The sequence below is a fragment of the Cupressus sempervirens genome, chromosome 3, assembly GCF_028749045.1.
Source record: "Cupressus sempervirens isolate cs-2001-9-10 chromosome 3, ASM2874904v1, whole genome shotgun sequence".
Taxonomy (NCBI): Eukaryota; Viridiplantae; Streptophyta; class Pinopsida; order Cupressales; family Cupressaceae; genus Cupressus; species Cupressus sempervirens.
In genome coordinates this window covers 322,779,958-322,924,136 of record NC_143120.1, presented here as the reverse complement: position 1 = coordinate 322,924,136, position 144,179 = coordinate 322,779,958, and the positions used below count along the sequence as shown (strand labels likewise).

General features: G+C 35.4%; 2 protein-coding genes across 2 annotated transcripts in view; one reads left to right on the top strand and one right to left on the bottom strand.

The window, feature by feature from the left end:
• LOC149566298 (uncharacterized) overlaps positions 1 to 19,698 on the top strand; it is a 20,181-nt gene extending 483 nt beyond the window's left edge. The window contains exons 1-4 of the mRNA XM_089819708.1: positions 1 to 2; positions 18,790 to 18,840; positions 19,009 to 19,142; positions 19,298 to 19,698. The exon at positions 1 to 2 is cut by the window's left edge and continues 483 nt beyond it. Coding sequence (XP_089675834.1) covers positions 1 to 2; positions 18,790 to 18,840; positions 19,009 to 19,142; positions 19,298 to 19,385 — 275 coding nt within the window. The 3' untranslated portion in view covers positions 19,386 to 19,698. The remainder of the gene's footprint in view (positions 3 to 18,789; positions 18,841 to 19,008; positions 19,143 to 19,297) is intronic.
• A 10,536-nt stretch (positions 19,699 to 30,234) lies between these two features.
• Positions 30,235 to 113,675, bottom strand: LOC149566297 (DNAJ heat shock N-terminal domain-containing protein). Its single transcript, XM_089819707.1, has 9 exons — positions 112,925 to 113,675; positions 101,205 to 101,333; positions 100,899 to 101,028; positions 100,436 to 100,556; positions 81,247 to 81,328; positions 79,018 to 79,071; positions 50,868 to 50,906; positions 31,592 to 31,697; positions 30,235 to 30,823 (listed from the first exon to the last, which is right to left on the bottom strand). Exons 1-9 carry the CDS (start codon positions 113,171 to 113,173, stop codon positions 30,672 to 30,674), a joined length of 1,062 nt encoding a protein of 353 aa, XP_089675833.1. The 5' UTR covers positions 113,174 to 113,675; the 3' UTR covers positions 30,235 to 30,671.
• Positions 113,676 to 144,179: the final 30,504 nt, after the last annotated feature.

Sequence of the window (144,179 nt, the reverse complement as noted above, 5' to 3'; positions counted from 1 at the left end):
CGGTACGCACAGTTCTCTGCCACTGCTCTCTTCGATTATTATATTCTACTGATTTATTTTTGCAAACTAGTCTTGTATAAATAACGGAATAAAGATTTTTAATAATCTCCAAAAAGTTCAAATAGTCTACGAGACCATCGGATAATCAATCATACTGCTAAGTATAAAGTTATATTAAGCAGGCTGTACGCATAGCGTCTTCTTGATTTCTCTTTTCTTTTGAATCTGGAATCTTCTGCCTGTCAAGTGTCTACTTGGTCTTTTTCCCCACTTTTTAATCATGAATCTTCTGCGATCAATTTTAATCGAATAGTTTTAAATTTTTCTTTTGCTTCCTTCTTTAATCCAGTTACAAAAACATTCATATTTAAAATCTCAGTTTAATTGGTCCTATTAAACCCCCCCACTCTACGCTGTGAGCCAGATACTCGATGTTATCATGCCATTCTTTCCTCGCTTACTATAGAAGCGAGATGCTCTATGTTGTAATGCCATTCCTTCTTCGCTCACTACGAAATACAGAAACGAGATACTTTATGTTTTATGTCATGTTCTCTTCGCCGACTCGAAATTACAGAAACGAGAAATTGGGCAGGGAAGGTTTCGGTGCAAGAAACACACCTATGTATAAATAATTCAACACATGAAATCATAATATCTATGCATATGGGATTCATAAGAGCTCAAGTATCAGACTTGGCTATATCTCAAGTTCTCAATAACCCAAAGGGTATACCATCTCGCAACTGAGAAAAATGCAAAACATGGAAAAATTGTAAAATACTAAAAATAAATAACTGGCAACAAGAAACAGCACTTTGCAATACAAAATCTGTTTCAGGTCAAGCAATGAGAAACATATGCCTCAAATTGCATTTATTGTAACTAGATTGGTGACAGTACTCAGCGCTGTTGTTTTCAGTAAGCTCCTGAACCTCAGTCACTTTTTTTGTGAATTTTTTTCATCCTTTGTATTTTTGATTTTACAGATTTTGCAAAGAAAAATGATGCAAGAGTTGTCTGTTGAATGTAGAACATGTAGTGAAGCAAAGGATGCAGGGTAGACCTTCCCCTTCTTTTGCACAAGTTTTGATTTGATATTTTGGTTTGTAATGCCTTAATGGATTATGTTATCAGATGAGTTAATTTTACATCTTTGTGTGCCCAGTGCCAGAGAACAACTCTGTACCACCTTCTCACTTTTCCAAAGCAAATACTAGAGAATTAACCATGGTATCTTTTTGCACAATCCTAGAGGATATAACTATTAGGCAGTACTAAAGCTTCTCCATTTTATGTCTTTGTTCTAGAAAGAGTGACCCTAGGTAAATTCTAATTACAAAGCATTCCACCTTTTATCCTTCTGTTAATTGGATTTCATATATATTAGTTGCAATTAACAGAAATAATGTGCAATGCTGAGTAAAACTATTCTGTGTCTTACTGCTGTGCTTCTGGGTTGGACTGTGTGATTGCTTTTTCACATCAATGTTTTGCATCATACTCCAGGATCCATTATCAGGATGAGAGTGTCTAAGAATGCCAAAAGATATTTACTTGAAGGTAGTGGAAAAAGTGACACGTATAATGGATCTAAGGAAGACTGCTAAAAGGTTATTTATAACCATTTTCATCTAAGAGATTGTCTTGGGACTTAGCTTCATCTAGAAGATTGAATTTGGTCACTTTTGAAGCCAGAATTTCAGGTCAGACTAGCCTGGAGTAATGCAGAGCATCACAAGGAGGTTAGAAGATAGGTTCAGGTGGATTTGTGCAGAGGATTACAAGGGGGGTAGAAGAGAGATTCAGGTGGAGAAAACAAGTGAAATTTGAATGGTATTGGAATTTGGGATCATTGGTTCCAACAGTTGACTATGTTGTAATCACATTGATGGTTTTCTGATTGCCAGTTTTCGACAGCTCAGTTTGACAATCACTGTCGCAGTATTGGGGGTGCCATCTGTTGATTTGAGGTAGTTTGTAGGGAAGCTAAAGGTTTTTGAAGCTTTATTTGACATTTCAAGCATTGGAGATCGCTTTTACTACCACTAGAGACATGGGGCAGCTATATGAATGCAAGGGACACATTGTGCAAGGGCTGGCCCATTTGCAACCTCTTTTGATGCTCGCTATGGAGTGTTTTTGACTGGTGAACAAGTGTTTTGATGTTGCAGACAACATTGGTAGGCAATGATGTTCCATTGATCATGTAAAATGCTTGTTTTGACATCATGTTATACATCTACTTTGTATTTAAGATTGGATATAATAAAATGAGGAGTTTTTAGCTCACTGTTGTTGTAATTGTTCCTATTTTTCTGGTTTCTCTTCGGTATTATGTGAGTTCAGTCACTGTCTTGATTACTTCACATTTACTCTCCATTTTCAATTATTGGGTTTGTTCAAATTATGTTTTAGTAAGATAGTGAATTTGGATTGATTTATTTTAGTTGATACAAGTAGCAATCAGTCTTTTTATGAGGTGAATTTGAATAGGGCTGGTAAAGATCTTGTTGATGAATCATTGAGGAGCACCCACCTTAGTTTATAGATCCAGAAGTATCAGAGAAGGTTCGAAACATCTCAGCATGTGTGATTTTCAGTAGGTAGAGAAGATATTCTAGTTTATGCCCATCAGTACTCGGGATTGCGATAGAGCAGTGACAAGAATAATCAGAGATATGGATGTAGATGGTGCAATATCCTGAAGGCTAGAAGAAGCTGTATCTTAGATTTCTAGGTATATGAGCAAGTTGGGTACAGTGAAAAGTGTTCTTCAAGCAATAGATACAAAATTGGGTCTTGAAAGAAAGCAAGAGGAGCAAGAGTAATCCACTTTAGGAGACTGATCAAGAGCAAAAAGATACTTCTTTGGGGGGACAGTATTCACTTTAAGACTGAAGAAAAGTTTGACATCCATCCATTTGATGGATTCTTGAATGTGGAAATGGTGGACCAATGGATTGCTCAAAAGAGGGCTTACTTTTGCTTGCACAGTTAAGTGTAGTTACACATCAACAGGCTTCGTTTGCTAGACTGAAGCTATTCTGTTTCACTCTTCGTACAAATCTATGCCACCTAATTACAATTTAAGAAAGTCTCTCCATCTCCAAGTGGAAGAATTGTGAGGAGTTGGCGAAACATTTGTATATGACACTTTTGTCTCAATGACAAGGACAAAATGTTCATTGATATATGAGTGGATTCTATAAGATAGCAATTCAACTTGGTATGGATGTGATGGATAAGGAAGTGCTGATGAAGTCCGCAGGAGAACTGTTTGGGCACCCTGAGATTGCTGTTTTGATTTCTAAACCACAGAATATTGACGATCCTCTCTTTACAAGCCATTATCTTGAGATAAACAAGAAAAAAGAGCTTATTTTTCATCAAAGAATTTCTTTAACCAGTTTCATTCATTTCTTGGTATATAGCCATACTGAGTTGGTCTATGTACGGATCTTGTATTGGGTCCTGCCTAGTTACACCCAAGGTGGCTACCTAGGACTGAGGGTTTGTCCAGGTACATCTCTGTATAAATCTACAGTCTGGGGAATGAATGTTGGGTATACATAGGGCAAAGTATGTTGAACCCCAAAAAGTTTCTATTTTAAGAACAGATTTTTGAGACCAAAATAACTTGTGTTATTAACTGCAGTTAAGCTTTGCCTATTTTCTTCAAATAAATGTTTTTTCTTAAATCATAGTCAAGCTCTGTAGGCTTTCTTATAAATTTCTGCAAGGGGGTTTTGTCTATATACAAATGTAATGCCCCCTATTAGGACTTAATTTGATTTACCCTAAAACTCCCAACTAGGGTTTGGATTGTTCTTGGAAATATCAATTTACCTAGTCTCTGTAATATTCCCTACTAGCTAGAAGGCCGCCAATTCTCATTGATTAACATACACCATTGTGCATTAAAATCAGATTAAATTAAGAAGCAACTAATGACTCATAATACATTTGACAGTTATCATACATAAGCCTCAGTTCCTTCTCTCCTAAACATCAACCGTAAGGAGGATGGGGATTTATTTGGTGTAGGGTGCTTGGAAACCAATATACAGGTGGGCTTCCTCAAGGCCTCAAGACCTCGTCCATATCCCATCTTGGGATTCAACTGCCTTGTGAAGATTAACTCTGCCTCTCCCTACACAATGCCAGCCTATTGTCTTAGGGGGCTATAGCAAGTGATTAAGGAATGGCTAGAGTATACTAATATCTCCTGTATTATATATATATATATATATATATGTAATAAGACAGTAACATTGTGTAATATTCTACTTCTTAACAAAGGAGAGACCGATCATAGTCAGCCAAATCATGGTTATATCAGTATATGATTCTTCTATTTATCTTGTAGCAGTCTGATCTGCTGCCTACAGTCAGATATCTCCCCCTCTTGTTGTGATTAATTGACTGTTTTATTCTCTCTTCTTAAACATTGATCCTTATGGATTAAAAGAAGAGATAAGTTTCCAATTCCATTACATATTGACCCTAAAAGGCTAAATATAATATCCATACCCAGATTGCAGGTTTGAGTTTGTAATCTTTCTTTTCATTCCGTCTTCCCTTTTACATGATCTTATCTCATCCGATATTCTTCTTACTTATTTCCTTGCCATGGAAGAGACATGTCTGCTCTACTAACACATCTCTTCCCTTACTAGATCGCACCACCTCTACTCAACACTAATTACATTGACACCTTTTAGGAGGTGATTATATTGCTGTTTAATAGACCCTTATTTACTTCATCCAATTGTTAGTCGTTGGTTATGAAATATAAGAATACCAATTTCTATTATATCTATTCTGGCAGTGATTGCTGATTCAGACATTGGTGATAGCTGCCACTTCAGACATTGGTTGCTGTCATTCAAGATAATTTGTCCAACAATTCAGTTGCTCAGATCTATTAGATTTCTACAATCCATGTAAATGAGATTTTAATTTCTGGACTTGATTGTGTAGAGTTTTTTTATCATCAATGTTTCGGATCATACTACATGATCCATCATTAGGATGCAAGAGAACAAGAGTAACAAAAAATCTCGAGAACAAGAAGAACAAAAAATGAGATTTTTTGTTCTTCTTGTTCTCTTGCATCTTGATGATGGATCATGTAGTATGATCCGAAACGTTGATGACAAAAAAACTCTCCACAATCAAATCCAGAAATTAAAATCTCAATTCAGTGGCTGCTCCTTTTGTTTTAACTGATGTTGAATCATTTAATTAAAATTTATTTAAATGCTTTAATTTTATTGGTAACCTATGTATTAATATTGTTGATGATATACTCTGAGAGCTGCTGATCGTGCAAAAAATCAGAAAACCCTTCGTGATTTTCCACAAGCTTTATGCATTTTGGTGCAAAACAATGATTTTTTTGATTAAATTAATTGTTATCCTTATCCTCAAAATTGGGCATGCAATAAATTTCAACCTATTAATAAGTGCTTTGAGCATAAGAATTGAACAAGGACAATTGACACTACACTGACATTTCTGAAATACTATTTATCTTTGTGTTTGCTTTATCACGTCTGCAAGTGTATTAATTTTGGCCTTGTCAGTTTCTAGAACCATATGTCATTATTCCTTGAAACCTTGTATGAATTGAATTATTTGTCTTTGCTTTAGCTAGTAGTAAGCTCTTCTTTGTATGTTTAGAGTTGGATGCTTTCTTTCCCAAAATCTATAAAATCTTGCTTGTGAAACAATAACTGTTACTAGTCTTGTGCTTGTACCTAAGGCAAAAGGTCATGTAGGTAGTTATTATATTATTGCAAAAAATCAGAAAACCCTTCATGATTTTCCACAAGCTTTATGCATTTTGGTGCAAAACAATGATTTTTTTGATTAAATTAATTGTTATCCTTATCCCCAAAATTGGGCATGCAATAAATTTCAACCTATTAATAAGTGCTTTGAGCATAAGAATTGAACAAGGACAATTGACACTGCACTGACATTTCTGAAATACTATTTATCTTTGTGTTTGCTTTATCACGTCTGCAAGTGTATTAATTTTGGCCTTGTCAGTTTCTAGAACCATATGTCATTATTCCTTGAAACCTTGTATGAATTGAATTATTTGTCTTTGCTTTAGCTAGTAGTAAGCTCTTCTTTGTATGTTTAGAGTTGGATGCTTTCTTTCCCAAAATCTATAAAATCTTGCTTGTGAAACAATAACTGTTACTAGTCTTGTGCTTGTACCTAAGGCAAAAGGTCATGTAGGTAGTTATTATATTATTGCAAAACCCCACATGGAATAGTGTGTAATTTTTGCAATTGTATATTTTGTCTTTTGCTCAACCTCTAGGGGAGTTTAGATCTCAAAGAGATTCCCCATATAATTTGAAGAGAAGGTTTACAACACACATTCCAGTTTGAGTTGTCTCAAAAAAGAAATTAAAATGATACTAGTGATCTGCAAAGCACTCTTGTAATGCTTTAGCTTTACTTCAGGAAATTAATGGACAAAACATCGACCAAGATTTTCTTTTGCACAACTAAATTGATGAAATACAACTGTACAGCAAGCCAACTTGCTAAAAGTGTCAAATACTACCCCATGATGATACACTTTGCAACAAGACACAAACAAGAGGACACAAGTGGAAGACTTAACCCTTGGACAAGACACCACGGTTAAAATGGAAGATAGATATGATTCCACTAAGCTACAACAACCAGAAGGCCAAAATTGCTGTATCAGGCTTCTAAGTTTAACTGCATATGGGTTAGACTTCATACACAAAATGCAGCTGCAACTTGCAGAAAACTTGGGTTTGCAAAGTGCAAGGATTCCACAAACTTTGATTTCTAGACAACTTGAACTTACAGAGACTGTTTGCAACATATGTAATAGGACTTCAAATGTCCTAAGTACTTGGGCTTCCGAAGCCAACTTCAATATTCACCACATTACACAACAAGATCCTAACTCCGGACCTCCTACACTTTGCAGTTCAAGATCTAATTTCAACTTTCAACCTCAGTTTGGCGAATCCTACTTGCAGTTTTGGATTGTGGAGGCATTTTGCTAATAGAGCCTAAATTGCTCCAAGGGGTAAATATCAGCAAGTTCAATTTCTTCACTCAGCAACTGCAATATGAGATGACAGACTCAGACTAAGAAGGCTATCACAGGTATGAAAGATAACTCCTGCAGCTACACATCACCAACACGTTCTCTTAGCAAAGGTGATTTCTTTTCAAATACATATGCCATTGAATCTCTCAACATGACACATACAATGGCTACACCTATTTGTGAGAAAACAAAAAATATATATCATGGATTCTCTCAACGTGATAACGTCATAGACTCACTCAACATGATGTTCATCATGGCTACTCCCATGTGTGGAAAGAAACATGCAAACTCTCATCATGGAATCACTCAACATGACGTCGTCCTAGAATCTCTCAACATGATGTCCATCATGGCTAATCCCATGGGTGTAAGTAGCACATACACAAGTGCCCATCACAGAATCACTCACTGTTATGTTGTCATAGAATCTCTCAACAGGACACCCACTACAGCTACTCCCATGTGTGAAAAAGCAACATCCCTCAAGGGCTTTCACCTCATATTTCTTTCTCACAAAGAAATGTGTTACAAGGGCTTTCACCTCATATTTCTTTCTCACAAAGAAATATACACTACAAGGGTTGTCATCTTATATTTTTCTCTCACAAAGAAATATACATGACAAGGGCTTTTACTTCATATGTTGGACTCCCTCTCAACAAGGGCAACATTCCCATGACTTGGATTATCACTGTAAATTATAATTGGCTTTAATGTTTGACCAAACAATGAGCTTTCAAAGCCACATTGCTTCTCGAGCTTGCTAATCTTCTGCAAAGGATTTGGCTCTTTCCATCGGCTGCTCAATCTCCCTTTGAATCTTCAAGCACTTGCATCAACCTTCCTAACCTCCTCGTTCAATATTGCTGCAATGCTTGCCTTAGAGAAACAGTTTTCAACACACCCCTGAAACTTTTGACATGCTGAAGTCCAAGATTGTCCTCTTTGACCTCATCTCAGATCACCCTATTTTGAATAAGTTTGCAGAGCTATCAATGTCAAATCTAGATTGACTATGCAATTCTGTTCTTTGCAGCCGAAGAGTTTTTATTGAGTTTTATTTTTTATTTTAGTTTTTCAAGGATTTAGCACTTGACCTTGCAATACTGCAACCCACTTAGCTGACATCTTCACTTCATAGGACCCCCCTCTTGATCCTTGCCTCAGAGATTGCAAATAAATTCTCTGGAAGTGGACTCCCCTTTATCGATCTTAGAACCTTAATGCTCTCAACTTGTGCCATGGATCTCAAAATTTAACTCCCTCTGAATGTCATTTCCTCCCCTTAGAAGTAGCTGATTGGAGTGACGGGTTCTCCATTGTTTAGTGTCTTCATCTTTCTAAAATTCCTTGCTGATTCAAACTCTCCATTGAAGGCTGACTCAGCCTTGTTATGTGTTATCACCTTAGATTCATGACCGCAAGCTAAGTCTTCATGTATGTTAAATTCTCCAGCTGGCATAACTTCCTAACTGGATGTCTTAATCTCTTCCTCCTATGAATTCCATCTGCAATTCTAGATGATCAATCCACCATCATTTTGCACCTCAATTCGTCCTGCATTATAAAGAGATTAATAATAGCTCATAGAATCAAACTACCCTGAAGAGAAATATACAGAACAATGCTAAAAGCATACGTGATTCACTATTCCCAATATTATTGCATGAATTATTCATGAGCATTATACAAAGGTACAAACATAAAATACTTATCTCTTCATTGTTGATCAATCTAGCAATGTCTTTTCAGATTTCGATTTTCATATCTTTCCCTGCTATTAGAAACATGGTCTCTTTCTCTATATCAACTCAATTATGATCCCCTCCGAGATGATCTCCGTGACCTGTTGGGAGTGGAACACAATAGTCTAAACTGAAGTTGTATCTCTGATATAACAGCTCTCTGTAAACTGGCTGCTATAACTGAGATCAGGTCTGCTATACCCTTTTGAGCATGAAATAGGTCTATAATAAATTACACCCCAAACGCACCCTCCAATCTTACCAAGGACCACCACCAAAATTGCAAATCAACCCAATATTCATTATCGTATAGCCACAAAGACAGTGGTGATGACAAGTATAGAAATTTTGATGCCTTGAAGAAATGATTTTGTTCTTCCAAATCTTATATTGTCTCTAATTCTCAGGTTTAATAAAGTTGGCGTCAATGGATATAATATTGGCCTCTATGAGTGCAATAAAATGAGCTTCTACAATAATCCTTGGCCGACAATATTCCAGTCATTTCTTCGACCAAGTACAAGATGATTCATAACTGACAAAAAGTGTTAAGAGTCTTGGGCGGCTCAAATAGACAAACACTCTTTTGCCTTATTGTCAAATCAGATGATCATCGGCTTCAATCATACAGTAAATTTTTAAGACCCGCAATTTTCCTCGTTTCCATTTTGTCTACTTTTGAATGGTTTGTCAGGGAAAATAAACTGAACCATAAGCAGAGATAATTATTTATCAGCTATTTTCTAACAATTCCATTGCTACGGCTTACTTAGCATCGATATGTCTTTATTAAACTTGGAGGTAGACTTATCTTCAAATTTTGTCTCTATCTGATATACACAGAATTTCTTAGCTTGCTTTTCTCAGCAGAGATACAGAAGCTCCAATTCCGCCACAATTCAAAAGATATGCATGATCTGAGTGCTATCTTCAGCATCCATACATAGCATGATTCCAATGCAGCTGTTACTGTTGTGACCGCCAGTCACCATTGCCCAAGTCTGGGATCCCCTTTCTGTTTTTTTTTAAAAATTTGCCAGCTGTTCGCTTATTCTGTAGAGCACATGTCAGTGAAGTAGAGAATAGAATCCTTCATTCCTTGAAAATTCTGCTTTCATGAAGTGGTGGATCGAGCGCAATTCAGCAGGAGTAAAGGAAATTTCATGCAAAGAAAAATCCTCCATTTTGGGAAATCTTTGTAGTTTCCTGTTAACTTTCAAAGCTGCATGATACCGGACTTAACCTTTTCATCAGGCCTGACTATAATAGATTTGTGGCAAAGGCACATTCGGTTTCCAAGATGACATAGTTTCTGAATCAACAGGTCCAATATTTCTGTGATGTGACAGGAGTCGGTGTTCGAAGGCTCCACTCTTGTCACTGCACCGGATGAAGCTACACGAGTTTCAAGTATAAATTAGGGAAAGGCAGATTTTGAAGGTGCTTACCGACATTTGTAGTGATGGTCTTCATCGGATTTGGGTTCTGTACCGTGGGTTTCTTTGACTCATCTGATATCTTGACTCTTCAGCACGATACGTGATAACAGAGACGCTATCGTACTTTGTATTCTTCAAAACACTATACAAAGTTGCAGGAATGGGATCAGTGTACATGGTTTCTACCGAAAAACTCGATCCTTGTACACATGATTACTCTGTTTTGGGATTCAGGATTCCCGAAAATCATGGAGCGTAGGTCAGCGGAACCAAGGGAATGGCCAACTAATGAAAATCTCCAGCGATTTTAAAATTACATATCCTTCATTCTGGAAAAAGCCCGATCCCAAAAAGTGTGGAGTGCAAGTTTGAAGAAGTCATGGAAAAGACAAATTCCTTCACTCCATCAAAATTCCGCTTTACATAAAAGTGTGGAGCGCAAGTTTTAAGGGAGTAAGGAATATTTAGAAAAAAGACAAAGTCCTTCATTTGCAAAAAGCCTGCTCCTGTAAATTGATTGAAGCACAAAATTTGTTAAAAAATCGTGAAAAGCGGGAAAATTGAAAATTTCGAGAAAAATCCAAAATTTAGAGGAAGAGGGTGAAATTCCTTGAGAAGTAAAAAATTGGGTTAAGAGAAAAGCGAAAAAAGCAATGTTCCTTCAAAAAAAAAGTTTTTTTTGGATTTACATTAAAAATAAATTAAATATTAGTTTACTAATATTTAATTTGATTTTTTTTGAATAATAATCCAAAAAATTAAAAGATGGAGAAAAGTTGGAAATGAATTTGATTTTTTCATTTAAATATGGAAATTAATTAAATATTGATTTTTTAAAATTGATATTTAATTAATAAAAGTAAAAATAAAATCAAAATGGGATAAGAAATACTTAGCTTCATCTTGAAACTAAGAGCATCAAAATAGCAACTTTTTGAATCAAACAGCAAAAAAGCGACAAGTGGCGAAAAACATGGAAACCTTGATGGCTAAGTAAAGCAACTGCCTAATTTTAGTCTACAGCTTTAAAGGCATCTTTTTTGAAGGATGATTTCTATAAGATACCCTCTCATTCATTCAGGCTCACATAGAAATTTGAAGAGCAAATCGAGAATAGGTGTAAGATTCGAGGAGTTCAAGGAAGCAGATTTTTTGAGAATTTTTTTGAAATTGTTGAGGAGTTTTCTGGGAATTCACGACAGAAGATTTTGAATCCTATCAAAAAGGAATTTTCTTTGCAGTGAGTTGTGGAATTTCATAGTTTTCGCGGAAGTGTTGAAAAGTGAATCTTGAAAGGAGTATGGAAATTTTGGCAAAAATCCAAAATCTTTGTCTTATGGACAAGTCATATCTGTTGTTTTCAATACTTTCCTTGCATAGTCTTATGTATGTACGTTTTCTATTTTGCAGGAAAGAAAAATGGCAGAGCCCAGGGGAACAGGAGAAATGCGAGGACAATTGATAAAGAATGAAAGGAGAGGATTCTATCCTGAATCCAAAATTGTGTCAAAATGGGCAGAAATTGGAGATACAAGTCTTGGCGGCCTTGATTTGAAAGATTTAAACTGGAGAATGCTCGGATATAATGACTATCACCCAACACACCTGGCTACAAAAATTGTGAGAAGTGGAATTTTTGCTGCAGTTGGTTTCCCTCCTTTTCAGCATCCAGAGTTAATCGTGGAATGTACCAAGCACTACAGTCCTAGAGACAGAACCATCTGGGATTCTGAACGAAATATTCTGGCAGATTTTTCTCCGGCATCCATTTCTGAAGCATTTGGAATTCCTTCAAATCCAAGGATGGTCACAAAAACACAAGAGCAAGCACTGAGAACCTATACATTTGGAATCAATTTTTGTGAAGAAATAATCAACAAAAGATGGTTGAAAAAGAATAGACCGCATCATTCCAAGATTCCTAAAGAAATAGTATGGCTCGACTTGCAGAGGGAATATAGTGATATGGTCATGATGTTGAGTCACATATTTGGCATGCCTTATTCTTATAGGTTTGAATCTTGGATGTGGTATTTTGTTGAGCAGGTGATGGAGGAAGGCGACATAATAGATTGGGCTGGGCTCATAAGTGATAACCTAAATGAACAGTTGATGAATCTAGAGCATACAAGGAAATTTTACATGAGCTCCTATGTCATCTACATGCTAGCACGGAGGACAAATTATGATGGACTACGATGCAAAGGACCAATTGGAAGCGGAAGCCAACACCTCAAAGTCCATGAATGTTACCCGCAATTGCATTTGTATTCAAAGGATGATTACATGAGGGTTAATGATATATTTTCCATGCGCATAGTAAGAACACTACAAAAGAGGCCACATATAAGAATGTCAATGGGTGCAGTGAAGTTGGTTGAAGAATATGGTGCCTGGTTCATTCAGTTTCCTACCTTTTCATACATCCGAGTTCAAGGATTCTCCACGGAGCCATACAAATTTTCCAGGTATCCAACGTATAAAATGGTCTTGTTAGAGCTTACTCAACAACTTACTGCCTATGACAAGATTCAGAAAGGGAAGAAGAAGTTGGGATTGCAGTTTCCAATTTCCATAGGAGAAGGGAAAACTGAGGTATGCCCATGTCTAAAAGCCGTAGAGAAATCATCAGATGAGCTCCACTTCTTCCGCCTTTCGCTTTATCCAAAGAGGGATGATTTTGATCCTTACAACAAGATCTCATCAGCAAGAGGATCAAAGTACCAACACAAAGTTCACCTTGAAGACTTTTGGGCAAATGCAGCAGACGAGAACGAGGTTAGAAAAAGATTGCATTCAAGACTACCATTGAACATTATTAGAACATGCAACATATTCAAGGTTCCTGATCAAATGGAGGAGTACCCAAACGTGATGCGAAAAGGATTCAATCCAGAAATGACAGCTCAACCATTTGATTGGAAGAAGAAAGAAATTACAGATCTTGAAGCCCTTTCAAAACCAGTCTTAGATTTTACAAAGTGGTGGATCGAGCGTAAGCTTGAAAAATTAGTTGCACCAACTAATGGATTCACATATAGGTTGCTTGGCCATAGACCACTTAGGGATGGAAGATCAGGACAAATATTTGAAGGGACTATTGAGGAAACAGGAACTCCATCCGAAGATGTAGGAACAAAGAAAGCAAAGGAAGTACCTCGAGAAAAGCGTCCTAGGATTGAGGAAGTTATCCAGGAATCTCAAAATAAGAAGCAGAAACATGGAGATGCTTCCTCTTCTCCGAGTCGAACTCCAAGTGTCCAAGAGATAGAAACTTTTGAAAGGTAGGATGTAGGGACAAGTATAAGGAGATTTGAGCAAGAAGAGAATTTGGATAGGCCAATTCATGATAGGTTGAGTATGAATGCTTATGAAAAGTCCATGCAAGAAAGAGGGAGAGATCAAGATATGGCTACAGAGGAAAATCTCGCTACGATCTTAGAGTGAGAAATGATTAATGATGGAGATGGTCCACTAGAGGAAGAAACTCCAGGAGTAGCAATACATCTTCCAAGTGCTGAAGCCGTAGTTCTTGAGGTTATAATGGATAGTCCAGGAGGTGAAGAGAAGATTGATATTCGAGTGGTCCAAAGGAAAGAACAATTGGTAATTTCGGGGGACCAAAGTATACCCATCCCGGAATGGTTGAGGCAACGAATTCAATTGCATCAACAAAGGGAGGTTGATCCAGCAATTGAATTACAGGGAATTTTGGACCGATCAAACCGATCAGAAGAACAAGGGAAAGCAAAAAGATATACTAAATTCATCAGAGGAGAATCAGGATCCAAAATCTTGCAGATTGCGACTCCCACAGTTGACAAAGGGAAAAATCAGATTGCTCCAGATGAATATCATGTTACAAAAGTAAATCTTGGTCGGGCCTCCCGAGAGCAAATATTGGAAGAATTTGATGACTCCACACAGGCTTTGAAGGATAGGCTGAAGAAAGTAGAAGAAGGGTATGAAAAGTAGAAAAGAGAAATTCGGGCCTTATGTCAGTACATCAATAACTTGCCTCATCTAGTAAGAGAGGAAGGTCCATCATTTGTCCCTCCAACAGGTGTTTCCAGTGAAGTGGTAGGTGATATTGACAAAATCAAGTGGATTGCTCAGGGTGCAAAGATTTGGATCGAAGGAATTCAGGAGGTAGCCTTCAAACATGTAGAAGAATTAGTGCAAGTGTACAAGAGGGCATTGGCTGTAATCTCTAGGATCCAGTGCATGGAGGAATCATGGGTGGATGAGCATATTTACCAAGAAGAGGTGATTACCGACATTCAGAGTTTGATGGATACCCCAAAGCAAGAATTGGTTGATGGTCAAGTTATCAGCGAGGGGGATGTCTATGATTTTATTCGATGGTACAGTGCAGTGATCATGGCTAAGGAAATGTTTGAGAGCTTTACCAAGGAATCCAGTCGATGGAAAAAGATTGTTGATAACATCAAGCAAGGAATATCAAATGCAGTTGCATCCTTGTTATCACAAAGATTGGGGGAAGAAGAAATGACAACTGATAATTTGAAAGTCAAGTTAGAGGAATTCTTTCAGCTAAATGTATATCGAAGAGATGATTTTGAGAACTTCTCCATCTTCTCAAATACAATGCACACTACTAAGGACTTACTACTAGATTGGGATGAAAGCTTGAGAAAAGCAGAAAGAGCAATTGCAGTTCTAGAATTCAAGCAAGAGTCTGCACCAAGCATCAATACAGAGGAGTTGGAAACAGTGTTAGATCGATTTCGATCTTTCAAGCGAAGAAATCGGGGATAGATGCATTAAATGCATAGTGGGTGTGCATAGGGATCATTTATTACACCCCACTCCTTAAACGAGCATGCATAGTGGGCATTTATTACCCACTATGGTAGTGGATTCCTTGTGGTATTAATATAGATTCCTTTCCATTGCCCTAACCCTAATTAGGGCTGATGTGGCATGATCTTGGCCATCGGTTATTGTGATCATCCGGGCCACCCGTTGTAATCGAGGACCTATATAAAGGCCTCATTTCTCATTTGTAAGGGGAGATTTTTATGAGATTGTTGCTATGAGTTACTGAGATAATAAAGTTTTTATTGGAGTTTGGTGAATACTTGACGTATCTTAGTTCTTGCTTGTTCTCCTAAATTTCTTCAAGTAGATTAAGTTTAGCATAGTCAATGTGTGGTGATTACAATGGAGAATATGATGGTGTATTGATGAATTCCTTTGGTTCATACTTTTGACGTTTTAGTGATTCTAATTCGTTGTGTAAAGTTAGCCTGAACCCCTTTCATGCATATGCTTAACTTCTATCATTTGTATACATTGTTCTTTATGATGGTGTATGCGGTGATATGAAAATCTTTGGCATAACCTTTGAAGATTGCACCAGTTCATGCTTAGTTGTAGTATAACTTGGCGAAGCGGAATTCGGTAAATTGAGGAATTTGTCCACTAGAGTACTATTTGTTGTTATCACTACCCTTAGGATTAGAATAGAATTCCTAAACCCTATCTTATTGAATTTTTGCATATTTTGTGAAAACTCCAAAAAGTACTTCATTGCAAAACCTTAAGATAGCTCCCACGTCCAATATGGCTTGAAATGAATATAAATAAACACGTAAGGCCCCTTGTGATCATCAGCAAATCACATCAACCACCGATCTTATCCACAGTCAAGACCTGGCATTAAAGGAACCTTGAAGTCATTGTATGATCTTCTAGCAATCTTAGCATACACAAGACTTTATTCAAGAGAGGATAAGATATTTCGGTATTTTGTTCTACTGTTTGGTGAGTCATAAAACACACATCAACAGTTACCAAGATCATGATGAAAGTGAACAAGACAAGGACTGAAATTGATTTCACAACTTGAATGCTTTCACTGTTTAGCCAAATCTGATCAGATCTTTTCTATGACTTGCTCTGATACCATGTTGGGTTTTCATATCAGAAATAAGATAAACAGTTAAACTAAAATAATGTACAATAGACAAAGAATTATCCTGGGAAAACCCTCCAACTCGAGGGGAAAAACCCAGCCAGGCCAAAAGGTTACTTTATTGAATAATAAATTATAATAGAAGTTTGATATTCCAATGGTCACAAAGAGTTCTCTTTGCAGATGAACAAAATAATGACTACTCAATACAGTGAAAACATAGCAAGGAATGAAAAAGTCTGTTACCCAGCAAGCAGCATCGATGATTTGATATTGTTTCTGCTAAAAGAGCAAAATTGCCACATGAACGAGTTGACTCTTCATTGTACAATGAAGAGTCTGCCGTTACTATACAATTATTGCCACGGCACACGACTCTTCATTGTCCTTCAGCAACTTCCGTGACATGTAACTCGACCACTGATAAGCAAGAGAAAAATCACCAATTAATATCACAACCAGTATATACAATCGATGTCTTCACCGTAAGAGAATATGAACCATTCAGATGCTTCCATCACATTAATTGACTTTCCCATGCCTTTAAGTCAATGCATCATAAGGAAGAGTAATCGCTGGCATAGCACAAAAATGACCAGTTGATCATACACAGCATGTAGGATGGAAATCCAGCAACTGCAACATGAGATGGAAGTCTCAGACTTGGAAGACTATCACAGGTATGAAAGGTGACTCCTGCAGCTACACATCACCAACTTAAAGTCATCGCAAATGAGTTAGTTAGCTTCATGCCCATTATGTTTCATCCACCTCCAAAAATTAGCTCCTTTAACTACACTTTTAGAGGCATAAATACTAGCCAAATCAGAAACATCCTTGTGAAGATTACGATGATTTAGATGTGGTGCCTAGAGGGACCATAGTCCCAACTCAGCACATCTCAGACAAATAATGGGGCAATAGAGATGGATACCCCTTTGGCAACTTTGTGAGCAAGAGAATTAAATACAGTTGCAAACCGTTAGCAAACAAAGTCTAGTGACAGGTCTCCACATGCATCCAGATGCCTGGGAAGCGCTTCCGGGTGGCTTCCACAGGCATATGCTTCCGCCTTCAGGCCTAGGATGCCCTCTTCAGCTTCTAAGGTAAATAACATTGGCAGAAAAGATTGGCCACAATATTTTCTACTACATTACAGTTTTATTTTCAGGGACACCCGTCACATTAAAAGAGAGGGATTTTCCAAAGGAGGGGGGAAAGAGGCTAGGGTTGTGCCCTCGTCACCTTGTAATTGTTTAGGAAGCTTGAAAACACTGGAAGTTGACATTTCACTCTTTTGGTAACAAACATCTTCTTTAATTGCTCCATCTTATACTGAGGATAGATTTTAGCTTGTCTCTGAAGATCTGGGGGGATTAAAGGGTCCCTAGTGGTTTCAAGGTTTTTGCCTGCTTGAAAACTGCTCGCGTTGGCAGTAGGCACTCTAGGAGCCATGTGCTGTTTGAACTTTGTTGCTAGTCTGATGGTTCCTGACTATTTAACCTGAGGGTGCTGATGGCTTGGGGAGAATTGGGGTAGACATCGTAGTCACAATGGTCCTTCTTTCTTCAGTGTAAAATCCTCAACATAAAGCTTGCTGTTTGAACATTGATTGTTTCCTTGAAGGATCCAACAAGGTTGGCAGAGACACAAACATCTGAGTTTTTTTCAAGGAAAACTTAGCAGGGTCAACCAGTAAGGAAAGGCCATAACTGGATGGGGATTTTAGGGATCTCAATCTACAATTGGATTGAAGCTTTGCTACAAAGAAACATGATCTTCCCCTCATGGTTAGAAACAACCTTAGCAGTCAGAGAAAATCTTTAGGCATTGTTAAGCATAGCAGTAAAATGCACCAGGTTTCAAAACTGAAACAGAAAGAAACCAAGTTTGAAGATTTATTATTTCTGGCAAAAACTGAAGCTCTTGAGCATTTTAGTTTATAGGGTTCCCATTTGAACAATCATTGCAATCAATTAAAACACATTATGTTATTATGACATATATCTGTTGAAGTTTACAAGTCGGATATTAACTGAATTTAAGGGTGAGGATATCAACATCATTTTTACTACGTCAATTAATATGTTGGTAACAAACTTCTGTCCTTATTTTGTTGCCATGGGGATGCTTACCTCTAGGAGTGGTGCAGCTGCTTCTAGAGGCATTTGAATCCCCATACAATAAACTCCTCTCGAAAGAAGAGCGTTAATACTAAATTCATCCATAAATGTGCGATATTGCAATGGTAATGTCTCATGCGAGCAGTAGCATGAACTACAAAGTTGCAAACTAACAAGGGAAAAAATAATTAAATCCCAACTTTAACAAAGTTCACCACGTTGGTGAGATCTTTGTAAGCCTTAATGTAAACAGGTGACTTGGTTTCTCATCTATATATTCTTTGTTGGCATTATTCTTTGTGGTCTGGAAGTGGTAGAATGGAAGTTGAAAACCTTATATTTATTTTCATTTGACTTTTTAAGCAGTTTGTTTTACTATTGAAAGTTTAAGATAATCAATATCTAACCCATTTTTCATCCAATCCTGCAGACTCTTGGGGTGCTCAGTTCTTTGATCATTATTGCTCTTCCAACACTTAATGTAAGAGAATTACACATGCTTAAAGTTGCCTCATTCATTGGCTGTATTTTTCAGAGTGCATTAAGTTTCTTCTTGAAATATTTGGAATGAATTTTTGTTTCAATTTAACGAGAGAATTTGTAATTATTGTGAACTAATTGATGTATGTACATTATGGCATGCACCCAGTCCTTCCAAAGGCTGTCTGTTTCTATGCAAAAGCTTTCAAAAACTATTAGTGAAGAAGTTCCTGGTACATTTGTATCACTCAAACTTTCAGGCTTAGAGATCGAGGACTTGGCACATCGGCTTAAAAATCTGCGGTAATTTAGAATAAATCAATGGCATTTTCTTCACCTGCTTGGAAAATCTTGTGTTTTGAGTAATGATATGATTATCTATTAATGGATCATTTCTTATTATCATTAATCTATAGACAATTTTTTGTATACTGAAATTGTCTTAGTGTTTCATTCAGGGAAAGACTACAACGTCGTTTTTTCCGAAGGAAACATAGGGATAGTAAACATAGTGGTGCGCAAGAAAGGGACACTCCCATTTTCTAGTGAGAAAAATATAGCAAAGGTTGCATGTTGTAAGGAGTATTTCTTCTTAGCTGTATAGTTAGTAAGCTTACAATACCGGATACATCAGCTACTTTTTTTATATCCTCTTGTTCATTAATTTCTTGTGGTTTGCAGTTGTCAATATTCCAACATGTCATTAATAAGTTCTGAACCTTCCTTACCAGTAGGGAGCAACGATGTCAAGTCTTGTTCATAGATCTTTTACAAATTTGAGCTAATAACTTTTGTTCTCAAATGAATCATATTTCTTTTTATTTCAAAATTGAATAATTATACTTCTACAATTCTACAATTCTGTTTTGTTGTAATTGACAATTAACTTCTGAGCATGTTTGTTTTTGATTAATGGGTTCATATGTTTTGTCGGGATCTCAAACCTTTTTACAGCAAAATGTCAGAAGAACAATTGCTAGTCAAGCATGTTTGTTTTTGATTAATGGGTTAATATGTTTTGTTGGGATCTCAAACCTTTTTACAGCAAAATGTCAGAAGAACAATTGCTAATCGACAATAAGACAAAACAAAACAAGAATTGCAACAAAAGCTACCAAAAACTTGACCAACAACACATCTGCAGCCACACTGCTTTTAGAATAACCCCAACTTGCAGATTACCTGACCCCTTCCTTGCAATCTGCATATCTTTAACTTGGGGATAGAATTACAAAACAGAACTAGGCAGACCTCTCTTCTTTGAACAACTTTCCAAGACACACCATTGTCTAGCTCCACTAAGAATGGGAAAGGAGGGAGTCCTCAACCAATGTCTCAACCATAGACACCTCACATGAATATGAAGGTCTACTCAGAGATGTCAAGTGCAGGATAAAATCCACAACCAGAGTCCCACCATTGCCTGCAATCTGAGTTATGGTCCTGGACACACGGAGATGTTTGAATAGGTTCTGAGACCAAAGTTGTAACAGGGGATGGCAACACTGCATAAACATCATCCCCTAGGGCACTTCACCACTTGAAGAATCTCACTGTTAGATTTATCCACTGCAGAACAAAACACAACAGAAAGATGCATAATTAGATGATTAAGGAGGGTATTCCTCCATATAGCTAAGCTTGCACTCTTGCCAACAACAAGAGCACTCAGAAGCAAAATATCCAGAATCAAAGTGTTGTCTGCACTAGAATGGAGGACTCATAATCTAGTAGTCGAATGCATTGTCTGTCCTTTTCTGTCAAGACAAACATCACCATTAAGAGCCTTGAAGATGTTGATGTCTGCTAATATACTGGCAAATGTAGAGTAGCCAGTTAGATAAGGCTAGATCCTGCTTTAGAAAATGATTGATAACATTGGCGATGTCCTTAAAGATGAAATTTTCCCATTTTGGATAGGAATGTTAATTTCAAGATCGTTTTCTTCAAATGTAATAACGCTGCCATTATTTCTGTGTTATTACATTTGCATAAAATGATTTTGAAATTAACATGGTATCAGAGCTAGGCTGCAAATGTGAAAGAATAAAGATGATATGGAGAAGAATTCATTCAAGGAAGAAAAGAAAATGGACCAGTTTGCAGAGATATCCGTAAAAGAAACTATAAAGTTGATGTAAGAAATTGTGTTCCAGTCAAGCTTGAAAGTTATACATCCAACAGATAGAATCTCAGTAAAGAATCACCTCTACTCATGCCTAGTTGAACGACCAAATCAATCCCGTGTAGTCAGCGAAAAGATATATTCAGGAAAATGGATGTGACATAGACCCAAAATAATAATTCCAATTCGATGGCATTGATTTCAGACATACTAACGGTGTATGGACTGAGGAGGAAAATCACGGCAGAATAGGAATATTAAAGGGAGGATAAAGGAGGGTGTCCCTTTAATATATACTCAATGGATAATCTGTTACGCTCGATGACAGCTCCTACATAATACTGCATGCATCTAACAGTACATAGAGATTACAAAACCAGTGAATGCATAAACATCATAAGCAGTAATAAACTATTGAGGTGACTAAAAACAAAGATTATTATTGGGGAAGAATAATCGGGTATGCTCAACCTATGTGAGCTATGATGGGTGGAAACATTAAGGTCAATCTGTTTGCACAACATGAGTAAAGATCGAATTGTGGGTGACATCACAAGCATTACTGCTACTTTGGAGAATACAAAAAAAACACTAGATATCAATCAGTGATAGGTCTGATAAAATCTGTGACACATTGGACGAGTAAAAGAGAAAGGCTATGATAAAATATAATTGTATGCCACATATGGATAGGAATAAAAGCTTGCGTCAATCATGGATTAACAATTGCTTAGTCAGACATAAATACCCTGAAGTGGATAGGGTATAACACTGGTAATGATTATGAAGCACTTGGTCAATATATGTTCAAGGATAAAGTTGTGATGTGCATATCGCATGATAATTCTGCAGAAATGACAAGGTTTCTGAAAGGCGCTGGAGTGACAGCAATGATATATTTGAAACATAGTGAGTTATCTCCTACAGTATCATATGACAGTTCCAAAGACATAAAAATCTTTTTGTGATTCTATGAATTAAGTAATGGGAATATCACATAATCCTGGCGATTAAGGAACACAATATACTCACAGAGATTGCAATCAGAGGCACCCAACTGTCATCAAAGAAGCAGGAAATCACAGATCCAATCAGCAATGAACGGCCAAGCAAGACTGAACCAAAAGAGATATGCCTATATAGTTCGCAAAACCAAATACTAACTCGGCAAGCAACATCATTCAATCGAACAATAGATATAGAATATGGAGGATATCAATGGGATCAATTAAGCCTTCCTCTGTACATGATAACAGGCCTCATAATAATGTTTGATACAAACGACGTTTGAACTATTATACCAGACAACGGAGGGTCTGAGCAGAACATATCCCTGGAGTCTGGCATCAAGAGTAATCAATCCAGACCACTTCAATAGAGTAGACTAGGACTAAAGCTAACAGGCATATGAATTACTATGCATTGCTGCTAATATTAATATTATCAGCAATATTAAGAATAGAGACTTCGTTACTAAATCAACAGCATAGTTACAGAAGCGATAGATACGAGGATGAAATATCATATTCACCAAAGAGTTCACAAAACCAAATACTAACTCGACAAGCAACGCCATTCAATCAAACAATAGATTCGGAATAGGGAGGATATCAATGGGATCAATTAAGCCTTCCTCTGTACATGATAACAGGCCTCATAATAATGTTTGATACAAATGACGTTTGAACTATTATATCAGAAAACAGAGGGTTGAGAAGAACATATCCATGGAGTCTGGCATCAAGAGTCATCTATCCACAGCAATTTAATAGAGTAGACTAAGACTAAAGCTAACGGGCATATGAATTACTATGCATCACTGCTAATATTAATATTATCAGCAATATTAAGAACACAGACTTTGTTTCTAAATTGGCGGCATAATTACAGAAGTGATAGATATAAGGATGAAATATCATATTCACCAAAGAGTCTAGTAAATGATCGAATCAGTTATTGTGGTTAGTAGGAATTTATACATATTACAGAGCAATAAGGAGGAAAAATAAATATACCAAATGGAAGTAATGGAATAAAGAAATATATTACAACCCTGTGCAATGAGCAAAGATAAAAAGATTTTTAAAAAAGTCAATTACAAATGGAGACCCTTCATTAGTTGAACCCATTAAGGCAGAAACTGACAAGGATAATACATAAGGAATGCACAGGAAACAAAGGAAAAATGATAGAAATGTATAATAAAGTAGACAAGTATGATTACATATCTGGTGCATATTGATTCCAATTCTAACACATATTTAAGGGGTGCACAAAGTTGCATATTAATTATAAACTGACCTTGCGATCACCTACATGGTTACATACTAGACAAAGTTGTACACTATGGTTGATATACAACCGACAATTACAATTACAATTGGATTAAGGATGATGATAACTGTAATCACCATATCAGTAACAAGATAAGAGAAGATAATATTAATGTCTAACAAGAGACCACAACACGGGTCTAAGGGATTGGGAGCTTCTAACCAAGAGGATAACACCAAACGGTGCCAATAAAAGAGCAAGCACAAAACCTAAAATAGAAGAATCTATTACTAATCATTGAAGAATCTAATTCCTAAAGGATCCAGTTAAAGGAAAAGAGGTTATTTTGAATAGAAACGAGAGATGTTTTTTAGAACAAAATCCATTATACTCGAGTGTAACATAAATGTAGTTGCTTGTCTTTACAAATGGTGGAATACATAAAAATACATTTAGGTACTGATTATGGAAGCAAAGAGAGAGATATGTAAGATATTGATAGAATAGATTTGCACCAGATCAGATTTAAATATTTATATGTAGAGAGGAAAATATCAAAGGTCAGGAGTAAGGAAGACTTGTTGATGATCTCACTACTGCTGGATTTATAAGATCAGTGGCAGCAAACTATTGATATGATTCAAGGAGATAACAAACAGATAAGTGATAACAAATTCTTAATCAAACTATATGTTAAATGTCAAAAGAGTGGGAGTTTTACATTGTAGCGGGGATAATAACCAATGTTCCTTCTCCCACTTGAATCAACTTTAGAGGGGAGATGTTCCATTCTCAAATAAACTAAGAAGGCATTTTATGATTTGATGTCTATCGACCTTACGTACATATAAGTAATTATTATCCTTGAGTATTACATGTATCTACTCATTGTAATCTCATTCTTATTTGTAATTCTATACATGCTATAGAGAACTATTTGCCTTGATCTTTTCCTTTGTGTCAGGGGATGTTCTTGCAGGAAAAGAAGGTTGGTACTTTATACATGCTACCAAATATTGTGTAGACTCAATCTTATGACAGTAGCTCTAAAGAAGTTGTGACATGGAATTCATTAGTCATCCGATGATCAGGCTAGATAAAATGAGGCTCTTGAAGCAAATATCTTTGATGGTTGAGATTATGAGTATCCTTCTATTAAATAGGGAGTTTGTCACTTCATTATTGTTTATATCCTTCAATGAAAGTTGCACAATAGCCAAGTTCTTTTTGATAATTTACAAATTATTGTAAACTTTCCAAGGAAAACTAAGTTTGAAGGGATGGAAAAAGACAATTTTCAACATTCAATGTTTTTGTGTATTTTTATGTGTAATTAACACTTATTTTCTATAAATAAGTCCCTGAAAAACCATTGACATGTAGAGATATGAGGTTATAAATTGGATTTGTCATTCTTTGAAGAACATGCTTTAAATGGCTAGCCTCACAATTTTGATGTGGAAATCTATTGTAGACTTATGTCATGAACAAAAAGCAAGTAAACAATAAAAAATAAAATAGGAGAAGGAAAATTGCTGCAATAAGTTAGATTGAAAGATTCAATATGGGAAAACTCTATAAGATTGGGATTGGGCCCTGTCTCCACTACATTATCAATTATACAAGGCAAATGCATTATTAAGAGACATTTAAGAACATGAAGGGGACCTTTACAAGGCAACTACAATGTTTTCCTATGCTAACCTTGCTGTAGAACTTGCTTGCAATTACTTCATATCCAACTTAGTATGCATGCATCTTACAACATTAGAGCTAAGAATTTCATGTCAATTATAGTCTACCATTTTGTAATCGCCAAGCAACCCAAGAAAACAACACAACTATTAAGAGTTAAAACAACATATATTTTTTTAATTCAACATAAGAGTGCAACACACACATTCCATTACTAATTATTTTAACATTAACGTAAATGAAATGTGAATATGTTTTTTTTTAACATTAAGTGATAACCACATCCTCAGTTTCCCATTCATATTTTAATTTATTTAAATATATCAACTGATGTTATTATTGGAAGAATTAAAAATGGAATGTCTAAGTTGAAAGAAGAATGACATGTGACTCGATATTCTTGAGCATATTATATCCTCCAATATCATGAGTTAAGTGATATCTCTTCTCATAATAGATGAGCCTATTGTGATATACACTTGGTTATATTCTTTGTGTACCTTAGTTAAGAGGGGGCGTTGAGGATAATAGCTTCCATCATATATAGAATGATGATTAATTTTATGTTGCATATATATACATATATTACTATACTTTGTATTTTTCTCACACACACAAACATATTTAAATTGTTTATATTTTTATTCATGGAAATCAATTATCATTAATATAACTAATTAAAATACGAAGAGATTATTGCTATTTCATGTTTCATATAGGATCTTAATCAAGTATTATTATCGATTATCATTTTTAGATTGAATATTTATTTATTTGTGCAAGATCAAATCAAGTTGAGCTTTATAAGCATTTGTATTTGTTAAGTAAAAACTCTCGATTAGAAATTGAGTGTCTAATTTGATATAAAAAGGCACATTCATGAGACATGTCATGGACGAACATGTCTCAACTTGTGCAGACGTGTCCTTTAATGGAATGTGTCTCTTCCATGAATACTTAATGCAAATCTGATCCACATAAGGAATTATTGAAATCAATTATTATTTTCCCTTTTGCAGCTCAAATACCACTAGTTCAAATTTGTACTTGTAAATTATATTCAATATTTTTCAACGTTGATTTAGCATCATCTTTAATAGTTGTCATCAATGAAAACATACCATGTGAATCTCTACTCTTGCCAACAAAATATGCCCACATGGCTTATATTTGTTCTCCCTATTTATTGCTAGATGATTTGTCTACTATGAGGGCTTGTGTTCAAACTCTTTTCTATGCTTCAATTCATGTTGGTTCAACATATCCTATCAATGTGAACTATGTTCATAGTTCTATTGATTTAGCTCATCTTGTTCTTGTGCAAGGTTATCTCCCTATTATGGTGGATGACCCTATATCTCATTTTTGAGGCCGTTGACCTTAATAGGTCTTGTCTCTCTTTTGATGTTTAGGTATTCGATGTGGTCTTATATTTTTTCCCAAACCAACACATTTGCTCTTGCTTGTCCATAATAAATGAACAATCTCTCTCATGTGCAAAACTACATCCCATCATAGTTGTGTAGATATGGATGGAAATGAGGATTTCTCCTTCTACAAAGGTTTGGTTGTTAGAAACACATGCCTTCATTTTTGTCATTGATATCAAAATTTATGATTTCTTATGTATCCAGATAACCATTGTACATGTTTTAAAGAAATATAGAAGAGTGTAAGAACGATGGTGAACATTATGATAGACATGTATTTGTTTAGATATATATATTTATATATCCATCAATGTTATTATTCTACATCTAAAAGTTTGTTTGGTCCAAACATTGGCAAAACAATAATAGGGTGTTCTGGTTGTGGTTGTCAATGTATGTTTGCAGACAAAGATTATATTATTATATTTGTAGGTTTATGTGGTCCAAATAATATTCTATCAATGACAAAGTCTATAGAAGATGGAAGCTACATTATTCTTGATCCAAAGGTCAATTGTTTATTTTGATGGTTACCCAATTACCAATGATAGTTTTGTGTTTGTGGTTTTTGGAAAGTTTTCACATTGATTATTGTGTTTTAAGATGTATAGATATGTTATATGGTGTTACCTTTTTATTTCATGGTTGTTGAATTCCTTGATGTTTTGAGAACTACATTTTATATTCTACAATTGGTGTTCTATAATACTATTTTAATTAATATGTGTTTTGGTCTAGAAGTATATTTTGATGTCTTCTAATAGCTAGATGGTGATGTAGATTCTATTATAACATGTGGTGGTTAAGAGAAAACTAGCAGATGGTTTGGTTCTTTAGGTTCCATGACGATACACACTTGTATCGTTATTGTGTTTGTGGTGTTGGGATATTTATAATGTATTCTTGGTCCATTCATAATTTTTATTTTGGTCTAATTTCTATACTTAATATTTTTATCTTAAACAAATAGATTTATTTAATATATAACCTTTGTTTTGGTCTAGGTAAGTCTTGGAATGATGAACTTTATTGCATTATTATTTATGTCATGGCTTAATTGTAACAAGTCTTTGCTAAGGCTGAATCTTAATTAGTTTTCCATGATTAAAAAAAAAAAACTAGTACATTCCATTGTGTTCATTTATTTTTTCATGCTACGATTCATCAATCAACAAAGTAAATCTATAAGTGTGAGAGAACGCCCTCTTAGGATTATGCTTGTTCAACAAGTCCTATAGGGAACTTTAAAAAATAAGTTAAGGTATTAATAATGTCAACCTGCAAAAGGGAAAAGGCAAAATAGAGGTTGATATCAATCATTTATAATACTAATATATGGAAAGATGTAAGTATTAACATTATTTTGGGATCCCTAAGAACACAAGGCATTAACTAGTTTTTTATAGTTGAAATACAATTAAAATTGAACGCATTTTATTTTATGCAATTTTTTAAATAATTATATGCATGTTGCTACATTATTCTTTAGGGAGGCAGCTAGATTATATGGTATTCCAAATAACATTATCATGAATAAGCATACAAAATTTGTGGGTTAGAACAAGTTAAAGATGCCAAGTTAAATTTTGGTTAGACATATCATCCAAAAAATGTGCTAACGAGCATTGCTTAAAAAAATCATATTAGAACTTCTTGTGAGAGGGAAATAACTAAATTAATTGGACTTAATATCATAAACAATTTTTTTCTAGAATAGCTTAGTCATTAGAAGTGAAAGTGAAAGTGCAATTCATTTTCAAATTGTTTACAATGGCAACTCAAAGACTATGAATAGATTGAGGTATACTATCAATTTAGAAAAGCACAATGTCATAGCAAAAGATTTTAATGAATATATACATAAACTACATAATAAATCAAAGAATACAATAATTTTAAAATATCAATCTTAGTTTGCAGACTTAGTATTGATCCATCTACAAAAGAGAGATTTCCTTAAACAAATTACAACAAATTAAAATGGAAAAAAATATGACAATATGAAAAAATCACCTAACCACTTAAATTGAACTACCTTAAAGAGTAGAACTCTCTCAATAATGTTGAGTGCACTATGTATATCACTACCATAGATGAAAGAAAGTGAAAGGGATGATATTGCTATTTATTTAATTTTACAATCAGAACAAGATTGCATACAATAATCATTATAAATTAAATGGTATAAACTTAGAAGCAATTGTATACACCTATGTCATCAAGAGGACAAGAGGAAGAGTCTAGAGAATATTTAGAAAAGTGGAAAAATGAGTGGAAGAATAACTTAGATAATTGCATTCATTAAGTTTCTCCACTATAGATGACACAAATGTTTCATTGATTGCCTAATGTAGATCATCTAGGTTAACACTGAATCATGTAAAAACAAAAACCTTTCTTAACTTTTGTTTCTTAACTTTTTGTTTTTTTTCTTATTTGCTTTTTCTTTTTTCTTTTTTAATTGGTTTTAGTGGTTTTGAGAATATATTATACTATTGTTTAGTTAAGAATCAAGTTGTTATAATATTAGGCAAGATCCTACAACACAACGGTAAATTGTGAGCTTCTTATGTGGGAAGTCTTAAGTCCAAATCTACTCAAACCTAATAAACAATAATTTGGCTTCAACCTCTTACTGATAAATTACAGCTTCAAACTTTCTTGATTTGTGTGTACACATACATATATACATATTATTTTTGACAAATCCTTTGAACATAAAAGGGGAATAAAAGGTTCAAATGAGTGAATATAGGTAATGCTCAAGTTTTAGATTGACAATGTTGATTACAAAATTTTATAGTTGTTAAGAATAGAGCATGTGAAGGCATTTAGTGAATGATGTAATATAAGCTCTACGAACAAAGCTATGCACCAATTAACAAGACTAATGTGACAGATTTATGTATGTTGAATATTTCTTTAAAAATATATTGTATATGTCAATAGGTCACAATAGAAAATGTGTAATTTTCTAAAACAATTTGTTTGAATATATAAATTACAAAAAAATTACTCATGATACTAATATTTTTATTTTGCATCTAAGTTTTCATAAGCATGTTGATTTGTGTTTACACATGTTAGATTGGATGTATTATAATCGAACTCTTCATTTAGATTTACATCAAGAACTTCTAAAGAATACGAAAGTAATAATTTATTAAATGAGATATCTATATTAAAACAAGAAATTAAAGAATCCTTTAAAAAACAATATACATTCAAAATGTAGATGGTTTTAGTTAAAAACCCTAATAAACTCAATTAACAAAGATTATAGCATGTGAATGGTAAGCATGTAGTGAACTACAAAAGCTCCTTATGACAATCCTTTCCTTTGATTCCATGTATGTTGAGGACCAAACAACCTCATATCTTCCACAAGATAAGGTTGGTATTTAGATTGTAGAGACGATATTCTAGAATCAAATCTCCGTATAACCTGCTTTTCCAACTTGTTTAAATAAGTTGGATATACCATCCAGAAAATAAGGGGAAAATACCACTGGATTAATAGCAGACTTAATCCAAACATATGGGAATACATTCTTATTAATGACAATGGCAAATTTTCCCTGGTAACATATCTATTCCAGAAAATAAACATTTTAAATCATGGATTGTGGAAATCTGATTGCATTAACATATTTATTGTGGACAAACATTGAACTTAATGCCTCTCATTAGAAGTGATACGCTTACACTCGTCAATTGTTTCTAACAAACTTACTGCAAATATCCAAGAGTCACTACTACATGAGTAAACACAGGTGCCTTTAAAAATTAAAGTGATAAGCTTAGACTTCTGACAATTTTTTTCTCACAAGGTGGCCGTACATAAGTAAATAAGAAGTGAGAACTGATAATCTAATAGTTTAACCATTTAATGTATTCTCATATTGACTTGGTGTAAAAAAATTATTTTGTATTCATTCCTGACATATTACGTGTAAACATCCAACTTTGATGCCATTGACATTCAAAGTGATAAGCTAAGAGATAAACCTATGAAGTTCTAATGCAGTAGTTTACCTCCGGTGGGATATACCTTCTGTTGAAATAATGGCTGATTGATTGGCTACATTCGATATCTGTAGGTACTTCATTATCTATAAGGCTCCCCTTCAAGCCAATTATATATATTCATTGGAGAGTTCAATTTTGACCTGCTACTATACAGTACTTAGATTGCTTCTATACATTCATACGAGAAATACATTTACCACGTGGTATATAATATTTAAGTCACCATATGACATCCTCTTTCATGAAATAATTTTTCTGCAGTCTAATATTACATTGTCATCACACATTTTGCATTTCTTTCTGCTCTTCCTCAGCTGACTTGCCCTCAGGAAGGCTGCATGTTGGTCTCCGATCAACACCTTTCCTCGAATACTCTCTCCATTTTCTTGCTGCAGCAGCAGCTCTACTAGCTCTCTCACGGACTTTGTTATCTGCCAAGCACGTCAACCATCCGATTCAGTTCCAAATTAACAAATTCATGCAAGATATTGAGCATCTTCAGTTTTTGCAATGTGTCTGATTCCTACTGCACCCTTTAAAAAAAATGTGGAAGATCTCTTTTGCACAAGAGATACTAGAAAGTGCAAAGCAAACTACAGCCCTGAGTCAATATCAATTCCGTTTGTGAACGTTTTAAGAATGAATGGCGAGTCTACTGATAGTTTAAAAAGTCTTCAGCCTCTCCTCTAGGATAAGACAATGTAAGCCGAAGTTATGAATGGACAGAAAAGAATATAGCTGGAGAAGGGAAAATAATGAATATGTGGGATGACTCGGATTTTAATGATACGAGTTTAATGTTTCTTTGTTTCCTTTGGTAGGAAACCCAATAGTTCTAATCATGCAATAAGAGTTCTTCAACTTAACAACACGGTATGCTATATCATCATGTTTTACGTGCTCCAACTTACCATTGGGCCACAGTCATTAGAGTATCATTATGTTGATGTTGCTGTCAAGCTCGGACAATTTCAATGTTGTCAATTAGGGATTATCATGTAGCTTGATCAAGAAAGACAACAGGAAGACTTTTACAGGGAAACAGTTAAAGATTAATTTTTGCAAGAACGAGCTGAACAAAGAATCCACTTGCAAAATAATTAATTTCTCATTATAAAGCAATTGGAAAAATTATTCAGATTACATTTTCACTGGCATCCTTTGTTTTTAAATAACGGCAAAAAGTTAAGTACTGTCACCTGTACTCTGATATGTCGGTTGACTGTCACCACTCCAAACACCATCCCAATATGATGGCGCCTTACCAGCACGCTTCTCCCTCATCATCCTAATTCTGGCGCGCTCCTACAGAATAGCCCACAAACCAATTAAAAGCAAAACCTTCATATAATTTAAGTTATATAATAATCGATTTCTTTAAAAAAATAGCGTTAGGTAATTTACTATATCACTTGCTTATGGTAGGTAGTACAAGCAGGGATGCAGCCTTTCGATTTAAGGTGCTCGTAATAATCACAAATTGACACTGCCCACCATAGGAGACCATCCTTCAGTTGTAAGAATAAAATACGGAATATTGCCTAGAGACAACATTTCCGGCATAATTTGCCTTGTTCCAAAAACGGAGACATCTTGAAACTAGGAAACTTTAGGAAATCCATCCCTTAGTTGTCCCTTAATGTTTGAATTAATTCGTTTGACGTCCACTCTGATGTGAACAGTGAATTTAAATTATTTAATACAAAATTTATATATTAAGGCTCTATATCGTACACAAGTATGCCTTATCCATATTTATTTTCATGTAAATATTTAAAATTTTCCTATATATATAAAATATTCCCTATTTTTTGTGTAGCTATCCCCACTGCCATCTCCTGCTGCGGGAAAAATAAATCCATCCTGGAAACCCATTTTCCTGATCCCCTTTCCTGGAAACACGGAGTAACATATATAAAATATTTTGTGTGCTTGAGGTGCCATATGGTCCCTATTGGAAGCCTCAAACTCTTAATAAAAATTGACTGGGGTATAGAAATCGCTGCTAGGCTAAACTAGAAATACAATGAATTTACAGAGCCAGTGCTCCTGATTATCTGAATAGGGCTGTTTGCCTGATGACTGATAGAAATTTACCATTTTGCATCACAAACTGCTGATAATTCTCAATAGGTGTGACTTTTTTGACACAATGCGACCTGCAATTAAATACATTCAACAATTGTAAAATAAAATCCTTTAATATAATAGAGAAGTATGCATACTTACTTATTACGTGTAATTGTAAATTCCTTTTGTGTCTTTTGACTTGCCTTTTCTGTTGAAATGACACTATTTATCACGATTTTGTAATGTCCCCACTTTAGCAGTTGTCTAGTTGTGTGACTGTTAGCCTTTTATTTTATTTTATTTATCCCACATTGCTTGTGAAAAGTGGTCAACCCTATGAAGTAGGAATAAAAAGAGAGCTTGTGGCTATTGTTAGGAAAGGTTGGTTATGAGAAGAAAATAGATATGTGAGTTACAGATCTGTTTTGGGCATTAGAGGACGTTGATCCTCTCTTGTGACATTCTAGACGTCATTCCCTTGGGGTTTGGCCTTTGGAATTCATTGCTATTAACTTCATTAATAGGTAGCTTGGGCACATTTCCAGCTACAGGCAGATTGGGTGTAATTAGTGAGTTGAAGAGTTTGTCATGTATTTGATTTTATGATGGTAGAGTAATTAGTGAGTTTGCTATGTATTTCAGCAGTAGTTAAGTCTCCAGTTTGCATAAATTCCTTCATGTTATGTGGTTTCAAAATCTATGCAAAAGCATTAAAATCTTTATCAGCAGTTGGTTCAGTTTTTGGGCATTTCCAGAGTGCCCATTACAGATTTGTCCTATTGGGTTGACTTGTTCCATATTTCAATCAGTTATCTTCTACATAGCCATACGCTGCTATGTCAGATCAGCATTTTTTCGTTCTATGTCAGAAGAACATTTTTTTGTTCAAGTGGGCTTTTTAATTATGCTTATGTTGATCAACCTTCTATATTTGCAGTTCAATTTATATGATTGGCCACCAAGTCTTATTTATTTCTAGAAAACTGTTTCTGCCCATACACTTACTGATGGCTTTTGGATGCATAAAGTGTCAAATAAATGTCTTTATTAGAGTAAAATTGCAAAGTATACCTCACATTATCTAATAATTCCAGATTTAGTAAAAGGTTTTTAACTTAGATAAAAGCTAGGTATTATTCAGCCCCAAATTGATGCTTAACTATATCGGTAGACATCTACACTAGAAAAACATATATTTTTTATTTTTTATAGAAAAAAATGCGGTCATTATTTTAATGGATAATGATGCAAGGGGATAACTGTTCACAGCTATTTCTGTCAACATGGAAGATTGTCAGCCAGGCTACATAAATTGGTGCTCAAATCTATATTTCAACAAAGTATGAGGATAACTACCTACCAATAGTTCCAATATGCTAAGATCCACTTCTTAAGTCTAGGATGTGTAGTCTATATATAGTGTATTTCCACCCAACACTTTAAGGCTTACGTTTCAACACATTACCTACTCTGCAACAATCATATGAATAGGATGACAGAAACTTTGTTGGCATATTTATCCACTAAGATAATAAATTGACAAAATCACTAATAACTCGATGGAAACAATTACAATATATCTATTTAAAACTGTGACAATGTGAATTAAAATTTTCAGGGAATAACAAACCCATTATTACCATTATGTTTCAAAAACAGATGTGTGACCCTACTTTCACAATCTGCTAAAATAAATTCCTCCCAGAAGTGGCTCACAATAAATTACTGTAATCAATGCACATATATTTATCCAAAACCAAGTACAAATATATTTATATCAATCAGGTAGTCATTATCTCAACCTTTCACATTTGATGTAGCAAACAAGGAACATACTGTGCTCCACTTGCCTTAGAATTCAAGGGCAGATGACAAGGTTTCTGTCTGGGCTTTCATTGGCATGGCCTACCACAGATGAAGACATATTTGGAAGAATGGTTATGAAAAAAATTGTCAGATCGAAGGAAAGCATCGCATTAGTGAAGTACACAGTATTGTTAATTATCAAACACTCATTTGGGTGATTGTCAAATCATTCATTGATTTGTTGATAAAGATACTTCAAAACTAACTTAGGCTCCCTTAGATTAGAAATTCTACTAGACAGTTGCAAAACATTTTGTGTGGCCTTGAGTTGTATCCAAAGTTCCTCCTAGGTGGGTGTATGTCAGGTTATAATGTTTTGAGATGTTAATTCAGACTGCATCCTCCATTGTCATGTGGATTTCTTCTTTTACATTTGGCAGTTCCTTGTATCTCTATAATAGGGTCTTGGAGATTTTCATCTTGGTTTGTTTCCTTGTAATGACCAAAATGGTTTCCATCATCGTAACAAAGTTCATAATGGTAACTCTATGCTAGAGAAATGAATTGTCATCATGGTTTCTAGACCTAACCTACTATCACAAAAGTAGGGTCTCCACTTTATTGATGAGAAATCACAAAGATTTATATTTGATTTCATCTACATGCCACTCTTCATATGAACTTTCTTTTGTTGCTGGCTAGTTTCAATGCATTTTCGTTGGTATGTACATTGGTAGTTCCCAGACTGATTTCTTTTTCTTTTACCCATTACTATTTTATGGACTATTATTTTTGTATGCCAAACATTTTTTGAATCATCTTCTAATGTGTAGTCAAAAATTGTACACCCCTATGTGCAATTTAGGTAATACTTTAGCCACCATTCCATTAGCATGTGAGTAGGTCCATTTCAGCCCTGCATTATCCTTTTTACCCCAGGATGCTCATAGTCCATGTCAGCAGCTATATTCTAGCATCACTTATGCATTACTCGCACGTTTCCTTTGCCACCTGTCATATTTTTGGATGCTAGCACACCGCACAGTCATTCACACGTCACATTTTCTTCCACTAACATCTCAACATTCAAATATCATTCTTGTGCATGTCTGTCACATGTCACTTGCTTATGTCAGTGGGAATCTTCTAGAACCACTCGAAAGTCTCTTTTTCCCTTCTATTCTCACTTTAAATTGAGGTCTTTGTTTCGTTTAAGCTCTCTTCAAGTTATCTCTTTCTCTCTCCCTTGTGCTCTCATTTTATCTTTTTTTTTTTACATCTCTCTTGCTCCATGATCTCTTGCAGTAATCTACAGAGCTCTTTTGTCTTCCTCAAGCCCATTTCATAATATCTCTCCTCTCTCTCTCTCTCTCTCTCTCTCTCTCTCATGTCTATGAGAATCTTGCGATTCATCACATCCCTTTCTATCAATAATATTATCTTATTTCATACAATAGGTGTTCTCCATTAGCAAGGTTTGTTTCTATTTATGTATATCACATAGTAAGGGTTCTCCTCCATCTATTAGAGTCTGTTTCTATTACATCATCATTTATCTATTTAAATTTTCAATCTATCTATCTATTTGCATGTTGTGGAGGCAGAACACACAAAAGCAAGGACCTAGCTAAGGCAAGTCTCCAAACAGCCCCAAACAGTTTTTCCTCTCTTGAAAGTGTGCAAGTCCATTGGAAGCGGTCAACCGCATGAGGGTTTGCATGTGATTTACTTATTTATTTCATTTCTATTATTCAATATATTGTATCGCAATTCCTAACTTCGTCATTTTGTAGGTTACCTAAAATACAAACTAGAGCTTTTGCCACATTTTGGGTGTTTTCTATTTTGGTTCATACATGACTATAGTGCATCGTACAAACGTATGTGCACTGCATTGACATTCATGGTCAAGACGCTCAAATTTGGATTGATGACCCTCTTTCGTTTAGTTTTCCCATTTCTACAACTAAAATATTTATTTTCCTTATCTATAATAGGATATTTCCATTAGTTTACCTAGTTTGGAGATATTTGAATGTATGTTGTGAACTTGGCTCTCAAGGGAATCTACTATTCCTTTGGTTGGAGTCAAAGTTACTATATGACATTTTGGCAAACCCAACATGAGCACTCCTCCATCATTTTAAAAGCATCATTTATCATTAATTTGGGTAGTCATTATCCCCCTAAAAAGAACACTGCAAAGGTTTCACCTTCCCAGAGAAATTTTGAGATATTCATTGGCCTTCACCTGCCTCTATACACCTTGTCTATATCTCTGTTTCAAAATGAAATTTCCATTTTATTTCTTTCTGTATCTTTGTTACTTTGTTAAGGAACTTCTATTCTCATGCGATTTATGAAAGTGACTTCTTTTCTCCTTTCTTAGTATTCTTTATTGACCCCTCCATTGAATTTGCTTCTACTTGTGAGGAAATTGTAATGCAAGAAGGTAAGACCATTAATCAGATTCTTAATATTACTTTACCATCACTTCATTCGAATGCACTCTCTTTTAGAGAAGATGCATTAGTGAGGAATCTCATCTCATATTTGAACTCCCACGAGTCGATGTTGAGCATAAATTTTTTAATGTAATTATTGTCTCTTTTGCCCCTAAAAAGCCCAAGAGGGAAATCATCTATGTTAATGGAGAAGATCCATGACCCAAGTCAAAGAAAAATATGACTATTAGGGGTAACCCTTCTAAGGTTCACCTTGTGTGTCCTTTCTGTAATTATTATCTCTAAAGCGTGAGAAGTGTGTGGCTACTAATTATCAAAAAGTAACTCATACTTATCACACTAGTGGAATTAAGCAAGGCACTAGTATTCCATCCTCTCAATCTATTCCATAACTCAATCCTAAATCATGTCCTCAAGCCCTAGTAGTTTTTGATGTTGTGGAGAAGCTTCATGTTACTCCCACTAAGATATCTCTTTGGGATCTTCTTCAAACTTCTCTTTATCATGGTATGCTTCAAAAAGCTCTACAGAAGATCCTTGTGCCATTTTCCACTAGACTAGGTGGTGCAAATGCTTTATTGAATTGTACATGCTCTAGTGTTCTAGAGATTACATTTCATCAGCATAAAATTCCATCCAGTGAACAACAAGATCAAGATGATCCATTAATGATGGTTCCTTTTGTGAATGTAATTAGTATTAGATGTACTACCCTTAACACTATTTCAGAACTTAGTTTGTAGTATTGATCTTTTACCTAAAATCAAAATGCATCCAAGTTCTATTTCAACTTCTTCTCTATCAATTATTGGGTTCGATAATTTTGGTCAACAAGCTCTAGGTACAACTACTTTTGCAGCTTGGGCCCATCACTTTACCCACTCTAGTACATGTAATTGCACAAACTTTTCAATATAATCTCCTTTTGGGTAGACAATAGATTCATGCTATGAGTGCAGTCCCATCTACCTTGCATAAATCTACCAAGTTTGTTCATAATGATAAAGTTACATTAAAGATTGATCGTCCATTCATTATTATTACAAGGATAAGGTTAATCGATCTTCAAAATGCACTACTTTTAAAATTTTGATTCCTTCATCATCAAGAACAACTCTTGCACCACCACGAGTTCCTAATCTTAATGGTGGTGCCAACTTGATTTTCCTCAATCAAATGTATGTCTTGGTGATGCTCAGGGTACTTTAGATGAAACTGAACCAATCCACCTTAATATTCCAAAGATTTCATTCCTACTTGCTATTGGGGATGATCATTCTGCTATGTCACAAGATAGTGTGAATGTTGCCAACTATGCCGATAATATTGATCCCCACCCTTTTGAGGTATTGAAATCAAGATATGGTGTAGGATTTGATATTCTTTCTCAGCATTAATATAAAGGAAATGGTCTTGGATGCATGGAACGCGGAGTCAAGGTCCCTTTGAAACTAAAGCCTCACTCTTCTACAATGGGTTTAGGTTACAAAACTTATTCTTTGTCTTCATCTTCCTCAATAATCTAATATCTCTATGCCATCTTCTTGTGAGAATTCAAACCTTCCTTTACAAGAGAAAGGGTTGCTTGCTGCTCCTCATTCTTTATTTGAACAAGAGAATATCTTATTGCAGCTTCTCAAAGCCCACTTGATCACTCTTCCTCCTACATGTAAGAAGCTCCATGCTATTGCTTCTTCTATGCATGATGAGTGATATCAAGGTTTAGGTCTATCCTATATTTTATACATATCAATCCACTTTCTTATCTTGTCTTATTGGCCTTCTTGGGGGCCAATCCACTTTCTTATCCCATCTTATTTGTCTTTGTGGTGGCCAAACCACTATCTTCTCTTATCTACCTCCGTGGCAGCCATTCTACAGTCTATTAATCTTCCTTTGTAAGGGCCAAACCACTAGCTTAGTATCTTGATCTTGCCCTATCATATGCCTATCGAGATTAACGCTATGTGTATCGGCACAATCTTAAGCCACCCTCTCACATGCCTATCAAGCTCAATGTTATACATGTCAGCATACCCTTAAAGCCTCCCTATCACATGCCTATCTAATATTTTCTATGCATGTTGGAGCTTTATCAAAATTGCCCTATCGTATAGCTATCTAGTATAACACAAATTGCTGCCCATAACAGTGTAATTTCCTTGATAGAGGCCCTCTTCCCGAGTGAAGTTGGTTACATTGAGTGTCTTTCTAAGTAGTTGCTTTCCTCCATAGCAAGGTTGGTGCTAATAATCATGATCATCTATATGATCTCCAATAGAAGATCAAGCTATTGTCTTAGTCATGTGTTGTCTCTTCAACATTAGTTGTTTCCCTGTCTGGAAGAATATATTCTTCCATGAAGAAATAATCAATCCTAAATCTTCTCTCCTTGTTTAGATTCCTCCATTTGTTGCTTCTTATGTTTTAGGGATGATGCATTGTATTGAGACAAACTTTTACGTCGGGTCTATTTAATATTGCTAACCCCAAGCCTTTAGTTTATTTGTTGTTTTCTCAAAACCTTGGGGCTTTCATATCTAACCTCGTTGTCTTGTGCATCTTTTTCTCTCTAATGAGTTTGTCTTGCACGTCATCACCCTTGGGGCACACTTTCTTAGATCCAAGTGATATCTTCTTCCTCTACAGTGCCCTTTTGGCATCATGATATTATTTTCTTTCAGTAGACTTTCTTTAGCGTTCATATTCATTTAGATTCATCAGCCCGCTAAAGTGGGGCCAAAATGTAGAGCCAACAATTGTGCACCCCCCCATGTGCAATTCCAGATACACTTTTCTAACCACTTTAGTGTTCATTCCATTAGCATTTGAGGAGGTCCATTTCAGCCCTGCATTATCTTTTTCCCTCTCATGATGCTCAGAGTCCATATCAATAGCTATATTCTTGCATCTCTTTTTCATTACTCACGTATTTCCTTTGCCACTTGTTTTTGAGCGTGACTCATTTGGACACTAGTGCGCCCCGTAGATGTCTGCGCAACATGCATTCGTCCACTCACATCTCAACATTGAAATATCATTCTCGGGCATGTATGGCACTTGTCAGTTGCTTATGCCATGGGAATCTTCTAGAGCCAACCAGAAGTTTCTTTTTCCCTCCTATTCTCTCTTTAAATTGAGGTATTTGCTTCATTCAAGCTCTCTACAAGTTATCTCTCTCTCTCTCTCTCTCTCTCTCTCTCTCTCTCTCGTTCTCTCACATTATCTTTGCTTTTACAGCTCTCTTGCTCTATCATTTACTACAACAATCTCTTGCAGCAATCGACATAGCTCGTCTTTCTTGAGCCCATTTGGTAATATCTTTCTTTCCTCTCTCTCCTGTCTTTGAGCATCTTGGGGTTCATCACATCCCTTTCTATCAATATCATTATCTTATATCATGCAATATGTGTTCTCCTCCACTAGCGACTTTTGTTTCTATTTACATATATCAAGTAATAGGGGTTGTCCTCTATCTAGCGGAGTTTATTTCTATTACATCGTCATTTACCTATTTACCTTTTCAATCTATTTGGTTGTTGTGGAGATGGAAAACACCAAAGAAGGGACTTGAATAAGACAAGTCTCCAAACAGCCCCAAACAATTTTCAGTTGATCATTCTCATTTTAAAGCACAATGCAAATGATAAAATGAGAATAAATCAAGCACGAGCCCCAAACAAGTATATCTACAACAAGATTATAAAAGATACAAAGATTAGTAAATAACAGCGGAACTCAAAATACTCAAACGATGGAAAGTGAAACTCGAAATCACTAATTCACAAAAATTTGGAGACCTCTATATGTGCTTATAAAAGAGAATCGAAAACCAGAATTGATACAAGTCGATCAAAACAGCATAAATGAGTTCTTAGTTGAAGTTTCTATATGGATATTTCTTACACACATTATGGCAATAATTTTGGGTGTTGTGTGTAGAAGTTTGCAAGAGGAAGAATAGGAATGTTTTAGGAGACACTTCACTTGAGCACATGATCAACAAGCAAAGGAAACCATAATTAAAGTCATCATAAGGAATATTTGGGTACACAAGGAGCGACACATTCATGATGGGGAGATATATTCCTAGTTGTATATGCCCATTGTTCAAATTACAAGCACATACATCAAAGAGCAAGAACCAAAAGAAAATCACGTGACAATAATGACAAAAATTGCAAAAATAAAAGTCAAGCCACACATTAAGGAGTTTGCAAAAATGTTTAAACAGTAAGCATGAGGAAAGGGAATTGTAAAACCACACATGGAAGATTTCAACAAGCTACTATCTGAAAATAATAAACTCTTTACCATTGAACAACTAAGGAGGATTTTCAAATTGAGTGAAGGGCTCACCTTCCTCTTTCATCAACTCTAAATCTACTATGTACTTTTCTTATTCCTTTTTATATTTATATAGGGAACTACCCCCTTAGGTAGCATTTCACTTATAAACAAATATATTTTTTATAAATAATAAATAGTTGTTGAGGGCATTATGCAATGGTTGTGGGTGGCATTTTTGTGCCCACTCAAGATCAAGGCCCTGTTGGGCCAATGAGCTCACAGGTTTTTTGTTCTTGGTGCATCATTGTATTCACGGGCTTGGATTGTTGGTTATTATGGGATGGACCCCTTATTCGTCATCCTATATATTGCATCTAGTTAATGCTTAGAATTGATGATGAAGTTCTCAATAAAAACACTCAAATCTTTAATAAAAAAGAAATAATATATTATTAATTAATAATAAAAAATAAGATTTATACCTATATATTAAATTAAGACAATATAGAAAGCTTTTTTTTAAAAAAAATTAAGATAATAAAGAGGATAAAAGAGCTTAAGAGGAGTGACCATGTAATACATGAGTGAGGGAACAATGTGAGGGTTGCACAATTAAATAATTGGAATATCATCATTTTTTAAAAAAAAATTCTTCTCTAATTTATAATAACCCCTTAGGACAAATGGTTTAAACTCAATTTTGACAGATCTTCAAGAGGGAATCCAAGCAAAGCAGGCCCTGACTCTAAAGACATGGAGATAGAAAAGTTGACAAGATATATAGGGACAAAAACTAATAATTGGGCAGAATTAAAGGCTTTAGATGAAAGTGAAACTCTTGGTTGCAAGAACGTGGAGATTGAAGGAGATTCTGCAATTATAATAAATGCTATAAAGAAAGGATCCCTCATTAATTGGAGACTGGACTCAATTTTATCTAGCCCTCTCACTATGTCAACCCTTTGACAATATCACAATCAATCATATATACCAAGAGGGCAATCAAAGGGCAAACGAATTAGCTAATATAGGTATAGAAGTAGGTCAGACATAAGAAGTCAAAATATAAATATAGGGACTCCATCTAAATTAGGGATTGCTTAGATTTTTTAGAATATCAACTCTAGTTTATATCTTATTATCCCAAAGAAGATTTAGAGGTTTTTCTTTAGCTTTTACACACAACCTACATCTCGCATACCAAGACAATATGATTGGATAGACAAATTCGTTGTGGAAGATGGTGTGGGATCCTAGGAATATGAGTTTGAGGTTAATGTGGAGGTTTTGTAATCATCCAGTGTGGACTTGATGGACATTCAGAATGACAAGGAGCCTCTTTCCCCCCATTTTATGCCACTAGAGTAACATAGATTTATTATTGTTGTATTTTTATATAACTGGGTCAGTAAAACACCCTCCGGTGTGACAAAATGATAATTACGATGCTTTAGATATGTTTTCTTAGTTGAGAAATAACTACTTCGCTCTATTAGATGTATTTTCTGATGATTTACATGTATATTTTATTTTTGTTTAAGAAAATTCTTTTATCACTTTATATTTTGTTTCTATGCCCTTGTTGTATTCATGTTTTGTGACTTTTTATATACAAATTGGGATCGGAGGCAAAAGAAGAGAAGGGCGAGGAATGACCTAGAAGGAAGACGGAAAAATCAAACTTGGGACCAAACACTGATTATCTGGATGTACCTATATACGTTATTATGTATCAAGGCCTAGGCCGTTTATCTATCAAAATTAAAAACCCTCAGGTTCCTACTCTTGAATCCAAACCAACATTAAGTTTAAATGAAAAAAAACTGACAAATGTTTTTGTTTTCCCTTAGTTTTATGATGTTTTGCAATTTTATTTAATAAAATGAAGAGGTTGTCATGCAAGAATAAGCTATAGAATTTGCAATTTAAATACAATGACTGGCGAAACAATGGCTGTAATATTATTGAATGTTCAATATATGACAAATATACTTTCCAACATCAATGTTCATACCCAGAAGTAACATAGAAGGCTTTGAAAATTTTTTGGAAATGATTATCAACACCTAGGAATTCTGAGACAACAACTGATCCAACAAATTCTAACTCCTAGACTATTATGTAGCCGCTTAGCTAAGAAAGCCCTTAGTAATCTAGATGAGACATTGGTTTGTAGCTGCAATTTGATGCTTGAAATATGGTAGAAATAGTAGCCGATGAATATTTGGGTCTGCAATTAATGAACCTTTAGAAACCTTAAACCCCTTGATGTACTTCTCCAACCGAAGCACAAATAGAACTCATGTAACAAGTCCTCCAAAACAATAATTTGGTTGATTTCTCACAACCTCAAAACTGCAAAAAACAATGAAGATTGCTCAATCTCCAATGTCCTAGTAAAAGTAAAACCCTCATTTCAATTGCACAAACTCTAAAGACACCAAATTTGCAAACACATGATCATCAATAATGAGGTTGATTTGTTTCTTGATGTACTTTTATAACCCCAATCTCATTAATAGCATTTAAATCCACCTTTAGGTTTTTAGTAAAAATTTATAATAAGTCTTCAAACTTGGGCACTCGTTCATAGATTATAAATGCACTTCAATACCATTTAAAATAATATAATTTGTGTGCATATTGATTTTATAAAATACTTTAATATTTTTTCCTCCAAAATATATTCCATTATTTTCACTTTTAGTCACTTAAATGAATGGTTATGGCCCCATTCACTATTAAGTGACTTTTTAACTTTATAAATAATTATTAATAAAGTAATCACTTTATTAAAAAATTAAAATAACATATCTCCACAAATAATCACTATTTCTCAACTTCGTTTGAACCTGGGTGTTAATTGTTGATCTTGCTTCTAGGCTCCCACCTAAAGGAGAGTAGTCTAGAAGCTTTATAGGAGTAGGATGTGATGCATCCTACAAAGCAACCTTCAAGGTTTTATAGAAGTCAACTCTTCTCTTGTGTGTTTGGGAAAAGGGGAAGAAAACAAACAAAAACTAGGTGAAACGCCAAATATTTTGCAACCCTTCAAGCTCCCATTACTGCTAGCGAAGATTCTAGACCCCAAAAATGAGCACAGGACATGCTTCTTCATTGTTGGGAAGAGAATGTGATGACAAGATCTTTAACACAAGCCAAGGCATTCATATCTTCCCGCAAGAAGCACCCATCAAGGCTCACAAGGAAGTATTTTCACTATCTCGCCATAATAATGATTCCCTAAAAATCTTGTTTATAACAATAGCATGGTATAATCCTAGGCCTCAAGCACTAAAAGACTAACCAAACATGATCCCAATAACTTGATAACCCGAAGTGAATAATCAAAGCTTGAAAGCAACAAATGATAGCTAAACTTTTTTAGAAATGACATGCAACCTTAATACCATCCACGAAATAGTATATTCCTTCTATTAAATATACATAGATTTATGAGAATAGGGTTCAAAGGATGAAAATACAACTATATTATAGTGTGTGCTAATGAACAAAACTCCTATAATAGGAATCCTAACTCTAACATGAACTCTCCAAAAGTCTCCTCTATTACAAAGTTCTAGTAGGCCTTTTATAGAAAGAAATCCCTCAACTGAATCTTGAGATGCTGCCAAAGGGACCACTTATTCATACCAAGTGGAAGGATCGTCCTAGTGGTTGTTATAGTTGTCTCAAGCATGTTGGCCTTGTAATTATTGTTCTCAGTCTGCATACAACATGGGTGACACCTATGCCTTCTCTCAAAATCCTCGTTGTGGTGGTAGAGGAGCTTTGCCTATGATTTAAGAGTGCATTGGTTCCTTGTCATTTTGGAGAAGCAAGGGGCGTCACTTTACTTAAGAGGCAGGCCCTATTGGATTCTTTGAGTGGGTTGGATACATGGCGGGCTGCTAGATCCATCCTTGCTATGAATACTTCTTTTTTCCTTAAAAACCATGTGGTCTCATGTTGTCCTCAGTTTTGACATCACAAAATTGAGGCAACCCTACGGATTTTCTCACGGATTCGCAGGTGCATCATCTTTGTCTTAATGCGTTGATGAGACATCATGAAAACGATTCATTATCCCCGAATTATTATTTGTGCAGTCTTATTTATGTGTTCTTTTGAAAGTTTTCCATCAAGATTATCCCCAATTGTTTGTTGGTTAGAGTTCACTTTCTCTGACCAAAAACACTTTATTTTTTGTTAACTTTCTTGTCTTTCCTTTGTTTTTTTTGTGTTTTAAATAGTTTTTGGTCTTGTTTTTGACTTGGGTGAATAGCCCTTGGAATTCCGCTCGATTTAAGCTAACTTAGGTCCAAATCGAAGTTGTCTAGCTCAAGTTATAAGGGAAAAAGTGGATTTTTTCAGGTCAACTGCATATTTTTATTAAAAATCTCATAAAAGTGGGCTTTTTATTGGCAATTGCACGGTATAAAATTATATTTAATATTTAAGAGGATTTTGTGGTCCATTTTAAAATTTCAACTCATTTTGAGTTGATTTGACCATAGTTTTTTATGTTTTATAAAAATAACCTATTAAAAAACTTTTTTTCATGTTACTTTATTAAAAACTATAGTTAAATATTAAATATAAATACACAAGACAACTTAAGTGCATAAAAGTGAGGTTTTTATTAAACATTGCATACATCAACATGCAAATCATTATGTGAAAATTCACTTCCAATAAATTATAAGCCCCAACATTAAATTAAATGGACTTTTTATATGCAATGACACGTTTTAATGTGTTAAGTTGAGTTTAAATATGTATATACATATTTTAAACTTATTTAATTAATACAAGTGACAAAATCTAACCCATTTACATATGTTGTTGTATGAATAAGTATATTTTAATTATATTAGTGCATTTAAATGGAGATTTTCTAACCCATTACATATACATCTTTTAAAATTGCTACTTAATGGACTAATTAAGTTAAAAGACATGTTTTAATAACATGTAAATGCATTAGGTCACAATTTTGGACCCAATTGCATGTGTATGTAATATTAAAAAACCCATTTTACTTAGCCTAAGCCAAAGTGGAATTTTATGGCCCAACAACATGCATTTTAAAATGTGTTTTCAAGTTCTAAAACTCCAGTAAGGCAAAGTGGTGAGTTTTTGCTCAATTGCATGTCTTTCAAAAACATGTAGTCCTTAATGAAAAACACAAAGTGGCGATTTTGGAGCATATTGCATGCATTATAATATATGCATTTGCACAAGGAAATCCCATTTTTAACTTGCAACTTGCATTTGGAGGGCTTTTGGGCACATTTTTCACATTCAAATTCAAAAAAAAAGTGGTTTTTACTTCCAAACATGAGACTTTTTCATCAAACCCCCAAAAGTGGCAATTTTTAGCCCAAAAACGAGTTATCCAACTTTGAAATGCTCATATCTTGATCGTTTTTGATGATCTAAGGGTCGTTTTTGCCTAAAATTACCCAAAGAACACATTGGGCTACTCAAAATGGAGTTTGTTGAGTGTTTTCTTCATTTCTCAACTCATCTAGGGCATGTTTTTGCTAAAAAATGCCCTAGTTTTGACCAATTTGCACCATTAAAACAACAAGTGATTGGATCAAGGTAGGTTTGAAAGCATTTCCTATCCTTCCTGACTTGCATTCAAATCTTCTAAATCAATTGATATGTTGTGGATGCCATTTACCAAATTATTTGCATATGGCATTGATTTGGTCAAAGTTTGTTCCAAGTTTTGGGCATTTAATCTCTTTAATTATCTCCACATGTCTAAATTCGAACTATGTTGTTTGGATTTCAAAATCTATTTAAGTCTTTGGCTTTGGACAAATCTAAAATCCTAAATCTCTTCGACTTATTTCAGATTTGCTCAAGTTTTGGATAATGACTTGTTTTTCTCATTCCTAGTGGAGTTGAGGTAAAATTTTTTGGTTATTTTCCTTAAGACATTTGTATATACTTGCTTTGTTTGTTCTTGCAGATCTTTTGTCATTTCCATTTTCAGATTTGCATCTCTTTTTGTGTGCATGAAGTTGCTCCTTCTATCTTTTGTCTACTTCTCTAAGTTGCATATACAAAGTCGCACTTACTTGCATATGCAATTGGGGATAAAATCTCAGTCTAATATGGATGAAAGTCCCTATTTTCCCCTCATAAGAATGCAAGTGCAAGTCCCACCAATATCCATTCCATGAACCTCCATACGGCTGCCCTATGGTTGGAAAAGAATTTCCCACATGCTTGTCGGATACATAGTATGAGTTACACCCATTTAAGCATGTTGTGTTTTCATTTCATTACACTTTACTCCTCACTTGCATATTTTAAAGTTTGTTGTTTCCATATGCAATCCACTCCAAAAAAAACCATTTTAGGCTAATTTAGCCATTCTGAGCTTGACCCATTTGTTCCTTCGTTGTCTTTAGTCAATTCATCCATTCTCCCTATCCATACCTTGCCTAAAATCCGTGTTTTTACATCAAAAGATTTCCATGGACCCCTCACATGACAATGTTCATACACTATGGAACTTTCATGTGACAATTGCGCAGGCACACCATTCGGTAATGTTGAGAGAAGTTACCCCAGCAAAAAGAAAAAAGACTACTGTTGTATTGAATGACATTCTCAAGTCACTCAATCATTAAATCGAGTTGTTCGACAAGAATCTTGGTGCTTAGAACAACATGATGGAGATTGATTCGGACATCTTGTGTGAGTACAAAGTCATCACATCTGTTGAGATGTACCATGATTACGCACATATGATGACCAACAAAGAGCAAGTTCTACAAGGACTTGTAAAAGATGCAAAGGTAGCAGTAGCCAAGATAACTAACCAAGAAAGCATGATCAAAGAAGCATTCAAAGGGCTATCATGCTAAATCATCACTAAAGATAATGGACTAAAGAATCAAGAAGAAGTTCTCACAAAGTTTGCAGAGGCCATCTACTTACAACTTGAAGTGAATGACTTCAACATTAGTGTAATAGATACATTTGCAAGCTAGAAGTATCCATTAAAGAATGTGCAAAATCAAACGGAGATTTCTAACAAAGAGATATTTGGAGAAACAGGCAGATTCAGGAAGGTTATAATAATCTCGCAACACACCGATGAACCAGATGCTACAATTGTGCTCGAGTCCCATGCGGAATTTCGGAGAGCTATTTGATATCATGTGAATAACTTCAAATCAGATTTTCATATGCTTTAAGTAGAATTGAAGAAGGAGAGTTACATGTAAAGAGCATTTATGTTGTAAGTACAAGATAACATGCACCTATACAACCAACTCATGTAGTTAAGTTGCAATCACATTAGGGATGCAACTTTGAATAAAGTCAAGGTGGTTGAGGTTGTTTCACTTTTTCCTCCACCGTTCTCTCTCCTATTTTTCTATATAAAAGAAAGAGCTCATTGTAAATAATCATCTTTTGGCAAGACAAGAAAATTTTGTCAATTTGTATTGTGCACTCTAAGACTTTGTGCTTGGATGTAAATCAAATTGTTATCAATAAAAGAAGCAACTTGCTTTAAAACTTTGTGTTGATTCAAGGTGTTATGTGACGAGATTTTCTAGATTTTGATTGTGAGTTTTGGAGCTTTGTAAGAGGTATTTGAATTTGATTGTATAGACTTTGAGCTGCCTCTTGCATTCATAATCAATTTGAACTTTTGAAGACTTTGTGCTATAGGAGGACCAATTGTAATCGATAGTAGTGGCTGCAATTACCTAGAGCTGAAGACTTTGGGCTTCAATTGTAAGTGTTTTTATTAAATTTGAAGGTATCCAATAAGAGACTTTGTGCCTTATTGTTTATTCTACTTGAATCTTCAGTTAAGACAAGTGCAAGAGACTTTAGGTTCCTATTTTTGTTTCACAAAATATAAAAAGTAAACCGCTGCCCCTAGTGTTGTTCTTACATCAATTCTAGGGTCACCGATATTATCGTAGCAATAAGGCACTTTTTGTTAAATTGGAAAGTTAGAGTTGTATACAAATCATTCCTAAAAAAAGAGGAATTGATCAAGAGAACTATTCTCTTTGTAATTTTAGGTAAGTTCCTATTGAAGCCACCTACAGTAAGAAGGGAGCCTCCCCTATTTTTAAGAGGAGAGAGAAATCTCATGAAATGTTGCCTAAAGTCACAATTTTGTAAGTCGTAGTTAGTGACGTACAAAATTTTAGTCAACACCTCACCATGTGGCGCTCTCTACAGCTAGCACACAATATGGTGTTGCCAACAGAGGAAGCCCTCAGATGGCCCTAAGCTGAGCATGGTGGTAAATATATCAACATTAACCATTGTGTCCAATGTGCACCCAATTGCATTATTAAAAATAGTAAGGGTTTCTCTCTATCAACCATTGAATTATTATAAATAGTAAATCCTTCATAATCTGATCAAACAAATTGTGCATTGCAATCATAGCCTGTTCAAGTGACCTACTATAAATAGTAACCATAACTTTCCTAAAATAGTCACTATAAATAGTAAGTGAGCCAAACTAAGTCCATTAAAGGCCAAACCTAAACATAAAATGAGCTCTGACAAAGAATACACACTGATCTTTACTATAAGTGGACCCCTTATTCAACTGCCTTAGCCTACGAAGGCAGGGAACAGGCTAATTCAAAAAACTTTGATGCTTGCAAAAAATGGGGACGCTACACTATTTACATTCATGTGCTTCCAAAAAATAGTGACGAGGATTTTAACTCACAAAGACTCATGAAAGGAAAATTTTGTAAATCTTAAATGTGATTTAAAAAATGTTATTTTGAGGTTCATGGAGTCCCTTGACTATAACAAGGGTTGTCCAAGGGGCGTTTCTTGCAATATATAAAGACAATGTAGGTTGTTTTATCCTCATCTTACCACCCTCAAGACACGCTTGTTCCCAAAATGGTAAAAAATCAAATTGCCTCAAAGTGTGATATGATTTTCCATATTGAATCAATGATAAAAAAGAACTCTATGAATTTGTGCGTGGGAAACCACCACAATCATAAAATATTAACAATCAATCACTTGTGATAAGTTACTTATGTGGTAAATATATAGGTCTAAATAATAATCCAACAAACTTGGTCTTAATAATAATCTAGGAATCAACTATACTTTGTAAACCTTACTAATGAAAATCAATATGTCATGAAGAGGTACTATGGCCAAATTTGTGTGGTACCTTACATTAATGATCATGGCTCTAAACTTCTACAAAAAATCCATGTTTGATAACTTTTCAGTTCAATTCGACATACATAATCAACACAAATACTTCATAGTTCTAAGCTATTGTACAAATGATAATCTTGAATCCTATATCTATCAATATACACTAAAAGAGAGATCTCCATATCTACCAAATGAAAGAAAGTCATACTATATCCTATTAGATTACTTATAAAATGTCATAAGTATCCACGAACTCAATTGATCTCTAAAATATTAGACTAATTATAATGAGCATTTCTTGGAGGTACACAATGAATATTTTTGCATATTGGAATAGATAACAATGGGTCCCTTGAAAACTTCACCAACAAATGCACACTAATATCCAATACTAGAATTCTCATTTAAGAGACTTAAGGCTTAAAAAGTCCATAATAATAAGAATTAGATTTATGGAAAAAAACTTGCTTCGATTTATAGAGTTGGTTTTCTTCTTGATAAAGGCATCTAGATATAAATGGTGCGCATTTTTTACTCTTGACAATGGTCAAACTTGGTTGCGTTAAGGTGAAAATGAAAATATATTGGCGTACATTCAACAAATTACTTCTATTAAATTTTTAATGAATAAACTACAAAGACAAGTTTTGGTGCATACCAGAACTCTTGCTTGACGCTTTTCCCATCTAGAAGATGCCTGTTTAGAAAAAAACAAAAATCTTGAGTAAAACTGCAAAACAAAAGAAATCAACACACATTTTGAACACAATTTTAGTATTCAACACAAAGAACCAATCAATATCCTATGCTAGTAGAAATTTCCACTACATCAATCTGAAGTAAAGACAAGATTTTTAGTAGCTTTTCATCTTTTAATTTTTGGTGAGGCGAGTAGGTCACTTACTAGTAAGGGTAATAGGATTCATGATATTCATGAGAACCCAAAATAAATATGGTTTGGGCGCAACGAAAAAAAATTATAATAAATAAAACCAAAAAAATAACTATACATTCTAACAATTGATTATTGAGAATATTAACTGAGTTATGGCATATGATATTCAGATATCGTTACATCCCAATTTTTGACCTAATTTGAAATATAGCCATTGAGGTTCGCATGAAGTCAGTTGGTAGTTTAATTTGTTATAATCTGGCAAAAAGGTAAGATAGTTAATCGTTATGATTTCAGGTGAAGATAACATGTTAGATGATCGTTAATCACTAATTCATGGAATTAAGATGAAGGTTAACCATTATGAATATTTATGATTAAACAATTTATAATTAAATTACAAGAGAATTTCCTTGCAAAAAATAAGTCGAAGGGGGTGGAAGCACTGTCAGAAAAGAATTAGACAAGAGCATCACCATCACTGAGCAAATGGGTTGAGGACTTGGCGACTTGAAACAGGATACATCTATGGAACCGCATGAGCTATTTAAATAATTAATTTAATTAAAATAATTGAGTTAAAATATAAAACATATCTCAAAGGATTTTAATTTATCTTTCATCATATTATTTTAATAATAATTTATATACATGCATTTAATATATAAATGATTTGCGCTATTATAATTTAATAATTTAATAAAGTAATGTCTTCATGTACATATAAGATTATAATAATGTTCGAATTAAAATAATTGTATTATTATAATTTTTGAATTTTAATCTTCCAATTCTATTCTCTTCTTTTATTATTCTTCCTTTTAATGGATTAATATTTAGCATGTTTAATCGAATTTTGTTTTTCAATTCTTATAGACTTCTTGGGAATTCGAATGGCTTCTTGTAACTGATGGTAACCGATAAGCCAAGTTATTCTTTTATAGTAGAGTCTTATGATTGTATCGGCTATCCATCTTTTCCCTCTTTGTTTTCCATGATTCTTGGCTCCCATTAAAAGAAGAAATCTGCGTTTACCTTTAGATTTTATTTCTTTCATTCCATTTACCATACTGTCCTCACGCCCTCATAACCGCGGCTCTAAGCAAGAATCAGGACCTTTCTCCCTGCCGTGGAAGAGTTCAGGAACAGACAAGGAATCACATAAGGCCTTTTTTCTAATTTGTTTTTAATATACTTTCACTTGCTATGTCTGTAAGAACCATCGAACCATGTATGTTCTCTATTATTACTACTATGCCAGCTATGAGCCTTGATTGTCCAATGAAATCGACTGAGCTTTGAACCAATTTATATTTTATTTTCCATACCAGTCGTGTATCTGTTTGTATAATAATATTCAAATACTGAAACCAATATAATTACAGACTGAATCGTGTGGACAGTAATAGATTTCTAGTTCTTTGGAAACTATCTTTATATCATAGATGTTCTTTATTCATAAGAGTGAATCAATCATGTATATAAGATATGGAATTGCAATGATAACTGTGAAAAACTAATTCAGCTTAGAATGTAATACATTCATTTATACCATACAAAGATGAAAATAGTATCATGAATCCAGCACCAAGGGAATTCACCAACAATGATGCCAATATAGGTGAAGATGTGTAAGCAATAGAGTGGATATAAACTCGTGAGCACCTAGGAATCACCGACATGGTAGCCTGAAATGGTGAGGAGATGTAGAGAGTCTACACAAACAATTCATGTGATTCTTGCTAAGTCCAATTTGATAACTGTTAATCTTTCTTTACTCTCTTTTTCTCATTATACCAGAAGTTAGTGCTCTGTTTTATACGTTTACCTTAATGATAGTTCATGACAGTACAATGCTAATTTTATTGTCCATGTCTTTTACATATGAGTGCATTATATTTTGATATTTTCATGTTATGTAGGGTTGTTTAAACAATTTCCAACACCAGGTAAAGCATTGTAATTCTTGATTGTTTTCACTAAATATAATCTCTATTTTTCAATCAGTACATAATGATAGGTTAGAGAATGAATCAATTATGTTCCAACTCTTTTCTTTTTTGATTGGATATCCATCCTTAGCCGGCTAGGCATAATAGTTGAGAACTATATATATTCTAGTTGGTTCCCTGAAGTACATAAGAGATCAATCTTCGAGTATCCTTGAGAATGCATTGTTTATGAATTCAAATAGTAATGTTTAAAAACCTGATTGTTTAAGTGAATCAACATCAATGCACATGCTATTACAAATTTCCGAACAAATTTAGAATACTATTAACACCAAGGAATTCACCGGCAGAGAAGCCATGAAATGGGGAAGAGGTGCAGTTAATCTGCAAGAATGCGGAAGAGAAATCAATTATGATTAAATTAATTAAACATTCAATTTTGAAATCTTTAAATACCTAGGACTCATCCAGCTGTGCAACCAAGGAGATGGGTGATGAGGTGAGAGAAAGGAATCATCAATAATATGAATTAGTATCAGATATGACATAACAACGTTTATCAGTTTTAATATGACTAAATTAATAGCTCATGCATATTCCTGTTATTGTGATCTCCTGCTACCAAGTCGTATAATGTGTTACATACCAGAATGCCCAGTGGATGGCAAGATGATCCCTGTTGATTCCGCGTAGGGAGGGCCTTTCTCGTTAGAGATCGTGTGGGGATATGTTGTGGTTCGAGGTTAGGTGGTTAAGCCCTTGGCAATGTTTCAACTCTCCCCAAAGATATCAGTTGTGCGTTAGACAGTGATAAACTATGCATTTAATTGTTTATCGGAAACAAGTATTATCACTTTTAATTAGGAGGTAAGATTAAATTGAGTTATTTCATTGTTACCATTATTTTACACCTAGATGCAAGAAATAGATTTATGGATTGTTTTTCATTTATATGAATAACAAATATAAGTATATTTTCTAATCTTGAGTTATTGTCACAGTTAAGTAATCAGAAGGGAAGGAATTTGAAGCCCTAATTGATTAAGTGATAGCGGGAACCCTAAATGATACAGTAGTATCAGAAGTCCTAATTGAATCAGTGGTATCAGAAGCCATAATTGAAACTGTGGTAGCGGAAGCTCTAGTTGAATCAATGGTATCAGAAGCCCTAATTGAATCCGTGGTAGCGGAAGCTCTATTTAAATCAGTGGCATCAAAAGCCCTAACTGAATCCATGATAGTGGAAGCCTTATTTGAATCAGTGGTATCAGAAGCCCTAATTGAATCCATGGTAAACGATGCCCTAATTATTATACTGGTATGTGATGCCCTAATTTTAAATATAGTGGCATTTAATTGTAAACATCATTTGATTTTGAAATAGCGATTTTTAGATGATGGTCGTAATGTGAAATTGTTATAGTGTATTTGTGGACTAACCCGGGTGGTTGCAGAAGCATCCCTAGTTTGATTTCGATCTCCGTTTTCCGAGGTATGTGGTTTTCAATAGTTCATTTGATAGTATTTCAAGTGTTTAAGTTAAGAAATTTTGTCTAACTGATTTTAACAGTAAATCTTATTCACATGAACATGAATGATATAACTGTCTTCTTATGAAACGAAGTAATAACTGTATTCTTTGAGTATGTTAGATGTTAATTTAGACCGGGGAAAACCGGATGTTACAGATATGCTTACAATATTTTCAAGATAATTGTCAAACTCAACAACTAAGTGAAGAAATCATGATATTGCTCTTTGTTATGATTCGCTGAATTGGTAGTTGGCTCATTTGAACTAGATGTTGTAGGACAATTGATTTTAGCTACTTACATTGTTTCAAGTTCTTCTTTAATTTTTTATCTTTGTTATCTTCTTTTTGCTTCTATTTAATTACAAAAATGTTTCAACTTTTCAATTTTATGAATACATTTTTGTTTCTTACAAACCACATGAAGGAGCCATAGAAGCTTTGATTCTGAGAATGGATTTTAATATGTTATTTGTGGTTCAGAATAGTCTCAGAGATATTGTGGATAATCACAAGCAGATTTGGATCAATCTCTTTTATGATAACTAGAGTTTGAGGCTCTAGAACCAAAGAGATGGCTTTCACTATACAAAGAGATGGAAGTGAGGGCTAATGGAGAAGTTTGCAAGAGTAGAAATGAGAAATTGAAGAGGTACGAGATTTGTTGCAAGGAGCAATAAATAGAAAAAGAAAGATAAATCCAGTGTAGAATAAGTGAAGGAAAATTGTTGTTTTCAAATGGGAGAGGTAAATTAACTGTGTAAGGAGTTTTAAGGCTGCACTGTTGCAGGGAATGCAATATGTGTCTAGTAAGATTGAAGCTCTTTAAAAATGATGGGGGTAGCCACTTGTATGAAATAGATACTGGAAAGATTAGTTTCCCATAGCGAGAAGGCTTTGGGAAGAGACAAGTATAATTAGGAATTCATCTCAATTTGAGGGAAATGTTATTCCCCACCAACCAAGATAAGATACTTAAAGATGCTGGTGGTATTTTATTCTTTTCATAGAAGCCTTCAAAATATATGATTCTTTTTCTTTATAAGCTTTAATTCACTGACTTTCTTGCCTTTCTATTTATATTTGCTTCTTCCCAGATGTTGATTCACAAGTGCATGCTTGCACCCAATATCTCCGGGGATTATGAATGAACTCATCTCAATTTGAGGGACACTATGCCCAACCGAGAGAAGATACTTAAGGATGCCAGTGGTATTTTATCCCTTTCATATCATCCTTCGAAACATTTGGTTCTTTTTCTCCTATAAGGTTTGGGTTCAGCAACTATCTTGGCTTTCTATTTACACTTACTTCTTCCCATATGTTGATTTACAAAATAACAAGTGCATGCTTATGCCTAATATCCACAAGGATAATGGAAGAATTCATCTTAATTTGAGGGACAAGTTACTGCCCACCAATCAAGAGAAGATACTTAAGGATACTAGTCGACATTTCGTTCTTTTTCTTCTGTAAGCTTTGATTTCTGTGACTATTTTTTTTCTAAATCATTTTGCCAATTCCGATGACAACACTTGAGTGGTATTCTAAACAAATAATAAAAAAATGAAAACTTCTATTTTATTCATAATATTATGGACAATCTCGTAAGTGAGATGCATGCCTACGAATCAATCGAATTTGGACAAACTCATGGAGTTGTATGCCCGAGTTGTAATGTCCCCATTTTTAGCAATTTCCTGCAGTTGGCTTGGTCAGTTCACCGTCATCACCCTCGTGAGCTAACAGTGGGATTTGAAGGTCTCGATTGTAGGGTTATAGGCTTTTTAGCAGCCTATGGTGTGTTTTGGCTCCATTTGAGGGACTTCCTATTTATAGTAAGTCAAGTTGTTGGTTCTAATGAGCTCAATTGAATTAGAAGAGTTGAGTGATGCTCTCATTTTTTATTTTGAGCTTCTGGTTTGGGCTCCAAGAATCTTGGAAGGAGCATCTATTTATAGTAAGTCACCCTGTCAGGCTCATTCATCATCTTTCATCATCAACATCACTTTGGTGTTGTCAAATTTCGATTCTGATGCTTCTTCAGTTGTTTTCGCGAGACGGGTGAATTATTATTATTCATCTAAATATGCTAAGGTTGCTATTTTTGTTGGTCACCTAAGTATCATAGCTCATTGGAATAGGGATGAAAATTTTTAAATCATGGGAACAAGAAATAGTGGCCTTGTGTGTCAAAATATTATGTTATAGTGGAAAAGGTCATTTTTTGAGCCAAAAGCAATTACTAAATTATATTTTAATATTGTATGGAGGAAGCTTCTTAAGTGAAGTTCATTTGGGAAACTTGTGTCATTTTGAAAATTATAAATATAAGGCCATTTGTTGGGAAAGGCATTCGATTATCTTATTTGTTTTTGTTGTCTTGGTGACATTCTTGAGGAGCTTCTACGTTTGTGCCCTTGCTGAAGTATAAGGGTTTGAATTTTTGAATTGTGTATTTAATCCATAGTTGAGGTATTGTGAATTATATTCTGAGATTTATTGTTCTCTTCCATTACCGTTTCTTCTATGGCTAGGAAGACTACTGCCTGTTGAGGTTATTCAATTCTACATTTATAAATTGGGGAGTTGTGGGAATTTGTGGTGTATTTATTTGTCACAAAGGGGTTCGAAATCTGCTAATAGATATCTGTGTTTCAGTGTTGTGGCAATGCCATTTCTTCTACATCTGTTGGGCGTTTGGCATTGTTTATCAGCGTTGGAAATTGTTGTTCAAAGTTGACACAATCTTTGTGCAACTCCTTGGATGGATGGGTCTGTTCTTTTTTATACCAATTTGTGGTAGCAATTGAGGAGTAATTGAGACTGTGGCGTCACATTTTAAACCCCTGCGTGCAAGATTAAGGACCTGCAGTTCATCTATTTGGGCCAATGATTTGAACCTAAGGCTGCCTACAATTATCTGAGACCTGTGTTTGGGCTGAAAGAGGCCTGCAAACTCTTAAAGGAAGCCTGCATTTAATTTACATGGCCTGCGATTCATCTTGGAGATCAGCGTTTGAAGTCCAAGTTGGTTTGTTAGTGATTGTAGTAACCCCTTCTATACAAAATTTTATATTAAAATATAATAATCACTATCCCTATTGGAAATAATCATGTAATTGATTAGAGTATATAATGACTAATTGACAATAAAATATCAATTAAATAGTTAAATAAATAATATTAATAAATATTAAATGATTAAATAAATAAATCAATCTAACTACTAAACGACTAACTAAGTAGGACCTTCTAAACATACTCCTAAAAGTAAGTATCCCATCGAATGGCTCACGGCCCCCATGTTGCAGTGCATCTATACCACGTCACAAAAGGTCAAAGGGGGATATACAGAAGAGAACAGGTGGAAAGTCAACACTTCCAAGTCACCATTGTAAGGAATACCATTTACCAAGGAAGCAAATTGAAGATCGACTACTACGAAGTAGACAAGGAGCGAAGAAGTCATCAAGCTCGTGGGCAAAGTCAATGATCACGGTTGACAAGACGTGTGAGTGAGATTGAAATGGTGGGCCATACTTCCCATCTATAAAATCAAGAAAACATTGGATAAAAGAAAAAGGAGCACGAACGAATCAGATAATCGTACATATTGCCATCGGCAAGCAAGCCAAGTAATTAAAGGATTAAGAATACATGGAGACTTCCAAATATAAGAGATAGAAACTTGGGAGCACTAACCCAAACCAATAGGTATAGAGGTATGTGTCACTCGTAAGAATTATTTAGTAGATAATTATTCACTTACATGTTTAACATGTTGCATTATAATTGAAAGAATATTTGAAATATATGCCTCTATATGTATAATTTTATATATATATTCAATAATACATGTATTTCCTAATATAAATAAATTATATTTATTAATGGTTGAAATATTATAGGACGATAAGATAAGATAATGAAATTAATGTCCAAAAAAAGACCAAAAAGAGGTCTATGGGACTGAAAGATTACAACAGTGAGGCTGATACAGTAAGAGCACACAAAGGTGTCTGAAAATAAGCAAATACAACCAAAGAAATAGCAACAAAGAATAGAGACAAAGAAAGCACTAGGAGGCTTTCTTGGGCGAAAAGAAATCAGTCACGGAATGATACACATGCCAATGTGTAGAGGTACTGCACTGTCTCCGGCCAGTCACAGAGAAGTGTCTCTAGTGCAAATAACCAAAACGGGATCTGATGCATCTGGAAAGCCCGTTAGGTCAAATAGAGCTAGAGCACCTTTTCACACCACACAAAGGGGATAATGGTGTTAAAAAGGTAGTAATGAGCTGAGTAGACGAGTGTCGATGTGGAAGCAGTGTCTGGATCATGCTATCACGGAGCGTGGTGGCCTCACAAAGATACAATGCAAGCCATCTCTAATCATAATAGTTGAAGAAGTCATTGAGAGAGAAGCACTCCTGGAATAGACAAAAGAATCTCCCTCTGATCTCATAATAAATAGGGCATTGAAAAAAAAAATGAGCCTCATTCTCTACCTCCCCTAAAGTACAGAGCATACAGATCCGCTCCCCACTGTCAATATGATGATCATTTTGAGCCCAAAGACGGTGAGAACCAACTCTAAAAGAACCTAAAGAGATCTGTAGGGCATGAGACCAATGTCATGAGAGATAGCTAGGACGGGCAATAATCCCATTAGAAATCTCCAAAAAGTACGTCGCATAAAAGGACATCTATGGGCATAACCCGTCAGGAGGGTTAACCTAGGTAGTAGTAATATAACGTCTATCAATATCAAGACGAACATGCTCATTTAACTCCTGCCGAGAAGGGAGAAGATGAGCCGGGGCATCCAATGAAAATTGAAAAGGGGGGAGACGATCAATGTCAATCCCAATCGAACTCAGCAAAGAAGAAACTAATCTTAATGTCAATAGTCTCAGTATGAGAGATTGGAAATCTCCATCTAACTGACACAACCATATGATCTTTATAATGTCAGTATGTGAGATTAATAAGATCTCCATCTGACCGACATGCCTGAGAATAAGGAATCTCTATAATATTAGTATGTGAGACTAATACTCTCTATTTGATTGGTATGCATAAGATTGTCATCATCTCTATAATGTTAGTATGTGAGGTGGGTATAACCTCTATCTCACCGACATGCTTGAGATTGATGTGCCAGAATATTCTAATTATGTCAACATATGCATGTGATTGGCCTTGGATAGAGGATGTCCTGTCCAAGAAGAATCTTAAGGGGTGCACTCTCGGGAAGACGACGAGGTAGCTATGAGCTAGGAAGCCTGATCTAGAGATGTCCTTAAGATTGGGGTTTAATTAGAGGGTAGAATAATATAGCTAGTTTTGTTATTGTTGCGATTCTAACCATTATTTTGCAGGTATTACTTGTCCCAAACTAACCCTAATAGTGGGGACATTACAGTGATCCCTAGGGCTATGATCAACTTGGCAAAATTAATAAAGCCAAGTAAATTCATGACGGAGCAAAAATATTGGTTCTTTAATGTATTTATTTAATACAATTTTTTAATTGCATAATTGAATTTGCACAATTGGGCCTTTAGAATCAATTATCCAGTGTTTTCTTTTTGCATTAAAGATTTATGTATTATTATTCTTTCAAAAAATCGTATATTCACAAACCAAGAAATAACACAAAACAATTGCCAAGTGTTTGAGGAAATACCAATTTGTGGAATAGTAAGGAAATTGATATTCATCGGAGTAATAACTAGGTAGGGTTATTACAATGGTATCAGAGCAGTTTCCTGCCATCTTATGGGGTAGGAAAGTTATTCTATTTTCAGATTTGCTGTTGCATTTAGAATGATCAGCACTCTAGCATTTTCTAGCGATGGAAAGACATAGGAAGACTAGAAGTTCTAGAAGTCGGTGGAGTAATGAGGAAGTTAGCACGAAAATGAATGCTTTGTGGGAGACTTTGGAGAAACTTAAGCTTCATCCACAGAGGTTCACGGAGAGCTTGTCTGATCCAGAGATAGTTGAGAGGGTAGCGAGGCATATGGTTTCCGCCTTTAGAAGGCCGACATTGAGGTTGTAGAGAAGGAACCTTGAGTTTTCCCTAATAGGTGTCCATGATGCATATGTATCTGTTTTTAGTACGACACCTGCTAGTCTTGTCCGCAATGTTGATGATGGCCTTGTCAATGTGTTAGTGCCCTGGGTGGACAACATCACTGAGCTTCAACACCTCCCAGAGTAGTCACTACGGTTAGTTTAGAGGAAGTTGATATTGTAGTTGTCATTGACTATTCAAACTATCCCAAGAAGGGAGTTGTTATTGGAGACTTATATGTCAACTATCGTAGTGTTGTAGGAGGCAGTAGATGTTGGTTCATGCTCTAGTATTATTGATTTGCATCATGACGTTGAGTTATGTGTGCAAAGCCTAGCATCAGCAGTTGAGGCTTTATTGGGAGATGTGGATGCAGATAGTATGGACATATCTGATGATCCATTTAATGATGCTATGAGCTGCACTGGGTATGAAATCCCTTGTCAGATATTGGATGATGACTCCGAGGAGGTTTTGGATGAGTCCCAAGATCTATCTTTACAGGATCTTACAATTGAGGTGGAAGCTCAAACATGCGGAGAGATTGATATTGCGAGGGCTTCTGTTTCTTCGAATAGGAGTTGGTTGAGCTACATAGTAGTTGTATCTCAAATGCAAAGTTGTGCAAGGACAATAGCACATGTTCAAGCAATCTTGTGGTGGGTTGTTCTGATCTAGTTTCCTATCATAGTGCCAGGTGTCAGCCGATTGGATGGTTCCGGCAGTGTTTCTGTAGTCGACGGAATGATGGTCGTCGATGTTTTGTATTCTGTAGCCAACGGGGTGATGTCCGGCGGTGTTTTGTATTCTGTAGCCGATGGGGTAATGTCCGGCGGTGTTTCTGTATTCTGTAGCCGACGTCGTCAGTAAATAGTTTGTAGCGAATAGAATATTTGTGGCCGACGGACTCCTTCGGGAAGGTTCGGCGGTAGTATTTATATCCCGTCTGGGATCATTGTAAAGCATCAATCATCTACTATTGCGAATATTATGAAGCCTAATGTATGTTCTAGCATATGCAAATATAATTCTGCTGTTCATGTTCTGTTGTCTGGATGCGTTGATTTCTTTACCACTACGGTAAACATTTGGCGCCGTTGCCTTATGAATCTGGAAGGTGGGAGGAATGAAGATTAATGCCAAATCAGCTTAACAAGGATCGAAATAAGGCGAAGGGAAAAGATGGAATCAGTACTACACAAGAGAATTTTAAAAATAAAATAAAATAAAAAATTATTAACCAACAAAAAATAAAAAAATAAAAAAAAATTAAAAAAAGGGGGCCACGGGCGGGCAGCTCTCCGCAGGAAAATCCCGCGGGCAATTCTCCGCCGAAGGGACCCGCGGGCATATGTCCGCAGGTAACTCCCCGCGGGAGATAGCCCGCGGGCATATCTCCGCGGAGGTTGTCCCGCAGTCACCTCTCGGCTGTCTGTCTGGTCCGCGGAACCAACCCGCGGGGTTGTTTTCAAACCGCTCAACTTGCAATTTCCCTCCGCTCTCACCCACCGTTTGGTGCATTTAGCAATTTATGATGAACTATCGGCCACGACAAAGGATCATCAGCAACAGGAGGGTCATCATGTTATGCAATTGATATGGGACTTTTTACTCGAGCTTCCTCCTCAGATCGAAACCTGCATTTTTGTCTTTCCGTCTAAACCCTTGGCGAAGATCTGATGCATGACTATAGCAGCCGCAACAACACCTTTGCCTATGTCGAATTTTCCACTCTGTGAACCCATTTCATCGTCGAAGTCAAGCTTTGTGTTGATGAATACGCTCTCTACACAAACATAATGGGATGCTTCACGTTCTCTCAAGCACATACGTCTCTCCATGAGGACCGACCTAGGAATGGCATGTTGGAAATTAGAAGGCGAAAAGAATGAGAAGAACCTGCGGTCACTGAACTGGGGGTTTCTTTAAAAAAAATAATAATAAAAAAAATATAAAAAAAACGACGACAGATTCAAGTTGTTTGGAATGAGTTATAGATGATGCCAAAGGAAAGGGGACGCATCCGTGGTTGCCAGAAAGAGTGCAGAATCGGCAGAAAATGATAGAAATGGTGTGTTCCGTGCATTTCTGTGTGGGTTGCGAAGTGCTAATTTGGTCTTGGCGGCGAAGGGCGTTGCCCCTCGACCCCACCCTGTACTGCGAGCACCCGGGGCGCTGCCCCAGGACCCCGCGAGGGCGCTACCCCTCGACCCCGCCAAGGGCGTTGCCCCATGGACCCCCAGTCGTTGCGGATATCAGTCGTGCAAGTCTGACCAGTTAAGAAGAGTTGAAGTGGCTGCAGGCATGGACTTTCTGTGTACCAGAGGCACTGGGAGTAGGTGTTGGCCGAGAGGCTGTCTTGGTGGATGCGTAGAGAGCTTGGGAGGAGCTAATCATCCAGTTGGAGGCAGTGCAGCGACACTTAGCTTAGTGGACCCAGTGTTGGAAGCAGAGAAAGCAGCACAGGTGGCTATCAAGGTCAGCTTCAGGAGACAGTATTGTATTAGCAGAGGCTATAGGCACGGGACGAAGTGAAGCAATGTGACAAAAGTAGATTTTTCTTGTTGTAGTCACTCTGATGATATATTTTGTTTGTTAATTTGTCTCAGATATTTTGTAATTGTCGTCCGGAGATGACTTTTCTTTTTGGGGGGGATGGTGTCAGTCGACTGGATGGTTTCGGCGGTGTTTCTGTAGTCGACGGAATGATGGTCATCGGTGTTTTGTATTCTGTAGCCGACGGGGTGATGTCCAACGGTGTTTTGTATTTTGTAGCCGACAGGGTGATGTCCGGCGGTGTTTCTGTATTATGTAGCCGACGTCGTCGGTAAATAGTTTGTAGCGGATAGAATATTTGTGGCCGACGGACTCCTTCGGGAAAGTTCGGCGGTAGTATTTATATCCCGTTTGGGATCATTGTAAAGCATCAATCATCTACTATTGCGAATATTATGAAGCCTAATGTATGTTCTAGCATATGCGAATATAATTCTGCTGTTCATGTTCTGTTGTCTGGATGCGTTGATTTCTTTACCACTACAGTAAACACCAATAAGATAGGAAGCTTGCAAAGGAGTCAAGGGTTATAGAGGCATTATGAAACTTGTCAGTTGAAGGTGAGTAATAGTGACATTTCTTCAGCTCTTCAGCATTATGATGTTCTCTGTCAAATGTTAGCCACATATGGTTTAGGTGCTCCTATATCAGATGAGCACGATGATAGTAGCCTTTCCCTAGCAGAGGTTCATGCACTTCGAGACGCTGTCAAGATCTTGAAGCATAATTACTTTCTATAAGTTGCTGATAGGGATTACTTTCTAGAGTGGGGTAGCACCTGTTATGAGATGTTGTTAGGGAAAGAAGAGGTGGAGCTCACCTAGGAGCTTGAGGTGACTGTGGACCCTCTTTAGTATACTCAATTGGCTCTTCAGGAGTCACAGTCACAGTCACAGTTGGATGAAGCTACCATGGAGTTAGAGCGAGTACAATCGACACCAACCCGAGTCCCTATTACATTACATATTGTGGTTAGTGGTGAGTTTACTTCCACAATTGGGGATGAGGGATGTAATGATGTGGTAGACACACCCGTCCAAGATATGGGTGTAGTAGCGAATGAGGTAAGTGTATCAGTAGAGTCAAGCTCTCGTGTTGATTTGCTTCCTGCTACTAGAAGCAAATCTATTTCTTTATCTGATATAGTTGATAACATTGGATAGTTGTCAGTGCCACATTTTCAGAGGGATCAATTGTGGGTCGCAGGGGAGAAGGTTGATGCTTCCACATAATTTCTACTTCATAGAGTACTTCATGGAACACCTATTGGAGAGTTGAGATGTGTCAGAGGATTCATACACAGTGTCTGAGGGTACTCTCATCTGAGGCTCTCGTGCTATTCAAAGGTTGGTGAGAAACATTATAGAGACTCTATCTACTATGCTTCCCCACAGGGATTTCGTGGTTGGATTTGCTGAGAGGATTGACCAGGATCCCACCCGACCAGTAGTTTAGAGTTAGAGATTGGAGTCGTCTCCTAATTCCCAATTCGATACTAATGAGCTCTTAATAGATATTGGGAATTTTTATCAACATTACACTATGAGGTGTGCTCATCACTTTTCTTTTGACCCACAGGTAGAGGATTTGGTTTCACGTCATTGTGGGTTGGCTCCAGTTTCGTACCATTCATTATGGGATGGGTTAGCACCATCTTTTGTAGATGGGATTGACAGCTACAAGTTAGACCCCTTGCAATATCTACACACCCATGTTAGTTTGGAAGAGGTAGGAATTGGTGGTAGTGTTTCAAGTACCTCTACTTGTTACCATCTACATGGTGCAATTGGGTGTGAGTGTCAGTTTGATGGGGACTTAGGTGTAGATAGAATTGGTATTTCAATTGAGTTGTGTTTCGATGAGTTGTTGCCTTCATCAGTGCCTAGGGTCAGTTTTTAGATGATTATGGCGTTGATGTCTATTATTCGGGTGTTGGTGCTATAGGAGTTGATTGTACACAACAAGGATAATACGCAGTTCTACCTTTGGGATGCAGGTGGACTATGATGTTCATTTTGCTCCAAGACTGCTTGGAGACAAGCAATCTTAGGGAGGGAGGACTTTAATGTCCCTATTTTTAGCAGTTTCCTGTAGTAGGCTTGGTCAATTCACCATCGTGACCCTCGTGAGCTGTCAGTGGGATTTGAGGGTCTCAGTTGTGGGGTTATAGGCTTTTCAACAACCTATGGTGTGTTTTGGCCCAAGTTGTAATGTCCCCATTTTTAGCAGTTTCCTGCAGTTGGCTTGGTTAGTTTACCATCGTCACCCTCATGAGCTCACAATGAGATTTGAGTGTCTCAGTTGTGGGGTTATAGGCTTTTCAGCAGCCTATGGTGTGTTTTGGCTCCATTTGAAGGACTTACTATTTATAGTAAGTCAAGTTGTTGGTTCCGATGAGCTTAGTTGAGTTAGAAGAGTTGATTGATACTCTCAATTTCTAGTTCGGGCTTCTAGATTGGGCTCCAAGAAACTTTTGAAGGAGCATCTATTTATAGTAAGTCACCATATCAGGTTCATTCATCGTCTTTCATTATCAAGATCACTTTGGTGTTGTCAAATTTTGATTCTGATGCTTCTTCAATTGTTTTTGCAAGACAAGTGAATTGTTATTATTATTTATCTAATTATGCTAAGGTTGTTGTTTTTGTTAGTGTTGTTTGTTGGTCACCTTAGTATCATAGCTCCTTGGAACCGGGATGAAAAGCTTTATATTAGGGGAACAAGAAACAATGGCCATGTGTGACAAAATATTATGTTATGATGGAAAGGGTCATTTTTGGAGCCAAAAGCAATTAGTAAATTATATTATAATGACACTTTATTATATTTAAATGTTGTGTGGAGGAAGCTCCTTAAGTGAAGTTCATTTGGGAAACTTGTGTCATTTTGAAGTTTATAAATATAAGGCCATTTGTTGGGAAACGTATCCGATTATCTTATTTGTTTTTGTTGTCTTGGTGACATTACTAAGGAGTTCTTGAGTTTGTGCCCTTGCTGAAGTATAAGGGTTTGAATTTCCAAGTTGTGCATTTAATCCATAGCTGAGGTACGGTGGATTATATTCTAAGATTTATTGTTGTCTTCCATTAATATTTCTTGTGTGGCTAGGAAGACTATTGCCTATTGAGGTTATTCAATTCTACATTTATAATTTGGGGAGTTGTGGAAATTTGTGGCGGATTTATTTATCACAAAGGGTTTCGAAATCTGCATATAGATATTTGTGTTTCAGCATTGTGGCAAAGAATGCATATTCCTAAAAATCCTTAAAAGGGAAATTGCAGAATAAGAAATCTTTTGCCTAGGAAAAGCATATGATGTCATATAGAAAGAGGAAGCGCAAGTAAATAATAGAAAGTGATGAAAATGTAGTATGAACAATACAAGCAAACCAAAGTAGCCAAAAAGGAGCAAGTGAAGTCGTTGAGTGTTATATCATGATAAAAATGTATAGGTAATTTAGATGTTTACAATTTAAACTAAGTTATCATATTTGGACCTTGGAGGCCACATTCGGGTTCGGGTCCGGTCTAGTCCAAATTCATGGCCAGATTCATCCCAATCCGAGCAAGATTTGTGTTTTCCCCTATGGATCCAAATGGATCTGACCACATATCCATCCAGATCCATAAGGTAAAGCACGAACCCTAGCTAGGTCAGGATGAATCTTGCGAGGATTTGGACAAATCCTCAAGGATCCAGTGTGGATCCGAAGGGATCCAAGGCTAAAGGGTGTTTAGAATGGGTCCAACTTCATTAAAAATGATTTTTTAATATTTTTTCCCTCCTAACCCTAAAACAACCCTTTTATTCAACCTCCAAATACATTTCAACTCACATTTTCTCTCTATTATGCATATTTCTCTTATTTGTTTGTATATATAGCATATATATATATATATATATATATATATATATATATATATATATATATATATATATATATATATATATATATATATGTTGTCTTATATTTTTGTCACCACAAAATGTAGCTAATAGTACGAAACTTTTCAACTTAGTTTCGCATTTCTCTGAGTTTAGTTCATTATTTAATTGGTTAGTATTGATCAGCCAATCGACCCTGTTGTACTGTATTTTGTCACCACAAAATGTAGGTAACAGTACAAAACTTTTTCAAACTAGTTTCTCATCTCTCTAAGTTGAATTTGTTATTCAATTGCTTAATCTTGATCGATCAATCAACTCCAATTCACATAGCAAGCTCTTTTACAGAAGACTTTCGTCAAGTCTTTGTTTTTGTCAAGCCTATGCTTGATTTTTTAGGCCTTCGTCATCCTTTTCTTTGTTTTTGAGTGTGTGTTTCTTGGTTTTTAGTCCTTTGGTTTTGCTCAAGTCATTGTTTTCTGTTTTCCCTTCCATTTGATCTAACCTAGGGCTTAATCGGAGTTGTCAGTCAAAAGATATGACCAACTTAGTGCCCAAAAAGTGGACCTTTTTGATGCAACTACACGAATTAAAAGTATCATGTTATATTTCTAATTTGACATTCACTTTTTAAAAAATATAACCTAAATGCCCTTTATGTTATGTTTTTAAGTTACTTTATCATTTAAATTTTCACTTAACTATAGTGCACCTTATGTTATATTTTTAAGTTGAGTTTACTTTTTGATTGTTCACTTAAGTGACTATTAACTATACAGTTTAGTTTAATTTTTGATATTTAAATCAAATGCTATAGTAAATATTAGTTATTAGATGATATTTACACATTATATTGTTAATATGATAATGTAAATATAATTTATGTCCCACTTAAGTAATATTTTATCAAAATTTAATTGACATGTGCTTAAATGAATAACTTAAATGTGTAGGTAAATCTAAAAGTAGACCTTTTTGATGCAATTGTGTGTAGAACTCAAAACTACAAATCACTTAAAAGTGGACCTTTTGATGTTATTGCATGTAAACTCACTTAAAATGTGCAATTACATCAAAAAATTGAGCTACATGTGTTATATGCATATGGACCAAGTTGCATATACATGTAACTTAAATATGCATATGCACCAAAAAGGTGTGATTTGCTTCATAATAACATTTATAATATATGCATACACCTCCAAAAGGTGTGTTTTGCATTGAAACACATGTATTTGCCCTTCCAAAACCCGTTTTTGGAAAAACTTCATGCATTTGGCTCTCAAGAACACGTTTTTGGTGTTTTTGCTTGATTTCTTCCATGGATTTTCTTCAAATCTTCTCCCACAGGGTAGTTTTTGCAAATCTAAGTGTTTAAAAGCTTTACACGTTAAGATTTCATGCATAAAACATCATTTTTGACTCCATTCAAGGGCACGTTTTAGTGAAAAATGCCTAAAATTTGTCATTTTTCCTCACAATTTTGTTTGGAAAAGAGGTGCTTTAGCATATTCATTCATTTGCATTACACCAAGGGTCGAGCTTTTGCATTTGGAAGTGAAAAACATAAATGTAATGCACTTAGAGATTCACGTTTTTTTCCAAAAACATCCCACAAGCTTGCATTGAACAAAAACGTTGAAGTTGGAAGCATCCTTAGGCCACGTTTTTGGCATTGTGCATCAAAAATGCCTCATTTGTTACCTCTTGCGGATTCCTCTTGCAAAGTTTGAAAAGATCTAAGTTTGTTGGAGAATTTTTCAATATTGGAGCTTTCCCCTCCTTCATTTTGGCACATAATCATAATGTAAGTGGACATTTTCCTTCTTGCTAATAAATTTGTGCTTATCTTGCTCATTTTATGCACATTTTAGCTTGGTGATTTACACTTGTTGATTTTGTTGCCATGGGAAGTGTATTTTTTCTTTAAAAATGATGAAATGGTTCATTTTCATGTTTTTGGTTTTTTTCCCAAACTCCAAATTTGAAATTTCATATTGAAGTATTTTACTTGTTGACATGTTTGAGTTATTTGCCAAAGGTACATTCTTCTTTTGAAGTTTGTTTTTGTGTTTTGAGTGCTTGCTTTCCAATTTTTCTCCATTTTGGAGAGGTTGCAAGTTCTTTCCCAAGAACTTGGTCATGTTTCATTTCACTCCATCTTCCACTTCATACAAGAGCATCATTTAATTCAATTTCCATTTTTCCATGTTACAACACTTCGCATCTCATTCGTCAAATGCAATTACATGTATTTCATCTCATTCATCATCCGCATGTGCATGTAATTTCATTTTCCATTTCCATTTTCACCCATCTCACTTTTGACATCCACTTGCACGACACGATTACATGAAAAGCCTTACATGTAATTGCATCTCTAAAACCCGTTTTTGACTTAAAGTCGCTTTTTGAAAAGTCAAAAATGTCATATGCATGTTTTCTCATGTACTTTGACTTCACCTTTCCACAAAGATGACTATAAAGTTTCATTTTCATCTTTCCATATGCACTTATGCCTCCATGAGCAAATACATGTTTTTCAACTTCCCATGTCATTACATACTTCACATCTCATCCGTTATCCGCACTTACATGTAAGCTCATCCTCCATCCGCATTCGCATGTCATCTCACTTTCCATTCCTCATTACATATTGCACTTACATGTAATCCATTTTCCATGCAATAACATCTTGAAAACCTAAGTCACTTTTTGAAAATCAGCAATCTTCATTTGCACGCATTCCCATGTGTTCCACCTTCACACATATCTGTCTCCTTCCATTTTCCACCTTCATAATATTTCACTTCATCCTCCATTTCCATTCACTGCATATGTATGATGTCTCTTTTTGAGATCGTTTCATCGAGTCAACAAAGTATCTAATCCATACTCAAACCTTTCTTGCTGATCAAGAATCAACCTTTTATGACGATTTCCTTTGATGATGTGTTTATGTTTTAGGATTTTTGTGTTGTAGCACAAACACAAGAGATGCCCTCACCATCTAAATCTAAGGGAAAAATGAAATATCAGTTTGATAAAGAGTTGGCTCATGTGACTCCATCTTAAGTCATATCAATTTGTTCTCGGATGCACGAAGCGTTTCAGCCCAAAGTCAAAGATGATTAAGGATGTTGATGGCAGAGTCATTATTAGTCTTGATCCAAAAGTTATCAAGCAAATTTTTTCAATGGCACATAATGTAGAATGCATAGATCTGACCAAAGAATCATCTTTGGAGATATGGAATGACAATAAGGGAGATTATCATAAATATGTGAATCAATATTGGTTAGATACCAAGAGGAACAACTTCTCGAGATGGCCAAACACCATTCATAGGTCTAATATCAAGCAAGAGTTCAAAGATCTTATCATTCTTCTCAGCAAGGTTAGTGGTCTTAAAGATTCCACTGATTTTGAACCATGGATGTACAAATTCATCTTCAAAATCATGGAGAACAAAGAACATATCTTTTGGGGAGAACTAATTAGCACTACACTCCGTCAACAGTTGCTCAATGTAGGGACTTTAGTGCCTTTTTACATAAATTCCTACCTTGTGTACATTGTTTCTGCCATGGGATCTTTCTCTGGACTCTCAACCAAAGGAGATCGCCTTCAAATTCCGGTTTGGGATTACTGTGTGTAGTATGCTATGCTCGTTTTGATCATAAATGGAGAACTTAGACTAATGGGAATTTCGTCAAACAGTTGTTATGAAATCAAATCTTTAAGCAAAAATCATTATAGACATGCCACTGTACTGATCACTACAGAAAGGACAAGCAATAGTTTTATTTAACTATGAAAATCATGTTCTTCCAATCAAATTCTTAGATGGTGATTCAATAACACAACATTACAATAATGGAATATAGTCTTGTTAACAAACCAACAGCTATGCACACTGAACTAATGACAGATTTCTCCAACGTCAACTAGAAAGAACATATCATGATTGAAGTGCAAATTGGAGAGTTACCATGTAGTCCCACGGTTAATGTGAAAGGCTCTATGGTATCCGACTGTGACAAGAATGTCCTCCAACGTTCACATCCAAATTTCTGGTGTTATATAATGTTCCTCACGTGTGTGTGTGATTCTGGCTATGACCATATTCTCTTCTCGCTTCCCACTTCACTGCTTCAAACATATGTGGGTGTGAGACCCTGAGGACTAGGTGAGAGGGAGACCCTATGATGTCGTGTTGCTGCTCTGTAATAATGCCAGTGCTATTCATGTCTTATCAAACACTCCGGTCTCTGTATGTTATGCCTGGGAGTGATTTCGACTTGCCAATGTTTAATGTTTCTGCAGACTTTCCAACCCCCGTGTGCTATATCTGCTATTAGCTCCACCTGTTATTGTTGATTGATGAACTGCTTGTGGAACCTACCAAGGAAGGAGCATATACATGGTCCAGTCACTAACATCTTCCATGTTTCCTTTACTGTAGCTTGCTGCTTAAAACAATGTTATCCAAACTAGCTGAGAGTGTAATGTACTTATGTAGGAGTCTTCTGCTACTGTCGTGGATGGTTGATCTTACCCCTTACCATCCCAACTCCAAGTGCCAACAATATTTTGTGTGTTAACAAGCTCTATCGACTTCCATTCCTAATCAGTCATGTTTCTATAATCTCTTGAGGTTCGAAGTGTTAAACCAGTCCTTAGTTCTGAAACACAATGTGTAAACCAGGTTTGCATCCAACCTCACCTTTTTCCTTAAGGGGTTTCGTCCTTAGGAAATATCCAGTCACATTTAAGCCACTATTTCGAATCTTTATAATATCATATATTCGTTGTCAATCCCAATGCAAAAGCTTCATTATATCACCACGAAGTGTGGGGAGATACAAACATCTTAGCAATGTGGGATAAAACACTATTTCGTCTTTTAGTCACTTAGTCATTTTGTCATAAACTGACTTTAAATAATAAAGTCTTTTATATTTCAACTCAATAAAATAAAGTGACTTAAACCTTAGGATTTCCCAATTAAAATAACCTCAACTAAAACCTAAAATCCTATGAATAGTTGGCATCCTAAATCACATGTCGTTAGCCTATCCGGATGGGAAGATAGACCAACTAGGCACCATTAAGGCTAGCGCAAAGAAGGGAACATTACAGTCCTCCCTTCCGGAGATTGCTTGCCCTCAAGCAATCTCAATGCCGGTTACTGTAAGATTGACTCACTCTCCCAAGTAGCATCCTCATAAGGTAAATCCTTTCAGTGAATCAGATATTCCTTGATGGACCTATTCCGTAGTTTCCTCTTTCTGACCTCTAACACCTCTACTGGAACTAATACAAGCTTCCCTTCCTCATCGAGAGGGGGCAACGCTATGGAAGGTATTGTATGCTAGCCAATGGCTTTCTTGAGACATGAAATGTGGAACATGTTATGAATTCTATTGTCATCAAGTAAATCCAGCTCATAGGCAACCTCACCAACCTTCCTAGTAATGCGGTATGGACCAAAAAATCTAGGCTGAAGTTTTTGAGACCCACTCTACTTCAAGGAATTTTGTATGTATAGTTGGAGGCAAAGATAAACCACATCACCCAACTCAAAACTCTGCTCAGTCCACCAACGATCAGCATACATCTTTTTCTGATTCTGGGCCTGTAGAATGTTCTCCCAAAGAGATCTGAGGATATCTTGTTGATTTTGTACCCAATCCCCTGCTAGTGGTACTTTGTTGTCCTGCAAAGCCAGGTCTACAAATGACAAAGACTTGCTGCCATAGAGAGCACGAAATGGAGACATTTGAATGGACATGTGGTAGGAGTTGTAACAATACTCTCTGAGATACAACCACTTAACCTAGGCTCTCTACAGTCCTGCTACATAGCTCCGGAGATAACCTTCCACCCATTTGTTAACTATCTCAATCTATTCATCCGTTTGAGGGTGATAACTCGTGCAGGAGTCAATTCTGTATCAGTCAATCTGAACAGTTCCTACCAAAAAGTACCAAGGAACTTGCTATCCCTATCGCTCACAATGGTGCGAGGAAGACCATGTAGGTGAAAAACCTCTTGAAAGAATAACTCAACTACCTAATAGGCTAACCAATCAGCTGCTATGGTGAAGAAGTGAGCGAACTTCATTAACCCATCCACCAACACAAAAATGGAATCCCCGCCCTGTACCCTAGGCAACCCTGTAATAAAATCCATGGAAATAATTATGAACTCCATTACATGTGTTTTTAAATCATGCATTTGCATCCAAAAGGTGTGATTTGAATAAGGAGTCTTTTTGGTTTTTTTTAAATATGCAATCTCCTCCCAAAGGTGTGCTTTGCCTTGAAATACATGCATATGCCCCACAAAACCTGAAATTGAAGATTCAAGGGCAAAAAGCTTGATGTTTTCTTTCTCCAAGAACACATTTTTCATCAAAAATGCTTAGATCTGCCATACAATGGCTTGAAATCCATCACAAGAGGGGCGTTTTTAAGTTTTAATGCAAATACATGCACTTGGGAGTTGTGATTTTGCATATCCAATTTTTGCATTTTTGAGCCACGTTTTTTATGAAAAATGCCCAGATTTGGGGCAGTTTTGATCACTTTTTGGTGCCTTGAAATCCATCACAAGAGGGGCGTTTTTAAGTTTTAATGCAAATACATGCACTTGGGAGTCATGATTTTGCATATCCAATTTTTGCTATTTTGAGCCACGTTTTTATGAAAAAATGCCCAGATTTGGGGCAGTTTTGATCACTTTTTGGCTCAAATATAAGTCATTTTGAGTTTTCGATACATATATATGCTATTGAGGAACATGTTTTTGCCTTTAGAGGTAAAAAAAGCTTCATTTCATGCCTTCTATGAATCACGTTTTTGCTAAAAATGCCATCAAAATTGAGTTTTTTAATCTAGTTTTGTGTTTTGAAGTAACGTTTATGCATTTGGTCCATGTATATGCATTTGGGGAAGATGTTTTTGCATTCACAACTCAAAAACGATCAATTTACATGCATCTTTTGGTCACGTTTTTGCAAAAACAACCTAGATTTTTGCATGAAATAGCACGTTTTTGTTTAAAAGACTCAAAAAATGGCCTTTCCAGCCTGTACATTTGGATTAGTAGAGGTTGTTTTTGAAGTTTAATGCACACTATTGCATTTGGAGACCTCGTTTTTGGCATTCTTATGTCAAATTCGACCCTTCATTGCTCATTATTATTTATTGAATGCAAGTGTGGAGGAAGTCAAATTATTGTTTGAGAATCCAGATTTGGAGGAGAATTAGTCTTCAAAATTTATGATTCTTGTTATTTTGGCTCTTTGATTTCCATGTAAGTGAACATTTTCAAACTTGCTCATCAATTCATGTATATCTTGCTATTTCCATGCATATTTTAGCTTGAAGTTGCACACTTGTACATATATATGCCATGAATAGTGCATTTTTCCTTTACATATGATGAAAATTCTCATTTTCATACTTTTGGATTTTTCCCAAACTCCAAATTCGAATTTGCACATGAAAGCAACTTGCTTCTTGACATGTTTGAGTCTAAGACCAAAGACGTGTTTGTTTTGTACTTGCTTTTGTTGTTTGTTTGCTTGTTTTCTCCTTTTTTTTCATTTAGAAGAAATTGCAAGTTCTTTCCCAAGAATTTGAGCACGTTTGACTTCACTCCACCTTCCACCTTTTCGTGCAAGTGCATCATTTCATTCCATATTCATCATTCCATGGCAAGGCACATTGCATCCATTCCTTTCATATGCAATTACATTTCAAGAGCAATTACATGTAATTCTACTTTCCATGTTATGACACACTACGTCTCATTCTCCACATGCGATTACATGTAATCTCACCCTCATCCACGTTTACATGCAATCTCATCCTTTGTTCCCCATTTACACACATTTCCATCTTCCGAACCTAAATGCACATTCCTTTTACATGTAATTTACTTTACGTGTAATGACATCTGGAGAACCCGTTTTTGATTAAAGGTCACACTTTTAAAGTCAAAAGTTATCATTTGCACGCATTCATATGCATCGTAACTTGCATTCTTGTAATAAACCCTATGGACTCTCAAACAATTTGTGCTAAAGAATTGATTTCTTTCTTTCTTGTCCAAGGTTTTGCAATTTTGATTAAAGAATATAGAAAAAAATTAGAAGATTTTGCAATAATAATTTCAACTCAAATATTTAGATATTACATAGGGAATATACAACTGAAAAGTTCCAGATTTCAATATCAACTTAGATATTCAATATTTTCACAAAATACCAACAACCCAGTTGATAAAATATCCCTTATTATCTAAATCAACAATACCTAGAAAAATTAAAAGTTACAATCTATGAATTTACAGGTAAGACATGCCTTGAAACCCTCTAAAATGAAGAGTAGCAGCAACAAAGAATTCTTCAACAAACAAATGCAACTGTAGATTTGGAAAATGTTGCTCCCAAAGTGCAAACAGAAAATAATACCCAGCAACAGATATAAATTGGCGCTCAACCAACTCCAAATTAACCAGCACACAATTTGATATAACAATTCCAATGAATTCCTTCACAAATTCTGGAACAACCTCCAGCAACAAGAACAATTAAACTTCTCCTTAGCAACAGTTAACACAGTAGGAGAAATGACAGATTGTATACCTCATCACAATTTGCCAAGCAATCTTAGAATTGAATCTACAATACTTCAGCTATAGATCCCAAACCCTTATACTTCAGCAAAGGCACAAAAATCAGAACTTCAGAAGTGTCACAAAGACAACAAAGATAAGATAATCAAATAATTTGATTTTTTCTCATCAAATGTCCTCATATTTATAATCTCCAAACAACACTAGTTTCCCAAGATAACTCCACTTAAGAAGCTTCCTCTACACAACATTAAAATATAATAAAGTGTCATTAATATAATTTATTAATTGCTTTTGGCTCCAAAAATGACCTTTTCCAGCATAACTCAATATTTTGACACACAAGGCCACTATTTCTTGTTCCCACAATTTAAAACTTTTCGTCTCAGTTCCAACGAGCTATGATACTGAGGTGACCAACCAACAACACCAACGAAAATAGCAACCTCAGCGTATTTAGATGAATAATAATAATAATTCACCCATCTTGCGAAAACAACTAAAGAAGCATCAAAATCGAAATGAGACAACATCAAAGTGATCCTGATGATGAAAGAATATGAATAAACCTGACAGGGTGACTCACTATAAATAGACACTCCCTCCAAGATTCTTGGAGCCCAAACTGAAAGCCCGAAATAAAAACTGAGAGCATCACCCAACTCCTCTAACTCAATTGAGCTCATTGGAACCAACAGATTGACTTACTATAATTAGTAAGTCCCTCAAACGGAGCCAAAACACACCATAGACTGCAGGGAAGCCTATAACCACATAATTAAGACCCTCAAATCCCACTGTCAACTCATGAGGGTCACGATGGTGAACTGATCTGATCAACTGCAGGAACCTGCTAAAAATGGGGGCATTGCAATTCTTGACCATACCCACGAAAGCCCATCATTTCCTACATGCAATCCATCTTCCTAAGTCCCATTTTAGCCCTCTGCATGTACATTCCATATCACATCCAATTCGTTGCATATGGTCCATAAGTATCTAATAAATATTCCGAATATACTATTCCTCAGAGATCCATTTTGCCACTATTCTCATTGCGTTAGAATCCATATCTTTCAATGATGGATTCAATCCTATTGAGACTTTCATGTTGCAGTAAGTCAAGATATGCTAGAGTTTCTATAAAGAATGAAGACATCCAGTATAGAAGGCGTGCTTTGAATCAAAGAAGTGGTAATTCATTTGGTCTCAATTTTCCCAATGATTGTCCAAGAACCTGAGTTTGTGTGGGAATGCGCCAAGCACTTTGTTTCGAAAAAAAAATGTTGTAGATGCTTGTCGAAAATTTGTTCCTAGTTTTACCTCTGGACATCATTGAGAAGGTCTTCAAAGTGTCAGAAAATCCAGAATGTGCAATTCTAACAAGATAATTCACAACTTGGAATGAGGAAAAGCCTGATCACGTTGAGTTTTCAAATCACAACTAGAAACTCATCATGGTGAATGTAGTGGCGTAGAATACAAGAATTCCCGATCTTGTGATCATCATCAAGTACAAGGCCTTTGCCATCAATCCACAAGATTGATTCATTTAGAATCAATAGCCTCAACTCTTTCTTCTTCTTCTTCTTCTTCTTCTTCCATGTTTGTAGTTGGGGAGGATATATTGCAGGAAATTGTGTAATTGCATGTAATCCAATAATTTTTTTGTTAGTTAGACCGGGTCAAAGTTGGTTTAGTTGCTCCTACTTTTTCCTCCATCTTTTTCTCAACTCCTTTGCCTATATAAGGAGTGCCCCCTCATTGTAAAAATCATCTTTTGTTTTATACAAGAAAGCTTTGTCATACTTGTGCAAGCATAACTTTCATTGTGTAGTACAAATTTGGGAGAAAAGTGAATAAAAAGAAGCAATTGGATTCAAAGCTTTGATTGTGATAAAGCAAATTAGAAGCTTTGACTGTAATTTGTGCATATTATCTTTGATTCATGTTATTATTGTATGGTCAATAATAGAGCATAGTGAGTTAAAAAGCAATCAGAGCCGGAGCCTTGACTGGGAGTGATTGTGGTGATACATAGATTGGAAGCTTTGATTGTCGCTTGTATTGTTGTCTTAAATTCACACAAAAATAGTTACAATTTCCCTACTTATGGAAGTCTTTGCGCTCCAATGGTAGAGGTTTTTCTATAGAATAGAATAGAAATCATCTACTTCAGGAAGTCGTTGCTCACTAATGGTAGTGATTTTTCTTATAAATTAAACAAACAAAACTTAGAGCCAAACTAGTACACTTTCAATCAGCCGTTGAGTTGGTGTTGGTTTATCGGTATCACCATTTCTAGCTACTAGATAGAAGTGCAGTAAGAGATTTCATCTTGCTCATTACTCGCTCCGCAGATAAGTGGATTCTTTTCTAAACGATAAGAGGAAATGATATTGATAACACCTCTTGCAAAATCTTTCAACTTTTTGCTTACCTTGAGTTGATCAAAGGAACAGTGAGAAGGGGGACCCTTCCCTTAAATAAAGGAGAGACTTTGTCTCACATGCTGTGGCTGGTCTACCTATTTTGTGACTAGATTTTCACAAAACTCTCGACTGCAAAATATCCACCCAACAATATATATATATATATATATAAACATGAATCTTTACAATTCATAATAAGAAAAATGAATTCACGAATCCACGGGTTCGATTCTTGTGCCCGAGTCTAAACCCAAATCCAAATTGGTAACTTAGAGTTTAAACTTTGAGTGGGTGTCAAAAATTGTCAACCTCTTGAAACATTATTGGCGTAGTTTGTAGTTGTCAGCAAACTCCATATTTACTATTTATATGTTATTTATTGTTCAATGAAAAGATTGCTGTATTTTATTTTGAGATATGTGTTTCAAATTTCAATATTCCACCAAGATTATATCAATTGGGCTTCAGAATTACATCGAAGGACCTTCCAAAATTATCAAGAAAATATAGTTTCTAAGCATTTGATGTAAGGGGAAACCAACGTGCATGCTTGTGAATACCATTGATTTTGGATTTTTAAAATGCATAACCAATTTCCGCCTAAATGTATTCACTTGGCTAAGTGGAGTTGGAAAATAACCTCTTGAACAACATCCTACTAGGAAAGAATTCTTCTTCTATAGAACCCCTAGACAATTCTTCTACAATGATATGCTTTTCAAGGGTATATGTGATTTAAACTTCTTTGATATCATGCATATTCCAACAAGTTTTCTCTTCATTCATTTACAATTAAAAATGTATAGTCCAAAAGTAAAGTGTACCCTTGCAAAAACATCAGGAGTTGCAAAACCCATATTTGAAAGCATCAAACCCACCTGTTTTACACACAGAGAAAACAATATTAGACATTTCAGCTTATGTGAATTGATCTTTCTATAATAAATTAAAGAAATCACTAGAATTGCACAGATGTATTGGAGCTGATCTTCAGTATTGCATGAAAATACTATCAACTCTTTCCAATCTCGAATAGTATAAATATCATGTATCCAGAAGTGACTTCTTCTTTTCATCAATAGTTTTTACATTACATGTTTAATGATGCAACCCAATTTCTTGAAACATCTATCAGATTATTTCACAGCAGAATAGATATATTGACATATAAAAGTTACTTTCTATTGAACTTAAGGCATGCTTAGGGACTTATCTTAGGTTGGTATAGAGCACAGCTTATAATTTTTTCTCTCTACTCGAGGACATTTGTCAGTAAATGGCAGCATCTTTTATTGGGAAAACACTAATCATGCTAATGAGGCAATGGCGTGAAAATTACATCAATTGAACACAATAATTTATATTAGTTAAAAAATATCATTAAACTTGTGCTTAAACTATAATATAAACTCTTCTCAGAAAACACATACATAAAGTGAAATGGCATAGAGAAGTTTCAAGCATAAGCTTAATGTTAAAATGGATGCAAACATGGAATACTACCTATTATGATTGTGGGTAGCTGTAGCTTCTCATTAATAAAGGAAACTAGATTAGAGATCCATGGTCATCTTTGATATCCCAGAAATGGATCTCCTTATGCACAATGTAACTAAACAAATTTTGTTTTAAGAAGAGATTTTTATACAATCAGTACGAAAAGAATTTTCTAAATGTCAAGTTGGAGGACTCCCAAATGATGGAAGATGGTAATGTCCATGGAATATTAACCCAAACTTTAGGTGTATGGATATAATTGAATTTGGTAGTGATAATTCCCAGTGTATGAGAAAGATTGGTCCATGCAGTATAATCTAAAATGATGTTGTGATGATGGGTTTACTCAAGATTGAGGGTCCTGTAAAGAAAAATGGTAGATTTATTTATAAAATGGTAAACCCTATGATTATGCACTCTGACTACATGGAGGTTAAGGAGAGTTTGAGGACCTACAAGTCCTACAACATGCGTTGATAAGTCACATGAGAACCAAGTAGAGTAGTGAGCCAAAACTGAATATCATATCAGCCTAAACTCAGAGGCATCGTCTATGTGAAGACACAGAGCTGCAGCAGTGCTTGCGCCTCTGAAAGCAAGCACCTAAGCCATCTTATTGCTCTCCATTCACAGCGGGTAAAGGGACTGGATGTGTAGATTGATAGTCAATGCACTCAAATAGGGTTTAAATATACATCTAATGTCATAATGGAATGTTGGGCAGTCTGACTGCTAATTCAGATTGTGTCCTGTAAGATTTAAATGCATTTTGAGAGTTGTTAGGTGTCCATTTTCCTTTAGATAAAGAAATGTTATTGTTGACTGAAATCATATCGGTAAAACTGATTGCTATTGGAATATGAAATACATCCAAGTGCTGTTGATAAGCAATTTTCTGTCTAAATCTAAATTTTTGAAATTCTCAGTTTATGACAATAGTAATCTTTATTCAGTCAGTTGATATCTTACAGTTCATCTGAAGCATAGTAATGGTTTACCATTTATGTTTATGAAAAATGTGAAATTCATTTTCTGTTAAGTCTTGCAAATTTTTAGAAGCTGGTATCTTTCATCCTGTGAATCTGAAATTCATTTAATTTCCTGGTTTTAGTTTCTGTTTGCATTAGCTGTATATGGGAGAGGATATGCCCTAAAGGAACAATGTTATATTTTGCTCAAACACTGAAAGTTGAGTTTGTTCATCTGTTTTGTTCTTTTCACAGTCAAGGAGATGTTGGATTTCTGACTAAAAACAATATTTATAAGCCATTTTGCTATCAAGATATCATTCAACCAAGTAGTCTACTTGGTTTTTAGAACTCACATGTCCATCTCAGAATAGTGTTTGAACTCTTCTGCGTAAGAATGCTAAAGAAGCCATGTAAATTGCAGTTGCCTTTGTTAGTTTTAATTTATAATATCAAAAAAGCTTGCCTTTCCACAATCAAAAGTGTGTGAGCCATTTCAAAAAGACTGTGAATAGCTTTCAATCTACATATTAAGAAAGAAATGAATTCTACAACTGTAAATAAAGCAATATTGACAATGTATCTTACATTTACACGCTCCATTCTACGCATTTCATCTTCCAAAAGTGATAATTGTGCAGCACTCGTCCAATGTATACAATCAACTGGACTGCATGCATATAAATGACACTCTTAGACATTATGCATTTCAGCTTTCAAAACAAAACATAAAAAGAATCAAGTGATATCACTATATTTATTGACCTCCTTGAAACCTGAGAAATATAAATTCTATAGTTTCTTAAGATTCCCTTGAAGTCTTTATTACATTATAGGGGCCTATAATGGCATTAAGATCTATGACCACACATTATCTACTAAAAAACTCACAGAATCCAAGGATAAAATCCAGAAATAATAACTATTTTATTCTCTGTCCATGCCAAAAAACACATTGACCAAGACAAAGATAAATAAGAATAATTGGATTTCACTCTGTATATTGTTAAGTTTCTGAAAATTCTGCTATAAATCAGATACTAAGATAATACCTTCTTTGTTGCTTGCTGAAGATAATCTTCTGGAGTTCAGACTTGAAGTGTTTTGTAACAAACGGATTTTCATAACAAAATAAAGAACTAATATCTGGTTTCACATAGAAATGAAAGAGTTTTCTTCAACCATCTTCAAAAACAAACATCTTAAATCCTTTTTTTGAGACATTAATTGATTTAACTACTAACGATTAACTGAGATAACCATTCAACTGATATAACTGGAATAACAATTAATTGAAGTAACTAAAATAACGATTAATTGAAGTAACTGAAATAACATTAACTATCTTACCTTGCATATAGTAAGTAAATACATGATTAGTTACAAGAAGAATATAAATGCATATCAAGAATGGAAAGAAGAAACATATAAGAAGTAACCGGCGAGTCTTTAACTAGTTGTGCAAGCCTCGGCTTTCAATAAGAGGAGAAGCATTGACTTAGGCTTAACCTCCCAACCTTGGACCATATTCATCCCCACACAATCTATTAAATAGAAAAGTCCTCCCAACCCCGGGATCAGTCTTGGGATACTCCTAGTCCAGCCCTCTGAGCATTTTTGGTGTTTAGAATGTTTGCATAGTTATGGACAGACATGTCTAAAATAACTGGCACTACTGACATCAAGTGATCATAGATGAAAAACATGCCTTTAACGACCTTGGCCAAGGCTTTTTGGATGGGTCCTATTATCCGATCACCACCGCTCGACTTGACAACAAGGGAACAATAAATATGAACATGCATCAGCTATTAAATGATTTTCCTTTTTAAAATAATATATACTTGTTATATCTAATTATGTTTCCATGTTATTGCAGATTTCTTTATCACCTCTTCCTTGGCCATATAGCCGGGTGAGTCCCTGGTGTTTATATCTCAGAGTAAACCAACTCATTCTATTGATCCTCAGCTAATGTATGAATATTACATGTTCCAGTATATAATCAGCTGTTATGACTTGAGGAAAATAATCTTAAGACTTGCAACAATACAATTCGATTTTGTCATACAGTAGTAAAAATTAAAGATGTATAAACTTGAGGTGAACAATTGATCTCGACTCAACATGGAAATATCTGACTCACTAAGAAACTATTCGGTAATACCAAACAAAGATGAAGTTCAATATTTCATGGAAATATACCTTACTACTGTAAGTACAAATGCAGTCGTAATTTGATAAAGAAAAATATATATATCAATCAATTATGGAAAGCCGACCGCATAACCTAGTTGTTGGAAGAAAGAAGAGTCTTGGTTGGGTGCTAACAATCTAGTTCCTTCACTGGAGTAATTCCGAACGCATAGCTCTGAGTGATTATCAATCACGACTTTCAGCAGAGGTAAAAATGAGAAGGTAAGGACGTGACAAAAACTGCAGAGATAAATCGAAAATAGTATGGGGAGAGAAAATCAATTCTTGTTCTTAGTTTCTCATGGCTCCCAAATATATAGAGGCATTTGATATATCAAGGTTTTCAAGAAGTCATAACTCTTAAAGAATGTCTTGCCTTCTTGGATGCCAATATAATATGCCAAGTATGCAATTTGGTTTCTAGTAAAGAATCGAATAAATAAGGAAAAGAATTTGAAGGTTATAAATCAAGGATAATTTGTAATATATTTATCTACTTGCACGTAAATATATTTGTAAGATGGCATCATATTATATGTTTTATCCAAGGTCGTATCTTATGTTATGTATATATAAATACATGCTTCATTTGGAAGATTATTTTATCTTCTTGTACATGTATTTAAATATACGTATTAGATAGAATCTTGCATAAAAATGATATTATGGTGTCACCTTTATTTCTATATTTATGTGCATGTACATAAATATGTGTTACAATGAAATGATGGAAAAGTCAACCATAATCCGATAAAGGTATGTATTTTAATTAAGTTAAAATCATTAATGCTTTTAATGTTTATTTAATAGCTCATGCGTGTCCAAATGATTGTACCCTATTATACAAGTTGCTAGGTCCTTACCAAGATAGTTAGAGGTCATAACTGTCGACCAGACAAGTGGACTAAGATAGTACACCATTCCGTTGATCATGTTTAGCAATGTTTCTCCCCTTCATCTTCTCCTGCAATCACTTGTGCAACATTTTCCATGATAATAACAAATTCCATAATAAATCAATAATAATATTTAATGTAGATATTAGCAAGGAATTTAATTATTAACCATAATTTTGAAACCAAGCAACTGCTAACTATTATCATCATATGACAAATAATGGATAACGACCATCATCATTAAACAATTAAACAATAATGAATACAACGGATATATTTGGCTACCCTTTGCACATGATTATGAAAGAAAATCCATTCAATTCAACAGCTATGATAAATTTAAATTTGGTCAAAATTTGGGATGTAACATGTTTATCAATAGTATAAATACTATTCTAGAAATGTTCTTACTCTACAATAATTCAAATAAGGCAGTAATGTAGAGGAGCAAACTTTATTTTGTATTGTGTGCCCTCTATCCTCATACTTACCCTATATTTATATTGAACCCAAGAAGCATGTCCTTACAAAAGACATGACTCTTCTAGGTCGGCCCTTATAATAAACACATAATTGTCCTCCAAGATCGGCATCTATTAGATCAAATTAGATAGCAAGCAAAGTTTAACATCTATGCAAACTAAACATTATTTAATGCTCCTAAATGAGATGCCGATAAGGTAATTCATAAAGGGTTATAAATAGGCAAATCCTCCATGAGGATGTCCATGCTTTATCTGATCATGTACAATCTATTGTTCAGATCAGTATGTTATCGAAGTTACATAAAATTAACACTCCCTCTTAACTTGGTAATCATACTGAGAGATAGCATATCTAGCAACATCAATCAAGATGAATAAGCATAGATTGAACCCAAGAAGCATGTCCTTACAAAGGACATGACTCTTCTAGGTCGGCCCTTATAATAAACACATAATTGTCCTCCAAGATCGGCATCTATTAGAAGATCAAATTAGATAGCAAGCAAAGTTTAACATCTATGCAAACTAAACATTATTTAATGCTCCTAAATGAGACGCCGATAAGGTAATTCATAAAGGGTTATAAATAGGCAAATCCTCCATGAGGATGTCCATGCTTTATCTGATCATGTACAATCTATTGTTCAGATCAGTATGTTATCGAAGTTACATAAAATTAACACTCCCTCTTAACTTGGTAATCATACTGAGAGATAGCATATCTAGCAACATCAATCAAGATGAATAAGCATAGATTGATACTTTTTATCTATCTGATTCTTCTAAGCATGTGGTATCATAGAACACATGATAATATGTCATATTACCATCTTGTGATATGACTTATCACTCATACTAGTGGTAACAAAATTGCATGGAATGCAACATGCAGGATAAAATCCCAGGAATGGTTAAATTCTTCATTTATCCAAGTTGTGACTCATAGGTACTGGCAATCCTATATCACAACATAATCCTGAGTTTAGATCTACTAGAACATAGGATAAAATCCGCAGAATGATCAAATTCTTCTTTTATCCAAGTTGTGACTCATAGACGTAGAAATGTCTACATCACAAAATGATCTTGAACTCATCTAGATCTGACAGTAGTTCTCTACTATTCAACACATTATCTAAGAGATCATCATCTCTCATAATGTCTTTTATACAAGTGTTCATTATCTCAGAGATTGTCACCTCTTAAATAATGAATACAAATGGTGAAGCTCACAACAATCAATAGCTTGACAATAATAATTTTAATTTAAAATTATTAATAATTAAAGAATACAAATGTATTACAATTCAACCATACCAAATCTTTTACTGAAGTGATCTATCTTCACTCGAGAGAGGTGTTTGGTAAGAATATTTGTTGTCCGATCTGCAATGCAAATGTATTCTAATTTTACAGTATTCCTATCGACTATATCTTCTACATAATGGTAAGAAATTTCAATGTGCTTGGACTTGTCATGAAAAACTGGATTCACAGAAAGCGTTGATGGAACTCTGATTAGCACAATGAATAATAGTATGACTCATGGGTTGACCAAATAATCCCACAAATAACTTTCTGAGCCAAGCTGCTTCCCGAGAGGCCATTGTTGTGGCAATGTATTCAGCTTCTGTGGAACTCTGTGCTACTATGCCTACTTTCTACATATCCAAGATATCATCACTGAGCCTAAACTGAAATAACATCTTGAAATGCTTTTCCTATCAGTAACACTTCCAACCCAATCTGAGTCTGTGTACCCATGTAAATCCAAGTCAACTTTCTCATACTTGAGCCCAAGATTAAGAGTGCCTTGTATCTCAAGATGTGTTTGACTGCAACTAGGTGAATCTCCTTTGACTCACACATAAACTAACTTAAGGCATTAACAATATAGCAAATATCAGGTCTTGCATTTACCAAGTACATAAGAGATCCAATCATCTGTCTGTAAAAAGTAGAATCTGTGGAAGGTGATTTTGTTGTTGCTTCCTTAAGTTTATGTAGATTAGTCTCCATTGGAGAAGACATAGGCTTACAATTCTACATTCCAAATTTCTTCAAGATGTCTGATGTATACTTTCCTTGATTAAGTATGATGCTATCAGAATTTTGCCATACTCCCAGTCCTAGCAAGTAATGGAGTCCTAAATCTTTCATCTCAAATTCTCTGATTATATCTTTCCTACATTGATCTATAAAATGATCATCACCTGTTATTAGTAAATCGCCAACATATAGTATCAAAATTATCATATAATCTTTATCCCTTTTATAATATAGATTTGGATCAGCTTCATTCTTGGAGAATCCTAAGCTGGTGAGGTACTTATCAATTCTTTCATGCCATGCCCTTGGAGCTTGTTTAAGCCCATAGAGAGCTTTCTTGAGCCTACAAACAAAAACTTTAGTATTATGAGTTTCAAATCCCTCAGGTTGCTCAAAATATACCTCTTCTGTAATCTTTCCATTCAGAAATGTTGTTTTTACATCCATCTGATGTACTTTCCATCCCTACGATGCTGCAATAGCTAGGGCTGCTCTTACAAAGGTGTATCTGGCAAAATGAGCAAAGGTTTCTTCATAAGCAATTCCCTCTTTCTGAGAGAATCCCCTAGCTACAAATTTGGCTTTATATTTTTCAATGCTACTTTTAGCAGCATGCTTGATTTTAAATATCACTTAGAAGAAACAACGGATTTTCCTTTAGGTCTTGGAACAATTTTCCAAACATCATTCTTAATAATGGATTGGTATTCTTTCATCATAGCATTCTTCCAAGTTGTATATTTAATAGCATCTGAAACATTGGTTGGTTCTAATTTAGATAAATCAATCATCTTTGTTGCATAACTAGAAAATCTTTTGGGTCTTTTGCTTTCTCTGAAGGTTCCAGATGGTGCAACAAATTCTTCTGCTTCCTCTACTGCCCTAATGGCCCAAAGTGGTCTTTTCTTTGGATTTTGAGTTTCCTCAAGATTAAGATTTTGAATTTCATCTTCAATTTATTCAGTGTTCTCCCTCTGAAACTCAAATTCAGCATTTTCTTCAGAACAAGGTAAGGGAGAGGGTTCTCCAAAACTCAGGGCTCTTTTGAATGCTAAATCTTCTTCAAATATTACATCCCTACTAAGTTCAATGTTTTTCTGACCAAGTATGAAAATCCTATATGCTTTAGATGTTTCACTATACCCGACAAAAATACCTTTCCTCCTGAAGGGTTCTAACTTAGTTCTCTTTTCTTTTAAAACATGTATATATACTACGCACCCAAAAATCCTAAAATGACTTATATTAGATTTAACATTAGTAAAGACTTGTTCAGGAGTTTTATCTTTAAGGTAGGAGTGAGGACTCCTGTTTTGAATATAGACAACAGTAGAAGAGGCTTCTGCCCAAAGATAATATTTTAAATTTTGATCAAATATCATAGCTCTTGTTGCTTCTATAATTGTTCTATTCTTCCTTTCTGCTACCCCGTTTTGTTGTGGGTTATAAGGAACAGTATACTCCCTCTTAATTCTTGTTTCTTTACAAAACTCTTTAAGAAAATCTGAAGTATATTCCCCTCCATTGTCAGTCCTAAGAGTTTTAATTTTGTGTCCTGATAAGTTTTCAGTCAAGGTTTTCAATTCTTTAAATTTCTTCTGATTCTTTACACTTTAAGAAGTAAATCCAAATTTTCCTAGAGAAGTCATCTATAAAAAGTATATAGTACTAGAATCCTCCAAGAGAAGGAACAGACATAGGTCCACATAAATCTGAGTGGATTAATTCCAAAACGGTGTTAGTTTTTATAGTACTATCATGAAATGGACTTTTGGTGTTCTTACCCAGAGCACATTCTTTGCATACGCTTGAGTGATCTTTATTCAACTTAGGTAAACTAGTTACCGTCTTCTCCATAGTTGATAAGGTTTTGAAATTTAAATGTCCTAACCTTCTGTGCCATATTTTGTTTATATCAGCAGCTTCATGAATTAAAGCTTGAATAGGTTGACAAGGTTTTGTATTTAATTCATACAAGTATCCCTTTCTTTCACCAATCAACTTTGATTTCTTAAATGAAAAGTTCTTAGACCAGGTCATTACTTCACCATCGATGAATGCAATATTATGTCCATCATCTTCAAGTGTTGTAACCGAGATTAGATTCCTTTTTATTCCTGGTACTTAGAGTACTCCTTTGAGATGTAGAGAACTAACTGACTTCAATTTCAAGGTGCAATTCCCAATTGCCTTGACTAAATGAGCGGAATTATCACCGATGGTAACTTTGCCATCAACTTCTTCAGATATAGAGTCCAATGCTTTTTTGTATCCTATAATGTGTCAAGATGATCCACTATCAATTACCCATACTTTGCTTGATACTTCATTTGATAGTGTACAATAGAATACACAATTCTCAGGATCATAGTTATCTTCTTTCCTAGTAATGTTTGTACAGTTTACTTGCTACTTTGTATTCTCAGGGCAATTAGATCTATAATGTCCAAATTTTTCACATTTGAAGCATTTTATTTTAGATAGATCTTTCTTAGATTTTTCATTTCTTTGATTAACCTTCTTCTTCTTGAAGTGCTTATTCTTATCTTTATAGGAATTTTTATTGAGAACATGAAGTTCTTCATCTTCAATTTTCAATCTTCCTCCTTAACTTTCCTAGATTCTTCTTATAGGCAATCTCCTTTAAGTCTATTAAAGTCTGGAAGATTGTCTCTAGCACTTACTCCTTGTGAAAATGTTACCCATGAATCTAGTAACCCATCTATAGCCATTAGTTCCTTGTCTTCAATTATGGTCCCTACAATTGCAAGTTCGTCTCTTAGACTAGCCACCCTTAGGAAGTAAGAGTTCATAGATTCTCCCTTCTTTATCTGTATAAGATTTAGTTGCCTTTTTAGTGCAAGGGTTCTAGTCGCATTGTTAACTTCATATGCATTTAATAATGCATTCATCATATGAAATGTTGTTTGATGTTTCATTAGCATAGATACTATTTCATTTTTCACTCCATCTAATATGATCCACATGGCTTTCCTATTTCCTTTAATCCAAATAGTTTTATTAGGTTCAACAGCAAGTTGCTTGGATGTTGAATCAACAAACTATTTCACATCATTGTCTTCTTCCAAGCAACGAAGTGTTCTTTCCCATCAAACTTGTCCTGGGGTCTGATTGTGCTTGCCATTGAAGATAGAAGGATGTTGCTAGATATATAAAGTCTGATCGTTTAATTTGCAGAGCCTAGGTTAAACTACCAGAGCTCTAATACCATGTAAAGTTTCTGCAAATTCTGCTATAAATCAGATTCTAAGATAATACCTTCTTTGTTGCTTGTTGAAAATGATCTTCTTGAGTTCAGACTTGAAGTGTTTATCAATAGTATAAATACTATTCTGGAAATGTTCTTACTCTGCAATAATTCGAATAAGGCAGTAATATAGAGGAGCAGACTTTATTTTGTATTGTGTGCTCTCTATCCTCATACTTACCCTATATTTATATTGAACCCAAGAGGCATGTCCTTACAAAGGACATGACTCTTCTAGGTTGGCCCTTATAGTAAAGGGCATAATTATCCTCCAAGATCGGTGTCTATTAGAAGATCAAATTAGATAGCAAACAAATTTTAACAACTTACGCAAACTAAACATTATTTAATGCTCCTAAATGATACGCCGATAAGGTAATTCATAAAGAGATATAAATAGGCAAAACCTACATAAGGATGTCCATGCTTTATCTGATCATGTATGATCTGTTGTTCAGATCAGTTTGTTATCGAAGTTACATAGAATTAACATATATGAATGATGCAAAATGAAAGTCAATTCATCCATATGAATATCTAGATATAACGCTTGTTATACCCCTAAAGTGCATTGGCATAGGACAAAGGTATTGAGAAGCTAAGTCACAAGATTCGGCGAATATCAAGCTTGATATTCGGATATTGCCGAATTTGAAACTTGCCTTAAAAATTCGTTCAAATCCGCCATTCATTCGAATGCCAAAAACGGACTTCGTCAAGTAAATTTAGAAATTGCCGGCAGAGTTTGTAGGGTATTGTCGAGCAAAAACGTCTATAAAATCCGATGCGAATAAGAAGAAAATCCAATGCAAATAAGGAGTTTGTTGAGGCTGCGTTTTCTGAAACGTAAGTCCAGCGGCATTTTTTCTCTCTTGCGTCCTACCTTCATCACGTTTTCCCTCTCCTAGCCTGGGTGAACGTCTGAACCCCGCTCGTGCCCGCCTAGGTGAACGTCCGAACCCTTGTCGTGCCCGCGTGGGTGAACATCCTACGATAAATTTGTTTTTCGCGATTTCAATAGTTGTTATTTGTAATAATATGATGATGATCCAGTTATATTTGTAGATTTATAACTTTGTAATAATATGTATAAGTTTTTATTTTCAATAGGTATTACGTTTATATTTTGTTTTGTTTTTTTAATATAGTTTTTAGATATAAAATTTGTATATAGTTTTTTATTAATATAATTTGTATAAAAAATTTATTTCATTTTATATAGTTTTTTATTAATACAATTTGTATAAAAAATTTATTTCATTTTATATAGTTTATAAAAAATTTAATCTTTTTATAATTCTTTGTAATCTATTTTGTAATAGTTAATTCAATGTTTGATTTATTTTTTAAAATTGACTTTAAATAGTGATATATTAATTTGTAATTAACATAATTTGGAAAACTTTTAAAATATTAGAGTTTAGAGTCGATTAGATATATATTAATATGTTTACTTTATTTTGCTTTGTAAGTTTATAATTTTTATTATAATTTAATAAATAAATAGATATATTATATTATGTTTAGTAAATGTATATTTCAATTTTTAAATAATATAATTATTAGTTTAAATAATATAATTATTAGTGTAAAAAGTTGAACTTTAACATGTTTAATTCTAAATTAACATTTTTAAATTATTTATTGAATTATTTTGTTTTAAAGTTTGAAATAATAACATATTATTTTGTTTTTTATTTTATAGATTGTAATATGGCTCCCCACAAATCAACTTCGGAGGCGTGGAAACATGTGACTCAAAACGGTCCTAATAAAGCTCAGTGTAACTTGTGTCCGAAAGTTATTACTGGAAGTTTAACAAGGGTCATGGATCACTTGCTTGGTATTACAGCAGATAAAGGTGGGGGTGTTACTGCATGTCCAGGTGTGACCCAAGAGCTTAGGGCGATTTTAGAGAAAGAGCATTCGTCTTCTATTGCTCAAAAGATGAAGAAGGCACAAAAGAAACAAAGAATTGAAGACGTCTCTAGATTCACATCAACTATACCATCATCTTCATGTCTACCTCAGGTTGTAAAGGCAACAAAAGAGAGCGGAACTCTGAATAGCTTTTGGAAACCATGTGAGAAACAAGTAGTTGATGATTTACTAGCCGATTTATTCTATACTAGTGCAATTCCTTTCAATGTAGCTAGAAATCCACTTTATCGTGTTGTATTTCAAAAGGCTGGAGAGTTTGGCAAAGGGTACATACCTCCTTCTTCTGAGGCTTTGAGAACAACTCTCTTAGAGAGGTCAAAAGATAGAGTGACTGATAAATTAGATGTGGTCAAAGCCTCTTGGAAGGTAACAGGGTGCACTATATTGAGTGATGGATGGTCCGATATCTGTCAAAGACCATTGATTAATGTTTTAGTGTCTTGTCCTGAAGGTGTTGTATTCTTGAAGGTTATTGACACTATGAATCATAAAAAAACTTCTGAATATATATTTCAGATATTAGAGGAAGCAATTCTTGAAGTAGGGGTTGCAAATGTGGTTCAAGTGGTTACTGATAGTGCAGCAAATTGTGTGAGAGCTGGCAAGCTGATTGTAGAGAAGTACCCAAAAATTTATTGGAGTCCATGTGCAGCTCATTGTTTGGATTTGTTGCTTCATGATTTGGCAAAATTCCCTTGGATACATGAAGTAATTCATAGAGGAAGAGAAGTTGCGAATTTCATACGAAATCATCGTCTCACATTGAGCCTTTACAGGCAACATGCATCTAGAGAGTTGTTGAGGCCTTGTGATACAAGATTTGCTTCATTTTATATCACTTTGAGAAGAGTGGTTGAAGAGAAAGTGGCTTTAAGATCTGTAATTTGTTCCAATGAGTGGGAAAATTCAACTCTCTCAAAAAGTGGTAAGGGGAAGATGATAGAGCAAATTGTTTTAAATAGTAGCTTTTGGGAAAGTGGGGCAAAGGTTTTAAATATATGTAGTCCAATTGTTGACGTGCTCCGCATGGTTGATGGTGACACTCCTTGCCTTGGAATGCTTTATGAAAGCATGGACCGTTGCAAGGAAGCTATTCAGAGAGCACTAAATAATGTGGAAGCAGAGTACATAGAGATATGGGAGACTGTTGATTCAAGATGGAAAACGATGCACACTCCTTTACATGCAGCAGCTTGCTATTTGGAGCCTAAACTGTTTCACATTGATAGACAAGGTGATGCTGAAATTATGGCAGGGTTTTATGAAGCCATTAGTAGATTTGAACCAGATCCAACAATTGCATCTCTAATTAGAGAACAATGTTGGAAATACAGAAAAGCGGAAGGGATGTTTGGAATAGCAGCAGCCAAATATGATATGACACGAGATGAGGTACCTAGTTATAGATGGTGGATGAGCTATGGGGCAAAAACTCCTGAACTTCAGCGATTTGCCATTCGAATTTTGAGTCAAGGAGCAAGTTCATCAGCTTGTGAGAGAAATTGGAGTTGCTTTGACCACATCCATTCCAAAAAGAGGAACAAGTTGTTGTTTGGAAAGTTGGGAGATCTTGTCTATGTTCGCAGCAATTTAAAATTGCTTATGAACAAATCAACAAATGAGTCATCTTCACAACAACAGACTTTGGAAGACATAGCAATACCAGACGCAGATGAGCCTGACTTTTTTGAGGAAGAATTGGGTAGTGATACTGATGATGATACTACACCATCTGAGCCAAGTGCTCTTGATGACTTCGAGCTTTCTTGAAGCTATGAAGTCTTGACTTTTGATTGAAAATATCTTTGCTATTGTGATTTCACATGTTTCTTATGTTTTGTACTTAATAAATGCCTCATCAGGCTTATGAAGTTGTGAGATCTATTTAGCAATTTTTACTATTTTGATAATTGATAAGATATATTACATACATCTAGAAAATAATTAAAATTGTATAAGGCGAATTTAATTCGAATTTTTTTCCGAATTTTTACTCTTTCCCGAACTTCATTCGAATTTTATAGTTGCCGAACTCGAATTCGAATTCGAACCTTGTGACTTAGTTGAGAAGTATGCAATTTGTAAAAGACCGTACAAAAAATGAACAAGTAAGCCAGTTTAACCAAAGTATATATCAATCCAAAAAATTATATTCACCGGTTTTCACTGAAGAAAATATTTTTATTAATGTTTTTTCCAGTATGATATTCAACTGGGATCAGCTGCAATATTAAAACCTGCAATTTAATACTAGAAGTTATGCTAGCAACTCTCCTTTTTATTGTTACACATCTCACTTAATTAATATGCTATTCTACACATTGGGTATAACAAGTACCTTTACCCACACCATCTGATCGTAATGAGATAGTGATGCTTCCACTATATATACAAATCCATAATGTGCTACAATAATGTATATGCATTGCCCCTCTAAACCTATCATACTATCATTATATTATAGGTATAGATGCCTTTCCCTCCAAATGGCATTCCATTTAGCTTATATTTCATCTGACATTATTATTCAGAGTATATCGTGTACGGTTCAAACCAATTAGGGGAGACAAAAGGTCTTCAATTGTATACCGTTGCCAAGGATACACTGATTATTATTGGTACAATTCATTACTCATTCCATGTTTTTGTAGGCTTTGAACACTTAGACAATTCCTATATGAATCATTTTGATTATTAAAGGTTGTCCCCCAAAAAAATAAAGAAACAAATGCCTGATACACTAATAAATTTCCAAACTATTTACTAAATCAAACATGGCATTCGACCTTTTTAATCAGTTTCCAATGTCTGCAACTGAAACAATTCATGGCAGGCAAATAGGCAATTGATGAAAGGGACTCAATGGAGCCAGCCTAATGATGGAGAACTTCAGAATTGAATGATACTTAAGTTGCACACAACAGAAAATTGAATTCTTTTATAGGCCACTACAAATTAATCTGCTGAGAAAAACTAGGGTACTAATGGTCATTCTTTCTAAGAAGAGAAGTAGCTTGACATCAACAAAGGTAAAATTCTTATATACACAGAAAAATTATGACTTCTCTATCTGTTGAGGCCTGAAATTTGCACCCTACTAAACACACAGAAATGAACTGGAAATTTCAGTCAACATTGAATCACTCATAGGTGATAGGCTTTTCCTATCGAATTGAGTGAATCTCTAGGTTATGGGCCGGATCCTTATGATAATCACCTAAGCTCTTAATATTGAAACAAACTCGACTTGATGGGAAAAGGGGAAAGAGATGCAGAAAGAACACATAAAAATTGAACCTAAGCTAACAAGTGATCCACCAAATCTTGTGAATATTGAACATACAACTGATTATTACCAGTAACATCCTCCTTGTAGACAAAAAACACTCTAATCCTATACAGGTTTGCATAAATATTTCACAGTAAGATCCTAAACATGAGAGTTAGGGAAAGACAAACATTCACATAACTATCTCGGAGTAAGAGACGCGAACTATAACCTGCAAACAAAAGTACACTCCTACAACTAGGTAAGAGATGAGAAAAAATATCAAGGAATCTAAGATTCGCTTTTTACTTCATCAATCACGTATTTCACACAACTTGCAGAAAGTAATGAAGGCTAGATTTCAAGAAGAAGCTGCCACAAATGATTCAGCTAATATGTATTCCAAATCCAAAATGAGTTACAGAAAAATATCAGAAAATACTCAGGACCAATGAGACGTCACAAAATGCCTTTTCTGCATAATCAGAACTGGGAAACTGAAAGGAGTCCCAAAAGACTAAGTACAAATCCCTTGGGGTCAAATCCATGAAAATAGCCTCCAAAATGGGAATCATAATCACCAAAAATGATGACTAACTGCCTCACAAACTCCACTAAGTCGTTATGAAACCCATGACGCATGTTGAACTGCCCATAAGATGCTCCAACTGGCATAAAGACCTCCAAACTTCATAGGCAAAGTCAAACTCAACTCTCAACTGCCTCCTAGAAATACTCCTCATGACTCTAATTGATTTTGCCACTTGGTTGAAAATAATGGCTCATTCACCTCTTCATTAGGACTTTATCAGACTAGAAGACCCCTTCTTCTCTTTTAATCGATCTCCATGTGTCATCGAATATGAGTCATTTAATCTTTAATTCTAGGTTAAAAACATCAATATTAACTTTGCATAAAAACTTTAATATTTACTTAATTGATTTATAAACTATCAATATAAGTAATATTAATTACAATAAAAAGATGCAAAGTTAACAACAAAACATACATTATAACCCTAAAAATATAATAACCCTTTAAGTATTCCTTGATGCATTATTGATGAAGTAATACAAGGCAAAAATCAAAAGGCAAAAACATCACTTGGCCAATAGAAGGCAACGTGGCAAGCCCCACTTCAAGTATTCAGATGAATAACCCTAAAACAAAAACATCTTCCTTACATTTCTTCATTAGCACTTTATGTAGTTGTCACACGATTTTATGGGCAAATATGGAGTTTCTCTTGGGAGCCACCGTGATTTTTGTGTGTTATATTGCCGTTGTTAGAGGATGTTGCCATTGCCATGAGTTCCAAGGGGTTTTCTTTGGCATTTTTTCATGGCAAGTTCAAGTCTTTTTCTTTGAGCAAGACGTAACTATATTGAGTGCCATGACTAAGTCTATTTGAGCTTGGATATATCGAATTGGGTTACATCTTGAAGAAACATGGAGTTTCTTCTTGCTTCACATGCACATTTTCCTTTTTTTGTTTACAGAGCCAAGATTGAAATCTTTTTCTGTTGTCATGATTTATCCCCAAGCAGTGGTAAATTATTTCAGGCATTGTTATTCTCATTTTATCAAAGTACGAGAACTGGAATCGGATCAGAATCAGCAAGGCCGAATTGAATCGAGAATCGGCCATGAATCAGAATCGAATCGGCAAATTAAAAAAATCCTTGAAATTTAGTAACTTATTTTGTAAACCCTTTATCGCTGATTCGATTCACCGATTCACAAAAAATCATTTGGCTTGAATTGAATTGCCGAATTGCGTGAATCGCCGCGATTCTCGTTACTATGGTTAATCCCAATCCTAGGCCTTTTAGTATGAGTGAAGTAAAATGGATGGGTTAAGATAAACTTCGATGAGGCATCTAAGGGCAATCTGGGCCCTTCAAGAGTGGGTTGGGTTGCTCGTGATTCAAAGGGTGACATCCTCGCAATAGAGACTAAGAAGCTTGTTGAGGGAACCAATAATGATGTTGAAGCTCAAGCAATGCTATTAGCTACTGAACTAGTGTCTAAAATCCGAGTAGAGTAGTTGCATTTGGGAGGGGATGCACAAGTGATCATGAATGCAATTGCAAATGGGCATGCCCATGTATGGAAGATTGACAAAGTTATCAATGTCATCCGGAAGAAACTTTTGTATTTTAAAAACTTCAAAGTTTCCCAAATTTTTAGTGAGGGCAATGGTTTGGCGGACTTATTCTCCAAAATGTTGTCCTTTGCCGCAAATTCGGCAGAAGTTTTAGTGGAAGCAATATAATGTTTAAAATGATGGATTAGGAAATTGGCGTACAGGGGTCGATATGAAGTTAGCTTTGCCACAATCCAGTGAGTTTGCATTGATTGTTTTGACAAGGCATTTATGTCTAGATCAGTTCTTTTGTAATGATCGAGGGCAGCTTGTGGTGGCATTTTATGTCCAATTTGAAGGTTGGAGCCTTGAGCTTGAGAGTGGATTTCAGTGGTCTGTGTGAGTGTTCTACAAAAGAGAATGGATATAAATTTCACTTTTAAAGCATCCAAGCAACAGATGTCATTTTGAGGCAAGATTTTGAAAAAACAATTAAACCACTAACGACTCATTCTTCCTCATGCTCCTTCAAGCGCTGTTTGGTATTGATTTTGCAGTGACAAAATTTGGCAAAATTAAAATATAGGAAAAAAACAGATATCTCTTCTATGTTTTGCACATGTGGATTGGAATTTGGAAGCACAGCCGAAGTGAGAAGAATTGCGGAGCATTCTAACTGGCATGTTGGACTTGATGCAATTTTGGAGCTGATGGAACCCAGTCATGGCTTTGTTGCAGCCAGAGGCTACGGGTGGGTGTAATGTCCCCTTTTTCAATATTATGGGAAATTACTTAATACTACTTATATCTATATTTCTGATTTAATTACACTTATGTAATTGACAATTTATGAACAAAACATGTATAATTATAAAGCACTTGGTATCTCAGATATATAAAACGAAAGATATGCTACAGTGGACTGAAATACTTCTATAAATGTTGTTTCTGATATACTTCTTGAAATAATTGCAAACCTAAATGTGTTATGATATTGCCTTAAGCAATATACTTGGTTGTTTTTGTAATTAACATTTAATACATGCAAGCTGAGAAATGTATTGCTTATAGCAACGGTTGCTGTCTCTGATCTGGATTTATGTTCCTGCAACAGTATTGATGTTGTATCTGATCTACCAATATATTTATGTGAAGGTCAATGCCGTCTTTGATCAATGCTATGTCTATAAGCACCAGGCATACCGAAAGGCTGATTGCTATTAACATAGTGAATCTGATATATATAGATGATGCCTTGAGAGAACTAGACATTTCTCACTATATACTTACTTTTGCCAATGAAAGAATATGAGGATGAGACACATCCTTCCATTTGTTTAATCCTGCCTCTTCAGTTATGACTTGTTAACATCATAATCATTTGTTAATTTGTAACACGCTTTATGCAATTGAAAATTGACTTGACTTAGTCAATCGAGTATATTCATGCTATTGACAAATCTTGTGTAACGGAAAGATACCAACTTTGGTAATCGTTGTTTACACAAAGGGGAAATGCAATTGTACGGTGCTGATATGCAACAGTGGAGTGCAATATGTCTGATTAGTGTTCTGGTGCAATCTGAGTTATGAAGGATGCATTATGGCATACAAATGCTGCTACGAATGTATGTATTATGGTACATGGATGCTGCTATGAAAGTATGCATGGAATATGCTAATGTGAATAGTAGAGACGTAATGGAAGCATGAATACATTGTATTTATCAAATGAGTGCAGATTGAGCGCAACTAAGAAATGCAGTGAGATATGATGGAATTTAATTATGAATTATGCCAAAGTGTTGGACATGTGATATGGTAATATATGTCAATGCAATGGATGGATGCAATTTAATAAAATGCAAACATAAAAGGTGGTTACGTGAAGATGTGCGGACTCAGCTAACCATAATGTCATCAATCCTTCCTATAGTCAGTATGACATGGTTCCATGCATAAGTGATCATATAGGTCACTCATAAATTGCATCATAATTGTGCTGGCTACATGGAGAATTTATAGCATGGTGATTGTCTAAGCACATCAATCATACAAGAAATCACAAACCATTTTATGGTTTGTTTTATTCCCAACTTTAGAAACGCATGTTATGTACAAGAGACAAGGTTTGCCATTCCTTGCCAAAGCTTTCAGATAATTCAAAATTCAGGGATATCATAGTGGGCATGCCTAGGTATCCACTTCATGTGCATCAATTTCTGTTATGGAGGGCTTTGGAAAACAAAATTGAGAGAAGAGTTGAAGCCAAGTAGTATGGGGGATTCATTGTGGATTATGTTCATGATTGGAAAATCACTTTGGCTGCTGGTGTACCCAAGGAGCAGGTCAAGAAGAGAAAGCTCAAATTCAAGCTTGTGGATTATTGAAGGGAGCTGCCTTCACAAAGAGCAAGTAGAAGCAGGCACACACATGGCTGTGGCCATGGTGATGGATGTGGATGTGGACATGGGTATGGTCGCGGATGCTATAGGACGGTGGTTTATCACCCCTGATCTTTTCTCTGCAATGTCCATGTCTTCCAGGTTTATTGAAAGTTTCAGTTTATGTCTAGCCCAATTTTGGCTCATTATGTAATCATTTGAACACCACTGTGGATACCAGGTTTTTGAATATTTTGTGATAGATGCCTGTACAGTCTGCCATTTTATATTTCGTGTACAGAATGATGTATAAGTGGGGTTTGGAGCAGGATTTTTGTGTCGATATTGTCTGAATTACAAAATGGTTTCCTCTGTTGGTTTAGGGTGGTATGCAGTTTCAGTAGGGTGGTTTTCTTTTAGATTTATGAACTAGGTATGTGAGCCTTATTCTTTTTAGTTATTATAAAATATATTATACCAACCCAAAAAAAATGTGAGAGGTCCTTTTAATTACCAACCATCTACAAACCTGGATGCATTGAAGTCCTATATAGCAAAATTTCAAGGGAGAACTCATAAAAGATGAGTTTAGTGGGAAAATCAAATGCAAATATATTAGAAGGTAATTTAATCAACATTATGCTGATAAACATTTATATCTAGCATCATATGTGGATGGAAATGCTCTTTAAAAGTCTAGTCAGCGGTGTTCAAAAATAGAGGGCTTTATTAATGATTCCACCAAAACTATCAGTCTTGCTCAATCACTGTGCCACAACTTGCAAAAAAATTAGGTAGGAAACAATGAAATTTAGTTACTAAGAATGATATTAGAAAAGAAAAAAGATGAAATTCAAAAACTAGCCAACAGAAAAACAAAGAATATCATCACAAGTTGAAAAGGCAGTTTCTCCTTGGGCGTGTTATAACATATAATTGTCCTTTCTACGTAAAAAAAATCTGAAGTGTGCATATCCTTCAGATTTATAGTATTGATTCAATTCCAGTTATGCCAGGCAGCATCCAAGAATTTGACCAAAAAAACAATAAAAAATTAGAACACACCATGTAATAGAACAGGCTGTACCAGTAACATAACTGAACATGAATTTATAATCGAATAATATCTATATAGACCAAATCCATAATAGAGCCTGGAACCAACAAACATGGAACCAAAAGCAACTACGTTGTAAAACATACCAGGAATCAATAGCCTGTTGAACTAGGTCAGGGTTTCCTGATTGACAAACTGCTCTTGCCCGGCCAAAATCTTCTTCGATGTTAAATATTTTACAAGCAATATTTGCACAATTTTTACAACCTGTGGATAGCATTCAGCAACTTAATAAAATACTACACTGTTCTTAACAAGTTTTCAATCCCTCAAAAACAGGTAACTATTACAGTATTGTGATGTTATGATGCTTTGAGTTTGAATTTTGAGTCATGTTTTACTATCCTATTCTTTTTTACTACTTATATTAGTTACTTGCCACGTGAAAGTTTGTTTCCTTATGGCATGCATGAAGAAATCCATGTAAATGAGATTTACAAAGAAATCCGAATGACCATGATGATGGACAAATTTAGTACCATCTGATCCTTTTGTCTTAGAACTACAACATTATCACATATATCTTCTAAAACATAAATAATGTTTTACCTATACAACTGAATTCATCAACAAATACATGGTCCATTGGTTGAGAATTGTCCAAAAAGGGATTAACTGTCACCAAAGAATACCCATGTATTTCATCATAGACCTTTCGCTGCACAGGATCACTCAATATCTGCAAGTACAGCAAGTTTTGTTCCGTAAGAAATTGTTTGGTATACAACAAAATCAAAGTAATAAAAATTTCTGCAATCAACTAAAGTAACATCAACAACAAAGAGTACAAGGTAATCTTAAAATTGAGATAATTATTTGCTATCAATTTTAGATTTTTATGAAGGAAAACCTTACCTCATAAACTTCATTTACAAACATGCAGAAATTTGTTGTCTCGTTATTGTCACCACTTAAATCTGGATGGCAAGCTTTCATACAGTTGTAATATGCTTTCTTGATCTCTCCTGGTGTTGCATCTGGCATCTGCAAAAGATCCAATCAAATAAAGCAATAAGATGTGATGGAAATTAAATATCAACATGCCCAACAGATATAAAGTTTATGTTTATTCCCTTGGACCAATAAGAAGTTTGAGTAAGAAAATGACAGGTTCCAGAGTAGCTGCTCACAAGTAGACACTGCTGTGCATTGATTGCAGAAGCTACTTCTTTGATTGCACTACAATAGAAATTGATTTTTTCATACATAAAGTAAGGCCATATATTCCTTCGAAGAGTTAGTTTATCATTATCAGCATCTAGAGATTTCTTACTCTTTCTATTGTGAATTATTGTACACGTTGGCTTAGAAGCTAACAAAGGTTCCATGGAGATAATAGAGGTAGAAAATCCAACATAAGATTAAAGGTAACATTTCACTGTGCTTTTTAAAGCAATTGAATGAACAGGATTCCTCTATATACTGTGTTTCATTGTAGACTGTTGAAAGCTATATTGTGACTAAATGACCAACCCATGGGATAGAGACTAAGATGTCTTTTACCTGAGATATTTTTGTACATTTTGGAAAACTTTAGTAAAGAGGATCTATGGAAGCATTTCCAAAGACAATTAACATTGGTATGCAAGTCCATTATCTTGCTTATCTGGGTGGACACATGCGAGTATTTATTCTAGGCAATCTGGTAAAATTCCATGGGAAATTTGTAAGCTATTAAAATGTAGTCAGCTATAGTGCTATTTTGATTAAATAAATTTAGAATCCTTGAGCAGCAAATTGCTTCATTAGCTCATACACAAATGTGCTGATACATCTTAGATCGTTAACAATTAAAATAAGGGCAAAAAATACCACAAGTAGGCCTTGCTTTGACAAAAGGGAAAAAAACATTTTGGCTAATCAAAGGATCCACCAGCCAATGAAAGCAGGAATTATAAGTCCAAAGATGGCCTACACAAAGCACTGACATTATCAACTGCATCCTTATCATCATGAATTAAATTCTAGAAAAAGAACTCGGGATACAACTACCCATCAACATTTGAGACTCATAAGCTAATTATCTAAATACCTGATATTATTTCATGAGCACGATGTCCACCTAGACAGCTAAAATATAATTATTTCTTTTATTTTTTCTCTAGCCCATCTCACTAGCAAGGAGAAGCAGTGCCCAGCCAAACTTCTAAAGAGTTCATTACATTAATACGTTTAAGTGTTGACTAGTCAGCATTTTGTTTGTCAATTGATGTGTTCAATCTCTCTGGATTCTAGCGATCTGCACAAACTCTGAAAAATCTTCTCTCGGCCATTTTAGGGTTGATGAGTGCCTTTCATTAGATTTTTTTCTGACTTGAATTTAGTGGCTCTAAGACAGATAATGAAGGAATCCAATAATCTGGATGCAAGTCATGAGTCCTGTCCCTTCAAATGTTACTAATCTTTGGAAACATGTGCCATTTCTTGGGTAATAAACTGCTGTATCTTCCAAACATCATATTGAATATTTCTTAAGAGATCAAAGGTAATTCACATTGACATTTTGCAACAACCAACATAAGCATCACACCACAATGACACAACCTACTAACAAACATAAATTTTATTGAAATCAATCTTGGAAGTGTTTTATTACGGGCAACGATCAAGTTGGCTTTGAAACCTTCATGAGACAAATCTCCTGAATGGATTCTGTCCAATACTCTCCTTGCGTTAAAGTATAAATTAGGGAAAAAAATCAAGTTGCAATGGGCCTTATAGACTCATGTAGTATCCCATAAATCAGGATAAAGCTGTTGGAAGCAACCCTTCACTGACACCTGAGTATAACACTGATAACATAGCCAATTATGATATCATGGCTTTAGCCATTATAAGAATTAAGTGCATCGATAATTATATTCAGTCATACCAAATGGAGTGTAAACTTGACTCATACTAAACTCTCCATGATATTGAGATTTGAGACCATGTTGCTCCACTATTTACCAGACCCAAATTTCAAAATTTTCAGTCAAAATATGCAAAGGAACATCTAAATTAAAGATTTAAATTGGTCAGAGGTTTATCCAATTTTTGGTAGTCTTGTGATTCCAAATCCTTCGGCTCATCATCAGCTCCATCCGACACTTTGAATTTTCAGAATCTGACACCTGAGTCAATAGTTATCAGAGGTTAAAGAATGTATCAAAAATACGTATTTACAATCAAATCATTAACCTCAAATTGCAAAAGAGGTTAAGAAACCCATCCAAAACACGCGATTGCATCCCAACTCTTAACCTCTCTTATCAAAAAAAGGTTAGGTAGGAAATCCGAAAAACATAATTTTTGAGCAAAGTATTAACCCTCTAGAAAGGAGGTTAAGCAGGAAACTTGAAAAGCATATTTGAAAGAAAAATCTTAACATCTTAGCCAAATTAAAAGGTTAAAAATCAAGATGTTAATAAACCTCTATAAAAGTTAGTTTTTTCAGAGAACCTCATCAAGTAAGGGAACTTGTCACTTACCGACGTTTGAATGACATAATCTTGAAAAATCCAAGCATCAAGAGATGGGAATTGTGGAATGAAGTACTATAAAAATGTGAAATATATGTGATGGCAAGACCCTACAGCCTATTTTTGGTTTGATATTTGATAAAAGAGAAAATACCAAGCCCGAGTGGTTATTGGCTGACAAAATGCTTGTTGAATAAAGTATGCAGAGAAAATGCAAGGTGACCAAATGAATGTTCATGCAGACATATAGTTTTAAATGCATCAATATACATGTCATCTCATGGTACGACTAGCTTTGTGGATGAATTCTGAGCCTGCCACCTTTGACTTCTCTATTACCTTTGTCAATGGATCCCTCCTTGTGAGCTTTTCCTATCAAGATGTGTATGGAGTCTTCTACTACCTACACTATAACAAGCGACAAATTCATTGGGTATCAAATGGAACATCAAAGATGGATCATAGAAGGTTTGATTAGGTAATAAGTTCCAAGAGTCTTTGAATCGGATGCCAATTGCACACAAGGAAATTATTGGAAGGAAAATCGATAGCCTACATAAGGTTTTGAAAAAACAAAACGGCAGACAGCTACTTCTTTGATGGAATATCGCTGGTTAAAGCTAAATTGAGTTACGCCTAACATTGCATAAAGGTTATACATTCTATCAGTTTCCCCAATTGATTCCTCATTAATGGGTTCTTCTCCATTTGCACAATGAAGATATTGATAAGATATGAACGCGAGGGGATATAAAGGAGCCTGAACCATTTGAAAGAATGACCCACAGAGGAAGCACAATAATCATTGGACAAGTTACCATGTCATCTGCGGCACAGTTTTAGGGAATAAAGTTTTAGAGGAGAAGCGGAACCAATGACAGACGGGACAACAAATGCTCAAAGTAACCTAGTGAAAACAAAGTGGTGGTATCTGCATGTAGCAAAGGCGAATCTCAAAATAATGACGCCAAGCATTTGACAGAATGCCCGAGATTTGTAGAGGAAATACCAGGTTCTACTGCCAAGTATAAGAGAAGCGCCCTTCAGCATTCTAAGGAGAAAACTTTTAGGAAATATGATCTTATGCGAATGCAACTATTGACAACGATGAGAGGTGGTGTTGTCTAAACACATGCATCATAGTTAATACCCATGTATGAAACTCGACATCACCCAAACAAAGTGCATAGCATAATATCCATGTGGTCATACTGTCAACATTGCCCACCATATGTTTGACAAAATGTTGTGTTGAATTTGCTAGCATTAGGGCAATAGAGCATGAAGATGAAATTAGTCCGATGGCTTAAATCTTATATGGTCAATAGCATTGGAAGCTTGAGGAGGCTATGGAGGGTGCCAAACCATAGTATGCAAATCGAAAGGTAAGGACTGCCAGAAAGAAAGTGTGGCACCGAGAGATGACAAGTAAATGGAAGTGAAAAATGTGAAAGTGCGAGAGAGGAGAGAATGATGCCATTGTTTCAAAGAAACATGATGTCCCTGTAACAATGGCGGCACAAACAAAAGATCACATGCTTTGATATGCCAAAATGCATAGTAGGCCTGATCTAGAGATGAGACTCAAAGTAGTGTGGTGATTGATTGATTCATTTCTCCCTCACTCCATATACCTAAGGCAACTCTCAAAACACTCAAATTCTTTGTCAAAATGCTTCAAAGAGACGTCATCTTATGGAGGAAGCAACGTGCGGATACAATCAAAGCATCTTGACATGAAGAGTGTCCCTTTCATGGCGGCTCATCGTAACTGCGGGATCAAGAAAAATAAAGGTAGCTTGTGAAACTAGTGCAAGAATATGATGGCTTGTATGAAATGTGAAGTATCAAACCCTAGTTCTTGAACTATGTTATTCCCCAGATACCATCATTCTAAAGTGGCACCATGGTGTATCAGTATAGAGTGATTACCAACTATGCAGATGGATGTTCGATGAAATCTCAAAGAGGTGTTATCTCGAATTAAGAAATAGAATGAAATTTTTCTTGAAGAATCAGTCCATTTCAGAGAATGAGCCCATATCCATTCAAATGGACCTGTTGACATGCACGCAAAGTGGAGCAATTAAAATCATAACAGCTGCAAACTCGGACCATGTTATACATTCTAGTAAGGTAGCCTACATATAATAAATGAAGTAATGTTATAGCATCTTGCATACACATGGGCTGTGTGATAGTTGTAGGAAGAGGAGATACTCATGTAATTCTTCAAAAATGAGTGACTAGTGAAAGGAGACAAGACTTAGAATCTACTTTGCCTGATTAATTATGTAATGTTCCCACTGGGATTTCCTATTCCTGGCATACTTGCAGGCTGGTATGATCAACTGGGAAGACCCCATGGGCTGGATATGTTGTCGATGATTCCCTATATGGTATGCACGTCAAACTGGAAGAGAAGTCAAAGTTGTACGGTGGAGTAGACAGGGTCGTAATGTTGTGATGTCATACGATAGGCAACACATGAAGGTCATATAGTGTTTCTTTGGTTACCGTACGATGAGTCTTAGGAGGCAGGGAGTAGGTACGGCGGAGGTAGGTTGTCATACGGTGCAACAGACAAACCGTACAATTAGGAGATGGAGGACTGTACAATGGAGGGTTGACGGGTGGTGTACGAAGCTGGAAGGAGGGTGATGTGCAGAGATGGAAGGGGTGGAGTTGACTATCGTGCAGCATAGTCGTACAGTAAGAGGAGGGCCAATTGTACAGTTGTGGAGATGACCATGTCGTACGGTGTGGAGATGTCCAAGTTGTACGGTATGTGTTGTTAAGCCACGGGATTTGTAGGGTCCGTACTGTGGGTGCAGAATGAGTTATGAGCTAGATGCCAGAACATATATTTGCCAAATACCTCAATTAATGTTAGTGCAAATGGTTCAATCCAATTCCAATGATATATATATATATATAGATGAATCTATAACAAAGATGGTGCGCGGATTTGCCAGATCTAAGCAAGTAATGTAGAAACGAAATAGGGTGAGGGATGAATCCCACCGAAACTGGAATAGCCAAGTAGGGAAGATCTTTCACTTCCAAAATGGCGTACAATACTGAACTCCAACAGGAATTCGCAATACAAAGAAATAATCCAAACGCCTACCTACTACCTACATGTCGTGATTAAATACCCTTTGTAGAAACTTCCCAACGGTTTACAAAGATAGCCACTGGCAACACCTACCTATGGAAACAAAAATAAAAATGGGTCCAAGATATACTAAATCAATCAGCCCATTAACAAAGGTTTGATTAAATATTTATTTTATGACGGGAACATTACAGTCCTTCCATCCCAAAATTTGCTTGTCCTCAAACAAATGCAAATCCGATTCTTGGAAACCTTTTGTAATCAACTTCTTCAATTTCAAGTCAGGTACCAAGTAAATCTTATCACCGTAGTGAATGATATCAAAAACTTGGTATCTTTCATCATGTATATAGCCATCCATCAATTGACATGCAAAAGTGTTCTTGGAGTACTCGACCAATAGATGGGCCCGCCAATTATCCAAGGAATGGGGCAAAGTGTTGACTATTATGTTTTTACTTGCAGCGTATGAGATCATATCATGTTTTAAAATGGTCTCCATCTTCTTAATTGTGACTACCCTTGATCCTTTATTTGACATTCCTCTTAACAGGACTTCTTGCCATCTGTCTCGAATGAAAAGTCCATCCTCTTGAAACTTTGGGTGTACTGGTCAAGGGTCTCCATCCATTGGATGCCCAATATAATATCAGTATCAACCAAATCTATGACAAAGAAATCATCTGTCAAGGTATAGTTTGCCATGGAAATTTGTAGCCGTGGGATCACATGAGTGCAAGGTAACAAGGTTCCTCTAGCAACCTTAACCTCAAATCCTTCATGCTCTACTGCATGCAAGCCCTTACTAGTGACCAAAGATGAATTAATGAAATTGAGTTTGGCACCACTATCAATCATGATTGTGACTCATTTCCCATGAAGTGTGCCACGAACCCTAAAGATACTACTTCCAACCATTATAGTGAGGGTAGCAATGGAACCCCCTTTTTGTATCAGGGCATTTATTCTCTCTTGCTGGTTAATTTCTTCACCAATCAATGTAGGTACTTGTCCTTCGTCATCATCAGGAAACACCTCAATTTAATGAATCTTTCCCTTTCCAAGGCAACAATGACCTGATCCCCATGGTTCCTTGCACATGAAACAGATCTTTTTCCTCTAGCGCTCTTATCAAAAGTCTTCGTCCAATGAAGGTTTTTTCTAGATTGGCTCCTTCTCTTTGTCTTATTGTGGGGATGGTGTTGGTGTAGCTACGTGAGTTTTGGAGGAAGATGGGGTCATGTCACGCACCCTCTTAATAGCTTCATTGAGTATGCATGGGTTGAACCCTTTGATCCAGCCTCTTAAAGGCTCTCTTAGCCCATCCATGAATAACGCAATACAACGTCTTTTAGAGATGTTTGTAACTAGTACCGATAGCCTTTGGAACTCGATGATGTAATTGTCTACTGTACTTTTTTGCTTTAGCTGAGCTAGATCTTTGAAGTTTAGTTCAGGATCCTTCCCATCGAACCAGTCAATGAGTCTCTCAGTGAACTCGACATAAAAGGTTACTTGGTCGTAGCCAAGAGTGACCAATCCATGGTGCCACCACTCTTGCACCACTCCTTCCAGATGGAGTGTTGTAAACTTGATTGCTTCCTCTTCAGGCATCGGGTTGAGTTGGAAATAGGTGTTTGCCTTCAGAACCCATGTCTATGCGGTAATGGCTCCAGATCCATCACATGGTGATAAGTTTACCTTTCCAATCTTTCTCTTGAGATCATCATTAAAATAACCGCGATTTCCCCCACCTGAATATCTCATTCTTAGATCAACAATCTCTGTAAGATATATCACTTTCCACATTCGCGTTCCTCCAATCTTCTCAAAGTTTTTCTTGCATTTCCTAAAAAAATTGGCTCTCTTTCTTTGCGTGGTGCTTCCGTCTTTGGAAGGAAGATGGGAATCGAGGGTCGAGAGCGAGAGGGTTGAGAGTTTGTCCTTCCCGTAATAGAGTCATCACTATGCTCATTTTGTTTTCCTGCTGTCTTTCCCTCAGCCAATTTTTATAGTTTTCCCTGCATAAGCCTTTGGGTTTCATTGATTTGTATTTGGTTTCTACTGAGTTCTCTTAAAAGATTCATGAGTTTTGTCATAGGATCCTAATGATCTGTCATTCTATCAACAAGGTTATTTCGCCTTCTCCTTCGGGTATAAACTTGCATTCATTTCCACAGGGTGGCAAAATCACTGGCTCTGATACTACTGTAATGTTTCCACCGGAATTTCCTATTCCTGGTGTACTTGCAGCCTGGTATGATCAAGTCGGAAGACCCCATGGGTTGGACATGTTGTCGATGATTCCCTATATGGTATGCACTTCAAGATGGAAGAGAAGTTAGAGCCGTACAATGGAGCAGACAGGGTTGTACATTGTGATGTCATACGGTAGGCAACACATGAAGGTCATATAGCGTTTCTTTGGTTACTGTATGGTGAGTCTTAGGAGGCAGCGAGTAGGTACAACAGAGGTAGGCTATCGTACGGTGCAACAGACAAACCATACAGTGAGGAGATGGAGGACCGTACAGTGGAGGGTTAAGGGGTGGTGTACGAAGATGGAAGGAGGGTGACATACGGAGATGGAAGGGCGTGGAGTTAACTATTGTACGGTATGGCCGTACGGTAAGAGGAGAGGCACTCGTACGGTTGTGGAGATAACCAGCTCATACCATGTGGAGATGTCCAAGTTGTACGGTATGTGTTGTTAAGCCATGGGATTTGTAGGGTCCATATGGTGGGTGCAAAATGAGTTACAAGCTAGATGCCAGAACATCTATTCACCAAATATCTCAATTAATGCCAGTGCAATTCAATCCAATTCCAATGATATATATATATATATATATAGATGAATCTGTAATAGAGATGGTGCACAGATTTGCCAGATCCGAGCAAGTAATGTAGAAACAAAATAAGGTGACGGATGAATCCCACCAAAACTGGAATAGCCAAGTAGGGAAGATCTTTCACTTCCGAAATGGCGAACAATATTGAACTCCAATAGGAATTTGCAATACAAAGAAATAATCCAAACGGCTACTTACTACTACCTACATGTCATGCTTAAATACCCTTAAGAGAAACTTCCCGACAGTTTACAAAGATAGTCGACGACCATACCTATGGAAACAATTAAATAAAAATGGGTCTGAGATATACTAAATCAATTTGCCCATTAACAAAGGTTCGATTAAATATTTATTTTATGACGGGAACATTACAAATTTTTCAAGGCATCTTCTTAGAATGTATAATTTTCTGCTTTCATGGATAATATCTTTGGGTTAATTTTGTCGAGGTTAATTAACCTCTTCCAAAACATGTAAATGAGAGTTAGTTATTAACTTCGAGAGAAGGTAGATATGCCATGAAACCTATAATTATGAGGTAGTTTGTAATGTGAAGGGGGAAGAACTTTAACAAAGGAGAAACTCTATTGAAATACAGAGGAACTTTCAATAAACTTTAGTTTCATGTTATGTGTGATGGTTATTGAGTTTGTAAATTTTCAAAAGATAATAAAGAATGCATTTTGGTTTGTATGTCGAAAATGTCTTTTTGAGTTATGATCACAAATTTATCATATGTTAAACTAGTGATTCTTTTATGCATTCATGTGAATCATTCAGTCTAGTGTAAAGAAACATGTTCATTTCATGGTATCTTGACTTGGATGCATTCATATGGCTTGTCACTTTGTATGTCGGGATTCGTCATACTTCTTGTATCATCAATATATTTGTATGTTCAAAACCCCTTTGTGAATAGTCATCTTTTGTGGATCTAGGTAAATAGTCGTATGTCTATTATCAGAAATCATAGTCCTATCTTCTTTTAGTTTTGCTCTCAATCCTTTTGTGCTTTCAGATGCAAAGTACACAGAAAACTCAAATACACTTATCATACGAGAGAGCTGCCCCTCTCAAACGCAGAGGAAGATTGTAATATGATAGTGATCAGTTAAAGTCTATCCAACTGCTAGCACAGTTGTCACTGTTCACAAGGCGAACACGGTCATTCTAAAGAAAACATTCACAGTGACAAATCTATTCACCAACAGACCCCGATTCCAGCAGGTATATTGTGGGAGATATTTATAAGTTCTTGAACTATCGTCAAACTGGTGTTAATTACAAAATATAGTAAATATTATAAATTATTTTCTGTTGAGACTTTTTCCCTATCCATGCTAGTCTTCCTCAAAGCATTAGTGACGTACAAATTAGCTTCCAGAACCTATCAAATAAAGCATATTAATTCAGTAGTGGGAGAAATAATTTGTTCCCATTAGATTTTCTTTGAATTGAATAAGAAAAGTGTGGCAGATTACATGCAAATAGAAAATATTTTCTGGCAAAGTTATATTAAAGCTGTAAGGGCCTTAAAAATCCCAAGCCACACAAACTATTTCTTCCTTAACCATATTGCTCCATGATGTTATGTGTCAACAGTTGGTTTATATGGGTCAATAGTCATCTTCAGAAGTTTAGACATGGCCAGAAAATTTGATGGGAATCTCTGCAATTACAACAATTAATCCTGCAGTAGTTCTGGTTTAGTTTACTAAAAACAGTAGAAATAATATCTTCTGACTTTGCTGGGATTCTTTGCATGCTAAAACTAGGGCATATATTTTTCCATAAATGTTACAAAACTCTTGGCAATTGCCTGAAAGTATAATCTGAGGATTTTTATACAATGGAAACATAAAGTCCGTTTGTACTAAATTATTTTCATTGAATGGGGAAAATATATTTTAAAAAATCTATTAACCAAGCAAAAGTAATCTATTTATAGGCTCCATATACCCTGTAAAATAGAAAATATCTAAACAAATGGCTCGTATTTTGTTAAATCGATCATAAGGCATCAGGATCATCTCAAATATCATTATTTATTCATAATTCAAATATAATTATAATAATGAAATGTTTTCCTTGAATGTCCTCTTAACTGATCACTGAGGGCAATCACCCTCGGATCTCACTCATGGATAAAACGATCAGATTGATATGGGAGAATTATAAAAGATATATAAAAATATATAAAAAGAGGAATATTATATATAAAGAAATGCTATTTCTTAAATTTCAAACTAAGCTAATTTTTTTTTTTTATAGAGGGTTCAGACCTGCAAGGCAACCCAGCGAGGCACGAAGCCTACGAGCTACCAACCAGCAAAGGCCATCACATAGACAATTTAGGGACTTGATACAGGCTCACTCGTGCCTGAAACCTCTTCGGCTTAGAGCCATGGACTGAGGGGCATCCACGTCATCAAAATCACCCGGGACATGATCCCAGCCTCATCCCTTATGATGTCGGAGCCTTGCACTCAACAAGACTTCATCCCTAATGGGCTCTTTGTGAGTCATTCAACTTCGCACAATTTATTTACTTTTAAATCATGAACCAAGATAATTTCTCTCTTTGTATTTTTATAAGCATCGGAGGTCTAGAACCACGTATCATTTTTCATAATTTTTACTCATTTTACCAAGCTACAAACCATTCAAAGAACTAAATGAAAATAGAACTTAGAATTGATATTTGCTGAAAATGAGTACCCTCAAATTGTAGAAGCCTAGAAGGGTAAAACAATATCTGAGGCAAAGCACTTCGCAAATTTGCTTTTTAACAAAAATCTAGAAAGGAAAAATATGTGCCATTTTTCCTTTTTGTTAAATTATTTGCAAGTTTGCAGAAATTTATAAAAGATTGAGATCTTTGGAAAAATGTGTATTATTTATAGATAGTTACCTTTATATTATACCTGTTTATAGCTGTTCGCATAAATTATGTACAACTTTGCGAAAAGTTCGGGTAAAGATTTTTCAGGCAGAGTTTCTAATCAATATTCACAATTGTTTAAATATATATATAACCAGAAGAACAGTTTAAAATTATGTTATTATATAAGTGCATTATTTTTCGAAATGATGAAAAAGTTAAGCTAAATTTTAAATGCGAGGTTAAAAATAGAAGCGCACCACACCAAGCACAGAATAATAGTCGTCTGCAACAGAGTCTCCCGATAGATCAACCTCTGTCGTCTTCGCTTTTGCTCTAACTTCCATTCTCCTCGCACGACTTCTACCGCCCGATCTTCCTCTAGATAAGGCCCTCGACAAGTAACTAACCCCTCGCACTTTGAGTTCCGCGGTTCGAATCGACCTATTTGCTTCGACTGGTTGAAATTTAGGAGCATTGGCGAGTACTTGAGGCTGTAGGACTGCCATCTGCTCAAATTCCCTAACTTATCTCAAATATTTCAGACAATATTTCTTTAAGATTTGACGCTGTCCCAGTTTGTCCCGGATCATTCAGCTCTCGTATTACCAATTCAGCAATAAATACTACTCTGATTCAGGTGTTTGTGCTCCCAATTCAGTGAAAAATTACAATGCCTGCGAAAAAGAATGAGATTCATCTTTCTGTCGTGCCATTGCTAAATAGGAAGAGAATGATGAATGAAAAACTAAAGATCTCGAAAGAACTTTGACGAATGCAGGTGAACAAATTTTGTTTCTTTCGAGCGATAGCTCCAAAAAAAAATCACTGTCGCTGTAGAAACGACGACATTGCAGCCTCTTAAAAATTTCAGTTTCAGAATTAAGTAAGGAATTTGATAATCGGGAAGATTCATTTCGAGTGATTTTTAAAAATTGCGCGAGCAAATTGAAATAGAGATTTTTATTTGAATAACTTCGACCACACGTTTAACATAAACCGTTGAGAAATAAGAAAACTGTACGTTGTCGATGAAGTCATTCTAGAGGACGAAATTTACCGTTTGAAAGGAACCGTGGTCGTTAAGGAATAGGGAGAGTATCAAACGACTTGTATGGATAGTGTGGGCCTTAAGCATTATTATTATTATTATATGTCTAGGTACTTGTTTTTATCAAATGGCGTGCACGAAATAAATTATTATTCTTTTTCTTTTTTCAGGTGTACACGTTTCAATTATAAGCTATTTATGTTTTTAAATGTTAAGGTTGAAAGATAGAGTTTAAACCAATTGTGGAGGAAATAAAACCATCTTATTTAAAATTAAAATAATAATAAAAATATTTAGGGTGGATTAATTTATCTCAACAAAAATAAGGATGTAGTTTCTTTAAAACAAAAAAATATGAAGGTAGTTCAATTATCATATTCTTAGCATAAAAACAATTGATTAACATCAAAACCATAAACATGATTCAACAACATGGCACTATAATTAACTAACTTGTCTTAACATATAAACTTGCAAACTATTTGAAGTTTTAATAGTTTTAAATTGTATTTACCCGCTAGTCATAAATAATATAAAGTAAAAAAACTACATTGAGCTAGTCCATCTGAAGACTACTGGAACATATTGGCTTTAGTCCTAGGAACGAAATTGTAAAGTTTGTTGTAGTTCACATCCTCTTTGTCATTTCCTATGACCTATTTATGAATGAGACAAAGTGGGGTCATCAAATTATGCATGACAATAAACTAAAGTATTCTTGATCTTCAACATGTTGAGCTCCCTTGGTGTGTTCTACACTCTACGCAGGCTAATGTGGCCATATTTGATGTCCTTCCTTCAAATATAGTATCCTTTATCAGGTCAAAAGGCTTAAGTTTAGTGCTATATAAACTATGGGTAGAGTTGTGATGTAGCTCAAGGAAGGAGATCCTCGATGGAGATGTCCAACGAAGCAACAAGAGTAACACAAGGAAGCAACAACACAATGGAGGGATGAAAACACAGGATTCAATCAATGATATGCAGTTCCAATGAAAATTTGTCTACACTATGTCAGGCAACAAGGCCTACCTAGTTGTAGTATTACAACATATACAAATCCGACATGTAGTCTTAAGACACACAAGATTTTGACTTCCAGATTCTCCTCCCTCTTTTCTCGTGGACTTAATACATCATGGATATTACATATATAATCACCATGACATGTAGGATGGCCTAGAAGATTCACAATTTCCAATAACCAAGGAAATATCCTACAACGAATAGGACAGACCCAAGATAAGATTAGCAGTCAAAACAAAAGCATATAAGAATGTGATATCCTAGATATAGATCCACACATGTTCTAAGAATTGTCAAGAGGAGTCTCGACTAGCCGCGCATAATAATCACACACCACCAATGGAAATTCCACGATTGGTCAAAGTGCTAGCGAAGTACACAATACTCGAGAGAAAAATAAAGAGCTCTCATCGAATAGGAATCAAAATGATGTGTGAATTTAGGAGAGTGATCTAAAATATGTCAACTATAATACTCTAAGATCGCACAAGATAAAACATACTATCGAAAGACCACTCCCACAGTCATCTAGACAAGAAAATAGGAATAGAAAGAACAAAATAAGAAACAAAATAATCCAAGATTGTCAAGAACCTAAGATACTCCTACATCAAGTTGTCATTAGTGGATTCTATAAAGCTTTCCTCATTTCCCAAATGAATCCCTTCTTCAAGAGTAGTCTTGCCACCCCTTTTTACCTCAACAATGTCACCACCTTGTTAAGCATTGCCCTCATTCAAATCATAGTGTGCCAATTGATTAGTATTCCATCTAAAAGTATAGAAGATAGTCAATTTGATGAAGCACCACAGATTTAACTTACGTGTTTCATCACCCTTCCCCATCTCCTAGCTCTCATCACTTATGACCTCTTGTATAGATATACTTTGGTCTTCCTCACAAGGGGGGAGGTTTTTTTAATTTTCATCTTCTTGGAAAATTTGGAAGTTTTGGCATTGTGTTTAAGGTCACAAAGACCCTCTACACCCATGGAATGGCTAGGGGTTTTCAGTATATCAAGGTAAGAGGTAATCTTAGCAACTCTCAAATAGTGGATGTATTTCTTTTTACTAGACAATGTGGTGTCAATTATTTCAATCAACAAGGGATAAGATGAACTAGGGTCTTTGGCAACAATAAATTATTTTGAGGGATGAAAGGCCAAGTAAAAAGTATAAACCTTATTTAAAAAAATGTTGGTTCAAGAGGATAGATTTTTTACCCTAGGTCCTAGCAGCTTCCACAACATCATTAACCAAGATTTTCAAAGAACTGAGAAGGAAAAATTAAAAAGAGATAGAACTATGGTCATAAAAGTGATTTAGTAGGAGCATATTGTAGAAGTAGTATGCATTGAATATACACTAGAATAGAAAACTTCATGATCAACAAGAAGACATGGTTTTGGGTAGGCAGTAACTCCTATTTGTCAAAATAATTTTGAATTTTAATTGGTTTATTCTCCCAAAAAAATGATTGAGACTCTTGTTGTCTACAACTCTATTGATCTTCTTCTATTTGTGCCCTTTGGTCGACAATCTTGTTGCTTTCATAATTGCCTCCTCATTGACCTCGAAAGAGATGCCACCAACAATCACCATGAAGTATCAAATTAAAAGGAAAAACTTTCACCAAAACTATTGTTTCTCTCAATGAGCTATGTGAATTCCCCTTCCTTCCAAATATACCAAACAATGGTGTCTTCTTCAATTTCATTATAAGAGATAGGATGGACACAAACACAATCCCCACCCATTCTTTGAAATTTTGTAGGTAAAAATGTAGAAGACAACTCCACCCAACAATTAGATTTACCAATTTTCGTGAATTATGAGAAACCACCATTAAAAATGATATCTTGAAATGAGAGTGAAAGATATTGGTGGTACTGGAGTCATAATAAGTCCTTAACAAACTTAATAATCTTTACCTATGTGAGCAGCTTCTTCTTGTAGTTAATGAAGTTTTGAGCAAGGTTTCCCGTATGTGATATTTCCCTTCCCTAGAAAGCCTAGTTAAATACATATTCAAATACTTGCATCATGACACATCAATATAATGTCATTGCATCACTAGGTTACCCTTTATAGTCCATTCATTAACACTATCAACACTTATTGACCTTGTAGATGGTCACGTTGGCATCTAGACCCCTCTAGTTAATCCATGGTGTTTTCCTTGTCCTCTAACTTATTTTTTGCTTATTCATTATGGTTGGGATTTGAATATTCATCTGCCATTTTTTTGAAGAAATCTGCATTTCCCCCCACTCCACAACAAAACATAATGTTGAGAAGAGTCCTGAAAAATAATATGTTTTTTTTTCATTCCATATGATGGTTTTTTCTTTTCTCTTCTATTAGGAGTTCTTAGACATGTAGTATAAAGTGGTCTTTTTTCCTTCAACACCTGATATATTAAATTTCCAAATCCATGAAACACATAGCATCAAGCACTCTATTACCTTCCCTATACCTGTGGTTTATCTCGAAAAACTCCTTGCCCTAAAAGTAGATTGCATTTTTTTCTTGACAATCCATTTATTTTACCAACTAGGCCTATTACGACATTTAATAACATCCACTGTAATCTTAGAGTTCCCCCTCTATATATAGTGCTATGATACTTATTGAAAGGACATACTTAATATTCCAAAGAAAAGTCATCCATTTCACTTGGTTATAAGTGATCCCTCCAAGATTACATGTATAAGAAACTACAAGTTTCCCAGAGATTGATTTTATTACTTCACTTGCTACTACTTTTCCCTATTTCTTTATAGCTCCATAAAAAAATAGTTAGTACTAGCCCAGTTTTAGGAAATGCTACTTTATGTTTAGTCTATTCATCCTTCTAGAGTTATCAAATTTAGCATAGGAAAAGGGAATGCCCAATTCCTAAAAACCTTATCTTCAAATATATTAGGCAAGAACAAAGGGCATTTCCAATTGGTAATTAATTGAATTTTCCAACAATAGTTTGAAAAACTTATTAAACCATCATCTACTAGAAGCTCCAACTCTCTAACACTTTTTTGTTTCTCTCCTTTGAGAAACTCTATCCTAGGTGGGGTGACTTGCTTACATAATTATATGATCAAAGAGCTTTGCATCTATCCTATGCTTTTTGAAGTAAGGGGATGGAGAGTATTGATCACTATCTAATTATTTCCAAGATTTTTCAATACCAAGCTCTAGATGCTATGACCATATTGAAAATAAAGAAAGATGTGAGGTATGTACTATTATTCTTGCTCATATAGCATACATCTATCGGGGAATTTAAATCTATGTTTTACCAAATTATCCGGCATGACAATTTTATTTTACATAATTGTTCGTGAAAAGAAGTATATTTGTTGGTGTAAATAAGTATTTACTTATTACACTTTACTTAAGTTTACTTAGGTCAATGCATTATTTTATTATTTTTTAGGTGAGACACTTAGGAGTTTGTGTACTTCTATGAGTTCTCATGTTGACAACACAGAAGTAAGCAACTCTAATTCAACACATGGTGTCTACAACACTGGAATTTGCATAATTAATTGAGTTGTCATGCAAACAACATAGTTATTTGCAATCCTATTTTAGCACATGGTGTCTACAACATTATTTTTCATGCTACACCTTTATAGGCTTATCCTCTCATCATCGCACTTACTCCTGTGCTTAATGGAGGATAATCCACTCCTAGTGGACATGTTCCTTGTTGTAAGACTTATCAGTGTGCTGACTCCTAGACATTCTAGAAGTATTCCAGAGGCCTTTATATTCAAGTAGTCCTAGTGTGTATGTACATGACAAAACATTGAATGACAATACATCAAATTTGGATATTGTTATTCTGATCATACCTCTTTTGGTCTATTCTTGTGCTTGTGCTTGAGTTCCTTGATCTTGGGTGATTTTGCCCTTAAGGCAAATTCTTACATGGTATCAAAGCTATACCAAATTCTTACATGGTATTAGAGTTGAGGGAAATTCTCTTCATAGAGCTATTGGAGACTAACCTTACTTCACCTCTCTAAGGACACCATGACCCAAATCTATAATATCGTAGTCATTAGGAGCGTCTAGAGCCAAAGCAGACCTCACCATTGCATCTGGAACATCGATTTGATGAAATTTGACTATAAATTTGCCTACCCTAGGCCATAGTCAATTCTGAGGCAAAATTGTTTTGCAAACTGAAATCCAAAGGCCTAATTTGCGAATTTGGTATGATCATTTCAGATCTCTGAACTTAATTTTTAGATCTGCATATTTTATTATTTTAGTCTCTTCAATTTCTCTACATTATTTTTTGAATCTGTGTATTTTGTCTAGAAAAAATTTGGCCATCAGGCCAGTAGGAGAGATTATTTGTAGGTAAAGATTGGTGCTTGCTGGTGCAAATTAGATATTGGCATCATATTCAGAAGGTCAAAAACCCCAAATTAACTTTTGTTTCACCAAAATCAGACATCTAAGGTGAAATCTAAAGTCAATTGATTTTTGGAGGCACGACGGCGACGATTCAAGAAAAATAATTGTAGAGGTGATTTTCAAATAGTGATATCTCCCTCATACGGACTCCTTTTTTCGAGCAATTTTTTTAATATTTTGGGGTAGAATTTTGTGATCTACACATTAGTGCAGGATGTTTGACCTCTCAGTTTTTGAATTTTTTGCAAGTCGCAAATCCTGATTTTTGCCACTTCAAATGCTTAGTACGAGCTCATCTAGACACGTAATCAAGTTCCATTTTATTTGAAAGTGCATAATTTTTTGTCTACTTTCTAGATCTATAATCAGATTATAGGCTTCTATGGACATAAATACTACTTTTAGAAATAGGCCCTAAATTGGCTATTGTAATCACACTAAGTATAAAGTGCCAAAATCTTTCATTAAGGGGGGGGGGGGTTGATTGATATTTTGCATTTTGGGGGGTTTATTGATTGATCTCATAGATTCTTGTCACACATGTTAGTTTGGTGTTAGACCAAAGTTGACAACACAGAACTATCACAAATGGAGTGCATTGATACTTGATCATCTAAGAGAACACAGGAAGTCCTTCCTTACCTCTATTCGAAGATGTTGCCACAAAATCCTAATTGGACATATATAACTAAACTTCTTTGCTTTCTGTATAACATTATGAGTAAGGAATGTCTTGCTCCTCTTAGAATGGAAAGTTTTCCTCATGATATTTGGATGGCTCTTTGGGAAGCATTTGGAGATCCAACAGTTCCTCCATTTCTAGAGGACATTCTATCACCAGTCACTCTAGTCATGGTCCCTATAACTCCAGTTGAGATCTCACCTCCTAATGCTTCTATTGCTACTACTAATCCTATTCTAGCCACAGATTCTTCTGATTCAGTGTAGCAGGAAACACCATGTCTTCCTACTTTAGCTTCATGGGATGACTTCCTTCCAAACATTGCAAGTCTGTTTGTGAAGTCTCACATTGAAGATGTGGGAGACATCATCGATGATATTTGTCTTCTCTTTGTTGAGGTGAATACTTCATCCATTGCCACAGTGATAGGTTCAACACAGTAGGGTACACCTAGTCTTCCAGCTCTAGCATCAGTGGATGGCTTCTTGGCAGATATTTTAGGTTTGTTCATGGAGTCACACATAGAAAATTTGGGAGACATCATTGATGATCTACATCTTCTCTTTGATGAAGCAAAATCTTCTTCAGTTGTCACGAGGGCTGACTTTGACCCTCTTGTCCATTATCTACATGATTAGTCTTCACAGGTTGATGTGATTGTGGATCCTTATGTACAACAATTGTAGGAGGTCTCTTTATCATTTGAGGAGACACTTTTTTCTTTGAGGCATGTTCTACATCCATTCTTGCTAGATATATACTTCTTCTTTTCAGTAGTATTCGAAGGGGCAACTATTATCATTGACATAGGGACAGTTGAGCAGGTTTTAGAGACATCATTCATCTTTGGGATTCTTTCTACACGTAGGGGAAGCATCTCACCTGTACCTCTGTCACTGTTTCTTCTAGAGGAGAGGAAGATTATTCAACATTCATGGATCAACTTATACATTGGAGCAGTTATTACTGATCGACACTCTACATTTGGGGGGGGGGACAACAACCTTGTCTCCTTCTTCTTGTCTTTTATGGGGGGGACTTTTTCCTCTTATGGGGTTTTGTTCTTCTCATACTTCTCTTTTGTATATACTTGATGTATGTCGTAATGGGGGGGGTCATGATTACTCCATCCATCCATGCATCTTATTTTTTCATCTCTCTTTTTGGGGGAGGGTTTTTCCCATGAGGTTTTCCCTCTTTCTTCGCTTTATGAGAGATTGCATTGCATTATGTACATGGGTACCTAACATGGCCTAGTAGTCAGGACCCATCATGCATATTCATCCTAGCTTTCATAAGTTTAAGTGCATTCCCCTAAGTTACACTTAAGGGGGGGTGTTGGTGTAAATAAGTATTTACTTATTACACTTTACTTAAGTTTACTTAGGTCAATGCATTATTTTATTATTTCTTAGGTGAGACACTTAGGAGTTTGCGTACTTCTATGACTTTTCATGTCGACAACACATAAGTAAGCAACTCTAATTTAGCACATGGTGTCTACAACACTGGAGTTTGAATAATTAATTGAGTTTTCATGTAGACAACACAGTTATTCACACTCCTATTTTAGCACATGGTGTCTACAACATTATTTTTCATGCTACACTTTGTAGGCTTATCCTCTCATCATCGCACTTACTCCTGTGCTTAATGGAGGATAATCCACTCCTGGTGGACATGTGCCTTGTTGTAAGACTTATCAATGTGCTAACTCCTAGACATTCTAGAAGTATTCCAGAGGCCCTTATATTCAGGCACTCCTAGTGTGTATGTACATGACTATACATGATAGAACATTGAATGAAAATACATCAATTTTGAATATTGTTATTCTAATCATACCTCTTTTGGTCTATTATTGTGCTTGTGCTCGAGTTTCTTGATCTTGGGTGATTTTTCCCTAAGGAAAATGCTTACATGGTACTAGAGCTATACCAAATGCTTACAATATTTTATGTAGTAGATAAGGTACCCAAACCTTTTTCAGTAAGTCTGAAGATATAAATTTCTATAGTAGCAGGTTGTAATTCAATCTAGCATATGAGTCACCTTTGGGCATCTTGTGACTTGTGTGCATATACCAATTTAGGAAAATTTATACCTAATACTTAATGAAAATATTATGAAAGGGTAGGGTAAGATATGATACCCTTTCTTGAGGCCTTTTATAGCACTAAATACCTCCCTAAGTATGTCATTAATTGAGACATAAAACCCAATAATTGTCACAGACTCCTTAATCAATTTAATCAGCTTGTTCTAGAACAATAATTTTCTTAGGAATTAAAACTAAAAGTCTCATGTCACTCTATCATAAGCCTTGAAACTTTCCATTTTTACAACCATTCTAGGAGATGAAATCTATCCATGGAATGAATTATCTTATGATTTTTTATTTTATTATCCATGATTTGTCTTTTGGGGACAAATCCCTTTCGATTTCTATTTATTAGACCATCTAGCAAGGGTTTCAACTAGTTGACCAAAACCTTCGAGAAAATATTGCAAATCATATTATAGACACCATTGTCATGAAGTCAAATAGTATTTGTGGTTCGTATATCTTAGGGATCAAATAAATAGAGTTATTTAGCATATTCAACATCTTGTTAGTGTGAAAGAAGTCCTTAGGATCCATAGTAAAATCAATCCCATAAACGCCCAAAAAATATTGAAAGAAATCCAATGGGATTCTACCGGTCTTAAGGCCTCAAAAGTACCCCATGGACAACATTCCTATCTTTATCTCTTGTTCAGTGTTGAGAGCTAGAATCTGAGCATTATCAATCGTATCAAGAACAAAGAGAAAGCAACTTAATATTATTTCCTCCAACACATGTTTCATATCTCTTTCCTCTCCCCTATAGGCATTGCAAAAGTAGTAGGAAACCATAATTCCTATTTGGATGTCATCAATAATATCTAAGCTCATTTTATTCTTAAGTATTTGGATGGTGTTCGTCATCCTATATTTTCTATCAAACCTATGAATGAATGCCAAAATTATGTCACCTTCTCCTAGCAATTGCACTTTGGTTTCTTTCTTCCAATGTATCTCTTCCCCTTTGTTGACATAATTAAGACATTTTTTCTTATTTGGGTCATACTTACACTTTACTTAATCTTTAAAATAAAAAAAAAGTGGACATAGCCACTGTACTTTATGTTCATTTTATATTTAAAAAAATTACACAAGTTCAAAAAAGGACTAATGGAGGAAAGAACCCAAAAATAAAATGTCCACTTCCACCCATAAAAAGTTTAAAACTACTACAAAAGTACAAAATTGGCCATGAAATAAAAGGCCAAGTATAGTTAAGAGACTCTAGTAGACCACCCACCCATTGACTTATAATGTGTTTTCCATTTACAAAAAATTATTCCCTCATCTGCCGCCCACTCCAATTCATAGAAAGGAAAAGTTGAAAATGCCAAATAGATGTGAAACATATTACATATGTTTATTGAACTGTAAAATTCAAAATTCCAAGTGGAGAATTTATCATGTATACCCCCCAATACATCTGGGAATATATTGCAGATATAAATTTTTATATTCCCATCATTAAATAAAATAAATTAATAACTTTATTTAGGGTCATGATTGATTTTTGTATATCTCAAGCCCATTTTTAATTTTTCGTAGGTCTAGGTGTTTTTCGTGTTATGTATCAGTGTGTTGTTTCTCCCTCGAGACTTTTCCTCTAATGGGGTATATATGTCCATTGGATTAGTTTTTGTAGTTATGTGAATTTGAATTATTTAATTTGTTCTAAAAATTTTGATTGGAGTTCTATTCTTCTCACCATTTCTAAAGTGAAAGACCTTCCCTTTTTTATTTATATTCTTGCCTTGGATCTGGAAAATTAGAGTGTTATTTATGTTATCATTGTTTCCTATAAATATTTATTAATTCAAATAATGTCCATACACTATGTTTCTATTGATATCTCTGAATTCAGTCAACTACATTTTCATTGAAGGAAGCACAATACCTCAGGCCCATTTCCATTCATTTGTTCATGCTCGCAGTATAAATGGAAATCATCATTTTGTATAGTCTAAAATTACATACGTCATTAGACCTCGAGTCTGTATGGCCAATATTCACACACTATCAGTCCTACTATCTATACGACCAAAAATTTGTATGACACCAATCGCTTCTGCCCGTACAAAAATAACCCTGTATGACATCCTTACTACATTGTATCCCTACCAATGTGCAACATTTATTCCCTTTGGATCGACTCCCCCTTCAGATCCAGATCCCCTTCAAACAGAGTTCCCCTTTGGATTGAAGTCCCCTTTAGAATGAGATTTCCCTTCCAGTTGAGTTTCCATTTTGCTCGAGATCTCCTTCAGATTGAAATCCTCTTCAAACTAACTTCCCCCTTAGACTAAGTTCCCCTTCACATCAAATTCCTCTTTAGTTTGAGATCCCATTTGAACTGAGTTCCCTTTGGATCGAGATTCCCTTCGAACCAAGATTCCCTTTGGATTGAATTCCCCTTCTAATAAAGTTCCCCCACAGAACGAGTTCCCCTTCAAGTCAAGATTCCCTTTGGACCGAGTTCCCCTTTAGATTGAGATCCCCTTTGAATCGAGTTCCCCTTCAAACTGAGATTCCCTTCAGATCAAGATCCCCTTTAAACTAAGATTTCCTTCAAACAAAAACTGCCTATGACCAAGGTCATCTTGGGAACATTATAGTGGTAACAATGCCATTGATTCTACCAACCTGTCGAAGTGAATGCAAGTTTATACCCAAAAGGAGAAGGAAAGTTTTCCTTGTTGGGAGACAAAAGGATCCCCATGATCCTACGACAGAACTCGTGAATATTTTAAGAGATCTCAATAGAAACCAAATGTAGATCAATGAAACCCAAAGGCTTATGCAGGAAATATTACAAAAAAATGGTTGAAGGAAATACAATGGGAGAAAAATGTGGGCATAGTGACAAATCTGTTAGAGGAAGGAAAAACCCTTAACCCTCTCTCTCTGCCTTCAATACTCATCTTTCTTCCAAGGACAAAAGCACCATACAAAGAAAGAGAGCCCCACTTTTTAGGGTATGCAAGAAAAACTTCAAGAAGATTAGAAGAATGAAAATATGGAAGGTGATATATCCTAAAAGGACTATGTTGATCTAAGCATAAGATATTTAGGTGGGGGGAATAATTGATCTCAGGAGAAATATTAGAAAAGTACTCTTATCACCATTTATGGATCTGAAGTCATCATGACACATGTATGGATTTTGAAGGTGGACACCTATTTTTTAGCTCAACCTAATTCCCAAAGAGGAAGCAATCAAATTCACAACACTCCATCTGGAAGGATTGGCATAAGAGTGGTGGCACTACAAATTGGTTACTCTTAGTCACGACCAAGTGACCTCTTACACCGAGTTCACTGAGAGACTTATTACTTATTTTGATGGGAAGGATCCTAAACTAAACATCAAAGATCTAACAAAGCTAAGGAAAAAAAGTAATGTGGACTATTACATCTTAGATTCCCGAAGGATATTAGTATTCTTCACAAACATATCTAAGATATATCAAATCATGTTTTTCATGGATGGGCTAAGGGAGCCCTTCAGAGGCTGGATCAAAGGGTTCAACCTATGCACACTCAAAAAAGCTATTAAGAATGTGTGTGACATGCCTGCATCTTCCTCTAAAACCCACATAGGTATGCCTACACCTTCCCCACAAGAAGAAAAATATAAGGAGTCAATCCAAAAAGAACCTTTGCTTGATGAAGTTTCTGGGTAAGATCTCTAGAGAAAAATCCTTATTTTATGTGCAAGGAGCCATGGTCATTGGGTCACCGCTACCTTGGGAAGGGAAAAATTCATCACATTGAGGTGTTTCTGGATGATAAGAACAAACAAATATCTAAATTAACAAGTTAAGAAATTAATCAGGAAGAGAGGATAAATTCCCTCATACAAAAAGGGGGTTACATTTCTACCCTCACTACAATGGTTGGAAGTAATATCTTTAGGGTTCATTGCAAATGAGTCACAGTCATGATTGAATGATGTCACACTCAATTTCATCAATTCATCATTGATTACTAGTAAGAGTTTGTACAAAATAGAGCCTCTATGATCTGAGGTTAATGTTGTTTGAGGAATCTTGTTACCCTGCACTCACATGATCCCATGGCTCAACGATTCTATGGGAAACTATATATTGATAGATGATTTCTTTGTTAAAGATTTGATTAACATTGATCTCATATTGGACATCTCGTGGATGGAGACCATTAATCAGTACACCCAAAGCTTCAAGAGGATGCACTTTTAATTTGAGACAAATGGAAAGAAGGTGTTGCAAAGGGGAATATCAGATAAAGGATTGGGGAAAGTCATAGTCATGAAGATGGAGACCATTTTTAAACATGATATGACCTTGGATTTTACCTTTGATATTGTGATGGTAAGTAAAAACTATTGGAAGTCTATTGGAAAAGTAAGATACTGAGAGGGGGGTGAATTAGGATCTACAAAAACTTTTAACTTCTTGAAACAAATATCAAATCAAATGCATTCACCTTTAATCCATCTCATATCTAGATCATAAACCATATAACCATAAATTATTATGTTGAATTAGATCTATGCGTGCATCACATCCATAAACATGAAAGTAAATGTAAACATATAACATACAAGATTTAGTTACCTAGAAACCCTCCAAGGTGAAGGTAAAATTGGGGTGGGGATGACACCCACAAATCTTCATTACTATAGCAATAAAGTGTGCCTATTAAGGCTACAATGTTTGACCACTTGTGGTGATCTACTCTGTGAGGGGTATGCCCTGTTAGGACTTTACAAGATTTATTCAAAATACCTTGATTTAAGGATTTAAAACTCAAAACTAAGTAAGAAATATGTTAGGATATTTGAATAGGCCTATTAAGACCATTTTGTTAAGAGATTTATCCTCACTTACTTGCTAGGATATATCAGTACCCGATCCTTCAGTTAGAACTCAAATGCTAGATTACGAATCTCCTCTTTTCATTTCTATTTTGATCTCCTTATCATATATACTATGTTTTGTCCTTGATTGCTCTTCTCAACAACTCTATCTGATCTCTTTGCTTCTAAAAAACACAGCCTCTTTTGCTATCTCTTTGTCTCTCCTTGCATCATTACAAGATTTAGGGTTTAGGCCCTCCTTAAATAACTAATTGATGAACCTTCTAGATCAAGATCAATGATCTAGATTTGTTCCTTTTTCTGCTTAGTCCTTCCAATTTTGTGATTGGCTGATCACCTGGCATAGGGATCAATGGTCTCTGACAAAATGTGTAATTGACTCCTTGAATTACTCCTTAATCATCTAAACATGTATAGAAGTTGGCCAAAATATTTTAGCTCAATGTTTGTGATATTCTAAACACATATATCAAAACTGGTTCTCTCGGCACTTATATACCCTAACGCTTGATCATGATTGGTATCCATGTTGTCCATTGACATCTAAATGCTCAACACATACTGTGTAGCTCGACGTGAACTATCTCACTTTATCTCGACATCTACTAACTTTTGTCTTGCTCAACACATGCTATCACTTAGTTCATACTGGAGTGCTCGACAACTAAAGACCTGCCCATCTCAAAATGAAATATGAACAAGTCTACCATACATCACTTAGACTTCATTGTATGCCTTGATCACAGTGACAACCGACCAACAATGCCTAATAAATTATTAAATGCTTGACACTAATTGGTAGCATGGCTTAGATATCAACAATCTCCCTCTTTTACATTAGTGGAAAAAACACTTTGTCATGAATTAACATTACATTCAAAATTATAAAATAGCACTGCCCTTTGTCTACGACTCGATCTCCATAAAGACATAACTATATACAACATATGTATATGCTAATATATATACAATGTACTATCAAAATTTTAATGTCATACCTTTCTCTATGTATCAAATATTAGATTCATTTGTTTAGACTACAATCTATTTTCTCCTTACATTAATCCATGACATATCCCCATTTTTTTGGGCACTTATGTATGCTAGGGTGTTGGAGTCGGATTATACTTATCCAAAAATGGTTTATGAATCTATAGGATCATCGCTAGACCATTATCCTAGCTGGATCTAAGAAATTCCAAAACATGAATTTTTATTTCTAGCTCGACAACTAGAGCAATTAGACTATTTGCAATGGAGAGACAAGGATCCCTCTGCACTAATCTTTTATAGTATTTAGTTCCCTTTTCATAATCTCCACATGGGGTATGAGCATTTATTGAATAGAGATCGATTTTTCTCTTATTTGAACATCTTTAGACATCAATTTGACTCACCTCCCTTGTGTATAAGTAAATCTAGTAAAGTGAGTAGAGGTAGAACTTTCATCCTTGCTCAATGAATATCTAGATAACTTCAACTCTGCTCAGAGTTTATCAATCAATTGTTGATTATCTTGTGTAAAGAATTCTACATCACATATATTCTTATATAAAGAATAAACATTATGTAAAATACCTTCAAATTTATTTACAAGAGTAGAAAGTTCAACCTATTTTATTTCTATCTCTGTTGAAACTTTACCCAAAACTTTGCTTTCAAATTTTTTTCTAGACCATTTCATCAATTTTTCATTAGCCTTTATAACATCACTATTAAAATTTTAAACAATATGAATTAAGTGATTTATTATTGGTGCATCCTCTTGAATATCTTGAATATTAAAGGCATCATAAAAACATATCCTTAATTTCATGTAGTACTTTCCTTTGTTGATCTTCCCTTCTCATCTCTTCTTTCCTCTTCAATGGCTCTTTTAAGATTTGCATTTTCTCAAAAGTAGTTTTTTTAGGATCATATTTAGAAACTATTATCATCTCATCTAATGTAATAGGTTTTTTGGGTGACTTTACCTTCTTCCTCAATGACTTCTTCTTAGTAGTGTTACAACTCAACAATGTTAGTTGCAATGTTCAGACATTAATGCTTGGTCTTTGTTCATCCTATATGTGGCTACTATCAATATTCATTAAAACTATCTTTGATTGAATAAAAATTACCTACTGATGACATGTGTTATCCTTGTTGTCTCCAACATGTGCATGTAGATCTACACTTGGTAATTGCACTAACACTTGAATGACCTCTTGCTTTTTAGGATCCTTTGTCTCCTTGGTCCTTTTTTTCTCAACCTCCTTTGTTCCCTCATCATGAGGTCCTGAGGTAATCATAGTAGGTTGATCTTCTTGCACTTGTATGTTTCCTTCTCCTTTCTCTTCATCAATAATAGTGGTGGCCTCGACAGGAGGATTATGAATAGTGATCATTGGAGTGCCTTCCTTTGACTTCATTTCAACTATGAAAGTAGGAATTGTGGAACTATCTAATACAATACTCATAGTTGACACACTCTCTTCCTTTGGATAATCTTGAAATTGAATGATAACAAGATGGTTGGATGGGAGAGGTGAGTCAAAAGTCATCTTTCCAAGTGCTTCTCTTTTAAGCTCTTATTCTGTCAAAACATTGACATTTTGTTGATTATTCTCTGGAATCCTAAATGGTGACAATGTCCTATTGTTCACTCTCCTCAACTTTCTTCCTTATTGCCTCCTCCAAGCTATCAAGCTCATCAAACTCTTTTTTGTTATCTAATTCAATTTTTGTTTCTTCTTCCTCTTTCTCTTTTATTATTGTAGGAGCCAACAACCCAAATACTTTTTTCCATACTAATGTGCTCTCTTGCACTACCTCTTTTATCTTATTTTTAAAAAGTTTATAGGCCCTTGTTTTGGGCATAAACTTCTTTACAAAATCCCTTAGGGCAATAGACATGTGTGTCTTCCCTAAATCTATCATAGTTTGGGCTAAGGTAGCCTCTCTAATTTGTCTTTCTATAGACAATGCCCATCTCCATTTTGCATCAAATTTATTATATAATTCTTCTAGAATTCCCTTTCTTAACTTTATAGGTGTGTACTTGAACTTAGTCATCATGCCTAGCATTGCTTGTTCAATCTCTTCTTTTTCACCTTTGTCTAAATAATCATAGTTAATATGCTTGAAACTTGAAATTCCTATTGAATTTATGATATTTTCACATACCTGATCAATATCCATAGGAGGTTGTCTAGGAAAAAATTGGAGCTTTCTCAAATCATCATACTCAATTTTCTCTCCTTCAACCTCTTCCTCTCTTTGGTTCAACAATAATGGGTGATACTTCATTGGATCCTTGTCAGGTTATTCTTCTTTGAGGTACAGCTCAGTGGCTTCTTCAAATCCCTCTTTTCCTTAGGATCAACTATCACTAACTTCTTTTGTTTTGTTGCCTTAGGCTTGGCAACCACTAATTCTTTTCTCTTTGTGATTCTTCTTCTTCTTCTTCAGATTCTTCATCTTCCCCTTTTACTTCAGTAATCTATAGGGTCCTTTGCCAAGTTTTCCCTCAAGATCAACAATCATTTTCTTTCCCTTTCTATCCATCTTGGGAATTTTTGTTTTGCATCAACATTTTTATCTTTGTTTTCTCACGTGTGTTGAATGGATCAACATTCCTATCAATCTCTTCAGGAAGTAAAGTTGTTACAATTGTTGCAATCTCATCTACATTTACCTCATATTGCATAGGACTTAGCCATGCAACCCTTGGTAATACAACTTGTGTGCAAGTATAGTCAGTGTCCACCAAGAATGGGTTGGAATCCTCAACCTATTCTTCATTTTCCCTTAACTCCTTGACATATCCATCCAAAATAGTCTAAATTTTTTCTCCCAAATGTTCAAAAAAATCACTAATTTGTGCGGTCACTAGTCTGGTTCTATCCCACATAACAATACCTATAGTTGGAAATGAATTTTGCCAATAGAAAAATACGTATATCAGGATTGATCCAAACTTACACAGTGTATTTTTTATTTCTTGACTGGTGCAAGATTTTTAGCTAATTTTATTATTTGTAGCTTGACAAGATCATAGTTGTGATCATTCTTCACAATCTTGTACCCCGAGTCCACCGCAATGCATGGAACACTATTGAGTCAGATCGACTAATAGAATTTGTGTGCAATCACATATACTGTGAATTCAATAATATGATTTACAGTGTCATCTATTGACATTCCTCAATTGTTCCACTTGGCCTTTGTTTGTCCTTCAATTGCATTTCTTGCTAAGCAATGCAAGGTCTTTACTCGTTCTAGAGAAGGATACCCTATCAATTGATGATTAATGACTTGTTGGTTTTCATTGGCCCACTCTCCATCCATAATTTCATGTCATCTTCCCAACTTAAAACATTTTTTTATCCATTTAACTTTGAAAATTTTGGGAAAGGCTAGGGCATGAGTAAGCCCTTTCTCGAAAACAACCTTATTCTCATCTTTTAATACTCCATTTTAACATAATATTTCATAAGAATTTACAAGTTCAAAATATCCAGTCTCCCATATCTTGCACACGTAACATAAACAAATATCATGCACTATAATGACTAGTAGGAATTGATGACAAAGTGCCTGATGCATCTCCAATCATCGCAACATCTGGGTATGCCTTGAATTTTGGTGGAGGAATTAATGATTCCTTACAATCTGTGTATTATTATCCTTCAACACTTCCTTACCCGTACCAAATGTAGATGGTGCCATTTTTCAAACCAAGATTTCAAAACAATTTCAACAGCTTCACAAAACAATTGAACTTGGTTCACAAGGTTTCACTTTTCAATTTGTCGATAATACATTTTAGAATCACACAACCTTTCGCATAAATTACTCTCTTGATCACCTTCAAATCACTCTGTATGTTTGAAATTTCCTGGTGAGTAGAAATGATCTTCAAATTTTGATATATAACCTCAAAAGGTCAAAATAGGTTTTCAATAAATGCTTCGTACAATGGTAGATGCATTACAATTGTCCTCAATCATAACACAATATATTTCTTTCATTGCTCGATCAAGATCACTCAGTCACCATTACCATTTCCATGTTTTGCTCGGTCTACATATCAACTTGGTCTGTATGGGATCTTGGTTCATATAGTGATACTCGGCCACTATAGACACTAATACTAATACTTGACATCTATTATGCATATGATCTATTTTTCTTACGTCTTGCCTCAAGTCTATCCTAGTGCATCTTGATTCATGTAGATACATAATTTTAACGTATCTTATGTTAGGAACTAATGTAAGATGTTTCATTCAAATGTACAGTTCCTTACATACCTTCTTTGCTTAGTTATAAGTAGTATGGTCATATGATCCATTGGATTGGGTGACCTTAACTTCACTTGATCCACTATTGCTTTCTTCTTCAGGTTTGATTCATCTTATTCCTTGTTTGTTCTATATCAACTTTTCCTTTCCCTTTTTTGTGTTCATTGCTTGGTGTTGTTGCTTGGAAATTGCAGTCCAATCTTGTGACAACTATAAAAAAACTAAACTTCCATTCATCCAACTCTTAGATTTGCCTCTAAAATGTGTCTCGGTACAATTTTTTGCAATATGACCATACTCACCATAGAAAAGATAGTCATGCCATGTGTTGTAATCCCAATTATAGGAGTTTCCTTGCTTAGGTGCATGCCCTTACTTCTTGGATGTATAGTTATATTTTTTCTTGGATCTCCATTCTTGAGCTCTATGTCCATATTTCTAACAATTGCAGCAATGACCTTCAAATCTAGGTGCAATACATGTATTGCTTGCCTTTGACCTACATTCATGTGCTTGATGTCCTTGCTTCTTGCAATTAAAATAATATCCATTGAATTTTGGTTTAGGATTTTTCTCACCAATCTTGCTTCTACAATTTTTGGATGCGTCTCCTAGCTTGCCACATTGATAGCATTTACGTTTGTTATTTGGCTTTGCATTTCTTTTATCTGCACTCTTTGATGATTCTCCTTCCTCATATAGGTGCTCAGTATAGCCTAGAGAAAATGTGTCATTAGGTCTTCTTTATGATCTCATTAGCTCTTTGTAATATCTCATAGCTTCTTTAGGTTTGTTCAGTCTTTTAATGAGTTCCTTTTCATATTTCAATTGACTCTTCAGATGCTCATTCTCTAATTTTTTATTAGCAATCTCCACACCTTTTCTACTAAACTCTTGAGTTGTAAGTAGTAGTCTATTTGCCATATCAAACTGATTTTGAGTAATCCTTTGCACTTCATTATTATTGTCATCAAGTCTTGCAAACATATGATCTTTATCTTCTTCATATTTCTTTTTCTTCTCGGTCACTTCACACAATCTCACTAACTAGATTTCATGTTCTCTATTGAGTGTTCTTACTTATCATTCAATGTGTTTTTCCTTTCCAATAGGTCTTATATTGCTACATCACTTTTATTGTAATTGCCATCTTCAAGTAGTCCTTTAGTGTCTTCTTTTTATAGAGTGTCATTCTATTAGATAGCCAAGTCCTTTCTTTTCTTTAAGGATTTCTTCAACTCCTCTCTTGCTGCTTCAAGCTATTGCAATATGATATGGATGTCAAGCTTCTTATTCTCAATGATATTTCCCAACTTATAATCCCCCATCTCTAATATCTTAACTCTCAATTTATTACACTTCTTCTAAAAGAACTAGGATCTAATACCAATTGGTTGAAGTCTATTGGGAAAGTAAGATACTAGGAGGGGAGTAAATCAGGATCTATGAAAACTTTTAACTTCTAAAAAAAATATAAAATCAAATGCTTTCACCTTTAACCCATCTCATATCTAGATCATAAATCATATAACCATAAATTGTTATGCTGAAATAGATCTAAGTGTGCATCACATCCATAAACATGAAAGTAAATGTAAACATATAACACTCAAGATTTGGGTACCCAGAAACCCTCCAAGGTGAAGATAAAATTAGGGTGGGTATAACACTCACAAATCTTCAAATACTACTACAATGTTTGACAAATTTTAGTAATATACCCTATGAGGGGTCTACCTATTAGGAGCTTACAAGACTTATTCAATCTAACTTGATTAAAGGATTTAAAACTCACAACTAAGTAAGCACCCTATTAGGATATTTGAATAGGCCTGTTAGGACCACCTTGTTAAGAGATTTACCATGATTCACTTGCTAGAATGTATCATTACTCGATCCTTTGGTTAGCACTTTGATGCTAGATTATGAATCTCCTATTTTCAATTTTGGTTTGGTCTCCTTGTCAAATATACTTTGTTCTATCCTTCACTATTCTACTCAATTGCTCCGTCTGATCTCTTTGCTTCTAAAAAACATAGCCTCCTTCGCTACCTCTTTATCTCTCCATGCATCACTACAAGATTTAGGGTTTAGGCTCTCCTTAAATAATCAATTGATGAACCTTCTAAATCAAGATCAATGATCTAGATTCATCCCTTTTTCTACGTAGTCCTTCCATTTTTTTGATTAGTTGATCACCTAGCATAGGGATCAATAATCTCTAACAAAATATGTAATTGAATCCTTAAATTACTCCTTGATCATCTAAACATGCGTAGAAGTCATCCAAAATGGTTTACCTCAATATTTGTGTCATTCAAAACATATAGTTTTCTAGGCACTTGTATACCCTGACACTTGATCATGATTGATATTCATGTTGCCCTTCGGTATTTGAATGCTTGGCACATATTGTGTAGCTCGACATGAGCTATCTAACTTTATCTCAACGTCTACTAACTTTTGTCTTACTCGGCATGTAATGCCCCGCCCGGAGATCCTTGGAAACAAGAATTCAAATCAAGCCAAGATAATTTTTTTTTTACAAGTATGAATGCACAAGACAACATCATACAAGGATCACAAAGATCGCAACGGAAGACTTCAACACAATCCCGACAACCAACGAATCTCTGAACGCCACTACCAAACTGACACACACAAACAAGCTAACAATGACAACAACAAGATTAGGGCATAAGAAATGACCACTCATCAAGAAAACACCAAGATGGGGTAATATGCAGAATCTCGAAATTTGGCTAAGCCTAAAATCCTGAAGCCCTGAAAATTGGCTAAGTCTGAATTTCTGAAGCCCTGAAATTTCCTAGAATCCATAACTTATCTTTGAGAGGTCTGAAACCTATCTCAAACGATTTGTCGCATATATTAAAATATATCTTAAGTATAAGGAATTAAATATACGTCAACTTATACTTAACGATATATTTTAAACTTCGAAGGACTACAACAGAAACCCAAAAACTGAATTTCAAAGAAAACCTCCTGAATACAAAATGCAACAACATAGGCTCGAAGAATGCCCAAAAGGGTATCCAAAACCACTCTCAAAAAGATCAGATCACGAAGAAAAGTGCCCGCTGATGGCACGCACAAGTTTTTCACAAAAATCGTGCGACACTTTTTACTAAGGGAGGGCGACACTTCTCCCTTATGATATATTTTAAACCCCGAAGGACTACAACAGAAACCCAAAAATTGAATTTCAAAGAAAACCTCCTGAATACAAAATGCAACAACATAAGCTCGAAGAACGCCCAAAAGGGTATCCAAAACCACTCTCAAAAAGATCAGATCACGAAGAAAAGTGCCCACTGATGGTACACGCAGGTTTTTCACAAAAACCGTGCGACACTTTTTACTAAGGGAGGGCGACACTTCTCCCTTACTGCGTGCGACACTTCTCAAGAAGGTGTGCGATACTGGAAAAGTATCGTGCGACATTTCTCATAAAGTCGTGCGACACTCTTCCAGTGTCGTACGACACTTCTCTAGTAATACGTGCGACACTTTATAATATTGTACGACATTCTTTCTATGGGCGTGCGATACTTTATCACTGTCGCACAATGCTGAACAAATGTCGCCCATAGAAAGTAAAAACACTTCCAGAACTCAAAAATGGGGAAAAATCGACAAAAGAACCTCCACACCGGGGAGTACTGGATCCACAAAGGCTCGAGGAATGAACACTCGAGCGCAAGAACAACACAGAAAGGAGAACATCTATCCATCTAAACTACAACAGCAAAGAACACACTGAAATAAACATCGCAATAAACAGAAATACATCTCAGGAACAAAACAACCAAACTAAGTACGCGGTTCCTCCCAACCGTCAATAGCATCATAAGACCATCGGGGGTCCTAGCCATCCCCCCCACGTAACATCCCAAGCCACCGACCAGATCGTCAGTACTGTCATAATAGGGACGTTACTACTAAAACATGCATAACAACAGCATAAGGAAATCTAACATGCTAGTAGAAAAACATAAGATAATCCTACAGTAGATAACATCACCTATCACATGCTAAACAACAGTAAGCAACAGATATACTACTAAAGCAAATCACATCATCTAATCATATGCTAAACATCATAATAATGGAATGCGTCAAGTAAAATAACATCATCTAAACATGATATACAAGCATCCCAATGAAAGCATAAATCACAAGAAAGCATACTCCGGAACCTGAAGTACCAAGTGAAGACATCCAACAACGGTCGTACTAGGACAAAAGATCGTCTCTGTACACCGATCCCTAGCAGTGGTGAAGGTAGCTACGCCTCCCAACCATGTGGCACCCGTAGGTCCACACCTGCCGTGCTAATGGAGATAATGATCCAACCACAAACACACATAAAACACAACATCCAAGGCTAACACTCACGCCAGACAGTATGATGGCTGAACCAAGAACCTAAGACAATGCAAGGAGTACAGATCCTGGTCAAACACTCAATAGGCTACTATGTAGGGGCTAACATCATGGAGAGTTGCTTGGCATCGACAAGCCCAAGCTAGTATAGGCAGCTACTCTTCTCAACAGAAGGCGCACAACCTAGGGCAGCTACTCTTCATGACGAAAGGCGCACAACCCAAGGCAGCTACTCTTCTCAACAGAAGGCGCACAACCTAGGGCAGCAACTCTTCCCGACGGAAGGCGCACAACCCACACATTTTAATTATCTTGTATTTATTACCACCCAAAGTTTTAATTTAATTATCACTTATATAGAACTTCCTCTGCCAACTGGGAAGTAGTCACCAGGTTACAGGATAGAAGCCCCCTCCATATGCTACCCTACCCTACCCATGCTCATCCTACGACAAGTGCCCATGGGCATGCATACTCCCATCCCAACCCCAATGATCATAGCTTCCGGCAAATCCACGGAAGATCGGGCCTCGCAAGTCACCCAACAAATGTACGCGCACGTACTCGTGTGTGGCGCACCACCATCACGAAGATCATAACGCAAGGACAGGAATGAGAACACAATGCAAAGAAAATACCCAACTAAAAGCAACACGGGAAGGACGGATTCTACATGAATCCAAAAGCCAATAAAATCATACATCATGAAATCACTCGACCGGCCTCAATCCGAGAGTATGGATTCTACATGAATCCCAATGATGTAACAAGACCAAACATCATGAACTCACTCAACCGACCTCAATCCGAGAGTATGGATTCTACACGAATCCTAGCATTCACGGAACAAAAGCAAAGGTCCCAAAAGAAACCATAACAAGTATGAAATCACTCAACCGAACACAACGTCAGGAGTACGGATGCAACACGCATCCCAATGCAACAAAAAGGTACAAAAGTGGTCTGACTGATATCCAAACAGATCATCAAGGTCCATGACCCACATTGTGCCAAGAAAACTCGAGAAAACAGGGTGGCACGCAAAACGAGGTAAAAACTCCAAAAAATTGGAAAACTTCAAAATTAAAACCCATTTGGCCTTTGGGTTCAAAAACCCCCAAAATCCAAAAATAAATGGAATCGGACACCGTATGCAAAAACGGCCAACATAACGACGTAAAATCCCAAACCCTCATCCCAAAAAATAGGGAAATGTTCATACCCGCCCAACCGGGTAGAACTAACATACAAAAACGGAGGGGAACACTAGTTCTCAGCCTCCAAACAAACGGCTACCAAAAACAGAAGCTGAAACGGAGTAGAAACAATAAAACGAGAAAGCCCTACCTCACAGCCAAAAGGGCAAAACAGGAATCTGAACCATAAAATAAATATCCCGCAGAAGTAGCTGAAAATTGCGGCAATCCAAGGTTTCCCCGTGCTGGATCCAACGAGCCCAACCTCGCGACGATCCCACGCCCATAGCTCCCACAACGAACAAAACAGTAAATCCTCATGAAGAGGATTTTGGGTTTTACTCTCCAACTTTCCAATTTGAAAGTGAGAAGTGAGGAATTAAATTCCTCTTTGGATATTTATTCACTTTTCAGGTGAATAATCGATTAGGGCATTTAACCAGCCAATCTAGTTAAACCCCGAATCGACCCAAACGAAAACAGGCTATTCCTATAAATAGGAATTCATCTATGGCAAAGCTGTCAGGAATTAAAATAATCAATTAAAAGCCCGAAAACCCAAAAACACAAAAATCACCTTAACAACTTTCGCGACAATGCGAACCTCTAAATGCACAGACATGCTTACTGGTCTAATCACATAATGCAAATGAGCTCGGATTTAATAATCACTGAAAGGTTTAAATTAAACATTTAATTAAGGATACGTCGACCATACAAAGGCGACATTGGTAAAATATGAACAGCTGAATCACTAACTCCATGTGCCACTGCTAGGGATATAATCCTGCACACTAAACAACACGATCAAGTGCAATTGCATATAATAATATAGCCGAAGCAATAAATGCATTAAATCACCTAATTTAACCATTTATTTAATTATATTAAAATAATCTATTTACATCACTCACGTTCGCAAAAGGCATAGCAACGCAGGAATGAAGTAAATAACCATAGCACTAAATCCATCATATAGCAAAATTAGAGGTATGTCCAAATATCAGATAACTAGATAACCACATATCACCATAAAACACACTGTCATCTCAAAATGGCATCATCATGCAATATGATTAACTGAACAACATAGTAGTCTAATATCTATGATACTAGAATCAAAGAGTAACATTTGACCCTCAGGTCATCTCAAATGTAAAACATCACAAGAGTAACAATTATCTCTCTAATCATAAATATAACAAGGTAAATGTCCGCAACACATAACCAAATAATCCAACAAGAACAATCCATTTCTAATCATTAATGCATTTAATAAGGCACTTAAAACACATAAACGAACACAGTCATAAACATGACTAATCACTACTACAGGAACCTAGTCTAGTGTAGCATGGTAATAGTACACAGTGCAATCTCTGCACACATCTCAAGGTAATCACGGAACAACCTCATGATACCACATCGATCCTGGTAACCACTGGCACAAACCTCAGTGAACCAAAAATCACATCAAAATCTCAAAGATCAGGTAAAAGCATAATCAACGCAACTGATAAAGAAACATAAATCCAAACACCTCAACGGTGTAGACCACTCAAGGTCACAATCATGATCCATCACAACAAAAGATCAGCAAGGGTGCATCCATCAGGACGACTTACAAAAGTCAAATGGGAGAGGCACTACACGTTACATGTTGTCACTTGGTTCATACTGGAGTACTCAATCAAAGACATGCTCGAATCAAAATGAAATGTGAACAAGTACACTATACATCACTTAGCCTTCATTGTATGGCTTAGTCATAGTGATGACCAACTAACACTACTTAGGAAATGACTAAGTGTTTGACACTAATTGGAAACATGGCTTAGAGATCAACAAAAACATGATATTCAATACTTTACCCTATTCCTTGGATGATTGACACATCCATCTCTTGATCAAGTACTCCAAGAACACTTTTGCATGTCAGCTGATGGATGACTATATACATGATAAAATATAAAAATTGATTGGTGATGTCATTTACTATGGTGATAAGATCTACTTGGTGCCTGACTCCAAGCTAAAGACGTTTATTACAGAAGGTTTCTCAGAATCTATTATGATTTCTTGAGGACAAGCAATTTTTGAGATGGGAGGTCTATGAAATCCCCATCATTATATAAAATAAATTAATAGCTTTATTTGGGGTCCTAATTAATTTTTGTATATCTCTAACCATCTTTAATTTTTCCTAGGTGTAGGTGTTTTTTGTGTCATGTGTCAACATGTTGTTTCTCCCTCAGGAGTTTTCCTTTGACGGGGTATACATGTTTTAGGATTTAAAGAGACAAAAATAATAATTACATGCAAACATAGCCTTTATCAAAAAATAATAATGCACACAAAAGAGAGCACAAGACATGAATATTTAATGTGGTTCACCAAATCCTTGGGCTATGTTAGGATAAAACAACAAGTCAAATATTTTTATTATCTAGTGATTACAACTTGATTACAATCTATAATCCCTTGCAACTAAATACTGCTACAAGAAGCTATTATCACATCAGGCCTTATGAATTCTATAACTCTAAACCACTTTATACAAGATGTTTACCACTTTAGGGTTTATAGTTAGTAAGTCAATTAGAACATGTTGGCCCAAAAAATGCCAATAAAATAGGCCCAAATTATTTTTTTGCTGAGAAATTATGGAGAGGGTACAATACTTCCCTGATCGGTCACCATAAACTAACAATCTCCCACTTGGGGACTGATTAGGCTCCTCACTAGACAATAACCTCCCACTTGGAGACTTATCCTATAGCAATACCACTACTCCATGAGGCTCCCACTGGATTAAACCACCCTAGACTCAATTGTTCCTTTATTCTATTCAATTTAGAAGACCAACTAAAGTTAAAGAGGAATTCAACTTCTCTCGTGTCACTACCCTTGTAAACATATATGCTATATTATCATTTATATGTATCTTGTCTAGCTTTAACTATCCATATCCAAAACCAACCAAATGAAATGGTGTTGCAAGTATATGTTTTTGGTCTTTGAATGTAGAGCATAATTCTTGGCAAGATGAAAGATGCTCTAACTATCTGTATATATAATTATCCCTCTGTGAATGTCCCAATTCTTCTTGGAAGAATTGAAACCATATTATCTCATCGGTTGCCTCTATAGCAAAAACATGCTCTAACTCTGTAGTGGATAGAGCATTCACCTTCTATAACTGAGAAACCCAGTTTACTATTATCCACTAATAGTAAATACATACCATGTAACTCTTTTCCTGCTATCAAGATCCCCTACCAAATCTAAGTCAACATAGCCTTGTAAATCCATAGTAGAGCCCCCAAAATGTAAACATTTACTAGATTTTCTTCTCAAATATCTGAGAATCCATTTGACAACATTCTAATGCTCCTAAGATAACTTATATACCTACTAACAACTCCCAGTGCTACATGTGCAATATCTAACCTAGTACATAACATGGCATACATTAAACTCCCTATAGCTAAAGTATAATGTACCTTGGACATCTTATCATGTTCTTCTTGTGTCTTTTGACACATCTCCTTCGTCAGTTTCAAATGACTAGGCAAAGTTGTGCTAACAACTTTGGCATTCTCAATAGAGAAATGTTGCAATACCTTCTCAATATAATCAACCTGAGATAATGTCAATTTTTTGCTCTTCCTATCTCTGTAAATTTAAATATCACATTTTTTTTTCTACCCCCAAATCCTTCATAGAAAATGAATGTGCTAACTATTGCTTTAACCCCTGAATGTGATCCATGTTAGACCCAACTACAAGCATATCATCAACATATAAACATAAAATAATGTATCTCTCATCATCCAACCTCTTAAAATAAAAACAATGATTGAATGACACTCAGTATAACCATACTCATGCATAAAATTTCCAAATTTAATATACCATTGTTGAGGTGTTTGCTTCAAGCCATATGAACTTTTCTTCAATTTGCCCATTGAATTCTCCTTACCTTTGACCTCAAATCCCTTTGGTTGTTTCATATATATCTCTTCATCCAGAGCACCATGAAAAAAGGTTGTTTTAACATCAAGCTACTCCAAATGCAAATATTTAGTAGCCACAAGACTTAAAATAATGTGAATAGAAGTCATTTTAACAATAGGAGAAAATATCTCATTAAAATCAACGCCCTTATTATGTGTAAATCCTTTTACAACTAACATGGTTGTAAATCTTTTCTTACCTACATCCTCTTCTTTCAACTTGTAAACCCATTTATTTTATAAAATCTTTTTACCTAAAGGAAACTTACATAAATCTCAAGTCTTATTTTTCATCAGGAAGTCCATTTCTTCTATCATTGTTGACTCCCACTGAATCTTTGTATCTACCTGCACAACTTTATCATAACATTCAGTTTCACTAGCATCTATTAATAAAATAGAATATAAAGAGGGAGAAGATATGTATGGAGGTCTACTTAACCTTGTTGACCATCTAACATTCACTGGGGTGTGTGGCATTTGTTGTTGCGATTGTTGTAGAGCATGAGGGACTTTTGGAGCATCATCCTTTTGAGTATCATCCAACACTATATAATCATTTTCTTTCTTCTCATGTTTCAACAAAAAATCTTTGTATAACACTTTTCATTGAATTTGACATCTCTACTTCTTATAATTTTATGATTTTCAAAATCCCAAAGCCTATAACCAAATTCATTAATGCCATATCCAAAAAATATGCATTTCTTAGATTTAGCTTCCATCTTGGTTCTATTTTTAGAATCTATATGTGAAAATGCTTCACATCCAAAGGTATTAAGAAAATAATAACTCATTTTCTTACCAATCCATGCTTCCTCTGGAATACCATTGTTGAAAAATAGATTGATACAAATATGATAAATATATTTCAATCATTGTTTTATCACTAATGTCAAACCTTCTATTTGCTAGTAAGATAACTACTTATATGATTTAAGTACTATTATTTATTTTATTGATGAAGAGGATTTGATCAAATGATGTAACAAGAGCACTTAGAGGAAAGGTTAAGTGATGATATGTAAATGAGTACAAGAATCAGCTAAGACAATGATATCATAGTGCATTGATAATCTAATTAAGGTTGCAAAGATTGGTTGCACTAAGTAAGTTTAGAAGAACAAGATAAAAAAAGTTTGTCTACCAAGCTTGACTGAGTGGACAGTAGGTGCCAAGAAAAGTTAGTACAAGCTGAGCAGAAAATTAGTTGGAGCCAAGTAAAAGTCTATTTTAGTGTATGCTGACTAAAATAGTTGATGTTGAGTAAATTTTAGTTGATGTCGAGCACCAGTAAAATTTAGTTCACGTTGAGTGATTTTTTAGAGGATTTCAAGCAATGCAGTATGTGTTGAGCATCAGAAGCTAGTCAATGCTGAATGTCAGCATTGTTTGAAAGATCATGAATTCAATAGATCTGAGCTGACAAGGTTGTTTTCTTGGATTATATGAACCATGTGGAATATAATATTGATGAGCTGGTGCCACATAATCCATGGTAAATTGTTTTGAGGTGAATTCAAAGAGGATTGAAGGAGAAGTTTCTAGAAAGGGATGAAATGAAATAAGGGGTAGATTCATTGAATCCTACCTAATATGTCCTGGTGGCACATAATCCATGGTAAATTTTTTTGAGGTGAATTCAAAGAGGATTGAAGGAGAAGTTTCTAGAAAGGGATGAAATGAAATAAGGGGTAGATTCATTGAATCCTACCTAATATGTCCTAATCCTAAATTGGATGATGGAGAATGAACAACAAAATATCTTAATTCTCTATTTATAGGGATGGTTGGCTAGAAGCAAAGGTTGTCATATGCGAGAACCTAAGGAAGACAAGGAGTCTAGGGTACTACTTCATTCAATGACCTAAGTGAAGAGTCTTCATTGGCAAGTTAAGTAAGAAGGCTTAAGGGTATGGATGCTTGAAGGGTGAACAAGCTATCAGAGCTGAAGTGTGTGAAAGCCAAGCAAATAGAGGACTGAAATAGAGATTTGTAATCTACAAATGGAGTTGTAAGTTGTTATCAGATCAAGCCTTACTGTTACTCTCTAATAATTGTATGAGTCTAGGGTAAATCATTTGGATTAAGGTTGACCTAACAGTCATTTGTAAATCCTTTAACTGGGTGACATTCCAAGTGAATGGTCTAAAGTCCTCTAACAAGGCTCGCTCATAATAGGGTGATTGAAATTCTTTAATCAGGTCACATTTAATAGTGTGCATTGTAATCTTTAACAAGGTTGGCCTTTTACAGGGCGTCACTTCAGAAGAGTTAAAAAGAGTAGCATGTTACTGGTGGTTTTTCCCATATTGGGTTTCCACATAAATCATTGTGTCAAGTGTGTTGTTGAATCTATTATGTTTCATGTTTACATTTCTACAAATTGATTTGATAGTAACCTACAAGTTTTAAGTGATTGCATAATCTTATGGATGTATGCATGATGATAAATGTTCTATT

What these genes read in the sequence shown, in the direction of transcription:
- LOC149566297 (XM_089819707.1), bottom strand. Translation starts at nt 113,173, where the DNA reads ATGGCAGTCCTACAGCCTCAAGTACTCGCCAATGCTCCTAAATTTCAA. An exon ending in CTCCTGATGTTTTTGCAAGG is followed by an intron (nt 50,907 to 79,017) that starts GTACACTTTACT and finishes TTTTCTAAACAG; the next exon opens with GCATCTTCTAGATGGGAAAA. An exon ending in AGCGTCAAGCAAGAGTTCTG is followed by an intron (nt 31,698 to 50,867) that starts GTATGCACCAAA and finishes GCTATTCTGTAG; the next exon opens with GAGCGCGCCAGAATTAGGAT.